The 144,179-nt window shown below is 42.1% G+C and overlaps 1 protein-coding gene across 1 annotated transcript; it reads right to left on the bottom strand.

Moving 5' to 3' along the window:
- Positions 1-37,264: 37,264 nt before the first annotated feature.
- On the bottom strand, positions 37,265-140,096 carry LOC120526287 (bile acid receptor-like). Its single transcript, XM_039749407.1, has 10 exons — positions 139,885-140,096; positions 110,602-110,724; positions 97,529-97,900; positions 92,296-92,436; positions 86,068-86,210; positions 78,606-78,704; positions 60,191-60,290; positions 54,983-55,111; positions 45,867-45,980; positions 37,265-38,204 (listed from the first exon to the last, which is right to left on the bottom strand). Exons 2-10 carry the CDS (start codon positions 110,696-110,698, stop codon positions 37,966-37,968), a joined length of 1,434 nt encoding a protein of 477 aa, XP_039605341.1. The 5' UTR covers positions 110,699-110,724; positions 139,885-140,096; the 3' UTR covers positions 37,265-37,965.
- Positions 140,097-144,179: the final 4,083 nt, after the last annotated feature.

The raw sequence follows: 144,179 nt of genomic DNA, 5'->3' as shown, positions 1-144,179 counted from the left end.
GTGAATTGGTAACTTGGAATAGAACATCTGATAGTGAAGTTGGGGAGGATAACAGATAGTGAATGAACAATTATGCAATAATACTAGTTAAGAACAATTAATAATCATAGCAATGAAGCTAGAATAGCATCTGAGTTATGTTACAACTATTGTAACTCATAAAGGGATCAGACATCAAAGGGTGGGCACATCTAGCAACATATTGAAGCTAGAAATGATAGAAGTGCCAAAGAATAGTGTAATCCATCAAGATGCTATATAGGATTGTAATATAATCTGATGCTATGACACCCACTGCATGAATTCAGTAATATGTAGACACAACACAGACTATGTAAGAAATAACAGGGCAAAAATCTCCACTAACACCATTGATGAGATATCACTACTTGATAACAGCATGTTAAATGTAACTGTTTGTCCATGTTTACGCTGGTTTTAGATGAATGGTACAGAAGCTATAGTGATACTACATCTCGCATGTCCATAAATGACTTGAAATATTGACACTGTGATGGGGGATCAAGTACCTTTTGTTTTGTGGATATGACTTTCAAATATTGTTTTTTGTCACAGATCCAGTGACAAAGGGTGGCTTGTAATACTACATTTTTCTTTATGTCACTGTATCTGGACAATACTGTTATGAGTTTTATTCACATGTGCATGTTAACTGTGGCACACAGAGGCTCAGCAGTTAGAATTGCTGACCAAGCATTGGATTAGATAGCCAAAGACAACTGGAGGCTTGTATAGTCAGCTTAAACACAGGTTAGGTATTTCTGTCCTCTATAAGCACAAACCTTCTTTCCTTCTTGGGAGAATGAGAATCGACATGTAAGCACTATGATATTTCTGTATTTTGTGGGAGAGGAATTCAGCCCTTGTTTGGAAACGAGAAGACCAGCAAATGAAGCAAGAACCATATAAAAGGTCTGGACAGTGGCCAGACCCTTCGAGGCTGTGCCAACAATAGGTGTTGGAAACCCTCCCAGCGTAGGGACGAAAAAATGGCTGACTGTGTTGATCCAGATTCCCACCTGGATAAAGTCTGTCCATATGCCTCCCCGTCTGTAACTGCGTAAAACGTCAGTAAATGTAAGCTAAAAGATATTTTGTCTCATGTGATTCTTGTCCCGCCGTAATCACTATGGGAGGGATATCGCCTTTTCTGGTATATTATGATATTGTTTAATTATTTAATAAGCCACAATATTAAAAGAACACATTTCCAAGAGAGCTAATGCCTCTGCAGGAAACAGCTCCTGAGAGCGACCCATTCTTTCTTAAATGTTTGTAGAAGCCGTCTGCATGCCAGGGTTGGTCGATTTTATACACCTGTGGCCATGGAAGTGATTGGAACACCTGAATTCAATGATTTGGGGGTGGGGGGGTCCCAATACTTTTAGCAATACAGTATAGTGTTTACGCTAAATTTCAAATATAGTAAGCATGCTGTACAACTAATGCATCTTTTAATCACATTTCAGATACGTTTGAAAAGTTGTCTGCTATGTAAAATGAAGAGAAAAACTGACATCACTGATTTTTTTTTTTTCAACCCAAAAAAATCAAAGAGAAAAATGGTTGAGGAAACAGAGCAAGGGGCAGATGAACAGCAGAACGGCACAGAGTATGAAAGAGATGACCAGTAGGAGGACAGACAGTGTCAAAGTGATGAACAGCAAAATAAAAGAGATGAACAGAGAGATTAGAAAGAAATGGAGCATTCAAAATATAGAGGATTCAGACTCAGAACGAGTGGAGAGCCAACCTGAGTTTTCCCGCAGTTTGAATGGTCCCTTTTGTGTGCCGCTTTTTACTATTTTTCTACTGACTTGTAAACCTAAATAAAGACTCAGAAATTAATACAAGTAATTGCATCATACAGTTGAAAAACAATATACATTTATATTTACCATTGTAAATAACATGACATGTAGTTATGCAAAGTGGACATCAGATGAGCGCATAAGGTATTTCTTTTCTTTTTTTTGCAAAAAAAAAAAATGACATTTTGTTTTGGATAAAAGGAATAATTATTTTAAACACTCCAGTGAGAAGTCAATGACACATTTTATTGGCTAATTAAAAAGAACACAATCTGCAAGCTTTTGAAGCATTCAAGATGTAATCTTACATTGAAAGCTTGCAGATTGTAATCTTTTTAATTAGCCAATAAAAGGCGTCATTTTGCTTCACTTCTCATTTCATCCATAATGGCTAACATGGTACAACACTCTAGTATTAAAGACTCCAGTAAAGAGTAGTGGGGTACATGTGGAGAAGGGGATCATTTTCTATCATTATGTCATTATTATGCAGTGTGACAGGTAGGGGGCGCTATCGCTCCCTTGAACCCTCGGACAATACGTCAGACACCAGATAAAAGTCCAGTACAGTAATCCCTCGCTATATCGCGCTTCGACTTTTTCGGCTTCACTCTATCGCGGATTTTAAATGTAAGCACATCTAAATATATATCACAGATTTTTTGCTGGTTCGCGGATTTCTGGACAATGGGTCTTTTAATTTATGGTACATGCTTCCTCAGTTTGTTTGCCCAGTTGATTTCATACAAGCGACGCTATTGGCGGATGGCTTAGAAGCTACCCAATCAGAGCATGTATTACATATTAACTAAAACTCCTCAATGCTATAAGATATACAGTAATCCCTCGCTATATCGCGCTTCAACTTTCGCGGCGTACAGTAGTACAGTGTAAGCAGCAGGGTTCGGAAAAAATATCACTCATGTATGAAAAAAGTCAAATTCTCTGATTTTTAACCACAAATACTTGAAAAATAATGTTCAGACAGTCCTGCTGCATCAGACACAGCAGATGAAATTAATGAGGCAATGACAAAAATAAACATAAACATTACACCGATAATAATTTCTAGGAAGATAAACAACTAATTTACAATTTATAATTTTGTTTCGTTATTAATCCGAATGCTTTCTTGCTCTGCGCAGAAAACATCCCCACCTATCACTTGTACCCTGCTTTGGTTCTGGTTTTCGTAGCATAATTATATTAAACTAATAATTAGAACACAACTTATCAGTGCATCTATACTATATTCTTGTCTAGTTGATGCTTATAAATGTATATAAAAAATGATTGCTGTTTCTTTATATACAGTAATCCCTCGCTATATCGCGCTTCGACTTTCGTGGCTTCACTCTATCGCAGATTTTAAATGTAAGCATATCTAAATATATATCACGGATTTTTCGCTGGTTCGTGGATTTCTGCGGACAATGGGTCTTTTAATTTATGGTACATGCTTCCTCAGTTTGTTTGCCCAGTTGATTTCATACAAGCGACGCTATTGGCGGATGGCTTAGAAGCTACCCAATCAGAGCATGTATTACATATTAACTAAAACTCCTCAATGCTATAAGATATACAGTAATCCCTCGCTATATCGCTCGACTTTCAAGCAAGGTCACTGTATCGCGGATTTTATATGAAAGCATAACTAAATATATAATGCAGATTTTTCGCTGCTTCGTGGGTTCTGCGGACAATGTGTCTTTTTACTTCCTGTACATGCTTCCTCAGTGGGTTTGCCCAGTTGATTTCATACAAGGGACGCTATTGGTGGTATTAACCAGGAAGTCTCGTCTCGCTCATTCAGCATCAACGTGTTTCGCTGTGTAAAGAGTTGTGCTCTTTTGTGTTTATCTTTGTGCATAGTCAAGCCCTTCATTATGGCTCCAAAACGATCTGCTACTGCTTCAGGGGCCGTGCCCAAGCGCCAAAGGAAGATGTTAAGGATTGCCAAAAAGGTAAATGTTTTGGATTTGTTGAAGGCTACGATTCTTTTTATTTAAAAAGTAGGATAGGAATATAAGATCTACGGCCGCAGTGTCATTTTAACCAGGGTGCAAAACGAGTTGTAAGTGGATGTAATAAGGCAATAGTCTGGATGGAATCTGCTTTAGGGATTTGGATTGAAGACTGCCAGAAGAAGAACAACGGCAGTGCTACACAATCGCCTGAAGTCCAACAGAGCTGTAACGCTCTCCTTTGTTGTGCAGTAAAATTAAACTCCTTGTCATCGGACAAGTCATCGTGTCATTGTTGGTGAGTAACCATAATTAATTTTCTACTTACAGTACTTAGTACATGTACGTACGTTTAGTGTCACTGTACACACATTTACTGTATACTATTTTTCTTGCATTGTACGTATTTATTGCTGGTGGCCTGTCTATCTAATGGCTGTAACATATGTGATATCGGAGACACTCAATATCTTTAAAATAATATTTAGGTTTTACTGTATATAAACAGTGTGTTTATATACATAATTTCAATGAATCTTACCTAATATCTAAGAGAATACAAAGGGATTATGCTGTATAACTCTGCGGGGAATATTTATAAATAGTGTGGGAGAGTTTATAAGGGCTTAAAATATATAAAAATAACCATAGAAACATATGATTTCTACTTCGCGGATTTTCATCTATCGTGGGGGGTTCTGGAACGCAACCCCCGCGATCGAGGAGGGATTACTGTACTTCCCGCGCGGTGTTTGATCGTTTGCTTGTCTCTGCCTCTCTCTGACCCTCTCTGACGTTCTCTGCGCCTGACGGAGGAGATGTGAGCAGAGGGGCTGTTTGCACAGAGGCTGTTTGCTTAGAAGATACGGATGCTCCTCTAAAAAATGCCGCTTTATTGCGGTGCTTCGGGCAAACTTAAAAGCACACGTATTGATTTTTTGATTGTTTGCTTTTCTCTCGCTCTCTCTCTCTTAAATTCTCTGCTCCTGATGGCGCTCCTTTGAAGAAAAGATATATTTGCTTTCTTTTAATTGTGAGAAAGAACTGTCATCTCTGTCTTGTCATGGAGCACAGATTAAACTTTTGACTAAAGGGTGTTATTTCATGTCTAGAGGGCTCTAATAATTTTAACAGTGTGGGAGAGTTTATAAGGGCTTAAAATATATAGAAATAACTCTACAAACATATGGTTTCTACTTCGCGGATTTTCATCTATCGTGGGGGGTTCTGGAACGCAACCCCCGCGATCGAAGAGGGATTACTGTAATTGACTTTATTAATTAACAACAGTGCACAAAGCACCCTCCTCTCCACAATACTCATAAATAAATCAATAATCACAATAATACAATCCTCCATTACTCCCAGACGCGTTGCCACCCTTCCACCCAGCTCAGCTCCCCGTCTGGGAGTTCCCACAGTCCTTTTATATTCCCTGACTTGGAAGTGTTTCCAATCCCCAGTCCATGTGATCTCCTATCACTTCCGGGTCAGATAAAAAGTCCTTTTCTTCACCCCCGGAAGCACGTCATTCCCCTTGTCCATGTGACTCGGACGTAATTCCGGGGCATAGAGAAACTATTCTTTGCTCCTCCCTGCAGCGTCCTCTAGCGGCCCCCATGGTATCCAGCAGGGCTGTGGATAAGAACTCCATTGTCCAGGATTCCCTGCTGGTCTTCGGGGCACCTCCATGCTGTAGGGAGGGCTCCATCTGGTGGCCTGGGGGTATTGGCCGGGATAAACGACTGGCCATATGCCACAGCAGGTTTTTGTCAGTGTTTTTCATTGTTCTCTTTTAGACATCTAAATTCGGGACTGATGGCCAGACACTACCAAAACTGCAGATCTTTCAAGGAGGAGTTAGGACGAGCTTTTGTGATGACTGGTACAAATCTAATCCATAGCTTGAATATTCACAGTCCAAAGACTCTTGTTACTGTTTTGCCTGTAGGCATTTCTCATTGCCTAATGCTCCTAAGAGTGTCATTACTTCATTTGATGGATTTTGTAACTGGAAAAAGGCAACATTTAAAGACAGTGGCTTTAGTTCACATTCCAGGTCTGAGTACCATGTTAATGCAATGCTTGCATGGGCAGAATACAAGAAAATGAGTGAGAAAAATACCTCATTGTTGAGTTTAATGGACGAGCAATATAAGAAAAAACTGAAATACATTAAAATGATGGCTGAGATTCTCATCTTCTTCTACTGAAAACAGCCCAATGCAGTCACAGGGAGACATTAAGCTCAGACAGATGGGGTATTTTTCTAGCCATGTTAAACTTGCTGGCCAACCATGACCCTATGGTTCAAATGAGACTAGAAAAGCAGGTTAACTCTTTGAGGGCTGAATATTTTTTCCAAAAACTCAGTTTTCTGAAAAGCACCCAATGCATTGTGTCATATCATTCCAGGCTTGTTTTCACCTAGAAGGTAGTTGGAGTGGCTCAGGGGCACAATGAGTGGCATTACCAACTGAAAAGTGATCTATCAGGAGGAAAAGTGTGCCACTCCAATTGTAGTGGTAGTATGGTGGTTAGCAGGGAATTCAAATTCGATTCCTGCCTACTACATTAACGTTTTTCGTTAATCGCAAGATGCCATGATGTCACCCTTGGTGGAGCCATGTTTTCTCTGGAGTTATTTATTGCAATTTTGTGTTAAAAGTTTGATCTCTTGTTATTACTCTGTCGTTGCCACTTGCCCAGCACTGTTGCTGTGTTGTATTTAAACCTGCAAACCAGTAGTTATGACTTCACAGCAGGAATCCACGGCGGGCCGGCTACCTCTTTGTCTTCGTACAGCAGGTGGATGATGGTGGCGGCTGCAGTGTGACCCAATATGTTTTGTACCTTTTGTCATCGTAAGTGGTGGTCCTCCTAGGCCAAAGCTGCTGTAGGCCTATCATCTACATGAACGTGTTCAGCACCACCATCAGCTGGGGACCGATAGGCTGATGCTGGTACCTCACTTTTGTTTTCGATATCCATCTCTAGATCACTTGCATCAAACTCAGAGTTTGAAAAGTCAGAGTCTGATTGAGCGATAATACGTAAAACACCCATGGAGTGTTTTGCTTTGCACATTTGTTTTAGTCTCGGTAGATGTCGATGCCATTTTAGAGGCTGTTTGCTCTTTACTACTCATGCACGCGCAGGGAATCGGGTCAAATCAACAAAGCTACGTAACTTAACTTCAACCAAACAGAGTCGAACTAAAAGATAAGGGCGAGTTTTGTCATAGTTTCCCGCCCATTACCGTCCTCTACCCCTGAATTTCGACAAAAGTCAATATCAGCCCTGAAAGAGTTAAAAATGCAACATATACCAGTAAAACCGTAGAAAATGAAATATTGCCGTGTTTGGCTGACATTGTTAAAGACAAAATAATAAAAGAGGTTAAAGAGAGGGCACAGTTTTCAGTCATCATGGATGAAACTAAAAAAGAGCAGATGTAATTTTTCTGAGATACTATTACAATGGTATGGCTTATGAGAGTTTCTTGGAGTTTCAAGAGGCAGAAAGGTTGGATGCTGGTGTATTAAGTGCTAAAATTATTGGCTGTTTGGAGAGGAATGGTTTGGATTATAAACAAAACCTTGTAGATCAAGGATACGATGGTGCATCAGCTATGAGTGGGGTACATTCAGGTGTCCAATATAGGATCAAAAATGTTGCCAAATTTGCATTTCATGTCCAATACAGTGTCCATTGCTTAAACTTGGTAATGGCTGACACAGTCGGAAGTTCACCTGATGCTGGAAATGTGTTTGCTTTGCTGGGAAAATTGTACACATTCATGTCTGGACCCTGTGTCCATCAGAAATAGTTGGGTGTGCAGTGTGAGTTAATAACAGAAGCCACAAAGGGAGCTTCAGTGCCTTTGGGATACACGTTGGGCTTGCAGACATGTAACATGTTGCAATGTAATGGACAGACTTCCTGCTACTCTTAATGTGCTTGAGGAAACTCAGTGTGAGAGCAATCCACAAAGAGCTACTGAATCTTGAGGAATACTGGGACAGATTGATTTGAATTTTATAGGGTGTCCTGCAGTGTTCAGAAAGGTTTTAGGTGATTCAAAATTTTTGCCAAGCATGCTGCAGTCAAACAACAACAACATTTATTTCTATAGCACATTTTCATACAAAAAGTAGCTCAAAGTGCTTTACATAATGAAGAAAATAAAATAAAAGACAAAATAAGAAATTAAAATAAGACAACATTAGTTAACATAGAAAAGGAGTAAGGTCCGATGGCTATGGTGGACAGAAAAAAAAAAACTCCAGATGGCTGGAGAAAAAAATAAAATCTGCAGGGGTTCCAGGCCACAGGACCACCCAGTCCCCTCTGGGCATTCTACCTAAATGAAACAGTCCTCTTTGTAGTTAGGGTTCTCAGGGAGTCACTTGATGTTGATGGTCATACAGACTTCTGGCTTTTAATCCATCCATCATTGTTGGAACATCACGGTGCTTTGAGTAGATGGTGGTGGCTTGTGCACCGGAAAAGGAAACAGAAGAGAGAGTAGGGGTTAGTACAGATTTTAGAGCCACCATGAATAGTTATTATAATGAGCTGAATATACAGAGTATCAGGATTAAATTAAAGTGAAGTTATGAGAAGGCCATGTTAAAGTAATGTGTTTTCAGCAGTGGCGTAGCTCGAGTTCGTGCTCGGGGTGGGGCGGGGTTTCAATTTGCCACCCTCCAACATATCTGAATATGTTAAACTATTTAAATAGAGAATTAAAATGATGTATAGAGAAAAATTAGGATACATTTTGCATAGATTTATTCATCATCCTCTTTAATAAAACCCTTGTGTGCGTCCAGTGTCCGTGTGTGTGTGTCTTCTGGTGAAGTGCGCATACGCAGGGCCACACAGCACGTGTTCAGTCTCTTCCTGTGCATTCCCTGTGCAGAGAGAGAGAAGACAGAGAGAGAGAGAGAGAGAGAGTCACACACACACACACACACACACGAGTCTCACACACACACACACACAGGCGCGCACGAGTCATGCACACATACAGGTGCGTGCGAGTCACACACACACACACACACACAGGCGCGCGTTATTCACACACACACACACACAGGCGCACACATCACACACACACACACACATAGGCGCGCTGTGTCCGTGTGTGTCTTCTGGAGAAGTGCGCATGCGCGGGGCCACACAGCACGTGTTCAGTCTCTTCCTGTGCATTCCCTGTGCAGAGAGAGAGAGAGAGAGAGAGAGAGAGAGAGAGAGAGAGAGAGAGAGAGAGAGAGAGAGAGAGAGAGAGCGCACACACACGTCACACGCACGCGCGACACACACGCACAGGCACGCGCGACAGACAGACACACACACACAGACACACACACACACAGGCGAGAGACAGACAGACACACACACGCGACAGACACACACACAGGCACGCGCGTGCATTGTTGCAATGTTACTTTTCTTGGTTGTTTATTAAATTACAGATTTTTCAAATGTTCATTTTTTCCCCTGTGCTTAAAACTCATTAAAAAAAGAGTTTTAGCGAAGAGTCATAAGGCTATAGCGCAAATTCTTGCAGTGTTAGTTTTCTCTGTTGTTCAAGGTTTTCTTAGTGTTAGTCAATGTTTTTACATTTAGTTTACTATTACGTTGTGCTTTCTATGGTATAGTTAACTATATTTGTGCTTAAAAACTTAAAAAATATATATATTTACATACAGTTTATACGGTCTCGAGCGGATTAATTGTATTTACATACAATCCTATGAGGGAAATTACTTCGGTTCACAACCAAATCAGGTTACAACCAGAGTTTTGGAACAAATTATGGTCGTGAGCCGAGGTTCCACTGTATTACTGTCAGACAAAATTACAGGCATTTTACGGAAATACAAACCAGTATTACTGAGAGAGAAAATTAAAGGCACACAATACAGTGACACATATTACAGCCACATACAAGGTCCCTTGCCATTTAATATAGACTGTTCATACAAATGTTTATGCACTACTGTTCTAGTGCCCGTTATTTTAACGGGCTTAATGTCTAGTACAGTAATCCCTCCTCCACCGCGGGGGTTGCGTTCCAGAACCCCCCGTGATGGATGAAAATCTGCGAAGTAGAAACCATATGTTTGTATAGTTATTTTTATATATTTAAGCCCTTATAAACTCTCCCACACTGTTAACATTATTAGAGCCCTCTAGACATGAAATAACACCCTTTAGTCAAAAGTTTAAACTGTGCTCCATGACAAGACAGAGATGACAGTTCTTTCCCACAATTAAAAGAATGCAAACATATCTTCTCTTCAAAGAATGCGTGTCAGGAGCAGAGAATGTCAGTGAGAGAGAGACAGAGAAAAGCAAACAATCAAAAAATCAATACGTGTGCTTTTAAGTTTGCCGCGGCATTTTTTTGAGGAGCGTCAGTATCTTCTAAGCAAACAGCCTCTGTGCAAACAGCCCCTCTGCTCACATCTCCTCCGTCAGGCGCAGAGAACGTCAGAGAGAGAGAGCGAGATTAAAGCAAACCATCAAAAAATCAATAAGTGTGCTTTTGGAAGCACCGCGATAAAGCGGCATTTCTTAGAGGAGCGTCTGTATCCACTAGGCAAACAGCCTCTGTGCAAACAGCACCTCTGCTCACAGCCCCTCCGTCAGGCGCTCAGAACGTCAGAGAGGGTGAGAGAGAGGCAGAGACAAGCAAACAATCAAGCTCAGCTGGATGCATTTCTTATAGCATTGAGGAGTTTTAGTTAATATGTAATACATGCTCTAATTGGGTAGCTTCTAAGCCATCCGCCAGTAGCGTCCCTTGTATGAAATCAACAGGGCAAACCAACTGAGGAAGCGTGTAACATAAATTAAAAGACCCATTGTCCGCAGAAATTCACGAACCAGCGAAAAATCCGTGATATATATTTAGATATGCTTACATTTAAAATCCGCGATGGAGTGAAGCCGCGAAAGTCAAAGCGCGATATAGCGAGGGATTACTGTATATAAAGAAACAGCAATCATTTTTTATATACATTTATAAGCATCAATTAGACAAGAATATAGTATAGATGCACTGATAAGTTGTGTTCTAATTATTAGTTTAATATAATTATGCTACGAAAACCAGAACCAAAGCAGGGTACAAGTGATAGGTGGGGTTGTTTTCTGCAGAGGAAGAACGATTCGGATTAATAACTAAACAAAATTATAAATTGTAAATTAGTTGTTTATCTTCCTAGAAATTATTATCGGTGTAATGTTTATGTTTATTTTTGTCATTGCCTCATAAATTTCAACTGCTGTGTCTGATGCTGCAGGACAGTCTGAACATTATTTTTCAAGTATTTGTGGCTAAAAATCAGAGAATTTGACTTTTTTCATACATGAGTGATATTTTTTCCGAACCCTGCTGCTTACACTGTACTAAGCCTTTTGGCCAATAATGCCGCCCCCAAAAATGTGCCGCCCGGGGCGGACCGCCCCCTCCGCACCCCCCCTAGCTACGCCACTGGTTCTCAGCAGTTATTTAAAGTGCTCTACAGTATCAGCCTGGCGAATTCCTATTGGCAGGCTATTACAGATTTTAGGTGCCTAACAGCAGAAGGCCCCCGCCTCACCACTTCTTTTAAGTTTTTTTCTTGGAATTCTAAGCAGACACTCATTTGAGGATCTAAGGTTACGATTTGGAATATAAGATGTCAGACATTCTGATATATACGATGGAGTAGAGTATTTAAGGCTTTGTAAACCATAAGCAGAATTTGCAGTGCGTTACAGTAATCTAGTCGACTGAAAACAAACGCGTGAACTAATTTCTCAGCATCTCAACAGTCAAAACCACTTGATCTTTCTAAGGCTGTTGATTTAATTCAATCACTGAAAGACACAATGACACATTATTGTAGCGATGCCTATATTGATGAGATTTGGAGTGATATATTTGACACATGTGAAAGAATTGGTATTTCTACAGTCCAATACTTCTCAAATCGGTCAGTCAAGGTAAGAAGAGAACTCCAAGATTGTCATGTCACCACCAGTGTACTACCCAGTTATTGACAGCGTGACTGGGAAAATGGAAAGGCATTTTTCTAATACCTTAAAGTGCTGTATCAAGATTGGTATTCAGGCTCTAAATCCATCTAGTTCTAACTTTCTAAGAGAGAAGGAGGTTCTTCTTTTACAAAAGTTTATGAGTCCAATATTGAAGACTTGAAGCATGAACTTCATCAGATAAGTAGAGTCTTAGAAAGAAATAAAAAGAAAGATGAACAAAATCTTGCCACTCAGTTGGAACTTGTAATTTTTTTGGCCCCATACCGGGATGTGTTCTTTGAGCTGTTATGGTTGTGTGAGATAGCTGTAATATTACCAGTCAGCAGTGCTTCTTATGAGCCCTAAAGCTACTAAAGTATCGTTTTTGATCTACTGTGACAGAAACTATTTTGTCAGATCTGGCTTTACTAAGCATTACGTCCAAACGGAGTAAATCTTTGAATTTGGATGACTGTATGAAAGTATTTTCTGGACAACACAGTGATCGTTGTATTCAGTTCTTATAGTTAAATTTTCTGCAGTTGTAATTGTCAGGTGAAAAGGAACACTGTTTTTGGGACAGGTCCTTTGCTGTAGATACTTTTATATCTCTCTATAATAATAAAACAATCCTGGAACAAGATGACAAGAGATTTAACGCCGCCCGGGGCTGGAAATAAAAGACAAAGAGTAGATGACAAAGCAGAACGTCGTAAAGAATTCAAAAACATCGGCGCAATACATCTTTTTAGCCTGGGACGAGGCGTGACTTTTTCAGAGAGATACTTTTATGTCCCACGAGACGAGACTTTCTGCCAAAAGATTTAATCATGGAAATCGTGGAAAATTTCATCACTCATGACTGCACAGCCAGAAAGCCAAGCAGAGACTATGCTTCCTGAGGCGGCTGAAGCGAGCAAGTCTTCCCCTTTCCATCCTCACCATGTTCTACAGAAGCTCCATTGAGACTGTTCTGACCAGCTGCATCACTGTCTGGTATGGCGACTGCAAAATATCTGACTGCAAACGCCTGCAAAGGATAGTGAAGACAGCAGAGAACATTATTGGGGTGCCTCTCCCTTCACTACAGGACATATTTTACAAACACATTGTCCGCAAGGCCTGCAGCATTGAGCAGGACCCCTTACACCCCTCACATGGACTTTTCACACCTCTGCTATCCAAGAGAAGATACTGCAGCATCACAGCCAGATCTGCGAGGCTGCAGGAGAGATTTTACCCCCAAGTTGTCAGACTCCTTAACACCAGGCTGCCCCCGGGATCTTTCACACGGCCTGAACCACCTCTAAAAACAGAACTTTTATACATGAAGACCACTGTCCTGCAAAGACAACTGTGCAGGTAGAAAAGAACTGAAGATCTCATACTGACCTTGAAGGATTTGTACACTCCTGATATCCTCCTGTTGTGAAACATTCTGACCTGTCATTGTTTACACATCTTAGACAACTGTCATCATACACTGATAATTTCTGTATGATCTGTATCTATTATTTATTTATTTATTATATTACATATCTATTGACTATATTTATGTATCTAGATGGCAAATAATTGCATCAATGTTCATATTGCTTACTCCACGTCAATATTGCTGCTACTTCTTTGTCTTGTCTTTGCACAATGTCTTGTCTTGTTTGTGTTTTAATTTTTAATTTTAATTTTATTTTTAATTTATTATTTGCACTTCATGTTGTTACACTGTGGACCCTGAGCTTCGCAATTTCGTATCTGTATACTTGTATATGGTTGAGATGACAATAAAGTTCGCTTTGACACTTTAATAATCATTTTCCTATGCATATTAAATGGTTTCAGCTACAGTGGTGTGCAAAAGTATTCAATCCCCTTATTTTCTGCATGACAAAAGATTTGTACACACGTATTTCAGGATTTTGAATGTGAACTCTTATGCTGTAACAATACGTTTCTAAAGTCAAAATAAACCATTTTCTCTAGATATTAAACTGAAGAAGAAAAACTCTACAGTTAGCAATTGTTGTAAGTATTTAAACCTCTGTGCTTTGGAAACTCCACGTTTACATAAATGATAAATGAATCATAAATGACAGTCATAATTAAACATAATTAGATACTACTTGTGAGTTCTTTATATCTCTCTTGATTTAAAAAGCCTCCATTTTGAAATGGTCTAGTCTTTGTTGGACAATCATGGAGATGGAGAAACAAAGTCATTGAAATGCACAAGGCAGGAAATGGCTACAAAAAATATCGACGAGTCTGAATGTCCCGTTAGGCACTGCTGAATCCATCATCAGAAAGTAGAAGGTTCATCACAGAACTCAGACTGTGACTAGCACCGGCTGTCCCTCAAAACTAAACATCAGAGTGAGAGATTGACTGGTGAGACAGGATACCAGTAATCAACCGTCACTCTCAGAAATCTCCAATGCTCTTTGGCTAAAATTGGAGTGAAGGTGCAGGGGTCCACAATATCAAGATCTGTCAATAAAGCAGGCCTCCACAGGAGAGTAGCATGAACGAAGCCATTCCTTAAGAAGGTCAACCTAAAAGCATGTATGACATTTGCTGCAAAACATGAGAAAGACATAACGAGTGAAGGTTTTATAGTCAGATTAACCCAAAATAGAACTTTTTGGCCAGACACCAAAGAGTTTTGTGTGGTGTAAAACTAACAGCACCCATGCTTCAAGAAACAACATACCTTCACTGAAATACAGTATGGTGGCGGCAGCATCATGCTATGGGGTTGCTTTTCATGTGCCAGGACTGGGAATTTTGTCAGATTTGAAGGGACAATGGATGGACACAAATAGATAGATAGATAGATACTTACCACACAATATTTCAGGAGAATGTGTTTAAGTCTGCTATGAACCTATAGCTTGGGAGAAGATTCATCTTTCAACATGACAATGACACTATGCATTAGGCCAAAGTGACACTGCAATAGGTTTGGAATGGCAAAGTCAAAGATCTGATCTTAACCCTATTGAGAATCTGTGGCACTATTTGCAAAATGCTGCCCAGAGGCGCCATCCCACCAACCTAAAGGATTCTCTAGAAATTCTGCCAAGAAGAATCCGTCCTGAACAATGTGCAAAACTGGGACATACTTATCCCAAAACAATGATGGCTGTTATTGCAGCAGAAGGGTTTTCGATAAAAAATGAATGTGTAGGGCCTTGGAGTCTTCAGTGAAATATCTACAGGAATTTTGACTTTGGACGTGTATTGTTACAGCATAACAATTCACATTAACAATAATGAATCGATAAACATGGGGACAAATCTTCTGTCATGCGGAAAATGGTGATGACTTTCATGGGGATTGAATACTTTAGACCGCTACTGTACTTTATTGAACAGTTTTGTGTAGCAGAAACAATTGAATAAACAGTAAAATACTAATCAGCTCAAAGTAAGTTTTTTTTTATTTTTATTTTGAGCCTCATCACAATGCAAATTAGTCTAGCACTTGAATTGCTTCTGTCAATATTTCTACCTTAATAATGATATAAAGATGAGAAATAAGACGTTATTGATTTTCTGACTTATTAGACAGCCAGTTACTTAATTTGCACTGGTGTGTTCAAGGGATGATATAGAGATGCAGAAAACACACGTTCACAAGGGACCTATGGTGGGAAACATCCAGCCAGCGATCCATCCAACTATATCCTAACTACAGGGGTCTTCTGGAGCCAATCCCAGCCAACACAAGGTGCAAGGCAGGAAACAAACCCCAGGCTGGGTGCCAGCCCACCACAGGGTGCACACACACACACACCAAGCACACACTAAGGACAATTGAGAATCGCCAATTCACCTGACCTGCATGTCTTTGGATTGTGGGAGGAAATCCATACAGACACGGGGAGAACACCCGAGAAGTGAACCCGGATCTCCTAACTGCGAGGCAGCAGCGCTTACCCTGCCCTGCTGGGAAACATTACTTTTAAAATTAACTTAGTTACATTATTCATTAAACGTAAAAAAAACCTTTGCTTCTGCATTATTTTTTTCTTCTAGTAGAGATATGAAACCCATATTTGTAATGAATATAAATCCATTTCCCTAAATAAAGAGAAAAGTACTCAATTCCAGATCAAGATCAATAAAGATGATAACATAAAGCAGACTGAAAGAAAAACCTTTTCTATATGTACAATAGTTATGGATTATACAGGATAGTCTGATAGTTTTTTTTTTGATGTTATTGCAGATTGTCATAAAGTGTATCATTTGATACGCTTGCAGCACAATCAATTTGCTCTGATTACTGTCTAGTTTTATTGATTTCAATATACAGTAATATTGAGTAATGGAGGTTATGATATAGGCTACAGCTGGTAACATACCATTGTTTGCTTTTGGGGGAAGTCTGAGTGAGGTATAAGGAATCGAATGATTCCACTCTGTGTCATCTGTTCTTTAGCTGCTTGGACATGAGTAGCACTTGCACTGTGCTGTTTCAGGTCAGATAACCCTCCGGGACTGGGCTGACCCTCTGACGTTCTGTCTCTCACTCAAACCTATACCACGACAGGCAGACTTGGATTAGCAGACATCACCATAGTAATGTTTAAAGTGTGTGTATCATATGTGTGTGTGTGTGTATGTGTGTACATTGTGGGATATGGCTGGCCGTTCATCCCGGCCGCCAGGTGGAGCCCTTCTTGCAACATAGATTTCAGGTGCCCCGAGTTTCAGCAGGGCATCATGGACAGTGGAGTTTTTCATCACAGCCCTGCTGGATACCACTGGGACCTCCAAGGGACGCTGCAGGGATGAGCAGGAACTGCTATTTTCCCTATAACCCGGAAGTACATCTTAGGCACAGCGACAGAGGAAATCACATGCTTCCGGGATAAAGAAGAAGAGTTTTCACCCAACCTGGATAATGCTGGATAATCACATGGACTGAGGGATCAGAAGCACTTCCAGATCGTGGACTATAAAGGACTGTGGGAAATCCCAGAAGGACGAGCTGAGTCGGGTGGCGGGGTGACAACACGTCTGGGAGAGGAGGATTGTTTATTGTATTGATTATTAGTGATTTATATGAGTATTGTGGAGTGTAGGGTGCTTTGTGTACTATATTGTACAAATAAATCCATTATTTGGACTTTTACCTGGTGTCTAGCATCTGATCTGAGGGTTCAAGGGGACAACAGTGCCCCCTATCTGTCACAATATATATATATATATATATATATATATATATATATATATTGTCACACACGTGCGTTTAGGAGGCAGTCAAAAAGCAAAAAGGTGAGTGAAACATTGCGATACAAGAGGTTGTTACACAGTACTAACCTAAATCTCTCGTTCTTCTCAGCAGGAAAAACGAGGAAAAATAAAGAACCGACTTCCGGGTTCCAAAATAGCTACTGGGACGTGACTTCCGGCGCCACCTGTTAACATCACTTCTGGGTTTTCGCAAAATTCCTGCCAACCATTTCCTGTTTCCATTTTGATGTTCTATATAAAAACGGCAATTTTGTCATGTAACATCATCAATTGCTGTATACATTTTGCTTTTGATCACTCAAACGTTTTCTTTTGTGGTTTTTTCCTTGTCCTTTGGACAATATACGGGGACGCTTCTTTTTATTTTGGAAGAAGAATATCATATATATATATACTAGCGGCGTGCACGGTGGCGAGTGGTAGCGCTGCTGCCTCGCAGTTAGGAGACCCGGTTTGCTTCCGGTCCTCCCTGCGTGGAGTTTGCATGTTCTCCCTTGTCTGCGTGGGTTTCCTCCGGCACTCCCCGGTTTCCTCCCACAATCCACAGACATGCAGGTTAGGTGGATTGGCGATTCTAAATTGGCCCTAGTGTGTGCTTGGTGTGTGGGTGTGTTTGTGTGTGTCCTGCGGTGGGTTGGCACCCTGCCCAGGATTAGTTCCTGCCTTGTGCCCTGTGTTGGCTGGGATTGGCTCCAGCAGACCCCGTGACCCTGTATTTGGATTCAGCGGGTTAGAAAATGGATGGATATATACTAGCAAAATACCAGCTTCAGCGGAGAAGTAGTGTGTTAAAGAAGCAATGAAAAGAAAAGGAAACATTTTGAAAATAACGTAACCTGATTGTCAATGTAATTGTTTTGTCACTGTTGTGAGTGATGAGTGTTGTTGTCATATATATATATATATATATATATATATATATATATATATATTTACGCACACACACATAAACATATATATATATATACATATCTATACATATACACATATATACATACATATATATATCTACATACATACACACACATATATACACACAAATACATATATATATATATATATACATACACACACACATATATAAACATATATATACACATACAGACATATCTACATATATACACACACAGCTATTTCAGATCAGTGCAATACGCTGTTTGTTAAAACGGTTGACTCCGCTTACGTGCAATAACAAATCAAATCATTCAGTTGTCTTTGCTCATATGTCATTTTAGAGCTGGACGCCTGGCATCTTTTTGGCCACAAGTTCGTTTCTGTTTGGTGTGAGGTTCTGTGTTGTGGAGATTCTCAGGATGGACTGCAGGTGCTCATCAGTGAGGCGACTCCTGTGTGCTGTTTTGTTAGTCTTTATCACTGAGAACAGCTTCTCACACAGATATGTGCTACCAAACATGCACAAGGTTCGAGCCGCATGTAGACGGACTTTTTTTGTTCTTCAAAGTCACCAAAGCGCCGTGCAAACTCAGTGCGCAATAACTCTAGCTTCGCAATAACTTGCAGCATCATAAGGTAGACTTGATTAACGCGTAAGTGTTGGCAAGGCAGCTGAAGCGCTGCATTATGGGATCTGTAGTTTATTGTGTTACCAGCGCTTCATATACCCGGCCATTAATAACAATAATACAGTATATAAAATGATCTCGGGCTGGATATAATTACACGCCGGGCGGATGTGGCCCGCGCCCTTGAGTTTGACACATATGGACTAAATAGAACTTGAAAAGATATATTTTTTCAAATGTGATCGCAATTCAGATAGAGTTGACGCAAGACTACAGCCTGCATGCCTCAATAAGTCATCCTCCCTCGCTCTTACTTTTTACTGTTCATCTAATGAATACACTGAGTATGGCTTTACCAAAACAATCATTGATGGCTAATAAAGTATCCATTATTCGAGTATGTAGATCGGGATATATATATATACATATATATATACCCACGTATCGCAGCGGAGAAGTAGTGTGTTAAAAAAGCTAGAAAAGAAAAGGGAACATTTTAAAAATAACGTAACATGACTGTCAATATACAGTATTTGTTTTGTGAGTGTTACTGAGTGTTGCTGTCATCAAGGATTTGATTATCATTATTTCTTTCAATCAGGTTCGTATTTGTAGGATGTGTTGTGTTCAAGTTACATTCCGTGTTTGTCAATCGCTGTAAAGATGACAGGTTTCATTCATCAATTCGTTTCTTACTGCATCAATAAACAGCTCGTCTTCTTCTTTATCTGAGACCTGACACACTGCATGCACGGGTTTTTTTACACTGTCTTCCTTTAGCGGGACATTGACTTTTTCCACCGTGTGCTTTGTTTCCGCAGTAGTTGGATTTATGAATATGCTTATCAGACGCTTCATATTTTTTGCTGCCTTTTCAATTGTGTAATTCGGTTTTGTTCAGCTTTTGGAACTGTTGCTTTTATCTGTGCACTGCGCCAGTTCACGTGAGCCTTCGGTGTACATGCATCGAAGGTTCCCAGCTGTGCTGGTGCCATCTCGTGCTATGTCCATGGCTGTATTTAATGTTACCTTAGTCCTGGCACTTAAAACTTTCTCTCGCAGTTTTGCTGAGTTTGTGTCAAACACCACCCTGACCATCTCATCTTCCTCTGCATAAGCACAGTCCTTCACCCGTGAATATTTACCCGTGGCAGTTTGCTATTGGATTGCCGCTGACGGACGGCCTTATATGGGCAGGCACTAAATTACAAACGCCAGCGCAGCCTGTCTATGAACTTAATTTAAAGTGTAGGTTTACATCGTGCTTTGTTTCCGAAGTAGCAGAAGTCATGAATATGGTTGTATATGTCACTCGCCGCTTCTTATTGTTTCGCTGCCTTCTCAATTATATAATGCATGTTTTCTTCAGTGCTTTTTTGAGGTCTTCCTGGTTTTCTATGTACTGCGTGATTAAATGGGAGGCGTGATGATGTCACACGAAACTCCCCACGGCGTTGAAGCTCATCTCCATTACAGTAAATGGAGAAAACTGCTTCCAGTTATGACCATTACGCGTAGAATTTCGATATAAAACCTGCCCAACTTTTGTAAGGAAGCTGTAAGGAATGAACCTGCCAAATTTCAGCCTTCCACCCACACGGGAAGTTGGAGAATTAGTGATGAGTCAGTGAGTGAGTCAGTGAGTGAGTGAGTGAGTGAGGGCTTTGCCTTTTATTAGTATATATATATATATATATATATATATATATATATATATATATATATATATATATATATATATATATATATATACTGCTCAAAAGAATTAAAGGAACACTTTTAATCAGAGTATAGCATAAAGTCAATAAAACTTATGGGATATTAATCTGGTCAGTTAAGTAGGGGGGGGGTTGTTAATCAGTTTCAGCTGCTGTGGTGTTAATGAAATTAACAACAGATGCACTAGAGGGGCAACAATGAGATGACCCCCAAAACAGGAATGGTTTAACAGGTGGAGGCCACTGACATTTTTCCCTCCTCATCTTTTCTGACTGTTTCTTCACTAGTTTTGCATTTGGCTACAGTCAGTGTCACTACTGGTAGCATGAGGCGATACCTGGACCCTACAGAGGTTGCACAGGTAGTCCAACTTCTCCAGGATGGCACATCAATACGTGTCATTGCCAGAAGGTTTGCTGTGTCTCCCTGCACAGTCTCAAGGGCATGGAGGAGATTCTAGGAGACAAGTAGTTACTCTAGGAGAGCTGGAGAGGGCCATAGAAGGTCCATAACCCATCAGCAGGGCCAGTATCTGCTCCTTTGGGCAAGGAGGAACAGGATGAGCACTGCCAGAGCCCTACAAAATGACCTCCAGTAGGCCACTGGTGTGAATGTCTCTGACCAAACAATCATAAACAGACTTCATGAGGGTTGCCTGAGGGCCCAAATGTCTACTGCGCCCTGTGCTCACTGCACAGCACCGGGAGCTCAATTGGCATTTGCCATAGAATACCAGAATTGGCAGGTCCACCACTGGCGTCCTGTGCTTTTCACAGATGAGAGCAGGTTCACCCTGAGTATATGTGAAAGACGTGAAAGGGTCAGGAGAAGCCGTGGAGAATATTATGCTGCCTGTAACATCGTTTAGCATGACTGGTTTAGTGGTGGGTCAGTGATGATCTTGGAGGCATATCCATGGAGCGACTCACAGACCTCTACAGGCTAGACAATGGCATCTTGACTGCCATTAGGTATCAGGATGAAATCCTTGGACCCATTGTCAGACCCTACGCTGGTGCAGTAGGTCCTGGTTTCCTCCTAATGCACGACAATGCCCGGCCTCATGTGGCAAGAGTATGCAGGCAGTACCTGGAGGATGAAGGAATTGAAACAATTCAATGGCCTTCACGATCCCCTGACTTAAACCCAATAGAACATCTGTGGGACATTATGTTTCGGTCCATTAGAGCCGCCAGGTTGCTCCTCAGACTGTACAACAGCTCAGGGATGCCCTCATACAGATCTGGGAGGAAATGCCACAAGACACCATCTGTCGTCTCATTAGGAGCATGCCCCGACGTTGTCAAGCATGCATACAAGCTCGTGGGGCCACACAAGATACTGAAAAGCATTTTGAGTAGCAGAAATTAAGTTTTTGAAAAATGGACTAGCCTGCCACATCTTCATTTCACTCTGATTGTAGGGTGTCTACACAATTGAGCCCTCTGTAGGCAGAAAACTTTTATTTCCATTAAAAGACTTGGCATCCTTTTGTTCCTAAGACATTGCCCTGTCGTTATTTGTATAGATATCCAACTTCATATTGAGATCTGATGTATCTAATGTGTTTCTTTAAAGTGTTCCTTTAATTTTTGTGAGCAGTGTATATATATATATATATATATATATATATATATATATTGTAAAATAAGGACAAAAGACAGCGTAAAGGGTTGGGGTTTCCGGCCCCGTATACTGTAAATAAATCAAAGCAAGGTCAACTTTAACAAACAATAAACAATTGTTCATATCAGCACGCCTTCACATGCGTTGGCCATTTTATATAGGAGGAGCCGGAAGTGGAGGAATGCTGGGAAGGAGGCGTGAGGGATGACGGGATTCCTGACGTCAGGGAAGATGGCGGAGGAAGGGCGGAAGTGGACGTGGTGCGGTCAGGTTAAGATGGCGGAGCGTCTTTTTTCCTGGAAGAGAGAGCAGAAAGGTTAGTCCCCCGCCATTCCCTACCGGCGTACGTCCTTCGAAGCGATTTCGGGTCCGCCTGCGGCCTCCTACTCGCGCATGTGTGACACGACCCCCCCCTCAGCTCAAGACCGTCCGGTCGGGCGGACCTAACTGAGAGGTCGTGGACGCGAGAGGGCATTGCCGTTGGCCTGAAGGCCGCCGCGGCGCTAAGTAACCGTGAACTTATAGGGCTGGAAGTCCAGGAACCACCTGGTGACCCGTGGATTTGACTCTTTGTGGAGGGACATCCACTGAAGTGCAGCGTGATCAGTCACCAGAGTGAATTCGCGACCCAACAGGTAATACCGAGATAAGTCACTGCCCACTTAATGGCCAGGGCTTCCTCTCCACCGCCGCACCTGGCCTCTCGGTCCAGCAGTTTCCGCTTAGGTACATCACGGGTGCTTGACACCATCAACGCTTTGGCTCAACACGCCCAGGCCTGTGTCCGCGCCGGTCTGGAGGATAAAGGGTATCCCAAAATCAGGGGTCCGTAATACAGGTGCTGATGTAAGGGCCTGTTTCAGGTCAATGAATGCGTGTTCCGCTTTTCGCTCCATACCACATGCAGGGGAGCCCTTCTTCGCAAGCTAGTCAAGGGTGCTGCCCTTTCGAGAAACTGGGTACGAACCGGTAGTACCCACTAGCCCCAAGAAAGCCTGCACCTGTCTCTTGGTATTCGGATGGGGCCATTCCAGGATGTCTTTGACTTTGGAACATTGGGGTCTCACCTGTCCTCGTCCACAAGGTAGCCTAAATACTTGGCCTCCTTCAAGCCAAAAACACTTACGGGGTTAATGCGGAGACCAGCTTTAGCTAGTGTCGCGAGGACAGCAGAGAGCTGCAATAGATGCTCCTCCCAGGTGCGGAATAGATGACGCACGCCATCCAGGTAGGCGGCACTATAGGACTGGTGGGGCTTCAGCACTCTATCTACCAGACGTTGAAAGGTTGCAGGAGCCCCGTGCAGCCCAAATGGGAGGACCTTGTATTGCCAATGTCCGCTAGGGGTGCTAAAGGCAGTTTTTCTTTTGCAGATGCCGTTAAGGGAATTTGCCAATACCCTTTGTCATATCAAGAGTAGTCAGATATCGAGCCGCACCCAGCCGCCGAGCAGGTCGCCAATGCGGGCATCGGGTAGGCATCGAACTTGGAGACCTGGTTTAGACGTCTAAAGTCATTACAGAATCTCCAGGACCCGTCGGCTTAGGAACGAGGACAATCGGGCTGGACCAGGGACTGTGACTTTCCTCGATAATGTCCGAGTCCAGCATCCGCTGCACCTCCAGTTCCACTTTGGCGCTTTTGCCTCCGGAGTCTATAGGGCCTCTCCTGGACGACTACTCCGGTTCCGTGACTATATCGTGGGCAATCAGCGAGGTCCGCCTGGCGACTCGCTCACCACTTCGGGGATGGCGTAGATAGCTTGGGTAATCTCCGCCACTGTATCGGGCGTTAGCTCGTCGCCGAGGTTAAGGGCAGCCGTGCTAGCGAATAGGGAGAGGGATCTATGTGTTTCGGGAGTCTCCTCCCTGTCCTTCCACGGCTTTAACAAATTAACGTGGTAGATCCTCTCGCCGTCGACGATTAGGTTGCTTGACTAAATAGTCGACGAGCCCCTTTCTTCCTTAACCTCGTATGGCCCCAGCCAGTGAGCTAGTAGCTTGGAGTGGGAGGTGGGAACGAGTACCATCACTGATCCCCGGCGGAACTCCCGGAGGACAGAGTTGCAGTTGTAACACCGGCCTGCGCTGCCTGCGCACGAGTCACGTGGTCTTTGAGGAGTGGCCTGACTTTGGTGAGCCTGTCGTGCAGTTGCGCTACATACTCCAATATATTGGAGGAGGGAAGGGCCTCAGCCTCCCAGCCTTCTTTTAGAATGTCCAAAAGTCCCGAGGCTGTCGCCCATATAATAATTCAAAAGGGGAGAAGCCCGTAGAGGCCTGGGGCACCTCCCGGTAGGCAAAGAGCACGAGCGGTAGGAGCTGGTCCCAATTCCTGCCGCCAGCGCTGACTACCTTGCTAAACATCTGTTTAAGCGTCTGGTTAAAGCGTTCTACCAGACTGTCCGTTTGGGGGTGGTAGACAGACGTCTTCAGGTGCTTTATTCTCCGTAATTTGGCCCAGCCTGAACGTATCTGAAGTGAAGGGAGTACCCTGGGGCCTCATGTATAAACGGTGCGTCGCCCAGAAATGTTGCGTAAGAACTTTTCCACGCTTGAAATCGCGATGTATAAAACCTACACTTGGCGTAAATCCACACACTTTTCCACGGTACCTCATACCTTGTCGACGCAAATTCTCTGCTCGGTTTTGAAGACTGGCGGCACCCAGCGTCAAAGCAGTGCTACTGTTCCTGTGTGGTTACTCTTTATTTTCATGACGCACATTTATAAATACACAGAAACTAACCGCATATTGTTTATTAGTGTAATGCATCTGATTGTAATTAACTCGTAACAATATAATGATCCAGGGAACAGCCATAGTATTCCAAATACCATAACTGCTCTCACTACTTGTTCTTCTTTTCTTCTTCTTCTTCTTTCAGCTCCTCCCGTTAGGAGTTGCCACAGCGGATCATCTTTTTCCATATTACTCTCACTGCACCACTCAGAGTATTTATATCACTGTATCTGAGTGTGAATCACAGCAGCAGCTGATCGGAAAGAGAATTATCGGTATACAGCTTTAAGGACACGCTGTCTCAGCCACTGCAAAATGTTTTAAAGCCTTTCCTGTACGGACCTCGCGGTTCAGAAACAGTTTAATCCCAAGAACTTTAAATGCACTCAATCAATTACTCCTTGTAGAACGGTTTGCACTTATAAGTACAATCACCCCACTGTAAACTTGCACTACAGTTATAATACTGTATCTCACAACCTGGGCCACTTTATAAAGCGTGTATTTACATATGATGACAATATCATTTTTAAGGTGAAATGCAGCAAAATATGTTTGTTAAATTATACAGATAAAACTTTAACTTCATTTAAATAATCTATATTCTTCACTGGGAGTGTCGTGAAGGATAGAATAATTAAACATGTACTACGAAGATATTTCAATGTTCTTTAAACGTTTTGAAGAATCGGCGCTAAGCTTACAGATGGCTTAACGTCTATTACAGAGCTGATTGTATGGCGATCGGTTACTTGGGGAAAGAAAAGCAAGGACTCTTGGGCGCCGCCAATATATATTGAATATAAAACAGAAAGAGAAAATAATAACACAGCTAAAAACGCAGCGACAAATTTTGACAAAAGATAATGCTTGTCATGAGCATTAGGCTCATGAAACTCATGTTTAATAACGTGCTTTAGCTCCTATCATCATGAAAATGACATCACGTATACATCTCAGTATTTTAGTTATTCAGAGAGCTGTAATATCACAAATGTAATGGACTCTGTGTCCAGTTGGAGGAAGAGAGCCAGTTTAAGAAGCAAGTAGTGATTCACACACACAGATCACATACGAGTAGAAGATCAAATACAAAACAAAGCATTTAACGTGCTACTTTAATTACGATGTGATTTTAGAAACTGGTTAATTAAACAATTTTAAGATGAAGTTTATAATGTTCTACTAAATGACAAAATAAACTACGTGATTAAAGTGGAAATGTCGAGATTGAAGTTGACATTTTGTGCTTTTTCCCCACCGTGTGCCTTTTTTCTCTGTACCCTAATAAACTTTCATATGACACTCAGACAGTGGGCTACAACTCTTCTTTTCACGGCAACTTTGATATGTGATTTCTTTTTATTTCTGGCACTGTGCGATTTTGTGAACGTGAGCTTTCAAGTTTCTCCAACACGCTATGTCACTCGATCAACTTCCTTTTGTTGATTATATCACGGTTTATTTGAACAAATAGTATGTTTTTCATTTGCCTCCACTTGGTATTCGCTGAAATTCTTATATTTTCCCGTGCTTTTCCCATTGTCTTTTCACAGAAGGCTGCGCTTCAGGGCGATTTATATTGATTTGCATATTCAAAGAGGCGTAATTTGGGAGGAGTTGGGCGTTACATAATGCGTGTGCACGAGCGTAGTTTTCACGCTGATCGGGATTTATGTAACGGAAGAACGTGGAAGTTGGAGTACGCACAGATTCCTGCATCTGGATTTTTCTGTGCGTAAACACATTTCGGCTTTTGTGCTTACGCCATGTTATAGTGCGAGTTCTACGCACGGCGTTATACATGAGGCCCCTGGTCCGTGAGGACTTCTTTAGGGATAACCACTCTTGAAAAGAGGTTGACTAGTTCCCGTGCGATGTTTTTGGTGGTAGCGGAGCGCAGGGGAACCGCCTCTGGGTACCGTTGCATATTCAACCATGACCAATATATATTTATGGCCACGGTTGGAGGGTTCCAGGGTCCTACTAAGTCGACCCCTATCCGGTCAAAGGGTACATCTATCAGGGTATCGGGACGAGAGGAGCACGGTCCCTCCTAGGAATCTGGCGAATCTGGCAGTCCGGACAGGATTGACAGAAGCGCCGGACCTCCTCGTTGATCCCGGGCCAGTTAAGCGGAGCTTGATTCTCTCCAGTGTTTTCTCGGCCCCGAGGTGGGCCTAGGAGGTGTGCGTGAGCTACTGCATACCTCCCGCCGGAAGGTACGCTGCATTAGCAGCAACTTCCGCACCTCGCCCTCGTGAGTTGCCACCCGATACAACAGATTATTCTCCAAGACAAAGAAGGGCCCGTGTGGCATGGAACCGCCAGCTTGTGAGCTGCCTGGAAGAACAATCGCATTCCTGGCAAACCGCAGGAAATCGCCATTCCATTGTTCTCTTAAATGAGGCGGGCGTGGAGCAAAATTGGTGGTCCAAGCTGCTCAGGGGATCTAGTGAGAGGTTGGGGGATGTGTTCCTTGGCTCGTCCCTTCGCCGGTGGGAGGTCCCGGTTCAGAGTTCGCCGCCTGAGAAACCTCCCCATTGTGCCTGCGCCATTGTGGCTTGCCTCAGTGCATGGTGTGGAGACCGCGGAAGGGTGCCTTGTCCCTCCATAACCAGACCCAGTGAGGCCCCAGGAGCGCGCGTGCCTTACCGCTTTTCTTTGTGACCAGTCTTGTCCCAGGTTCACTGGAAAGGGGGTTCGGGCAACACCGTGACCAACAGTTTGGACAATTCCCCCCTCCAGGAAAGATAGCTTGCTGCGGAATGGTAAGCCCTGGTCTCTCCGTGTACACAAGTGACTCGTAAATGTTTGCTTAGCCACTGTCGCTGTAAGACATAACGGCGACAATAGTTATGTTGCTGCCTGAGTCAAAGAGAGCCACCACTGAGTGCCCGCTTACCAACACCACTCCCGTGTTCGACTCGCCAAGGGGTGGCGGAGCACAGTACCTTTCCGCCGAGGCCCAGGTGCAGTCCATCGGCTCCATGGGGGTGTTCAGTGGACAGGTTGGTAGCAGGTGGCGGTCTCCCGCACTTGTAACAGCGCGAGAGGCCGGCTTTTCAGGGGTCTGGGAGGTGCTTCTGCAGTGCGCCGAGAGGGCTCGGGGTGGCCGCCCGTCCGGCTGGTTCCCGCGAGCTTGCCTTTCTGCCCCCGCTCGAAAACCGCGAGCTGGCGCTCCAGGACTTCCAGGAGTCCTGGCATGTCCGTATAGGGGTGGCGCCAACCTGCTGGCAGTGCCGGGCAGTGCATTGACCAGGCCCTCACAGGCCACCTGTTCCACGACCTTTCGGGCTTGGGGGCCCTCGGGCCGCAGCCACCGCCCCATTTTTCCCCAGAAATCGAAGGCCTGTGCTCGGGCCGGCTTCTCGGGGTCAAACTGCCAACTCCGCCATTCACTCGCCTGCTGGCTCGGCGTGATGCCGTAGCGTGCCAGGATCTCCTGTTTCAGGAGCTTATAGTCCGCGGCTTCCTCCTCAGGGAGGTCATAATAGGCTCGCTGCGCGGGCCCCTTTAGGTAGGGTGCCAGAAGGGACGCCCACTCGGACCGCTGCCACTCGTTCCGGGTGGCCGTCCTCTCGAAGATCCCCAAATAGGATTCAATGTCGTCCGCCTCCGTCATCGAGACAAGGGACGGAGGTTTTGACGCAGGCGGGTCGCCCTTACCCCTCGGCGTCCGCAACTTTCGCCTTCAGGCCTCCAGTTCCCGGGTAGTAGTAGCCTGTGCCTGCTGCAGAGACTAGATCTGGGCGTTCATGCCCTGCAGCACGGTGTTGAGGTCCTGCCTTTCAGTCATTTCTTTGCTTCTTCGTGCAGTAATCCTGCCGACTATGCCAGTGTAAAATAAGGACAAAAGACAGCGTAAAGGGTTGGGGTTTCCGGCCCCGTATACTGTAAATAAATCAAAGCAAGGTCAACTTTAACAAACAATAAACAATTGTTCATACGCGCGACGCCTTCACATGCGTCGGCGGCCATTTTTATATAGGAGGAGCCGGAAGTGGAGGAATGCTGGGAAGGAGGCGTGAGGGATGACGGATTCCTGACGTCCAGGGAAGATGGCGGAGGAGGGCGAAGTAGACGTGGTGCGGTCAGGTTAAGATGGCGGAGCGTCTTTTTCCTGGAAGAGAGCAGAAAGGTTAGTACCCGCCATTCCCTACCGGCGAACGTCCTTCGAAGCGATTTCGGGTCCGTCCGCGGCCTCCTACTCGCGCATGCGTGACAATATATATATATATATATATATATATATATATATATATATATATATATATATATTGTGAAAGAAATAGCTGGACACACAAGAAAGATTTGGGACAGCCGTCTGGATAGTTTCCCTGGCTGCAAAAAGCTTAAATTTGTGTACAATGTGTACAGGTTAGAGTCCAAAGCAGAACGGTTTAAGTATGCAGGATGAGTGGTTTTTATAGGTGATTCACAGGAAGTGACGTGGGCTGGGGCAGGAGGGATTTCTCATATTTGGTCTGTGGAGAGTAGAGAGAGAGGTTTAGTGCACCCTGGTGTGGAAGTGGCGTTTCCTGGTTCCTTTGGTTAACTCCCAAGAGCATGTGTGTGACAATAATATATATATATATAAATGTATTATTATATTATATACTAGCGGGTAGTGCCCCTACTCGCTTTGTTCGCCTACCCCACAACCCCCCCGGGGGCATGCTTCATGCTTTTCACTTTGAGGTTCTGCCACTCGCATTTTGAAGTTGGGGGCTGAATGCACGCTAAGGACAGATCAGCTGTTGTTGCCGAGCTGTGTGTTCTTTTTGTTGCGCTGCACGTCGATCATTTAAAAGCCTGTACAGCAGCTATCCTTTTGTCTCACTGCCTTGTCTCGCGTGACATTAAAGTTTCTCTTGTGGGACGTCAAATTGTCTTCCGAGAAGATCACGTATCATCTCCTTCCAAGCCTTTCAAGTTTTTTTTTTATAATAGATATATATACTCAGCAAAAAAAGGAACGTCCCTTTTTCAGGACTGTGTATTTCAACAATAATGTTTTAAAAATCCAAATAACTTTACAGATCTTCATTGTAAAGGGTTTAAACAATGTTTTCCATGCATGTTCAATTAACCATAATCAATTAATTAACATGCACCTGTGGAATGGTCGTTAAGACCTTAACAGCTTACAGAAAGTAGGCATTTAAGGTCACAGTTCTAAAAACGCAGGACACTAAAGAGACTTGTCTACCGACTGTGAAAAACACCCAAAGAAAGATGCCCAGGGTCCCTGCTCATCTGCGTGAACGTGCATTAGGCATGTTGCAGGGAGGCATGAGGACTGCTGATGTGGCTAGGGCAATAAATTGCCATGTCCGCACTGTGAGACGCCTAAGACAGCGCTACAGGGAGACAGGAAGGACAGCTGATCATCCTCGCAGTGGAAGACCACGTGCAACAACACCTGCACAGGATCGGTACATCCAATATTACACCTGCGTGACAGGTACAGGATGGCCACAACAACTGCCCGAGTCACACCAGGAACACACAATCCCTCCATCAGTGCTCAGACTGTCCGCAATAGGCTGAGAGAGGCTGGACTGAGGGCTTGTAGGCCTGTTGTAAGGCAGGTCCTTACCAGACATTACCAGCAACAACGCCGCCTATGGGCACAAACCCACCTTCGCTGGACCAGACAGGAGTGGCAAAAAGTGCTCTTCACTGATGAGTCACGGTTTTGTCTCGCCAGGGTCGAAGGAATGAGCGCTACACGAGGCCTGTACCCTGGAGCGGGATCGATTTGGATCGATGGCTAGGGCCATTCCCCAGAAATCTGGTCCAGTCCATGAGGAGGAGATGCACTGCAGTACTTCAAGCAGCTGGTGGCCACACCAGATACTGACTGGTACTTTTGATTTTGAGCCTCCCTTCATTCAGGGACACATTGTGAAACATTTTTAGTTTATGTCTTATGGTGTTGACTCTTTTAGTGTTCATACAAATATTTACACATTAAGTTTACTGAAAGTAAAACAGTTGAAAGTCAGAGGACGTTTCTTTTTGCTGAGTATATATATATATATATATATATATATATATACAGTATATATATATAATATGTATAGAGAAAGATAGTTAGATAATGATGTGTTTTCCTTGCCTGCATTTTTTACTTTTATGGTTAGGAAGATCTTTTAATTTACCTGTTATGAGTTAAAGCATCGGGAGGACTGAAGTGTTGATGCATCTGTTCTCTTTTGTTTGTGTTTAAGCCTCAGACGCTCAGTCATCGTCCCGCATGTGCATAATCATCCAATGTCAGTGACTTCCTACCCACTCATGCAGTCCGCTGGTGTTGCATTAACTTGTGCTGGGGATCTGTTTGCAGTCAGTAGTAGCTATAGAGGTGAAAACCATCAAAACATACAAAATATACTAGTTGCTGTAACTGCTGCCAAGGTAAAATTGAAGCAGTAAACTAATTCTTAGTAGAACATTTCTTCGTTTTAAAATAGACGTGCAAATTCACCGGTGATTTTCAATGGGAGATTTTGAAATTTTAAAACTGAACAGCAAAAATTTCATTGAAGAATAAGCATGTCGCATTTCAACAAAATAGGTCCACAGGTGGTTGACTTGCTTCAGGCAGACAGACAGACAGAGAGAGGCTATCACAATAGGTGCTTTCAGCATTATATGTGAATGTACCTAAAAAAGAAAAAGAGACCAAAACACTGGAGGTATTCTCGAGTAGACTTTATTGGAAAAGAAAAAAGACAATACATCATACAATTTGTTGCTCTTCTGTACAAAATCTGCAGGTTAGCACCTTTATATTTGAGTCTCAAAAATTTCAACTAGCAGCTGTCCATTTACTGACATTATTTGTGTTTAACTAAACCTCATTAATCTGGATTGATCACTTATTGATCTTTGAGCTTCAGTGGCTTCAATCCATTTGGATTGCAGTTGGGCTTGAATACTTCCACAGCACATTGTGCCCATAACCAAATGTAATTTCTTTTTGAATTTCACATGTTCCTAATACCCCTACCCCAATAATCCTTAGAAACAGAGTGCTGTCCCCCCCCATAGCACATTTCTAGGATTTGTCTTGTAACTCCCTCTGCGAACTTGCAAATGTGGCAGTTTTCTGTTTGGCCAGTTTACTTTCTTTTTCATTATGTTAACTGGCATAGATCGGTTTTCTTAAGACAAACTCAAGCCTTATTCCGTAAAAACTGTTCTTAGTTGGATTTAAGAATAATTTAGTAACTCCTGTTCCTGAAGTTAGATCAAAAAGCTCAGTTCAGGAGCAGCTCTTCAGCCAGCCATTCACTGGCCATGCAATTGTGAGAAATATCAGCAAGTTCGGGTACGTTTTATTTATTTATTTATTTATTTATATATGTGTATATATATATATATATATATATATATATATATATATATATATATATATATATACTCACCCCTGCTCGCTTTGCTTGCCAACCCCTCTGGCCTATGCTACGCACCAGGCACTTTACGTCTCTGCCGTTCGCGTTGTGAAGAGGGGGGCTGAACGCACCCCAAGGAGACCCATTTGCTCCTCTGACACCACCCCTTTTAAACGGTGATACAATGGGAAACAAATAACAGTTGGTTTTTATTTACCTCCTCTTTTCTCGATCAGCTGCTGGCTTGCTGCTGCTGCCATGCCGCGTGATCTGCATTTCGCGCTGCACTTCTGTCATATCACCTATGTCTATATATTCGATCCCTTATCGCTTTTAACTTTTCATCAACATCGTATTGAATTTTGATTCCATGTTTGGAATTACATCATGACAACGCAATGTATAACCACCCGTGAGTGAATATCATTTCTTTCTCTCTACAAGAAATGTGTCTGACAATAGCATTCACACAAATGACAAATGATTGAACTGTGTGCGTGGCTATGTGGGCAGGACTTTTCCAAATCTCTTTGCATAAGCTCTTGTCACGTGCGGCTTCCAGCCCCGGGTGTGGTTACATTGCTTGGCACGAAGACTCATCTTGCAGGGCGTAAAAGTGTCTTTGGGACAATCACATACTGTCTCCTTCCAAGATTTTTTTATATAACAGATTGATACATATAAAATACAGTATATAATATAATATATAATATATATATATATATAATATACACTCCCTATCAAAGTTTTAGAACACCTTGGTTTTTATGGAAGTGCATGCAGTTTAACCTTTATATATAATACGTTATCGTGGCTGTTCGTTTGTCTGTCCAGGATTTTAAATCACCTGTAGCTCGCAAACCGTTTCACCTCTTGACTTGAAATTTGGTACACATATACTACGTGACGTCTACTATCCGCTTTCGGGGTGATGATTCTTATTACTCTTTTTATTTTATTTTATTTTATTGTAGAATCAACTCTTGGCAGTGCGCAGCAGGGCGGCCGTGCGGCACATGCGTATGAGCGCCGTTCTCATTCACTACCACCTTCTCTAATCACTCTTGAAGCAGATTGAAGACTTACGTGCCAGCTTAAGTAAAAAATTAAAGAAAACGTAAAAGTAAAAGTAATTGCAACACAAACACTGACTTAATCAGTTTTAACACGAAAAGATGCCAATGAAAGAAGAGAAGAAGCGGGCCGCTAGCAGCAAACACATCAACCTCTGAGCAAACGAATGCTAAACGTACAGAGTGTGGCATCCGGCTGGGGGTGGAGCCCAGCCAGGACGCCCAGGAGGATCGGAGGAGGGCTTGTACCTCCTCCAGACCGTGAGATGGCGACCGCCCTGGTTGTATTGGGGGCCACGGGTAGAGGTCTTGGAAGCCCAGCCCTGTAGGGGCCCATGGCCACCGCCAGGCAGCATCCCAGTGCCTGAAGAAACCTGGAGCCCAGCACTTCTGCCACACCAGGAAGTGCTGGGGGGAAGAAGACAGGGGACACCCAGAGGGCTTCCGGGTGCGCAGCCGGCACTTCCGCGAAATGGCGGGAAGCAGCTGGAGCCCATCCGGGTTCCTATATAAGGGGCCGCCTGCCTTCATTCAGTAGCAGAAGTCGGGTGGAAGAAGGACGGAGCTGCAGAGAGGACTGGAGGCGGCCAGGAGAAAGGCAATTGGACTGTGAGGCCTGGACTTTGGGGCATCGGTGCTGGAGGCACTGGGGGTGCACATAAGTATTGTACATAGTGTAGTACATAATAAATGAGTGTGTTGGGTGCAAAAACGATGTCCGTCTGTTCCACAAGAGAAAAAGGATGAGAACTAGGAATGCTCAAGTCAAGTGTATTCACTGCATGTTATCGTGCAGTACGCCGTTACTGGTGTCTTAATGTTTCATGAACTCAAGGCCTAGAACAAATAAACAATGGAAAATAAAAAATATGTCAAGCAATCATTAAGTGTACAAAATGTTATTCAGATTTTTGATTCATCAAAGTAGCCTTCACCTTTTGCCGATACAACAGCCAAATTGTGGTAACCCTTTTGATTCAGAATGCCAGCCACTCTGTGCAAGTCACCAACTCTGCTTCCAGCAAAAGAACCCCAGACCTTCACACTTCCTCCTCCATGTTTGACAGCTGGTGTCACACACTGAGGAACCATCCTTTCACCAACTCGATGGCGTACAAACACCCCTGTGTGATGAACCCAAGATTTTGGATTTTGAGTCATCACTCCATAAGACTTTCTTCCAGTCTGCAGTCGTCCACAGTTGGTATTTCAAGGCCCTATTTTGTGCTTTAAGGAGTGGCTTTCTTTCTGCCTGCCACTTGCCCTGTTAAATCTACATCAGAAAGTCTCCTCTTCTCAGCATAAACTGACCCTTGCTATTTTTCATCCTGCACTGTTAAACTGTGCTTTGAGCTCATTTGCTGTGAGGCGCCTGTAATCACACAAGCTGGTGACCCTCAGAAAAACTTGTCTTTTGAATTGGTTGCGAGTTTGGGTCTGCCAGATCTCTTGCTTGGATTGTTTAGGACACCAAAGTATTTTTTGTTTTGCAGTTTCTCTAAATGAAAGGCCTGCACTTCTAAAGGTAATAATGTTCTGTCTGATTTCATTTGTTAATTGCCGTTTTCTTGCCATTATCACTGGAATATCATCCAAGTAGTACTTCTGAGGGTGTAGTAACACAGTCGGCTCCAGCTCTGCCTAAAGACACACAAAGGGTTTTTAAGTAATCAACAAAAGTTGGGACACCTGTGCAAATTGTTTGCTTCAACTTGCAATGCTTCATTTACTTTAATTGCTGTAGAAAATTGGTAGGTTGTAGCCTATTGGTTGTTCCCAGTAGAATGCCCATTTGTAATATTCCGACATGTCCTCCTTTTTCAGTTTTTTCTAACCTAAACTTTAAATGTACACCTCTGGCAGTTTGCTGCTTACCTTTCCACCATTTTAGAGCATTCATTGCATTTCAACTGATTCAATTTGAGGAAAAACTGAGGTGTTCTAAAACTTTTGACCCATAGTGTGTGTGTGTGTGCGTGCATAAATATATATACAGGCATAGAAAATAAGTACTGAACGTGGCAATGTTTTAAACAGAAAATATATTTCTAATGGCGCTACTGACATGAAATTTTAACAAACCAAGTAATCCACACATACAAAAAAAAACCAAAACCAGTAAGTCCATAAGTTATGTGTAATAAAGTGGATGACATTGAATAAGTATTGAACACATGAAGAAAAGGAGGCGCAGAAAGGTACAGAAAGCCAAGAAACCAGCTGAAATCTGTCAATGTTTTTGTATACTGTATATATTGCAGATCGATCTACTCTCAATATCCTATGACAAATTGAAAATATGTTTGCAGAATGATTTGCAAATTTATTGAAATTCAAAACCTGAACTCTTTACATGGCATCCCATCTCCGTTTGGTTCCTGTATTGTGTTTGATGCTGGTAGTATAGACTGCAGTTCTCTAGTATTCCCTATTGGACTACACATGTTAAGAAAATGGACAGCTGGATAGCTAGCTGGATTCTGCTATGGATTTCTATTCTCTTCTGCACTCTAACGGGTTATTTCTGGGTGTTGTGCTCTATTTTTAACAAGTGTTTGCTGTGGAAGGCACTATACAGTCATATGAAAAAGTTTGGGAACCCCTCTCAGCCTGCATAATAATTGAATCTGCTTTCAACAAAAAAGATAACAGTGGTATGTCCTTCATTTCTTATGAACATCGGAGTACTGAGGTGTTTTCCAAACAAAGATTTTTAGTGACGCAGTATTTAGTTGTATGAAATTAAATCAAATGTGAAAAACTGGCTGTGCACAAATGTGGGTCCCCTTGTCATTGTGCTGATTTGAATGCCTGTCACTGCTCAGTGCTGATTACTTGCAACACCAAATTGGTTGGATGAGCTCGTCAAGCCTTGAACTTCATAGACAGGAGTGTCCAGTCATGAGTGGTAAAAGATATTTAAGGTGGTCAATCGCAAGTTGTGCTTCCTTCCCTTTGACTCTCCTCTGAAGAGTGACAGACAGCATGGGATCCTCAAAGCAACTCTCCAAAGATCTGAAAACAAAGACTGTTGAGTCTCCTGGTTTAGGGGAAGGCTACAAAAAGCCATCTCAGAGGTTTAAACTGTCAGTTTCAAGTGTAAGGAATGGAATCTGGAAATGGAAGGCCACAGGCACAGTTGCTGTTAAACCAACTCAGGTCTGGCAGGCCAAGAAAAATACAGGAGCGGCATATGACAGGATTGTGAGAATGGTTACAGACAACCACAGATCACCTCCAAAGACCTGCAAGAACATCTCGCAGCAGACGGTGTATCTGTACATCGTTCTACAATTCAGCGCAATTTGCACAAAGAACATCTGTATGGCAGGGTGATGAGAAAGAAGCCCTTTCTGCACTCACACCACAGACGGAGTCGCTTGTTGTATACCAATGCTCATTTAGACAAGCCAGATTAATTTTGGAACAAAGTGCTTTGGACTGATAAGACAAAAATGGAGTTATTTGGTCATAATAAAAATCGCTTTGCATGGTGGAAGAACACCTGCTACCTACTGTCAAATTTGGTGTAGGTTCCATCATGCTGTGTAGCATGGGGACTGGGGCCCTTGTTAAAGTCGAGGGTCGGATGAATTCAACCCAATTTCAACAAATTCTTCAGGATAATGTTCAAGCATCAGTCACAAAGTTGAAGTTACACAGGGGTTGGATATTACAACAAGACAATGACCTAAAGCACAGTTAGAAATCTACAAAGGCATTCATGCAGAGGGAGAAGTACAATGTTCTGGAATGGCCGTCACAGTCCCCTGGCTTGAATATCATTGAAAATCTATGGGATGATTTGAAGCAGGCTGTCCATGCTTGGCAGCCATTAAATTGAACTGAACTGGAGAGATTTTGTATGAAGAAATACCTCCATCCAGAATCCAGACACTCATCAGAGGCTACAGGAGGACAGCATGTAGAGGCTCAAAGGAGCAAAAGGAGGCTCAACTAAGTATTGATGTCATATCTCTGTTGGGGTGCCCAAATTTATACACCTGTCTAATTTTGTTATGATGCATAATCCAATAAATTTAATGTCACTGCTGAAATACTACTGTGTCCATAAGGCATGTCAGATATTAAAAGGAAGTTGCTACTTTGAAAGCTCAGCCAATGAGAAACAAAAATCCAAAGAATTGAGAGGGGTACCCAAACTTTTTCATATGACTGTATAAATGGAGGACAGACTTATTGACTAATTATACTGCACCATCTACCTTGTTTCATATGCTTGCTGCCACCTTTCTGATCTACATCCTTATTTGGCTTTGACATTGTCAAGCTGAGACACCAAGAATGTCCATAATTGACAAAAGAGAGGAGGCCATTCAGTTCATCTGGCTGCTGTGCAAGCAAATAGTGTAACTGAAATATTTGTTAGAAGGGTGTCCACCTCAACAACATAACCAGGGACAGTGTGCTGTTGTCTTGTCTGTTTCCTTGTACGTTCTTGGTCCTAAGCACACAAGGCTTTTTTCATTACTTGGATCCCTCTGTTGTGTTTGTTCAACATAAAACCAGATGACATCAAGGGATCTCCCTCACAGTACACTCGCAGGGTATTTAGAGCTTTGCCTCCAAAGACGATGTGGCCTGTCATTTATGCTCATTTGATAAAGTTTATGGTTGGCATGTGTCAATCAGGTTAAGTGAAGGCTTGTAGTCATCACAGCGAGGCATCTCTTTGGTCAACATCACTTTTGTATTTGTACCTTTGCCCCGTTTTCCCATCCTGCCGATTGATTTTACATTCTTTGAAGGGTTTGTTCTCCTGTGTTCAGTCATTGCAGGTCCCAGGAATCACGGAGGAGAGATGAGAGGTTTCGATCCCTGTGCCGAAGTGCAGTGAGAACCCCGGCGTGATTGTGGTTGAGGCTACGGAGCTCAGTCAGTCGTCCCAGGAGCCGAGCGAAATGCTGTGGATCCTCCAGGTGATGGAGTTTTGAGAACTTGTAGAGCAGCTCCAGAAAGGGTTCTTGCAGCTTCTCCACCTGCTCCCGGTTCTTCAGGAAAGGGCGATCTGCAGAAATTATTGAAATATGGAGAAAGAGAGAGAAAGAAAAAGTAGTTACAAAGTAACTTCAGTCTGTTCAAAAAAGACTGACACCCAGAAGTCCAAGGTGGAAGGGCAAAATGACCAGGCAATGGCCACAGTGAAGAAAAGGCAAAAGATGACATTTTGTTGTGCATTGGAAAGAATCACCCGTCTGGGCAGGATTCATCTCTCTCTCTCTCTCTCTCTCTCTCTCTCTCTCTCTCTCTCTCTCTCTCTCTATCTATCTATCTATCTATCTATCTATCTATCTATCTATCTATATATATATATATATATATATATATATATATATTATCTATATATTATCTATATATATAATTCACTAAGGCAAGACACCCATGGAAAGCACACCGGAAGGGGCGTGGATTCACTAAGCCGCCGACAAGTAAGACACCTAGGGCGCACTCAGGGAGAACCCACGGCCACCAACTCCAAGACCATTGGATACGACGACAACTCGCAGAGCCACAGCCACCAATTCGGACGCGACGACACAGGAAAAACGGTGTCATTTATATTCGTCTGTCGTAGAGGCCACATGCAACTCCGAGCTACGTTGACTGTTAATAGAGGCATGTTTCTCGTGGAGATGAATTGCCATATGCAGCATGTAAAACAGTTTGCGAGGGGAATTCCATGGGATCCTTAAAAAATCCTTTATAACCGAGGTTAAAACACAATGAAATAAGCAGTCTTTAAAAACCGAGTTTTCGGTTACGACGCACGACCGCATACACCATAGCAAACTGTTTTACACGCTACATACAGCAATTCGCATCTGCTACAAACATGCGTCTTCTTAGATGCTCCTGCAGGAACACGGAAGATGTTTCCCTGCCCACTAACACTCCTTTTTCACCGGCCCGCATCTACTCTCACTCTCTAGGCATTCACACTGCCTGCCAATACTGTGTCTTTCCAGAAGTGTTCAACCATCAATAAATAATTATGTGGCGTTTGTTATGCCGCGGGTTCACTATTGTGTTGTATTTTCCTCTCTCCAGAGTTCCATCTTTTCATTCACTTACTGTTGTATTCTCACACCAACCCATTTTAGACAACCTTGTCTTTCCAGAAGTTAATTATGCATGACATTGACCGTGTGTCTACCCGGCGCAGAGAGGCGTGGGAAAGCCGTTGAACCCCATTCGGGCTGCAAACCGTTGAATTCCCACTAAGTGCGACTCCTACGCTCCCACTGATTACGTCCCTACCCTTTGCACACACCCCCCTCCCACCTCGCTACTACCGTGGTCAGGTGTCTTGGTGGATTATATATAGAAAGGCAGCCAAAACCGCTCAGAGCAATGAAAAGTCTACGTGAGTCACAGGTGCATCTGGACTGTGCAAAGACGACAACGACTCGAGTGACGAGTTGGAGGTGGGCACATGAGCAGGCAGTCTATACTGAACGAGAAATCAGCAGACTAGCTTGACGGAGGGAGCGGAGTGGACGTCCTTCTCCTCTCCTCCCGTTCCATCCTCCGCACCTGAGCGCCGTCCACCCCCATCCCTCCGTCTGGGAGGAGAAGGCGCGATGGCAGTCCGCCACTTTTCAGTCACGGACGATTGTGTGTTGGTTCATTCCGTGCATTGTTACAATGTTGCTTTTCTTGCTGATTTATTACATTACCGATTTTTCAAATATTAATTTTCTCCCTGTGCTTAAAAATCATTAAAAAACCGGCCTGATTATGCGGCGTATGGTACGCCGCGGGTTGGCTAGTATTATATAATATAAAATCCAACATCTGCCTGTCTGTATATCTGTCCACTTTTCACGAGAGAACTACTTAATGGATTTAGGTTGGGTTTTTTTCTATAATTTGCTTGAACATTCCGGATGATTTTGCGACTTCTCTCATTGCGGCTAAGTATCATAGTTCACTTTGCAGTACCGATTTATTTGCGCGAATCTAAAAGACACGCAGCAGGCTGACATGAGGGGGGCAGGGCCCTCCTCACTTATGCACCAGCCTCGGGGTGTGTACCTTACCTCCGCTTAGTTAGCGAACAAGAGAACTACGAAAGGGAGTTAGATCATTTTTTTTCTATAATTTGCTTGAATATTCCGGTTGATTTTGCGACTTCTCTCATTGCGCTAAGAATCATAGTTCACTTGCAGGAGCGATATATTCGTACTAATCAAAGACAGAGGCTGCGGGCCGAGGGGAGAGGGAAGCGTGACGTCAGGAGTAGGGAGCCGGAAGGGACCCTCCTTGCTGTCCTGTTTCACTACTACGCAGGCGGAGCCGCGGGGGACGGCTAGTTGAAGATGAACGTGACCCTACCTTAGCTGTGTCATGGTTAAGCTGAAGATCTACCCTGGTTCTAACTTTTCCCGCTTTTTGTTCTTGTCCACCTTATGTTTATTTGCTTATTACTGATTCCTCAGGCATGGTGTCTGTTATTTTTAAAGTGACCAATTTTGTTTTTTTTGCCTTCCCTATGATTTTTTGAGTTTAATTGTAATATGGAGTTTTGAACCTCAAGGAATATGATTATCACATCCATTTCTTGCCTTAAAAAGTTGAGCTTTGTTGATGCAGTTTTATGAGTTGGCCGTTGCTCTTTTTTATCATTCACGCTGATCCTTCCCAGTGTCACTCAGGAATGCATGAAGTGTGACATCAATTGGTGCGCCAGCATAAAGGTTGGCACATTCTATTCTGGAGCATCACATATTAGGATTCCTGTATACTTTATTTTGAAGTTTCTATTCCAGGTTAAAGATATTTTTCTGATTATCGAGACTTTGATTTTTGGTTTGCATTTAAAATTTTTGTCATTTGATCATCTGCCTTTTCTGGTATGACCCTGGCCTGTTTTCTGGATGACGTCTTATCTACCTTTCCTGGCCATTTAAAATCTTCATTGTTCTCTGCTGAGTCAGTACAGTTTTGAGTTCTGATAAAAAGGGCTGCTCGGGCCTGAGGAATGTTGCTGAGGCATTGCTTGTTTTCTCCATGCAGCAGCCCACCTCTTGAGTCTTTCTACAAGTGTTCCTCACCTTCTCTTCTTTTTTGGATTCTTTGTTTTTTATTTCTGAATTTTGCATTTTTTCACTCTTTAATTTCTAATTACAATGTTTCTCTCACTCTCTCTAAATTTTCCATCCATGGTTTTAGCTAATATCTCTCTGTTATGAACCAAAATCTTGGAAGGAGATGAGACGTGATTATCTCAGAGAGTCCTGCGAGATGAGTCTTTGTGCCAAGATTTAACCACACCCGGGACCGGAAATAAAAGACAAAGTAGATGACGAAACGGAACGTCGTAAAGTATTCAAAACCGGTGGTGCGGTACACATGCAGAACAGGTTAGAGATAATGGAAGTACGAAAATTCGAAAGTCTCTGAAAAAGGAAAGTAAAGATCACATTAGTGCAAACAAATGTACATTATTACTCGGTGAAATAACAGAACAGCTAAAAAAGATGAAATATATTGTTCGGATTTAAACTTTAAGTCGGAGACTTGTAGATCATCTAAGTTGTGTTGCCATCAGGGAAAAAAGAGTAGTGTTTCTTTCCAATGAAGAGGTGTGTCCGCAAGAATGAAAAGATTGGAAAAACGTTGGCACGGTACACAAGCAGAGTAGGTTAGAGTTAATGGAAGTACGAAAATTCGAATATCTGAAAAAATGGAGAGTAAAGATCTCATTAGTGCAAACAAACGGAAATTATTACTTACGAAAGAGATTGAATATATTGTTTGGATTTAAACTTTTAAGTCGGAGACTTGTAGATCGACTAATTTGTGTTGCCATCAGAGAAAAGTAGTGTTTCTTCCCAATGAAACAGCGTATCCGTGAGAATTAAAAGATTTGTTGTTTGGTGAAAGTGAAATCCCGCAAGAGAAAATTTCAAGCCCCGCGAGACAAGATCTTATGCAAAGAGATTTAAAAAAGTCCTGCACACATACCCACACACACGATTCAATCATTTCTCATTTGTGTGAATGCTATTGTCAGACACATTTCTTGTTGAGAGAAAGAAACGTGTTCACTCACGGGCAGTTATACGTTGCGTTGTCACAATATAATTCCAAATATGGAATCAAAATTCAATGCGATATTGATCAAAAGGTAAAAGCGAAAAGAAATCAAATATATGGACATAGGTGATATGACAGAAGTATGTAGATATTGTTTGGCTTTAAACTTTAAGTCGGAGACTTATAGATCGTCTAATTCGTTTTGCCATCAGGGAAAAGTAGTGTTTCTTCCCAATGAAGAGGTGTATCTGCGAGAATTAAAAGTTTTGGTGTTTGGTGAAAGTGAAATCCACATATGCGAGCGATAAAGACACGAATTTGCTTGTGCGAATTGCAGGCGAGGGGAAGCGAGCAGGGTTCAAAGCCTCCTAGTTTTTTAAAAATTCAGAAAATTAGAAATTCATAAAATTGAGTGTACCATACACCTAACTGTCAAGCTGCATCCAGCACAAATGATGCAGTGCTCCACCGTTTTTGATGTCACCCTCCTTCTCACTGTTATACACACTGTAGCATCAGTGGTGTAAAACTTATCCACACTCTTGGTTATTATGCTTAAAACCACAAAACCTTGCTATGGATTCACTTATTCATATCAAAGAAAGTATAAACCACTTTGTTACCTCCACCAGCGTACTCATGCCTATTTGTGGCCATGCACAGTAGAAAAGAAAATTCTGAGAGGCCTCTCACAAACAGATCTGTGATGCCTTTAGATCTTCGGGGTGGGGGCTCCACAAAGGCTGCACTAAATGGATCAACTTGTGTTTATCTGGTGCCGAATGGCATGAGTAAGCCGTTGAACCCCATTTGTGATGAGGCAAGGGGCTTGGAATTGTTCCCCATGAACGAGGAATTCCCAATAAGTGTGGGTTATAAGCTCACTTAAGAGTCCCTGCCCTTTGTAATCCAATCAGGACTGTCATGGCTGCTCACACTCTCAGGCCCTAGAAGACGATTAAATTTTACTATAAAGGAAGTAAAAGTCGTAACAAGTTTTGCATAAGTGAATCTGTGGAACAATTATTACCAAGCCTCAAAGGGTGAGAGCAGAGGGCCATCGCATCTGTCTGATGCAAGCCACTCCTCCCAACCGATCAACATTTCTTCAGTATCTGTGCAGGGTTTTTGAGAAACGTAAACCCCACGGATTGACTGTATGTATAGGGTTTGGTATTATGCATGAATGAGGGGACACGGAATGTGTCGACCTTGGATACGCGGTTTTATGACAGAGTTTATACTGAACTGGCCTAATCCAATTCAGGCTTGTGGAAGAAACAGTCCTGAATGGCACTAGTCTACTGTAGACCCCACTCACACACACACCCATCCCATAAGGCACTGTGGCCAGTTTTAGAGGTGCACTTGGAGGAAACCGCACACATAAGTGGCTGAGAACAATCTAATTCTACACAGATAATGATCAAATATGAGACTCAGCCTCAGGATAGTGGACCCATGAACTAACAATACTAAGCATTATGTGTGCCCTATTATTGTTATTAGTATCTAATACTTATTTTTTTCCCCTGTATTTCTTATTTATTCATTAACTGTGCTACATAAAAGACTGGATGTCAATTATTTTTGTCTTTTTATCATTTTGTATCCGTACAAGATGCCATAAGAAGAATTTAAAATATATATATATTTATAAATTATTCCATATGTCAAGCATATACTATATATACTCACGTATAAGTCGGGTCTTGAAACCCGAAAATCAGACCCCAACTTATACGGGCATTCAAAAATGTGACGATTTTTTTTACGTCTTCTTGCCTCCTCCAGTCTCGTGCCAGTTTCTCAGACACACTGAATTTCATTGCAGCAGCAGCGCAGTTATGAATTTCTTTCGCTACTTCAATGACGTTTAATTTCAGACCAGCTTCATATTTTCTTCTGATTGAACACTCCATCGTAGATAAGGGATGCTCTTACAATAAAGGTGTATGAGGGTGTGAAATACAAAAAACACAAAACCGTGCAAACGTTGCTTCGGAATCGTTTGGGTATTACGGTGTGGTCATGTAGGCACAATAGAGAGAGAGAGAGGTTAGGAGCACACGTTGATATGGCGCATTGCTGCACACACATAGACAAAAAAAAGGCTGTGTGCTCCGTGATTACTCTCTTAGGTGGGCGATAGCATATGATAGTCCCTTGTACCAACACAGTGAGTTTTCTGCATTCGACTTATATGACCGACCTTATAAAATACCAGACATTATACTGTAAAATCAAGTCCAGACTTATCTGCGGGAGAACTTATCTGCGAGTATATACGGTACATCATCAGCATTAGACTAAGTCTAATAGATAAACTTAGGTACAGGACAATTTGAATATGTCTGGATGCTTTTCCATCTCTTCCAATAAATTCACTGATGGTTGATGCTGGTAAATTACTACTTACTAATGGCATTGCTGGGGGACTTGATCTTAAGCACTTAGCTCCTGATCAATCGGAACCCTTTTAAGTCTAAAGAACATGGACATATGCTTCTAGCCCCTGATCTGTGGGAGCCCAGCTCTTGTTCGTTTCATACCAAAACTTTACGTGTGATTCCCCCCTTTTTCATTCCATCTATTATGATGAGGTAATGGCTTCATCAGAGAGGGGCAGGTAAGCCCCTAATAAGTACTGAAGGTAGCAACGCCCCTGATCCCTTTGTTTTACAGAGCTCAACTACTGGACCTGCTGCATTTGAAGAAGAAATTAAATAATCCGACAGCAGTAATGGTAGTGGATTGTGGGGAATATCTCTATGGGAATAGAAAATGTGACTCTTATAATAGAAATAAATAAGTGTATGCTATGCTAAGGTATTTTGTCAACATTCTGTTTATCAACTATATGGCAATCAGACGTTTGTCTCATTTGTTTTATTTTACTAGGGGGCTTTGCCCCCTGCTCACTTTGCTCGTCAATCCCCCTGGCCTGCACTACGTGCCAGCCACTTCACGTCCCTGTCACTCACGTATGTGGATTTCACTTTTACCAAGCAACAAATCTTTTAATTCTAACGACTACACCTCTTCACTGGGAAGAAACACTACTTTTCCCTAATGGCAAAACAAATTAGACGATCTAAAGGTCTCTGACTTAAAGGTTAAATCCGAACAATATATTCGATCTCTTTACGCTGTTCCGTTATTTCACCGAGTAATAATTTCCGCTTGTTTGTGGAAATTGTGAGACCTTTACTATAATTTTTTTGAGACTTTTGAATTTTAGTATTTTTATTATCTCTAACCTGCTCTGCATGTGTATCGCGCCAACATATTTGAATCTCTTTACGACGTTCTAGTTTGTCATCTACTCTTTGTCTTTTATTTCTGGCCCTGGGCGTGGTAAAATCTCTTGCCACAAAGTCTCGTTTCGTGGGTGCTTGAAAGTATCTCTCTGAAAAAGTCACGTCTCGTTCCAGGATTTTTTTTTATTATAATAGAGAGATGCAATACCAAACTTTTCATGTGCACATTTAATATCAAATATCATATTATCTGTGCCACGGTTACTAGGAAGGATACATTGTCTAAAGTGTGTCTGCAATTTGAAAAGAACACATTCCCCTGCTGGATACAGCAAGCTTTCCTAATCTTTGTGAAGGCAAGCCTGACTCACCTGAGAAAAATACAGTGATAGCCAAGAGGAGCGAATACTCCTGCTCCGTTATGTTCAGATCAGCCATACTCCTGTAGAAATTATAGATGGAGAGAACAAGGTCTTCTCGTGAACCTGTGGAAGACAAACATACTATTGCTAGATAAGGACACATTTTGGCATGAAGGCCCCAGCAGAGCCGTAGCCGTACTTTTATGCTGTATTCATCAGATGCACCTTCCACCCACATTGAAACTGGTAATGAGAGAGAGATCATACAGTACTGTTCAATAAATGAGACTGGGATCCCTCCATTAGTCCATGAGGTTTCCTCACAATTCTAGATTCACATCCCAGCTTGGTTGTTGTGGGTTTGGAGCTTGCATGTTTTTGATGTGTTTGTGAAAATTGCTTCTCCTAGTAATTTGGTTTCCTCCCATATTAAAGACATGCAGGTTAAGTTCATTGTTGACTGTAAATTGGCCTTGTGTGAGCTACTGTGGGTAGAAATGCCCAATCTGTGCATATTTACTTCATCATGTCTAATGTTACAATTGTTTGTTTTTGGGATTCCTCTAAATGAATCCAGAAAAACACAGGGAGAACAAGTAAAGCTTTACTCACTTAAACTGTTAAAAAACTCCAATCCTTAAAATGCACAGTGCTGTTGTTGAGAAACCCCTACCGTCCAGTCCTTTCACCCTTTAACTCTTTCATGGCTGATTTCAACATTTGTCGAAATTCAGGGGTAGAGGACAGTAATCGGCTGTAAACTGTGACAAAACTCACCCTTACATTTTTGTTTGACTCTCTTTGCTAAAAGGAAAGTTAAGTAGCTTTGCTGATATAACCTCGATTCCCTGCGCGTGCATGAGCAGCGAAGAGCAAACAACCTCTAAAATGGCATCGACATCTGGTGAGAAAACACTCCATGGATGTTTTACATATTATCACTGAATTGGACTCAGACTTGGAATTTGATGCAAGTGATCTGGAGATCAAAAGTGAGGTGTCAGCATCGGCTGATCAGTCCCCAGCCGATCATGGTGCTGAACATGTTCATGTAGCTGATATGTCTTCAGCAGCATTTGCCTGGGAGGACCACCACTTTGACAGCTCACGTCAAAAAGGCCACTTTTTAAAATAAATCACCACATTCGCGGCTTAGATAGGGGGCGTAGTGGTGTGGCTGGAGCGGTTCCCACATGATTCGTGATGTAGACGGTCCTCACTTAAGTGCACAGGTAAGGAGTCGTTCGCATCCGTAATTGGCGGAGCTGCTCATTGCCACATCTGATCCACGTCCCCGTAATAAACAGAAGCGCGAGGCGGCTAGGGGAAAAGTGAAAAAGAATGGAGACAAAAAAATGGATGGAGGTTGAGAAGGAGAGAAGGCAGGAAGCAGGGAGGAGAAAGCCAGTGCGTGAGCAAGCAGGACGAGCATCTGCGGCTGAACAGTGAGAATGGGTGTTTGGCCGGCACCCTGGGGGCAGGCAGTAGTGGTCGATCCCACTGAGCATTATTGAGGAGCAGGAGTGACCGAAAGGAGGATGGCTCACCGCATAAGGCTGAGAAGGCAGCGGGAGTTGGGACTTGGGAAATGAACCCCCGCAGTGTGAGCGCCCTGGTCGCTGGGGAGCCCAAGTCACGGTCAGGTGAAGCCCACCAGATCGAGGAATCAGCGAGGCGAACAGACCAGCTGTAGAAGGCAGAAAGAAAGGTCAGCTGCAGGTAGGGTGGCTCCCCTGGTGCAAAGCCTGGACGGGAGAAGCAGGGGAGTCACCAGCAGAAAGGCACCGGGATTTCTTTTAAAAAAGACTGCTTCCAGCCATCGTTTTAACCTCATTTTTTTAAGGATTTATTTATTGTTTTTAACCTCCACTTATCTCTCGTTTTTATTGGATTATTTATTGGAAGACTTTTGATGCACTGCACTATTTATTTGGTCACTGTTTTTGATTTTGTTGATTGTAAATAAAAGCACTTGGCACTTTTTGCACTATCCCCTTGCTTCATTGTTTGTGCCTCATTGCCCAGCTCACTGGTGACATTACAGATGGTGTCGGGTTCAAGAGCTCCCAAAAGGCAGATGGGTGCATGGAGCTGTAGCTATGTACACAGACATCTTGTGTGTGTATGTCTGAATAAGAGAGTCACGGAGCTGCGATTTTAAGAACTAGACATTAGATGGCAGCAGAGCGGCTGATCAGGATAGGAACAGAATACAGGGGGGGAACTCTGTTGTTTGGGGTGGCGGAGACGGACGGAGGAAGGATAAAAAAAAAAGGGAGGACGGACTTGCGGAGGAGAGAGAATCGACCTGGAGGAACCGGTGAGAGGAGTGATTTTATCGGAGCTTCGAGAGGGCCGCTGGGGATTATTGGATCACTGAGGAGCGTCTGCAGCCCGTGTCTTCCGGAACCCAGGAGTGGCGAGCTGTATATTGGACAATTATCCCTATCTTTACTTTACTCTATGGTGGCCACCTATTTGGAGAGTCCAGTTGGAGGACAGATATCTTTTCAGTGGATTACAAATGCTCCAACGATAGAAACAAAGGGCCCCAACGCCGTTTTTTTGTTTGTCTTCCTGGTATCACTGGCCAGTGAGGTGGGAGGGGAAGAAGGTTTCCTGAGGGACTGGGAGCATAAAGGGAACTTTTATTAAATACTGCTTGCTTAGAGGCACAGGTTATAGGATTGTATATAACATATTTGCCTAAGATACTTATTACTGTTTATTAATTTTCACTGCATTGTTGTTAAGCTTTTATCCTATTTCTTTGTTTGGGACACCATTCAATTGAGGGTGGCTACTTTGAATAAAGTTGTTGTTGTTGAAACTTTCCCTGTTGGTGTGTTGGACTGGGGACCTGGTGGAGTGTGCCACTGATACGGAAGGAGAAGACCCAAGTAATTATAATATATCAGCAGCACCCTAGGGTGTCATTGCTACAGAGCGAACCTGCATCATCACACACTTATGATGACAAGAGGTACATACCACATTGCATCATGCTGCGACTACCACTGCTGCCCACCTGCTGTGCGAAGACAGCCAGGCAGCCGGCCCACCGTGCATTCCAGCTGGTCATCGAGGCGCCCCTGCGCAGCCAGATATGCCAAACACGTGCCAACAACAGCCATAGCACGTGGCACCAGATGTTTTATGTTGATTTATGTGTGAAACCATTGCTTTGTGTGCTTTTTGGGTCCTATTTTATTCTCTATATACCTTCACCCTATTTTTACGAAATTTAACATTTCTTTTCACTGCTATGCTGATGATACTCAGGTTTATATTCCTGTCTGCAACTCTGCAATAAATCAACTCCACAGCTGTCTTTCTAAAGTAAGATCGTGGATGGCTAATACTTTTCTTGATCTGAATCAAAATAAAACAGAGGTGCTTATAGTGGGTCCATCAGCTAAAGCACAAATTGGTCTTGGACTTCTCGGCTCTTTCTCTGTCTTTTGCAAACCTCAAATCCGCAATCTTGGTGTTATCTTTGACAGTAACCTCTCTTTTGAGAAACAAGTTCATTCTGTAGTCAAGAGTTGCTTTTTTCAGCTTCGTCTATTTGGTAAGATCAAGCCTTTTTTATCTTCTAGGGATCTTGAGAAAGCTACTCACACTTTTATCTTCTCTCGCCTTGATTACTGCAACTCGCTGTATTCTGGGATTAGCAAATCCCTGACACGCAGGTTACTGTTGGTCCAGAATGCTGCCACTCGCTTTCTGGTTGGGGCAAGAAAGTCTGAATGTGTTTCTCCAATATTAGCTTCTTTACACTGGCTGCCCGTCAGTTTTCAAATTGATTTTAAAATCTTGTTGCTAGTTTTTAAATCTTTACATGGGCTCGCTCCTGACTATTTATCTGAATTGTGTGCTTTACACCAGCCATCCAGAGTGCTTAGATCTTCTGGTCAGTTGTCTCTCGTTGTCCCTAAGGGGGACAGACAGGGCTTTAACAGCTGCTGCTCCTCGACTCTTCACCTCGTCACATAAAGGAGTCGTCTACAATTCAAAATGAGATTAAAGACTCCTTTCTATTCACTTGCATTCCGTGACCTTCAGTAATACTGATGGTTTCCTCATTGTGATTATGTAACATTACTTCTATTTATTATTTATTTTATTTATGTTCATATATTTTATTTATATTTAAGTTATTCATGTTAATTGTATGTTTTTCTTATATTCTATTACTGTAAAGCACTTTGGCCACAGCATTCCTATGTTGTTTTAAATGTGCTATATAAATAAATTTGACATTGACATTTTCAGAAAACTGACTTTTGGATAACATATTCGACCCTCAAAGAGTTAATGAGCCCAGCCTTCCAATGTCCAACCAGAGTCCGACAGTCAGTAAATAATCTTAGAGTCTCTCTGCCCACTTGTCATTCAAAAACCATCAAACTAACAGTCACAGGGTGCTGTACACTGAGTTATTGTTATGGAACATACAGTAGATATTGTGAGCTGGCAGTAGAAAAGTGACCCTGAGGTGGTAATGTAAAAGGAGGAACAGAAGAAGATCGGTGCACCAGTAGTTGTAGTGACAAAACAAAATGATGTCAAGAATGAATAAAGGTCATAATCAAAAGAACCAGCGTGAGGAAAATTGTGAGGTGGCAGGAAAAAACTCAACCAAGGGACAAGGAACAGAAGAAGACTAACCCACTAGTAAATGAAAGGCAGAATATTAGCCATAGCACCTGCACTTCAGAATACAGGTAGTCCCCAGGTTACGGACATCCGACCTACGACATACGAACGGGGCCGCAGCTGCGACGCATGCGCCTCGGTAACTGCCACTCCGTCATCTTTGGCCTGGGGACACTGCAAGCAGTGGCTGAATGGAGGCTGGAGGGGGGTGATTTCGCTGCTCGTGCAGTGTAGTGTCCCTCGGCTGACTCCTGGCGGGCAGCGATTTCACTGCCTGCCCACCACACACGGCTGCCCTGTTCATTATCGGTGGGCGGCTGGTGATGCTGCAAGCAGTGACCCGGTTGTGGTTGACACGGAGGCCACTGAGGGTAAACAGGGCGGTGGGGAGTAGCATTGTAGTGTGCCTCGGGTGGCTGCCTGTTTCACTCCCGCCTTTGGCCGCACCCTGTTCGTTCTTGGTGGGCGGACGCTGCAGGCAGCATATTGTAGTGGAGGTGACTGTGAGGTGGGTTGGTGATGAACTGCCCCTCGCCGTCCCCATTCATTCTCAATAGCAAGCCTGTTTGTACTGTTACGCACGTAGCAGGAAGTTGCCTCTCATTCAGTACATCAGACGTATTGATGACGGGTGCCTTCCTGCTGTGATAGCGTGTACAGTGCTGTGTAGAAGAGCTCATCTTAACGTTTTGTCTTCACCCTTCAAGTGAAGTCTGAAACACAAATCTGATGCAAGTGCTGGTGATACAGTAAAGAAGAGAAAAACCATCACCATGGAAAATAAAGTAGAAATAATAAAAAGGTCAGAGAGAGGTGAAACGATCATTCACTGACAGAGCACTTGGTTACAGTCGGCCAACAATAGCATTTATTAAAATAATGTACTTACATTACAAATTCAACTTAAGTACAAACCTACAGTCCCTATCTCGTACGTAACCTGGGGACTGCCTGTAGTTCACCCGCTTGAAGTTAAGCACGTTCTGACCTGGCCAGTACTTGGATGGGATACCATTTAGGAAAAAGCTTGGGTTGCTGCTGGAAGAGGCGTTGTTGAGGCCATGCAGGGGGTGCTTACTCAGTAGTTTGAACGTGGATCCTAATACTCCAGTGCAGTGACAGGGACACTGTGCTCTTAACATGGCGCCGTCCTTCAGATGAGACGTAAAACCAAGGTCCTGATTCTCTGTGGTCATAAAAAGATCCCTGTGCATCCTTTGTAAAGAGTACATCCGATGTCCAGGCACCACGACTTGGTCATTCTGGCCCCCTAATCATCCCCTCTCTTTAACTGGTGATCTCTCTCTCACCTAACAGCTAATGTGTGCTGAGCATGCTGGAACAATAATGGCTGCCATCATATCAAACAGGTGGATGCTACACATTACTGGTGGTTGAAGTGGCTCCCCACTCACTAAAGTGCTATATAAATTTAAATAATAATAATAATTATTATTATTAAAAGGTCAAAAATGAGGAAAGGTCAAAACTTAAAAACCTGACACTTTGAAAAGAAGCTAGCTGTCCCAAATAAGGTATGTAATGTTTCTAGTGCCAATATCAACCAAGATTAGCAGGAAAACTGAATATCACCCTATTTATATTTGGAAACAAATGTGATGCCATGGTGAGTTGCGAACATAGTGGTCACATCCAAAAATGACTTTGGGGCAAACAAAGTGTTAAGGTAGTACTGGGATGGAGCCAGATTGACTGGAATGACCAGAGGAGGAGCTGTTTAAACAGACAAGGTATCACAAATCATACCCAAGGACCATACTTGAAAACCAAAGCAATAACTTGGGAGCCAAGAAGTCAATAAAAGCAATACTGAAAGCAATGTGCAAATATGCTTTTAGGAGAAACCATCAAGCTAGGATAATTATGGTTCCGTCACACCGATCTTTAGTACCACTGCATAGAAGATGTAGTACACATAACTTCCAGGACCGCTCTCCATGGCAAACGGCAAAGTGAAATGGCTACTGCAAAACAAAATAGTGGTGACCGGAAGTAAACAAAACTAACAATGCCGCATTGTGATAATAATTACTAAAACCTGCAAACACGGATTTAAAAACTATCACAAGGTAAAAGCATGAGACAAATCATTATACAAAGAATGGAATGTGAACATAAAATATCACAAATAAGTTGAAATAAAATGAATTTACAGGCACTGCCTCAGCAAGTCACGGCATTAAAATGGAACCAAATTCACAACAGTTATGACTTAAGACAGTTGTGATTGGGAGTCTCAAAGCACGTAAATCCCAAAATGCTCCAAAAACACTTTCAACAATGCCCAACAGAGGGGGGTATCACTGTAAAACCCCGGCTAGTAAGCAGGGAAGCACTGAATCTTTATAAAATAAAAATATTCCAATTACTATAAAGCTCCGTGGAGCACTTTGCCTGAAACACAAGTCCCAATACAGAATCCAAAAACATAATTAAAAGCAACAGAGCAGAAGGTCAAATAATCTGTAAATAAAAAAATAAAAAATAAAAAAAATTAGAACAAAACACAGTTAAACTGCTCACTGCCAGGCACGTTTGAAATGAACCACCCTGAACTGTGGGAGACCCTCTAGATTTATAGGGTGGGGGGCAGTCTCTGGTCGTGATTGGCAGGTGACCCTGTCTCATGGGGGACCACCCACAAAACACTTGGAGCATAACACATGCAGCTTAAAGATGAAAAACAATAAATGATGCATTTAATCAACAAAAGCAACATTAACATAAATAAATGGCGCAAAAATGAACTTAAAAGACATGAAAGAAGACTTTGCATCCCAGCTGGGGGAAGAACCCTGAATGAAACATGACAAGGACTTTGAGCAAAAAAGTTATGCAGCAACAACGGACGTCAATAATAGAAGTGTTGCTAGTTCACATGACAAGTTCCTAATGAGTGCCTAAAGCCAATAAATAGGAAGGTAGATTTTTGGTGTAGTCGGCAGGAGTGACAGCAGAGAAGAATGACCTCAAGAATGGAATAGCTGTAAATTATGATAAACAAAGGTCTGCAGGTGAAAACTACCCTCACGTGTGCCACTACAGATTGTTTGTTTCAATTTCATTTCAGCTTTATTCACTTTCTTACCAAAGGTTAAATGAATTGCAACTGACAGACTGGGTTGGACTGAATGGTGACTTCTCATTTTTGGTTCCTATGCTTGGTGTTTTTACTTTCTCGTATATGAAGTATAAGGAAAGTATTGTAATTGTCCAAAAATTCGATGTCGAGATTTTGATGAATCTCGATGTTTTAGACTTCCCTGATTTTCTCATATACAAAGTATAAGGAAAGTATTGGAATCCTCCAAAAATTCTATTTCAAGATGTTTTACACCCCCCCTGAGTCCAAAAATACCATTTTTGGAATGATGTTTGTGTGTCTGTGTGTGTGTGCGTGTGTGTGTATTTAAACACGATAACTTGAATACACTTTCACTTAGGTCAACTAAAGTTTGCATACAAATATCAGGTACAAAACGTAGATTTCTCTCAACTTTCGGGCTATTTCCGTTAACTGGAAGTGGTACTTTACCTCTTATTCATGCAGCTTCAGAGTCTGATTTATTCAACTTTACTTTTATAATAATTGCTTAATATTTTATTAATTTGATTTGATTTGTTTTTGATGGTTCTTTAATGGACATAATATAAAAATATAATCATTGTCTTGCGGTTTAGTCCTCAAATATCCATCCCCATATCTGAGTATACGAGAAAGTCTAGGAGAGACCACTCCTGATTTTTTGTTTATAATTTGTTAATGATGTATTGTTTTTACTTTTAATGTTTTGCAATTCTATGTGCTTTGTGAGTGGAACCGCAGGAGGCAGGGCCACCATGACATCCCTGCTGCTGGGTATTCCTAGCTTTATACTGCAATGGTGCTGGACAAGTGACATCAGTCAGGGGTGAGTCACCAAAAGAATGAGCTGGCATCTGTAGTGTGTGTGTGTGTTTGTGTGTGTGTGTATGTAAACTCGATAACTTGAGAATGCTTTCACTTAGGTCAACCAAATTTTGCATACAAATATTAGGCACACCATTTGGGCTATTTCCGGCTAACTGGAAGTAGTACTTTATCTTTCATTCATGCAGCTGCAGACTCCAATTTATTCAACTTTATTTTTATAATAATTGTTCAGTATATTATTAATTAGATTCAGTTTGTTGTTGATGGTTCCATAATATAAAAATATAATCAATGTCTTGCAGTTTACTCCTCAAATATCCATGCCCATATCTTAGTATAGGAGAAAGTCTAGGAGAGACCACTTCTGATGTTTTAATTATTTTGGTTTTAAGCTGTACAATCATCATTGCATGCCAGTCATAAGTAGTGTATAAGTATGTTGCTTGCCTTTATTTGCCTTTTTATATTAGACAATTTTTATATGAAGAGAAATGGAAGCCTGTGTAGTGTGGAAGGCTTGCACCATGCATACCTTTTCCTTCCCTTGACGGCAACTCGCCTGACTGCGGGTTGTACATTTGGGCTGAATACAGGAAGGCTGCCTCTTGAGTTGAACCTCTCAGCAGGGCTAGCTGGTCTTCATGATCGAGCAGATTGAAGCCTGCAAAGGACATGAATGAGGTCAGCTTTGAGTATAGGTAATTCTACCACCCCCACCCCTCTCCTTTCAATACAGAACACAACGCCGCCATGCTACTGCATACTTAAGTGGCATCAAAGTATTACCAACGAGGGTATGGATCCAATTGGGGTCACATCAAGTGCCAGAACATATAAACATGAACAAGCTGTAGGGGAATATTTGAACTTTAACCCTGGAGTACAAGTCCAAAGAGGTTCTGCTCAAGCTTTATAACACACTGGTGAAGCCTCATCTGGAGTACTGGGTGCAGTTTTGGTCTCCAGACTATAAAAAGGACATAACAGCACTAGAAAAGGTCCAGAGAAGAGCGACTAGGCTGATTAGAGGGGCTACAGAGGATGAGTGATGAGGAAAGATTAAGAGAGCTGAGTCTCTACAGTTTAAGCAAAAGAAGATGAAAAGGAGACCTGACTGAAGTGTTTAAAATGATGAGGGGAATTAGTGCAGTGGATCGAGATGGTTATTTTAAAATTAGTTCATCAAGAAAACAGGGTCACAGTTGAAACTTGTTAAGGGTAAATTTCACACAAATATTAGGAAGTTTTTCTTTACACAGAGAACCATAGAACTTGGAATAATTGACCAAGTAGTGCGGTAGACAGTAAGACTTTAGGGACTTTATAAACTAGACTTGATGCCTTTTTAGAAGAATTAAGTGCATAGGACTGGCAGGCTTTGTTGGGCTGAATGGCCTGTTCTCGTCTAGATTGTTTTAATCATCTAATGTAACTCTCATTGCTGTATGTCATCAAAAAATGCAGCAGCCTCCACAGATGTCTAAATTCACAGTCAATAAATGTTATAGTTCAGCCAAGGATACTCCCCGGACTGGGATTCAAATCCTTGTAAAGTGTCCTCTTTGTTAATTTTTGAATAATTTATTTATGTAAATGTTTATTTTGTTCATTATCTGCATTTTGTACTATGCTTTGGTTATGTTCCATGTGTTGTATGGGTGGTCCCCCAAGAGGAGGGTCCACCTGTCAGTCATTGCCAGAAGCTGAATTCCATCCTGTAAATCTAGAGGGACATCCATAGTTATAATAATAATAATAATACATTTTATTTATATTGCACTTTATATTTAACAATGTTAAAGTGCTACAAAATAAGAATAAATTAACAAACAAGATAATCTATAGAAATAATTTAACAAAATGCCTTTCTAAAAAGATAAGTGTTTAGGTTTCGTTTGAAAGCGTCAGTCGACTGTGGGGCTCTCAGGTAGTCAGGGAGAGAATTCCACAGCCTCGGCGCAACCGAAGAAAAGGCCCTGTCACCCATACTGCTAAGCTTAGTTCTGGGCACTTGAAGAGTGTTGGTATGCACAGAGCGGAGGGTGCGTGAGGAAGTATGAGGGATAAGGAGTTCCTGTAAATACAGGGGAGCAGATCCATAGATGCACTGATGGGTAAGGAGGGAAGCCTTGTACTCTATTCTAAGTGGTACAAGGAGCCAGTGAAGGGTTTTCAAGATAGGAGTGATGTGGCTGTGCTTTCGCACCCTCATCAGGATCCTGGCAGCCCTGTTCTGAATGTACTGGAGTCTCTGGATACTCTTGCCAGGAATCCCAATGAGGAGCGCATTACAGTAATCCAGCCTGGACGAGATAAAGGCATGGACAAGCCTCTCTGCATCTCCCAGGGTAAGTGTAGGATGAAGTCTAGCAATGTTCCAGAGATGGTAAAAAGATGACTTACAGAGATGTTTAATGTGGGTGTCAAAAGTGAGTTGAGAGTCCATTTTAACACCCAAATTTGTAACAAATGTAGAAAGAGGAATGTTTTGACCAGCAAAAGTGATACTGGTGATGGTAGAAGAACGAAGATGGTGTGGTGTGCCAACTAAAATGGCTTCTGTTTTAGATCTGTTTAGCTGAAGGAAGTTGAGCCTCATCCATGCCTCTGTTTCCTCCAAACAAATAGTGTAGATGTTGGCAGAGGAGCATTAGAGGAGGTGGGAGTAGTCCTAAGATAAAGCTGAGTGTCATCAGCATGACAATGGAAAGATAGACCATGTCTGCTAATGACACTTCCAAGGGGAGCATGTAAATGATGAAAAGGATGGGGCCCAACACAGAGCCCTGTGGAACACCACAGGTAACATTATGGGAGTGAGATTTTGCGCTGCCAAGAGCGACATACTCAGTTCTACCGGTCAAATAAGATGTAAACCAATTTTGAACATTTCCTGAAAGTCCAATGGTGTATTGCAGACGGTGAAGAAGAATATTATGATCAATTGTATCAAAAGCAGCTGTCAGGTCAAGGAGAATGAGTAAAGAAGGAGAACCAGTATCTGCTGACATCAGAAGGTCATTAGTGACCCTGACCAGGGCTGTTTCAGTAGTTCCTGGTAGTTCATTGTGAATACGCTCTGGAGTAGGGGAGTTCTTGTGTTTCTTTGTGCTTTGTACCTTCTTGATTCTGAATTTTTTGACCTTCCTCTCTGTTTTTTCGACATTCTCTGGATTCTCTCTTATGGGACTGTGTTTTCTTTGGATTGCCTCATTGATTAAGCAACTCCTCTTAACCTTTGAGCTCCATTGAACTTTATTCTTGTTATGGAATGCTTATGGACAATAAATATTTCATTTACAAAGATCATGCATCCATCCATCCATTTTCCAACCCGCTGAATCCAAACACAGGGGTCTGCTGGAGCCAATCCCAGCCAACACAGGGCACAAGGCAGGAAACAATCTTGGGCAGGGTGCCAACCCACCGCAGGACACACACAAACACACCAGGCACACACTAGGGCCAATTTAGAATCGCCAATCCACCTAACCGGCATGTCTTTGGACTGTGGGAGGAAACCGGAGCGCCCGGAGGAAACCCACGCAAACACGGGGAGAACATGCAAACTCCACGCAGGGAAGACCCGGGACGTAAACCCAGGTCCCCTAACTGCGAGGCAGCAGCGCTACCACTGTGCCATCGTGCCGCCCTCAAGATCATGCATTTGCTCTATTTCTAGCATGGTTTTGTTGGCCTTATCCCTCTAGTGGGCATTATTGGAAGTGTTTTTTTGTGACTCAGGTGCTTTGGATCTCCAAATTTACAACAATATCAATGCACTAAACATGGATTGCTCTCGCACACTGGAAAAAATTCTTCATTCTTCACTAGAAGGCTGTGGGGCAAGAGACTGAGAGAATGGGGCTGTCATGGGGCTTGCAGGAAACCACAAGTCTTCTAACCTATCAAAGGACCATATTCCAAACCTACTTGAAACCGAGTTGAATGTATGTCACTCCCAGGGTGTTGAAACCATATTCAGCACCTGTTCTCCCTTTCCCTGAATTTGCAGCTGTGGAAAACATTGTTTGGGGTCCCAGTGCCAAAGAAAGTACATTCCAGTGATCCCAAGGACTTCACGTCAGTTGCTCTTACTTCATACATCATAAAGACCTTTGAGAAGCTGGTCTTAAAACAGCTATGACCCCTTGTTTTAGAACATCTCAATCCTCTGCAGTTTGCCTGTTAGACTCATAGAAGTGTGGAGGAGGCTCTGATCTACAAACAACACAGAGTCTACTGCCACTTGGACAAAGCCGGCACCAAAGTCAGTATCATGTTTTTTGATTTTTCCAGTGATTTTAACACCATTCTGCCTTATCGCCTGTAAAAAAACTCAAGGCGTTACATCTCGATGCCCCCTCATTCTCCTTGATCATGGACTATCTGACCAAAAGATTGCAGTTTGTAAGTCTGAGGGACTGTGTGTCAGAAATGGTGGAGTGTAATACTGGAGCACCTCAGGGAACTATCCTGTATCCCTTCCTATTTACTCCTCTACAAAACAGACTTCCAGCACAAAAACAGCGCTTGCCACTTACAAAAATTTTCAGATGATTCCTCCATCATAGGCTTTATTAATAATGGAGACAAGCCAGACTACAGGAAGGTTGTGGAGGACTTTGTCTTTTGTTGCAGGGGCAACATCCTACAGCTCAATATCAGCAAGACAAAACGGCTGGTGGTGGACTTCCGACATGCCAAGAAGTCTATAAGACCAGTCACCATTCAGGGGGAGGATGTGGAAGTGGTGCAGAACTTACAAGTACCTGGGGGTTCACTTAAACAGCAAACTGGACTTGTCTAACAATACAGTGGCACTAGAAGGACCAGAGCAGACTGGACATGCTGAGGAAACTCTCAGGTCTTATGATATGTGCAGTGAGATGTTGAAAAATGTTCTACCAGTCCATAGTAGCCAGTGTGGTGTTCAGTGCTGCAGTCTCTTGGGGAAACAACTTGAGCTCAAAAAAAGCACAATGCCTGAACAAAATAATCAGGAAAGCCTGCTCCATCACAAGGCGGAGGACAACCAGATACTCCTGAATGCATGTAGTGGGGTCTCAAAGTTTCAGTATGGAGGGGCTCCTCTACCAGGCAATGAAGTTCTGCAGCATCATGATTGCATGAGTATGAGATTTATTAGCACGCTGTATAAATGGATTTTTCAGGGCGGTCTTCACGGAGCACTTAAGTCCACATATTTACAAGGTGATTGTGATTTATAAACAGTAACTTACGTAGAAATGTGCATACGGCAGCAAAAAATCTAAATAAGGCTTTATCCACAGATTGGATATATACAGGGTGGTCCAGATCTAATTATGCAGATCCAGATCGTCTGGATGACTTTGATTTATGCGGTGGACGATTCCAGTTTGGCGCGAAGACGATTCTTCATGTCGTCAGTTCGCACACTTTTTGATGGTCTGGGATTTTTTGGGTGATTTTTTATGTAATAAACTTAATAAGTTATAGCATAATGAAAGTTGCATAATTAGATCTGGACCACGCTATATAATGTGTGTATTTTTGGTGTACGCATTTTCTTGTTTTTGAGAGTACGCCTGGATTCAAGCACAGTTCAAGAGTGACCCACAATGATCATACACCTCACAATTGATAACAATATATCTCTGTTAATAAATGACTTTAATAAAAATAAATTAATTGATTGTGATTGGTTGAAACTCATCTTCTTGAGGTACAAAAGATTAGACAGAAGGTGCCAGATTACCTGGAAGGCTCTTGGTGAATTCCAGCAGAGTCTGAATTTGAAATGAAGGAGTGTCTGAGAGCTTCAGGATCCATTCTTCATGCCCGGAAGCTAACTCTAGCTGTGGAAAGACAATGTGGAAAACTATAATGTGAAGATGAGCAGTGCATCCGAGAAAATTATCTAGTAAGATTTCTAGGAGATTAGAAGTGATATTGAAAATGACATGGTTAAGATGGTGGTGACTTAATTCTTTAGGGAGATTATCTCTCAAAAATTAAGGCCTGTCAGAAGCATAACACAGTTATGATGGATTCACGCCAAAATCTTTCCGCGATAAAACAGATGGCGTTCATTTTGAAGACGTTGCTACAGACAGTACATTAAAGGTAATTTATATTTTGAACACAAGAAAACCAAAATATTTTCAAATAAACAAGTTTCTCTTCATGAGTTCTAAATACACAATAGCCTTGATTCTGATCACAGGTCATGAATGACAATCTGCATTTTTCCACAAGTCATCCTTTAGGTTTAGATAATTATTTTCTGACTTTCCATTTTGTAGTCATTCAATTTATGCTATAAACCTAACATACTAAATACAGTGAAACAAATCAATGGAATTTCCCCACATGCTCTTTGACCTGATATAGGACATCATTAATGGTCACTTCTCCTGTTATCAAGCAACAGTATTACCCTACTGTATGTCATTATGATTTGTAACTTGTCACTCTTCAATCATCACCTCCATAACAAAGATACATAATACTGAATAATTGAAAGAATTTTTGCATAGTAAGTATTACAGTGGTATTCCTATTTTACTCACTGTGGGGTAATTGAGGGTACACGTCCCCTTACATTTGGTCCTGGTTGGACATCCAGACAGCAGGAAAGCGTTTTGGTTTGGGACCCCTATGCGGCCATTATTACTAACCCTGGTGTCACAAATGTTTGTCTCAGGATCACCTTGCCGGCTCTGATCAGGTATGCAGTACCACCCCGGGGACAAGAGGGGCTGCTCTTGCTAATTGTCCTGCCTCTTCCATTCACAGTTCAAAAAACACAGCCCAGGAGGGCAAATGACCACAACCTCATCGCTCCAAAAGGTCTGGAGTAAATAAAAACGTCCATCCCCAGAAGAAAGTGTCTCACTTGTGACCCAAGCCTTTGACTTGACGGAACTCCCCAGTGAGACCCACTAAAATACAGCCATATCTTCTTATGTAATACGCTACCATGGCTGTTCGTTTGTCTGTCCAGGATTTTAAATCACCTGTAGCTCGCAAACCGTTTGACCTATTGACCTGAAATTTGGTACACATATACTATGTGACGTCTACTATCCGCTTTTAAGGTGACGATTTTTATTACTCTTTTTATTTTTATTTTATTGTAGAATCAACTCTCGGCAGCGCACAGCAGGGCGACCGTGCGGCGCATGCATACATGCTCCCTTCTCATTCCCTACCCCCTTAGCGATCACTTCCCCTACTTCTTCATATCTTAAGTCTTCAATCTGCCTCAAGAGCGATTTAAGTGCCAGCTTAAGTGAGAAATTAAGAAAAACATACTAAGTAATTGCAACACAAAAACTAACTTCATGAGTTTTAACGCGAAAAGATGCCGACGGAAGAAGAGAAGCAGCAGGCCGCTAGGGTGGAGAAAAGAAGAGCTGCTCAGGGAGCAGCAAGCGCATCAACCTCTGAGCAAACGAAAGCTAAACGTACGGAGAAAGAGGATGAGAACTAGGAATGCTCAAGTCAAGTGTGTTCATTGCACGTTATCATGCAGTGCGCCGTTACTGGTTGGATATACAGTATATTTGTTGTGTGTTACTGTGCCCCTGACTGCCTGTTTATTTCTTTAAAGTTTATTGCCTCTTGTTGCTGTGTCACAATTAAACGGGATGGCCCAACTGTTTTCGGAAATATGGCTTGTTCACACTTCCATGTTTACCTGTGTTTATTTTTGCAGCTGCGTAATGCATGTAATCTGTCACATGCCAGTAAAATCCATCCATCCATTTTCTAACCCGCTGAATCCGAATACAGGGTCACGGGGGTCTGCTGGAGCCAATCCCAGCCAGCACAGGGCACAAGGCAGGAACCTATCCTGGGCAGGGTGCCAACCCACCATAGGACACACACAAACACACCAAGCACACACTAGGGCCAATTTAGAATCACCAATCCACCTAACCTGCATGTCTTTGGACTGTGGGAGGAAACCGGAGCGGCCGGAGGAAACCCACGCAGACACGGGGAGAACATGCAAACTCCACGCAAGGAGGACCCGGGAAGCTACCACTGCGCCACCGTGCCGCCCGCCAGTAAAATCAATTCTACTTATCATTCTGCATGCATTTTAAATTTTTGGTTATAGAGTTGAAACATTTTGCTATCAAGTTAAGTTCAGATTATAGTTTTTTGATATTCCAAGCTTCCAGAAAACTTGATTTTAGATTGAAGTCTGCATGTGTGTGATTGTGTGTGTGTTCAATCTGAAATCATGCAGTTTTTTTTCCCCTCTGTGTGGAGCTCCTGGATGACTACAACTTACGAAGGATTGAGCATTTTAGAACAAACAGTTTCTGAGATATCTGCCCTGAACACAGAGACTGATGTAACACAATCATTTCTGAAAAAAATCAAGCTATCTTTTTCAAACAGGTTGCATTGTGTTTCTCATGTTTCAGACTCCAGGTCTATTGTTTTTGGTCTAGTACTTATCTCCATATGCGTCATAACCGTTTGACAATAACTACTGCAGAAATTGCTTAATTTAACCCGGATTTTTGCAGTCTACTCCATTTAGTTATGGGGCAAGGTGTTATAATGTAGGCTGGATGACAGAGGTTCTGTAGCCTTTTCCTGTTAGGAAAGCCATGTTGTGTACTGTTTTTCCTCCGCCGTTTATGAATGCTACGTTTTTCAGCGGCTTTTCCTCTCTGTTGGTTAACGGCACCCGAGTCAACCTGCAGTCCCGTCGGAGGAAACGTGGAAAAAGGGCAGGTGTACATGCGAGGTTTCGGCGTCTATGGCGCTGTGTTTCTGATGTGGATCATCCATCTTTATCTAAGGATTATCTGAGAAGGCCGACGTGCTTGAGACCTGTTCTGCCGGGATTACCTGACGTGTTGCTTCCCGCTCCCCGTCCGAGACGCCGAGTTTGCCGAGGGAGTAATCCCGGACTTCTCCGTGCTATCCCTCGTATTCCAGGAAATGCTAATTTGACGGCCGCTGTTTCTATGACTCTGCCAGCTAAGGTAGCACTGATTAATGCACGCTCTATCGCAAACAAGTCATTTATTTTGAATGACTTTTTTACTAGTAATAATTTGGATTTTATGTTCCTGACAGAGACTTGGCAGCGTGATTCTGATTTTACTAATCTGATAGAGTTGTGTCCCGAGGACTGCTCTTTCATTAGCACACCGCGGCACACTGGCCGTGGAGGTGGGATCGCCATGGTTTTTAAGAAGTTATTTGTATGTCATTTTATTCCTACCATTTCATATAAGACTTTTGAACTTCAGATTGTTAAAGTTGGGCGTGTAACCCCAATATATTGTATTTTAATTTATCGTCCACCTGGTGCGATTAGTCCTTTTCTTACTGATTTTCAAGATTTTTTATCCACCATTATTAAGATGGATAGAATAGTAATGCTTGGTGACTTTAACATCCATGTGGATGATATTTTATGTAGTGTGGCTTCTGAATTTCTGTGTATCACCGACTCTTTTAATTTTGTACAACATGTTGTTGGCCCTACTCATAGTGGGGGACATACATTGGATTTGTTTTTTTCTTATGGAGTTGGCTTGAATGATGTTACAATTTGTAATGTAACCTTTAGTGATCATAAGTGTGTTTTGTTTGACTTGTCTTCAAATTTAGAGCTGTCACCCTGTGTTAACTCTAGGCGTACTCGTTTTATTAATGAGTCAGTGATCAATCAGTTTGTTGATTTATTTGTGGCATCTGATGCCGGCAGTAATATTGATAATGTTGAGTTAGCAGTTCAATGTTTTAATGACCATTGTACTGATATTTTGAATAAGATCGCTCCTCTTAAGATCAGGCAGCGTTCTGTTACCCACTCAGTTCCTTGGATGAATGACTCCATTCGTAATCTTAGGCGTTCCTGCCGAAAAGCGGAGCGCCTATGGAAGTCTACTAATCTGGAAGTTCATCATTCATACTTAAAGGATTTACTTGCTTCTTTTAATTCTTTGGTTAGGGATGCTAGAACAGCATACTTTTCTAATCTCATTCAGACTCACAAGCGTAATCCCAAAGTGCTATTTGATACTATTCACAATATTATTTCTCCATCTCAATCTGTTACTCAGGTTTTTTCTGACAGTGAATGTAATAATTTTCTTACATTTTTATTGACAAGGTTAATGTTGTTCGGGCTAATATTGCTCCAGCTGTCTTACCTAGTGCTCTCCTTCACTTATGTTCTGAGTCTTTTGTGTTCTCAGAGTTTCACTTTCGGATCTTTCTGACTTGCTCAGGAAGATGAAACCTTCATCATGTACTACTGACCTGTTGCCAACATCATTAATGTTAAAATCTTTGAGTTTTATTGGTCCGTGCCTTTTGAATATCATAAACTGCTCCTTGAGATCTGGTGTGGTCCCGTCGTATTTTAAACATGCTGTAATTCAACCGTTGTTGAAAAATCTAATTCTGATGCCTCTATTTTGAGTAATTACAGGCCAGTTTCAAAACTACCTTTTATTGCCAAAGTTTTAGAAAAGGTGGTTGAACAGCAACTTTGTGCCTTCTTAGAAAAGCAGGGTTCTTTGATTCTTTTCAATCTGGTTTTCGGAGGCGACATTCTACAGAAACAGCTCTTCTAAAAGTTTCTAATGATCTTTTAATTGCTGCTGATGCAGGCAGGTGCTCTGTACTTATACTGTTAGATCTTACCGCAGCTTTTGATACGGTGGACCATCAGATCTTAATTAATAGATTAGAGCTGTTAGGTGTCTGTGGCTCTGCTTTGGACTGGTTCTCCTCTTATTTGTCAAATAGGAGTTTCTCAGTCGGTCTGGCTGGGTTTTCATCTGACTCTGCTCCTTTGACATGTGGAGTGCCACAGGGATCGGTTCTTGGACCTGTACTTTTCTCTTTATATATTCTTCCCTTATCACAGATTCTTAACTCTTTCAAAGACATCTCGTATCATCTGTATGCAGATGATATACAGCTCTATTTTTCATTTAAGCCTAACCAAATTAATACTTTGGTCACTTTAGTTGATTGTCTGTCTGAGGTTAACGACTGGCTCAGTAGTAATTACCTGCAGTTGAATTCAGGAAAAACTGAGGTACTAATTGTTGCTCCTCCTGTTCTTCATTCTGAGATCAGTTTAAAATTATCTTCTGTCTCTCCTGTTATTAAGTCGAGTCTACGTAACCTTGGGGTTATTTTTGACCAGTCCCTGACACTTGATGAATATGTAAGGTTAGTCAGCCGCTCGTGTTTCTTTCATTTAAGAAATCTTTCAAAACTAAGAAATGTTGTTTCTAAATCAGAATTGGAGATGCTTGTTCATTCTGTTATTTCTTCACGGCTTGATTACTGTAATGCTCTCTTTACAGGTTTGAGCAAGTCCTCTCTCTCACGCCTTCAGTTAGTTCAAAATGCAGCTGCCAGGCTCCTAACTCGTGCTAGCCAGAGTGATCATATCACTCCCATTCTGTACACACTGCACTGGCTCCCAGTGTTTTATAGAATTCATTTTAAAATTTTGGTACTCACTTTCAGAGCTTTGCATGGACAGGCCCTGAGTACCTAACCAGCCTGCTCCAACGCCATACAGCTTGCCGGACTCTAAGATCTGGTCAACAGGGCCTTTAGTTGTCCCACGCACTCGGCTAAAAACCCGTGGGGATCGTGCCTTTCAGTCTGTGGCACCAAGACTATGGAACAGCCTGCCTTGTTGTCTGCGTGGAGTCGAGTCTGTTGATTCTTTTAAAAACAACTAAAAACATTTCTTTTAAACAAGCTTTTAATTAGTGCTAAATAGTTCCAGTTTGTTTATTTATTGATTTTTACTGCTTTTGTTTATGTTTTTTTTCAACTGTTTGTATTTATTCTGTATTTGCTGTTCAGCTCTGTGACCTCTTGTCTGTGAAGGGCGCTATATAAATAAACTACTACTACTACTACTACTACTACTACTGTCGTCAGGGTCCCGTCCCACGTTTCTAGGGGTGTGGTCTCTGGGGTCGTGACTTTAAATTAATCAGCAGCAGAGAAATCCTTTTGCTTTGAACTTCATCCAATCTGCAGATAAAGCCTTATTTAGATTTTTGAATTCCTTTGTGTTTACTGTTCATGTCTTGCCTGGTTTTTGACTTAATGACTGTTATTCTACTTTGAATTTTGCCTCTCGCCTGGGTTTCGGTTAATTTGTTTATTTTTATTTTCGTTTCTTTTGCCTTTTGCTCACATCTAATCTCATCTTAAGAAGCTAGTTATCTGTTTTTCTGCCAAGTTAGGCCTATTGATTTGAACAATTTTTTTTCAGGAGCATTTTTTTAAACACATAATTTATTTAGATATACATTTATATACACACACAAAGTTAAGCACACACACAGAGAAATACTCAAACAAATGTATAAGTGGAGATAGCTTTTAGCTTGTTTGCATATAATTGATGATGAAGAGAAAGAAACGAACACACATGCACACACACTACAATAGGTCTATGAAGATCGACGTGCATGGAGGCCCTAAGCCACCCCTTGCCAATCTGTCTATTTGTACAGTTTGGTTGCTTCATTTGGCCCAATATGTTTAGTTTCAATTTAAATATTACTGAAGTTGTTTACCTGATTCAATTTCATGTTCATTTTACAATACCCTTATCTGTGTACTTAGTAAATATATGTATATACTCCTGACGTCATGCTTCCTCCTCCCCTCGGCTCGCAGCCTCTGTCTCGGATTAGTGCGAATACATGGCTCCTGCAAGTGAATTATGATTCTTAACATTATGAGAGAACTCACAAAATCAACCGGAATGTTCAAGCAAATTGTAGAAAAAAACCCAATCTAAATCCGTTAAATAGTTCTCTCATGAAAGGCGGACAGACATACAGACAGATAGACACTGGATTTTATATATAGAGAGAGATATAAAATCCAACTTCTGTCTGTATGGTGTTATGGGTCCACGAGCTCTCTCAGTGTTGTGATGTAAGATTTTGCATATGACTTGATAAATGTTTTGTATGTCTTTATTTATAATTTAGGCGAAGCAATGTAATTTAGTGTTACTTTGGTGAGAGGCATTCGTGTTTGCCTAACCCGTGTTTACGACTTTGCTTTGTAATTTTACGACAGGATTTGGGGGAATGTGAAACTTAAACCAGTTTGATGAGTATTTCTTTGCTAAAGTCATTCTCTCATCCCCCCACACAAAGCCAGGTTAGCTTAACATATGGTCTTGGGGGGGTTGCAGGTGTTAAGATGTACTATTTCCCCCATTGGTCTGAGATATGGCTGTCTGGATTGGCTGTAGGGGTTGGACAGAAAACCTATAAATTTGCTTGCTTAACCACGTTCTCTCTTACTAACATCAGAAAGAAGCATCTCTCTAACCAACATATGATGAAGAAGCATCTCTCTTGCTAACCTGTGATGATGTAGAAGTATCTTTCTCTTGCTAACAACGGAAGACCATCACACCATGAACTGAAGACAACACAATCAAGAGCACAGCTTCAGCCATTTTGAACAGACATGTGGCTGAAAGCTGAGCACCAATGATGCTTTAACTAGAGACCTTTGAAGTAACTACAAGTCTGTGTGCCACCTGAATTACACATCACCATTTAATCAGGTTGTATGGTTGCCAATATTCAAATGTACTTTGCATTTTGTTATTATTTATGAATATTATCAGTAATACATTATTTTATGTGTAACTTAACTCCTGCTTGTCTTTTTACTACATCTAATTGCCTGAGGTTATAGATATAGAAGGGAAGGTGGGGATAAGTTATATACAGTAGTAAGTCTGTGAGATTAGGCATTCTAAGGCTACATATTAATAATACAATAGGGGAAAGTAGAGCAATATATACAGTATATTACTTTACCAAGATAAAACACTTAGTAAAGGCCAGTTTTTTTAAATAATCACTGGGCTCGCAGCTTAAACAAGGGGGCGTGATGGCTGTAGTGGGTCTCAGGGCGATCTGCGGTGTGGGTGTTTCTCACCTAAGTGCACAGGTGAGGGACTAATGTGCTGCAGCTGCTATGGCCCCTCAAGATATAGAAGCGTGAGTCGGCTAGAGGGGAAAGAGAGTAAAAAAAAAAAAAACAGAGAAGTAAAATAAAGGAACGGAAAGAGAAAGATGGAGGTTGCTGGAGAGCGAGGAGCAGGAGAGAAGAGAGATGGAGAGAGAGCGAGCCGGTGCGAGTGAGCTGAAGGGAAGCCTGGGTGTTAGGCCGACACCTGGGAATCGTAGTAGTGGTCGCTCCCGCTGAGTGAGCATGTAGTGGAAGTGACCAATGAAGAAGAAAGACTGTCCGCGTAAGGCCGGGACGGCAAGTGGGAGTCGGGAGGCTTGGAGGAGAAATTCTTGTCGTGAGTGTCCTGGTTGGCAAGGACTCCAAGTGTCAGGCCTGGGATGAGAGCGTGACCAAAGCCAGGATCGGGAGGCCTCCAGACCTCCTTATGAGAAAGATGGTCAGCTGCAGAGAGAGCGTCTCGCCTGATGCAGGGCCCTATCGGGAGAAGCAGGTGAGACGCTAATGTAAAGGAAGCACCGGGCTAACTTGTTTTAAATGACTGTTTCCAGCAACGTTTTAACCTTGTCTGGTTTTTAATGGATTATTTATTTATTTATACTTTGGACGCTGTACTTTACTTTGAACACTTTGTTTTGATTGTTTTAAAATAAAAGCACTTTTGTACATTTGTACCATCCCCTTGCTATTGATGCCTCACTGTCTATCTCGGTTATAACTATCGACGGTGTAGGGTTCAAGGGCTCCCGAACAGTGGATGGGAGCATGGAGCAGAACCCGCAACGTCACAGTCCGTCTGTCCGATTTTCACAAGAGAACTACTTAACGGTTTTAGATTTATTTTATATACACTCACCTAAAGGATTATTAGGACCACCATACTAATACGGTGTTTGACCCCCTTTCGCCTTCAGGACTGCCTTAATTCTACGTGGCATTGATTCAACAAGGTGCTGAAGGCATTCTTTAGAAATGTTGGCCCATATTGATAGGATAGCATCTTGCAGTTGATGGAGATTTGTGGGATGCACATCCAGGGCACGAAGCTCCCGTTCCACCACATCCCAAAGATGCTCTATTGGGTTGAGATCTGGTGACTGTGGGGGCCATTTTAGTACAGTGGACTCATTGTCATGTTCAAGAAACCAATTTGAAATGATTCGAGCTTTGTGACATGGTGCATTATCCTGCTGGAAGTAGCCATCAGAGGATGGGTACATGGTGGTCATGAAGGGATGGACATGGTCAGAAACAATGCTCAGGTAGCCCGTGGCATTTAAACGATGCCCAATTGGCACTAAGGGGCCTAAAGTGTGCCAAGAAAACATCCCCAAACCATTACACCACCACCACCAGCCTGCACAGTGGTAACAAGGCATGATGGATCCATGTTCTCATTCTGTTTACGCCAAATTCTGACTCTACCATTTGAATTTCTCAACAGAAATCGAGACTCATCAGACCAGGCAACATTTTTCCAGTCTTCAACTGTCCAATTTTGGTGAGCTCGTGCAAATTGTAGCCTCTTTTCCTATTTGTAGAGGAGATGAGTGGTACCCGGTGGGGTCTTCTGCTGTTGTAGCCCATCCGCCTCAAGGTTGTGCGTGTTGTGGCTTCACAAATGCTTTGCTGCATACCTCGGTTGTAACGAGTGGTTATTTCAGTCAAAGTTGCTCTTCTATCAGCTTGAATCAGTTGGCCCATTCTCCTGTGACCTCTAGCATCAACAAGGCATTTTCGCCCACAGGACTGCCGCATACTGGATGTTTTTCCCTTTTCACACCATTCTTTGTAAACCCTAGAAATGGTTGTGCGTGAAAATCCCAGTAACTGAGCAGATTGTGAAATACTCAGACCGGCCCGTCTGGCACCAACAACCATGCCACGCTGAGAATTGCTTAAATCACCTTTCTTTCCCATTCTGACATTCAGTTTGGAGTTCAGGAGATTGTCTTGACCAGGACCACACCCCTAAATGCATTGAAGCAACTGCCATGTGATTGGTTGATTAGATAATTGCATTAATGAGAAATTGAAACAGGTGTTCCTAATAATCCTTTAGGTGAGCTTATATATATAGAGAGAGGTATAAAATCCAACCTCTGTCTGTATGACTGTCCGCGTTTCACAAGAGAACTACTTAACGGATTTAGATCGATTTTATATATACAGTTCACGAACGTCTCCGTTCACGTACAACTCGGTTCACGACCAAAAAGTTCACCAAACTTTTGCCTCCGTTCATGACCACACACTCGGTATACGAACAAAGTCAGTTTCCCTTTCGGTTTGTGCGCGCCTATGATTTCTGCACGTGTTGCATTGTTCTCAGTCAGACGTGTCTTCCTGCTGCTAAGAGAGAGAGCGTGAGAGAGAAATAGAGCTAGCCAAGTGCCTGCCTGCCTGCCTGCTACTGACAGGGGGGAGGGGGGTACAGCAGAGAGAGAGGAGCCGCGTGCCTGCCTGCCTGCCTGGCTGGTTCATTGTTCTCAGTCAGACGTGCGTGCTTTACCTGCGCTCTCTTTGTGCTCTACTGTATTTTGTGTGCTTTTGCAGTTAACTATGGCTTCTAAGCAAGTGAAGAGTGGTGAGAAGAAAGTTTTGAAGAAAATTGAAATCAAAGTAAAGAAAGAAATTATTGAAAAGTTTGAGTGTGGCGTTCGTGTTACTGATCTTGCCGCCGAGTACAAGAAGTCAAAATCTACGATTTCGACTATTCTAAAGCAGAAAGAATCTATTAAAGCAGGTGATACTGCAAAAGGAGATACAGCGTTAACCAGGCAGAGGCTTCAAGTGCTGGAAGAGGTGGAAAAACTGTTTACCAGTTTACTCATTTACCAATTTGAGAACCCTCGTGCTTTTAAGCAGCACAATGTAAACAAAGCCAGACTGCCAGTAATGTGGAGGTCAAACACGAAGGGTTGGGTCACAAGAACTTTCTTTTTTGGAATGGCTGCATGAGGCTTTTGCTCCCACCTGCTAAACAGCTAAAAACACCAGAAACCCAAGAAATCACAAGAGAGAAAACCCCTGAAGGAAAACACTCATGCAAGGTTAGTTTTCTTGGTGGTTTTTGTATTACGGATTTTTCAAAAGCGAATTTTTCAGTTCGTAGCTTGAATTGTTGCAATGTTACTTTTCTCTTTTATCAAATGTTCCTTTTTTCCGCTGTGCTTAAAACTCATTTTATAAAAAGTGTTTACAGCGATCGTAATGTAAGGCTAAAATAGCGTGATCTTGTTACGTAACTTTTTTGGTTGCTTATGGTTGGTTTTTACATGCACTTCGGATTTGTTCTAATTTTCCTTTTTTTCCGCTGTGCTTAAAACTCATTTTAAAAAAAATGCTGCACATGGTGCTGACGGGGGGGTGTGCTACAGAGAGATTAGAGAGCGCGAGTGAGCAAGCGCAGAGAGAGAGAGAGAGAGAGCACGGGCAGCTGACAGGGAAGGGAGGGGGGGAGGATAGGTTGTGTGTGTGTGTGTGTGCTACAGAGAGAGAGAGTAGCGGAGGGGGGGGTAAGGCTTGTGTGGTGTGTGTGTGCTACAGAAAGAGAGAGAGAGCGAGCAAGCGCACAGAGAGAGAGAGAGGGTGGGCAGCTGACAGGGAAGGGAGGGGGAGGATAGGGGGTGGGTGGTGTGTGTGTGTGTGTGTGCTACAGAGAGAGAGAGAGAGAGCGGAGGGGGGGGTGGGGCTTGTGTGGTGTGTGTGTGTGCTACAGAGAGAGAGAGAGCGCGAGCGAGCAAGCGCACAGAGAGAGAGAGCGCGGGCAGCTGACAGGGAACGGAGGGGGGGAGGATAAGGGGTGGGTGGGTGATGTGTGTGTGTGTGCTACAGAGAGAGAGAGTAGCGGGGGTGGGGCTTGTGTGGTGTGTGTGTGCTACAGAGAGAGAGAGAGAGAGCGCGAGTGAGCAAGCGCACAGAGAGAGAGAGAGCGCGGGCAGCTGACAGGGAAGGGAGGGGGAGGATAGGGGGTGGGTGGTGTGTGTGTGTGTGTGCTACAGAGAGAGAGAGAGAGAGAGAGAGCGGAGGGGGGGTGGGGCTTGTGTGGTGTGTGTGCTACAGAGAGAGAGAGCGAGCGCGTGCGTGCTGCTGAGAGAGAGCGAGCGAGCGAGCAAGCCTGCTTGTGCCGCTGAGCAGGGAGCCTGGGTGTTTTGTGTCAGTGTTATTCAATGTTTTTACATTAGTTTACTATGACACTGTGCATTCTATGGTGTAATTAACTATATTTGTGCTTAATGTTTACATATATTTACATATTTACTTACAGTTCGTACGGTCTGGAACGGATTAATTGTATTTACATACAATCCTATGGGGGAAACTGCTTCGGTTCACGACCAACTCGGTTTACGACCAAAGTTCTGGAACGAATTATGGTTCGTGAACCGAGGTTTCACTGTATATAGAAAGATATATAAAATTCAACCTCTGTCTGTATATCTGTCCACGTTTCACGAGAGAACTACTTAATGTATTTAGATTGGGTTTTTTTCTATAATTTACTTGAACATTCCGGTTGATTTTGCGACTTCTCTCATTGCGGCTAAGTATTATAGTTCAGTTGCAGCACCAATTTATTTGCACAAATCTGAAAGAGACACAGCAGGCTGAGGGGAAGCAGTCGGTGCCCTTCTCACTCACGCGCCAGCATCCGTTCGAGTCGCTCTACCTCTCGCGACGTGTTGGAGTGGACCTTGCCTCCACTTAGCTAGCGATACCTGTTTGTTCAACAGACATTGTCATCTACAGATTGCTAGGGAGTAACGTTTGACATTTTTGAGAAAGAGATCACAGCCACGTGCTTTACTCCCCACTCGGCAACGCTCTCCTGTCAGAACTAAACACAATTTAGATACAGTGGCAACATTTGATGTTGGAGCGTACCTACCTTCCACTTGGCCAGAATTACATTTCTTTTTGTAATTGATTTTTAAAGTTGGTCCTGTTTCACTACTACATGGGTTGAGCCACAGGGGACAGCTAGTATTATATAAGTTAAAGTACTTGACTCTATATTATGGTACAGTGCAATCAGTTGTAATGTAATATCTTCCATTGAGTGATTTCCTACATTCCATGGAAGAGCTGTATAGACTATTCCATACAGACGTATTAAAGAGAATATGACATGACACATATATTTCACACCAAGACACACTAAAGCTCACAATACTGAACTGTCTCCACAGAAATAATGTAATACACAGGAAGCGGCCCACCTTCCTCTCCCTCTTTCCTGTTTTGGGTTTTCTGCCGAATGAGGGCTCACAGGCGTTAATCCACATTGAGCTTTAAGATTCTTTTCTGTTTGAGATGTGTCTTAAGGATTGCAATCATCACTAGTGCCATCATAACCAGCAAAGTAGAGATCATGGTTACAGGACATGTCTGGTGGCTCAACAATATGACTCCACGTGACAAGAAATTAGTCTCTTTACTGGAGATCTTTATTAAGATACTAAATAACCGGCCAGTGTGTGAAAACACTACCAGGTAGGAACTAAGAAACTTTCTTCTTGTGTCAATGACACCTCAGCCAGGTTTCCTCTCTTAGCTGGGACTCAGATGCTTGCTTTGTGTTTTTGTTGTATATTTTTGATTTATTTGTATGTGTTACTATTTCTTTTGTTTATTGTTTATAGTATTCTTTACATTTTATGTATCTGTATCTAAGCCTGGGTTGTGTTCCATGTGCTTGATGGGTGTTACCTGCTGTAAGCACATTTCTACCACCATATAAATCTAGAGAGTCTCCCACAGTTCCTGGTGGTTCATTTTGGATGGACTTAGGAGTGTCGAGGTCTTGTGCTTTTGTGTGTTTACTGTGCTTATAGATTTTCTGGATTTTTGAAATTTCGTTCTGTTTATCAACTATTCTTGGAGTTCCGTATTGGGACCTTTAGTTGTATTGGATTGCCTTATTGTTCTGAGCAAATCCTATTGCCTTTGTGCTCCATGGAGCTCCACTGTTATTGAAAAACATATTTTATTTAGAATACATTTTTTATTTTATAAACATTTTATGTAGAATTGTTTTTGCCGATTCACGTTTTTTTACAGGATGTCCCCCTCTAGTTGGCATTTTGAGACTTATATACTTTGGGATCCTAGACATAACAGAATTTTCCTGGAAGCAAAAAATATATATATTTTGAAAAGGAGAGCATTGATATTCACAAATAATACAGACTGAGTGGTGCATCATTGTTGGTCTTTTTATTTTTGCCGTGTTACAATATATCTGTTGATTTTTGTGTGTTCCTGAAATACAGTGTGGTAATTTATGGAAGGTATTATTAATTATCCTACTGTCCTTAAATCCAGGGTTTCTGTTAACTAATCCAAAACTAGCTGCAATGTAATGGAAATGACTGAATTTTGTGCAGCTCATTCTTTAGTTTTTATTTATTTCATTTGGTCAAAGAGAACAAGCAGTTACAACCAATTATGCCTCAATCATTACTACCTTGTCACTTATCATGGATTACTGTTTAATGGACACTTTTTATTCTAGCTATAACTATTTTCAATAACATTACTCACAGTTAAACTTAGTCAACAGTCAATTATATTCTTGATTGAATTAAATATATAATTTTAAATTAGCATGGATAGCCCACTAAATACTTAATTTTAAACCTGCAAAGATAGCTAATTAAATATTTAATTTTAAATTAGCGTTAATAGTCAATTAAGTCTCATGTTAATTTTCATGGATAGTTGATTAAATATTTAATTTTAAATTAGCTTAAATAGTCGACTAAATATTTAATTTTAAACTAGCATGGATAGTCAATGAAATACTTAATTATAAGCTAGCATGGATAGTTGTTTAAATATTGAATTTGAAATTAGCGTGGATAGTCAATTAAATATTGTATTTGAAATTAGTGTTGATTGTTAAATACATAATTTTTTATACTACAGTAATCCCTCGCTATATCGCGCTTCGACTTTCACGGCTTCACTCTATCACAGATTTTATATGTAAGCATATCTAAATATATAACGGAGATTTTTCACTGCTTCACGGGTTTCTGTGAACAATGGGTCTTTTTACTTCCTGTACATGCTTCCTCAGTTGGTTTGCCCAGTTGATTTCATACAAGGGACGCTATTGGCAGATGGCTGAGAAGCGACCCAATCAGAGCACGGAGTTAAGTTCCTGTGTGCTGACTGGCTTAGCGACGGAGTGCCAAATTTGATTCCGCTGCGTTAACCAGGAATTCCCATCTCGCTCATTCAGCATCAACGTGTTTCGCTGTGTAAAGAGTTCACTTTTATGCTCTTTTGTGTTTATCTTTGTGCGCAGTCAAGCCCTTCATTATGGCTCCAAAACGATCTGCTCTTGTTACTTGTTCAGGGGCCGTGCCCAAGCGCCAACGGAAAATGTTAACAACTGCCGAAAAGGTAAAAGTTTTGGATATGTTGAAGGAAGGGAACATCTACACCTCTGTAGGATACCATTACGGCATCAATGAGTCCACAATACTTTTTATTTAAAAAGGAGGAAAAGAATATAAGATCTACGGCCGCAGTGTCCATTTAACCAGGGGGCAAAACAAGTTTTAAGTGGACATGATAAGGCGGTAGTCCGGATGGAATCTGCTTTAGGGATTTGGATTGAAGACAGCGGAAGAAGAACAACGGCGGTGCTACACAGTTTCCTGAAGAAGCTCCTTTAGAAGAGCTGTAACGCTCTCCTTTGTTGTGCAGTAAAGTTAAACTCATCGTTATCGGAGAAGTCGTTGTGTTATTTTTTGTGAGTAACCATAATTCATTTTCAACGTACAGTACTTAGTACATGTACGTACGTTTAGTGTCACTGTACACACATTTTATTGTATACAATTTTTCTTGCATTGTACGTATTTATTGCTGGTGGCCTGTCTATCTAATGGCGGTAACATATGATATCGGAGACACTCGATATCTTTAAAATAATATTTAGGTTTTACTGTATATAAACAGTGTGTTTACATACATAATTTCAACGAATTATAACTAATATCTAAGAGAATACAAAGAGTTTATGCAGTATAACTGTGCGGGAAATGTTTATAAGGGTGTGGGAGAGTTTATAAGGGCTTAAAATATATAAAAATAACCATATGAACATATGGTTTCTACTTCGCGGATTTTCACCTATCGTTGGGGGTTCTGGAACGCAACCCCCTTAATCGAGGAGGGATTACTGTATTGGGAACAGTCAATTAAATACATAATTTTGAACTAGTGAGAATAGTCAATTAAATACTTAATTTTAAATTAGCATGGATAGTTAATTAAATATTAAATTTGAAATTAGTGTCAATAGTCAGTTAAATATGTATTTTAAACTAATAGGAATAGTCAAATAAATACTTAATTTTAAATTAAGGTGGAGAGTCGATAGTATGGATAGACAATTAAATACTTAATTTTAAGCTAGCATGGATAGTTGATTAAATATTGAACTTGGAATTAGCATCTAAAGTCAATTAAATATGTAATTTTTTTAAACTAGTGGGAATAGTCAATTAAATACTTCATTTTAAATTAGCGTGTTTAGTTGATTAAATGTTTAATTTTAAATTGGCATGGGTAGCCAATTAAATACTTAATTTTAAGGTAGCATGGATAGTCGTTTAAATATTTAATTTGAAATTACTGTGGATAGTCGATTAAATATTAAATTTGAAATTAGTGTGGATAGTCAGTTATAATATGTAATTTTAAACTAGCGGGAATAGTCAAATACTTAATTTTAAATTAGGGTGGAGAGTCGATTAAATATTTTATTTTAAATTAGCATGGATAGCCAATTAAATGCTTAATTTTAAGCTAGCATGGATAGTCAATTAAATATTGAATTTGGAATTAGCGTCAAAAGTCAGTTAAATATGCAATTTTTTTAACTAGTGGGAATAGTAAATTAAATACTTAATTTTAAATTAGGGTGGAGAGTTGATTAAATGCTTAATTTTAAATTGTCGTGGTATGATAACGTCTTGTCCAGAGCTGTTTCCTACTTTGCACCCATTGCAGCTGAAATAGGCTCCTGCCTCTTGTGACCCTGAATTCTTTTATGTTACACGTGTTAAAATGTATTTATGGGACACAATAGCCACACTAGCCTCTGCTCAGAATGGTTTCAAATGTTGTTGATTTTAATAATGTAAATGGTTTGTAATGGACAATTTCCAATATGTATTGGGGAATTGATGCATTTAATAGTATATGTTACAACTATATAAATCTTTCCAGTTCATCGTTTTCTTGCCGATTTCTCAATAAATCCAGCTTGCTTACAATTATTTTTTTATTTTTTAATAAATATTTCAGAGTGTTCCTACAACCTTCTCTTTCAATTATGCAGGTCAAAGTAACAGAAAATAAAAATGTGATGACAATGAAGATTGATGGATGATGCTTGATGAGCAACAAGTGACAAGAGTGACAACTGATACTTGACATGGAGAAATACTGATACTTCATGTCAGGTGAAGTGAAAAATGACATACCTTTGATAGAAGTCCATCTATCCTTCCATTATCAACCCATCTTAATGAAGAGAACCCATTTCAGCAGCATCAGGCAAAAAGGGAGAGACTGGTTCTGAACAGTGGAGCATCCCTCGCAGGGCACACAGGTTATGGATGAATCAGCAATAAGAGACACTAATCTTTATCCTGCCATGGTGATGATGCCACCTGACGCACAACTCCAGTTGTTAGGTCTGGGAACAGCTTTGCCACCACACAATGCAAAGAGACAAAACAGTAGTGTCCATACTCAAACACTATGGAGTCATGGGGGATAGAATCCCATATGAAATGCAATCACTGAATTCCTTGATTTCACCAACCACACAACACAAAGGGACTAAACAGTAGCGTCCATACCCAAGCAATATGGCGCGGCAGGAGATAGAATTCTGTATAAAATGCAATCACTGAATTCCTTGACCATAATAACCCTAAAACAATAGCTTAAGGAGCCCTTGAGGCCAAGTAATGACTACAAAGTAATTAAAATCAAGACACATAAATATGTGACACGGCCATGTCCAACATTATTACAACCCAATCTATCTCCCCGATTTAGGGAAGGCAGAGGGGGGTCAAGCAAAAAAGTCATTTAGCAGAGTGGAAGGGGTGCCCTACACTTCTCTGTGCGGCCTCCTGTGGTGCTCGGTACCTGCGATGAGCCTCTACGATGTAGTCCAGCAGACCTTGCTCCTCCATGGTCAGCTCCTTGTGTTCCTTTGGCAATAACAAAAAAAAAAAGAAAAAAAAGAACAATCAACTCCTCACAGTCCATGACGGATACAAACGTGAATATGAATTTTATGTTACTTACTATTTATATAAACTCACTTGAGCAAATTATTAGGAACACCTGAGGTGACATTTCAGTGGAGGAATTCTTTTATAATTAATAACGTAAACCTGCTAACTTTCTTATACTGGTGTGCTAACAGTTTCAGATAATCCCATGTTTTTAATATTTAACATTAGCTCACTCCATTTCAACAGATGTCAGTATATTGTACTATAACATACAGTGGTGTGAAAAACTATTTGCCCCCTTCCGGATTTCTTATTCTTTTGCATGTTTGTCACACAAAATGTTTCTGATCATCAAACACATTTAACCATTAGTCAAATATAACACAAGTAAACACAAAATGCAGTTTTTAAATGATGGTTTTTATTATTTAGGGAGAAAAAAAATCCAAACCTACATGGCCCTGTGTGAAAAGTAATTGCCCCCTGAACCTAATAACTGGTTGGGCCACCCTTAGCAGCAATAACTGCAATCAAGCGTTTGCGATAACTTGCAATGAGTCTTTTACAAAGCGCTCTGGAGGAATTTTGGCCCACTCATCTTTGCAGAATTGTTGTAATTCAGCTTTATTTGAGGGTTTTCTAGCATGAACTACCTTTTTAAGGTCATGCCATAGCATCTCAATTGGATTCAGGTCAGGACTTTGACTAGGCCACTCCAAAGTCTTCATTTTGTTTTTCTTCAGCCATTCAGAGGTGGATTTGCTGGTGTGTTTTGGGTCATTGTCCTGTTGGAGCACCCAAGATCGCTTCAGCTTGAGTTGACAAACAGATGGCCGGACATTCTCCTTCAGGATTTTTTGGTAGACAGTAAAATTCATGGTTCCATCTATCACAGCAAGTCTTTCAGGTCCTGAAGCAGCAAAACAACCCCAGACCATCACACTACCACCACCATATTTTACTGTTGGTATGATGTTCTTTTTCTGAAATGCTGTGTTCTTTTACGCCAGATGTAATGGGACATTTGCCTTCCAAAAAGTTCAACTTTTGTCTCATCAGTCCACAAGGTATTTTCCCAAAAGTCTTGGCAATCATTGAGATGTTTCTTAGCAAAATTGAGACGAGCCCTAATGTTCTTTTTGCTTAACAGTGGTTTGCGTCTTGGAAATCTGCCATGCAGGCCGTTTTTGCCCAGTCTCTTACTTATGGTGGAATCGTGAACACTTACCTTAATTGAGGCAAGTGAGGCCTGCAGTTCTTTAGACGTTGTCCTGGGGTCTTTTGTGACCTCTCGGATGAGTCGTCTCTGCGCTCTTGGGGTAATTTTGGTCGGCCGGCCACTCCTGGGAAGGTTCACCACTGTTCCATGTTTTTGCCATTTGTGGATAATGGCTGTCACTGTGGTTCGCTGGAGTCCCAAAGCTTTAGAAATGGCTTTATAACCTTTACCAGGCTGATAGATCTCAATTACTTCTGTTCTCATTTGCTCCTCAATTTCTTTGGATCTTGGCATGATGTCTAGCTTTTGAGGTGCTTTTGGTCTCCTTCTCTGTGTCAGGCAGCTCCTATTGAAGGGATTTCTTGATTGAAACAGGTGTGGCAGTAATCAGGAAATTGAACTCAGGTGTGATACACCACAGTTAGGCTATTTTTGAACAAGGGGGCAATTACTTTTCACACAGGGCCATGTAGGTTTGGATTTTTTTCTCCCTAAATAATAAAAACCATCATTTAAAAACTGCATTTTGTGTTTACTTGTGTTATATTGGACTAATGGTTAAATGTGTTTGATGATCAGAAACATTTTGTGTGACAAACATGCAAAAGAATAAGAAATCAGGAAGGGGGCAAATAGTTTTTCACACCACTGTAAATAAAGTAACAGTTGTAATCTTATTAAATAATCGTATTTGATCCGTTTTACTAGTGGCACGTTGTTTTCAAAAGTTTTTTTGTTGTTTGTCGTATTTGATGCAGAGCCAGTCAATCCATTAGGTGACATAGGCAGCCACCTAGGACGCTGCCACCTGAAGGGCGCCATTTGTGACACTTAAGGGGGCGCGTGCTTTGGATAAAGATGGAGACAAAATCGTTGTAGAAGTACGATAATAATATTGGTGGTATGTACATAAAGGGATGCCATTTGTGTTTCTGAAGGGTCTTGTGCTGCAGACACAACGCCACCCACCACCCAGTGGTCAAAGTAGGATGATAATGAATGGGTGCCGTTAATGAAAAGTAAACCTGAGGGGGAAGCCGTCATCGAACTCTGGTCGATACTGAGTGGGCGCCATTACCCACTGGGTGCCATTTATGAAAGTAAAAATGCGCACGTTCTGTATACCAAGAAGCATGCTGCTAATTAAAGTCCATGGTATTTGCACAAAGGGGGCACGGTTTGTTCTACTGAAGGGGCGCACAGTCCAGACACTAAAGGGGGGGGGTCCACAGGTCATTGAAATATAATAATACCACTATGGACAACAAGAGGCATTGTCAGTCAAGCCCCCCTAGGGTTCCAAACAGGTTCCGATTGGCGCTGATTTGATTTATTACATTACTGACAGGAAACGCACAGACATACAGTATTTAAATTTATGGTTCATATTGTTAGAATAAAATAATTTAATAACACTGCAGTTGCGTTAAGCTGTGCATAACGTGTCACGGGTGTGCGCTTGGGTGGCACTGGTGATGGTAATTACCCTCCAAACCTGAGATTGGCGCTGTGTTCTAATGCTTTCTCTCTTTCTTACTGTGTATTATGGAAGAATGACGGCCATTCCACCAATGACGTCACTTCTGTTGTCTGCCCCTTCCTGCCTGGAATCCATATGAGTGGAAGTTTTAGTCAGTTCTGTATTGGACTCCCATCTTTATAAAAAGATCATTTTTGATTTTGTTTCATGTATTTCCAGTCATAGTTCATTGCATAGTCGTGTTCCACTGAGAAGGCACGTGCTGTCTCAATCAGGATGGACTTTCGCATTTGCCCTTTCAAAGCCCATCCCTGTGTACCTACAACACTGAAGTTGTTCCAGTTAGAGAAGGACAGCAACGATGTTCAGGCAGCATGGAAACTTCACTTACTATCGTAAATGTGTGTCTGTGGATCGCACACTTGAGGTATGTATTACCGCTCCGGGTCAAGAGGAGGCACTGCTGGAGCTAACCTTCTCCTCTCCTGTTCCCTCTGCAGCACAGAGAAGACGCCCAGTGAGGGCAACTACCTCCGTCCCATCTGGTCCCACTCGCCGATAAATCCTGCTGCTGTCGGAATGTGTTCATTCCTTCTTTATGGTGCAAACCCTACTTACCCTGATGACAATCTTGATTTTGAAATAGGGCGCATACAGTGGCCCTATTTGTTGACTTTATGTTTATTTTGGTTGGAATTAAATGGGGGCGACCGGGTAGGTAGCCCAACATTTTACACTGGTGTCGCGCACATTGCTAATCAGATTTGTGCTGTTTACAAAGATAAGTACTGCAATGGCGTTTAAAAAAATGTGTTCTTTTACTCTTTTCATTGTTTAGATCTGCTTTCTTTAGCATGTTTCATCAGTGGGAAGGCTGTGGAAACTCAGGCCAGAATGGTTATGTTTAGAGTTTGAACACAAAGCTTCTTTCGTGATTCTGCTTTTGCTGGGGTGTTGAACTCCAGGCCTGGGGCCTCATGTATAAACGGTGCGTACGCACAGTAATGTTGTGTAAGAACTTTTCCACGTTCAAATCGCGATGTATAAAACCTACACTTGGCATAAAGCCACGCACTTTTCCGCGGTACCTCATACCTTGTCGTACGCAAGTTCTCCGCTCGGTTTTGAAGACTGGCGGCACCCAGCGTCAAAGCAATGCTACTGTTCCTGTGTGGTTACTCTTTATTTTCCTGACGCGGCTTTATAAATAAACAGAAACTAACCGCATATTGTTTATTAGTGTAATGCATCTGATTGTAATTAACTTGTAACAATATAATGGTCCAGGGAACAGCCATAGTATTCCAAATACCATAACTGCTTTAGCGTTGTTACTCTCACTTCACCTTCTTCTTCTTCTTTCAGCTCCTCCCGTTAGGAGATGCCACAGCGGATCATCTTTTTCCATATTACTCTCACTGCACCACTCAGAGTATTTATATCACTGTATCTGAGTGTGAATCTCAGCAGCAGCTCGGAAAGAGAATTATCGGTATTACAGCATCAAGCACATACTACCACAGCCTTTCTTGTACGGACCTCGCAGTTCAGAAACAGTTTCATCCCAAGAACTTTAAACGCACTCAATCAATTGCTCCTTGTAGAACGGTTTGTACTTATAAGTACAATCACCTCACTGTAAACTTGTACTACAGTTATAATATCGCACAACCTGAGCCACTTTATAAAGCGCGTATTTACATATGATGACAATATCATTTTTAAGACGAAATGCAGCAAAATATGTTTATTAAATTGTACAGGTAAAACTTTAACTTCATTTAAATATCTATATTCTTCACTGGGACTGGCGTGAAGGATAGAATAATTAAACATGTACTACGAAGATATTTCAATGTTCCTTAAACGTTTTGATGAATCGGTGCGCTAAACTTACAGATGGCTTAACGTCTATTACAGAGCTGATTGTGTGGCGATCGGTTACTTGGAGAAAGAAAAGTAAGGACTGCAGGGGCGGCCACGCCAATATATATTGAATATAAAACAGAAAGAGAAAATAACAACACAGCTAAAAACACAGCTGCAAATTTCGACAAAAGTTAAATGCTTGTGTCATGAGCACAAGGCGGCTATGCAGTGTCCGCAACGGACGTGGCCATCCACCGTGCATAAGCTACCTTACTGACATTGGCGGGCGAAGGAGCCACCGATTCTTCCTCTGCCCAGTGCCACCACAAGCCTAGAGCCGCCCCTGAGTACTGCTGCAATAAATAATTTCATCGAAGGTCGTGCACAGTCACTGCTCCGTGAAACACATGTTTAATAACGTGCTTTAGCTCCTATCATCATGAAAATGACATCACGTATACATCTCAGTATTTTAGTTATTCAGAGAGCTGTAATATCACAAATGTAATGGACTCTGTGTCCAGTTGGAGGAAGAGAGCCGGTTTAAGAAGCAAGTAGTGATTCACACACACAGAGCACATAGAAGATCAAATACAAAACAAAGCATTTAACGTGCTACTTTAATTACGATGTGATTTGAGAAACTGGTTAATTAAACAATTTTAAGATGAAGTTTATGATGTTCTACTTTAATGACAAAATAAACTACGTGATTAAAGTGGAAATGTCGAGATTGAAGTTGACATTTCGTGCTTTTTCCCCACTGTGTGCCTTTTTTTCTCTGTACCCTAACAGGCTTTCATATAACACTCAGACGGTGGGCTACGACTCCCCTTTTCACGGTGACTTTGATATGTGACGTCTTTTTTATTTCCAGCACTGTGCGATTTTGTGAATGTGAGCTTTCAAGTTTCTCCAACACGCTATGTCACTCGATCAACTTCCTTTCGTTGATTATTCCACGGTTTATTTGAACAAATAGTATGTTTTTCCTTTGCCTCCACTTGGTATTTGCTGAAATTCTTATATTTTCCCCGTGCTTTTCCCGTTGTCTTTTCACAGAAGGCTGAGCTTAAGGGCAATTTATATTGATTTGCATATTCAAAGAGGCGTAATTCTGGGAGGAGTTGGGGCGTAACATAAAGCGCGTGCACGAGCGTTAACTTTTCACGCTGATCGGGATTTATGTAGCGGAAGAACGTGGAAGTTGGAGTACGCACAGATTCCTGCATCTGGATTTTTCTGTGCATAAGCACATTTCGGCTTTTGTGCCTACGCCATGTTATAGTGCGAGTTCTACGCACGGCGTTATACATGAGGCCCCTGGTGTTTTGTTAAGGACAGATTCCTGCCTTGCACCCACTGCTACCAGGATAGACTTTGCCCTGAGACCCTGAGCTGGACAAGAAATTTAGAAAATGGATTTCAGAATAAGAATATCACTTGAAATTCTAGACATATGTCAAGAATGATTAAAGCAAACAGGATGTGCCTAACCACAACTTGTAGTGCCATAGCAAAGGGTCTAATATGAATGAGAGATTTCAACTTTTGATTTTGAGTAAATTTGCAAACTTTTCTGAACACATAGTGTTTTTACTTTGTCATTATCGCTTCGTTGAGTACTAGCTGTGCTATCCGTCTAAGACCTCGGCATTAATGTTTGAAGTGCACCATCTGTTGGAATGTCTTTTGTAATGCATGTAGTAAGAAAAAGCAAGCTGAAATCTCTCATTCGTATTAGTGTTCAGACCCTTTGCTGTGGCACTACAAGTTGTGGTCAGGCACATGGCACATGTCATTCCAACAGATGGTGCATCACAAATATTTGTAGTAAAAAAAATGCATTACTACAAATGTGTTCTGTCAGCGAACTGGCAGATATACTTTTGATCAAAAACCAGGAGATGCGTGTAAAAAACAAAACCTAACAAAAAATAAAGTGAACAAGAGGCAAAAACTGTGGTCAAGAGAACAAGAACATCAGAATCAAAAGTGCACATAAGAAAAGAGTACCATCTGTTGAGATAACAAATGCAATGCTTATGTCTGTTATGTGCCATTGGGTATGCGATTAGTAAAAGCAGTGTTTTTGATGCAATATCTGTTGGAATGATAAATGTAATGCCTATGTATCTGTTTTATGGGATTTGTAAAAACAGTGTTAATGTTTGTGATGCACCATCTGTTGAAATGACAAAGACAATGCATTTCTATGCTATATGCCATTTGGTGTGTAATTCATAAAAGCACTGTTAAAGATTGTGATGCACCATCTGTTGGAATGAAAAATGCAATGCAAATGTCTCTGTTATATGCCATTTAGTATGTGATTCGTAAAAGCAGTGTTAATGTTTGTGATGTGCCATCTGATGGAATGACAGAGACGTGGCAACGAGATGGACACACAGTCAGACACACATACACGTATCCTTTTATTTAGGTGGATAGATTGAATTTCAAAATTAAATCTACAACACAATAAAGTGTGCTGAAAGTGTACATGACATGATAGAAAACAGAATGTAACAAATCCTGTTTAACCATTTTGACAACTCCATGACCTCCAGTTGTGTTCATGCTAGCTATTAATAAGTGAACATTGTTTTAGGGTGTGGTAGACTTCATTAATAAGTCTCTCCATCCATTTTTTGAACTGTTTCTATTACAAGAGCCAGAGTTTGAGCCTATCCTCGCAGCATTGAGGACAAGGCAGGAATTAATGTGACGAACAGAATTGTCCACATTTCAAAGAGAAGTACAGATACCTTTCCAGGTGCCTTTGTTGTAGAAGAGACCTGCTTGTTGTCAAGACCCTCATCCTCCATCTTGATGTTGCAGAGCAAGTCAAAGCCTTGCTTTGCATTCTTGCGGAGCCTTTTAGATTTGCACTGCACCTCCGTGAGGAGACCTGGTGAAGAGAAAATGACCGGTAAGTGAAATCCCCTCCACCTGGTTGTACTGAGTGGTCGTGCACCTTTGAAAATTTTGACAGTTGATGAATTTTACTTTTCATTTTGTATGCAGGCTCGTCATGAGCAGGAACCAAATGAAGAGCCTTGTCAGACAGTAATATAAATATGTCACACAGGCAAATAAGAAAACAGGTAAAGATATCGAAAATCCAAAGACAATCAATAGAGTGAATATAAATAAGTACACACATACACAAATAGTCCATCCATCCATCCATTATCCAACCCACTATATCCTAACTACAGGGTCACGGGGGTCTGCTGAAGCCAATCCCAGCCAACACTGGGCGCAAGGCAGGAAACAAACCCCAGGCAGGGTACACACACCAAGCCCACACTAGGGATAATTTAGAATCGCCAATGCACCTTCTGCATGTCTTTGGACTGTGGGAGGAAACCCACGCAGACATGGGGAGAACATACAAACCCCACGCATGGTTCACTTCCCGGGTCTCCTAACTGCGAGGCAGCAGAACTACCCACTGCGCCACCGTGGCACCCACACAAATAGTCAAAATAACTGGGCACAGCGAAAGCACGGAGTACAACACAAGGAGAAGACGCCCTAATCCTACTTTTTTCATTTTGTCCCGCTAGTCAGACAACTCTTAGGGGTGAACACATGAAAGGAGTAAAATGGGCAGAGCCTCGACTTAATAGCTAAGGCTTTTCTAACATTTCGTCCAGATACTTTTTCTGCTTCATGTAGTTTAATGCCGATTATTGCCATGACCTTTTATGTCAAGAATTGAGAAGAGTCCAGCTGCAGACCTCTGGAGCTCAGTCGATTCGGGAGCTCCGCTGCAGAGGCAGTTGGACTGCACATTTACTGTACGTCACACGGTTTACTTGACAGTCGTCATTATTGGAGATTGGACATCACTGATCTTGAACATAACGTAACCGGGCGTATGGTGTAACACAGTCACATGCGGTAAGGTTCATGGCTGATGAGGCGCTGGCTCCTTCAGAGTGAGATTTACAGATATATGAACCCCAAAGAGTAGCTCGTTCACTATTCAGCTGGCAGCTTGCACATTGACTACCGGTGATGTTTCATATTTCATCAGCATTCTTTACACACACATCAGTAAGGCACATATTAGGCTAAGAAAGAACGTTAGATTTACAGCGGCGAGAGAGGGAGGAGAGAGCGCATTTGCCCCTCACCTTCCATGTGTTCTAAATTTGCAGTTGCAATTTCACAATTCATACTCATACAATACAAATGAATGTATAGAGTGGTGTACAAAAAATGGATTTCAATTTTGACCCTAATTTAAATATTTAGTTGTTTTTAAAAGCTTTTAATTCTGATGTTTTAATCAATTCTGGTACAGACTGCTCAACAAAATAACAAGAAAAACAAAAGAATATTTTATTTAAGGTCACCATTTAGTTTTTAAATATTGGATAGTTTTTTTTCTTAATCTGGTCCCATTTTTTTATAAAATTGAAAACCGTTTATGCTCTTACCTTTATTTGTAAATGAAATCCAAGTGCCTATCCTTCCCCACGAACATCTCCATCACTTTCTTGTAAAAGTCCTCCTTATTTTCCTTTAGTTTTTAAAAATTCTAATCTTCCATTTTGGAAGTCAGTCAGAACAAAAAAATAAAAATAAACGGCCCGCTGCACTGCACTTGACTTTCTGATGTCGCTAATTTATTGGCGCCTCTGCGTAGCAGCAGCAACGAGCACCTGTTGGACTCACATGCGCCCCCTTCAGGGAGGCACGGTACTGTCTGCCTCACCTTGCACCTTTTCACTTCGGTTTTATGTCGGATCAGCAAGACTAAATAAGTCACACACATTCATTAAAGATATTAGCCAGAATGTGGAAAGTCAGGGTGTATAATAAACGTGTCTGAAACATTATATTGACGACATACAGACAGACAGTAACAGGCAGGAGCCAATTGCATGCATCAACCCAGTGTGTGAGGAGAGCGCAGTCCGAGGTCACGTTTCTCCCCTGTATTTGAACAGGAAATGTGCCAATTCAGCAATTTTGACAATAAAAATCACAATTATTGGAATCATACAGAAAACAAATGTATAGCACAGACCAGTGTACACATTTATTTTATGTTTTTTTTTTACTTTTCATAATGACAGCCTCCCCTGACCGCAGGTCCCTGGTGTAACATCACCTAGAATGCAAAGCAACAACCTCCTTAACCAAGTGGAGCTCTGTCAGTGTGCTATGGAGGAATATATCAGACAAAATTTCAAAAAAAAGATAAATAATAAATATACAAATAAATAAACATGTGATGAACTGGAGCCCTATCCAGGGTTTGTTCCTCTCTTGTGTCCTATGCTAGCTGGGCTATGCTCCAGAAGACCTTCACGACCCTGTTCAGGACTAAGCTGGTTAGAAAATGACTGACTGACAAATAAATAAAACTAGCCAACCCGCGGCGTACCATACGCCGCATAATCAGGCCGGTTTTTAAATAATTTTTAAGCACAGGGAGAAAATTTAACATTTGCAAAATCGGTAATGCAATAAATCAGCAAGAAAAGCAACATTGTAACAATGCACGGAACGAACCAACACACAATCGTGTGGGAGGGGGGTGTGTACAAAGTGCAGGAGCATCTAAGAAGACGCATGTTTGTCGTGGATGCGAATTGCTGTATGTAGCGCATAAAACAGTTTGCTATGGTGCACACGGTCATGCGTCGTAACCGAAAACTCGGTTTTTAAAGACTGCTCACTTAATTGTGTTTTAACCTCAGTTGTAAAGGAATGTTTTATGATCCCATGGGGTACCCCTCGCAAACAGTTTTACACGCTGCATATGGCGATTCACCTCCGCGAGAAACATGCCTCTATGAACAGTCAACGTGTGGGAGGGTGTGTACAAAGGGTAGGGACGAAAACAGTGGAGCGTATGAGTCGCACTTCGTGGCAATTCCACGGTTTGCAGCCCGAATGGGGTTCAACGGCTTACCCACGCCTAGACACACGCTCAATCTCATGCATAATTATTTATTGAATGATAAACACTTCTGGAAAGACACGGATGTCTAAAACAGGTTAGTGTGAGAATACAACAGTAAGTGAATGAAAAGATGGAACTCTGGAGAGAGCAAAATACAACACAATAGTGAACCCGCGGCATAACAAACGCTGCATAATTATTTTTGGATGGTTGAACACTTCTGGAAAGACACAGGGACACCCCTCGCAAACTGTTCTACACGGCGCATACAGCGATTCACATCTGCGACAAACAAACTGTTTTACACACTGCATACAGCGAATCACATCCGCGACATGATTTTTCCTAGATGGTCATGTCGCGTCCACCCTCGCACTCGAAGCATACACACCGCCTGCTCATGTGCCCGGTCGCAAGAGAAACTCACGGAGAGCCGCCCACCAGCTGCCTGTGTGTGTGCCTCTGTCTGTCTCTGGCGCAGCTTTCTCTTGCGCTGCCTCTGCGTGAACCGGTCAGGCACAGAGAAGGTCAGCTGCTGACAGAGCGTCTCGACTGTTGCAGGGCCTGCATTGGTGAAGCAGGTGAGACGATATTGAAACGGAGGCACAGGGCTTATTGGTTTTTAAAGACTGCTTCCTTCATTGTGCTTTAACCTCAGTTTTAAAGGATTGTTTTAAGGATCCCATGGGATACCCCTCGCAAACCGTTTCACATGCTGCATATGGCGATTCACCTCCGCGAGAAACATGCCTCTATGAACAGTCAACGTAGCTCGGAGGTACATGACATTAAGCTGACCTGCACGCATGTGGCCTCTACGACAGACGAACATAAATGACGCCATTTTTTCTGTGTCGTCGCGTCCGAGTTGGTGGGTGTGGCCCTGCGAGTTGTCATTGTATCCAATGGTTTTGGAGTTGGTGGGCGTGGCTCCTTCCTGTGTGCGCCATAGGTGTCTCACTTGTCGGCGGCTCAGTGAATCCACGCCCCTTCCGGCGTGCTTTTCATGGTTGTCTTGCCTTAGTGAATTATATATATAGATACTGTGGATACTATGGTGTGTGCCAGTGGATTATGAGTTTCCTGATAGGTCGGAGGCAGTTTTACATGCTGAGTCCGAAGTTATTTAGCATAGGCTCCCCCCCAAGGCCGTGTTCTTTCACCCCTCCTGTTTTCACTTGATACAAATGACTGTAGATCCATGGACAAATCTGGAAAAATCCTAAAATTTGCATAATAACCGACAAGTCTTCCTCTGAAAGAGAGGCTGGCCATCTTGTAGAATCTTCTTGTAACAACTTGGAGCTCATTGCTATTAAGACAGCGGAAATGGGGATGGATTTCCGTGAACAAGTCACCCAAGTTCCTCACATAAACTGTGTGCAAACACATCAGAAACAGCCTAATCATGGAGTCTGGCCAGGTCCAGGCTCATTTTCCCAGTAGACGGTTGCCTACTGGCCCTACTGTAAGCTAGATCTTCAGAGTAGCAACAACAAGTCTGTGGTCAGAATTCACAAACTGGGCACTTCTGTAGACCTTGAAGTTTTGTAAGAGTGTCCAGCGTCTGCCCATGAAGATGTGATCAACCTCCTTCACCACATCACCAGTATTGAAGTACCAAGTCCAACAATGCGGCTCAGGGTGCTGGAACCAGGATCCAGCGATTCGCAGCTCCTGACCAAAATCAAGGAACATGGAGCCAATTTCACCGCTGTCGCCAGACCCATGGGAACTGAGACAATCCTCATAGCCAGCCCTGCCGGTGCCATTGGTTGCATTGAAGTCATTTGTGACCAAAGGAGTGTCACCTCGCAGGCACCTTCAAGCACCGAGTGAAGTTGTGAATGTCTCAATTATGTATTGAAGTGTGTTTCACCCAGCAGGAAGCATGAAGTGCTCTAAAACTTCCTCGTAGATGGCTGCGTTGACCTTGGACCTCAGAAAACACAATGGACCAACACCAGTAGATGACATGGCACCCCAAACCATCACTGACTGTGGAAACTTTACACTGGACCTCAAGCAACGTGGATTCTGTGCCTCTCCTCTCTTCCTCCAGACTCTGGGACCTTGATTTCCAAAGGAAATGCAAAATTTACTTTCATCAGACAACATAACTTTGGACCACTGAGCAGCAGTCCAGTCGAGACGCTTCTGACGCTGTCTCTTGTTCAAGAGTGGCTTGACATAAGGAGTGTGACAGCTGAAAGCCATGTCTTGCATACGTCTGTGTGTGGTGGTCCTTGAAGCACTGACTCCAGCTGCAGTCCACTCTTTGTGAATCTCCCCCACAGTTTTGTTTCACAATCCTCTCCAGGGTACAAGCGGTTATCCCTATCGCTTGTACACTTTTTTCTACCACATCTTGTCCTTCCCTTCGCCTCTCTATTAATGTGCTTGGACACAGAGCTCTGTGAGCAGCCAGCCTCTTTAGCAATGACCTTTTGTGTCGTACCCTCCATGTGCGAGGTGTCAATGGTCGTCTTCTGGACAACTGTCAAGTCAGCAGTCTTCCCCAGGATTGTGTAGCCTACAGAACTCGACTGAGAGGCCATTTAAAGGCTTTTGCAGGTGTTTTGAGTTAATTAGCTGATTAGAGTGTGGCACCAGGTGTCATCAATATTGAACCTGTTCACAATATTCGAATTTTCCGAGATACTGAATTTGGGACTTTCATTAGTTGTCAGTTATAATCATCAAAATTAAAAGAAATAAACATTTGAAATACATCAGTCTGTGTGTAATGAATGAATCTAATATCCAAGTTTAACTTTTTGAATGGAATTACTGAAATAAATCAACTTTGTCATGATATTCTAACTTTATGACTGGCACCTGTATATCACAGTCTCCCTCACCGAGACGTCACTCACCACGATCAGAGCATACACTGACACTCTCCTTGCGTCTCTCCTGACTGGGGCTTATAGATGATTAAGAAAGGACTGACAAGCAGGACGGCAAACATTTAGCCTATGTAAAGGTGTGCCCTCAAAACCCTGCAGACACACATTTCTTCACTTTCTGTTTTGAGATTACATCCTGATCATTGGTAGCAGGTACTCACACTCTGCCAGCATCCCCACAGCCTTGCACTTCTTCAGCCGGCACTCCTGACACTTCCTCCTCATGTACATGTCCATCTCACAGTTGCCACCACTCTTACATTTGTACACTGCTTTCTTGGTGATACTGCGACGGAAGAAACCTGTAAGAGGACAACAACAGTGTTGACGTGAGTTGGGACCAGAGCAGAGAATGGAGAGGAGAAATGGCAGAGCAGGCCAATCGCAAGTCTTGACTTTACAATCAGACGCTGCTTTTAAGGCCCAGTTAGGCTACTCGAACTGAGGAGTTTCATGATTAGGTAGTTTTATCAAATTTTTAGATAGATAAAGAGATAGATAGGAAAGGTACTATATTATAGATAGATAGATAGATAGATACAGTTAGGCCCATAAATATTTGGACAGAGACAACTTTTTTCTCATTTTGGTTCTGTACTTTACCACAATGAATTTGAAATGAAACAACTCCGATGCAGTTGAAGTGCAGACTTTCAGCTTTAATTCAGTGGGTTGAACAAAACGAGTGCATAAAAATGGGAGGCAACTAAAGCATTTTTTGAACACAATCCCTTCATTTCATGGGCAGGTGTGTTCAAGTCCGTCGTTATGTCTTATCAATTAACAGATAAAAGGAAGATTTTGCTGTGAACAGACAACATGCGGTCAAAGGTGCTCTCCATGCAGGTGAAAGAAGCCGTCCTTACGCTACGAAAACAGAAAAAACCCATCTGAGAAATTGCTACAATATTACGAGTGGCAAAATCTACAGTTTGGTACATCGTGAGAAAGAAAGCAAGCACTGGTGAACTCAGCAACGCAAAAAGACCTGGGGCCTCATGTATAACGCCGTGCGTAGAACTCGCACTATAACATGGCGTAAGCACAAAAGCCGAAATGTGCTTACGCACAGAAAAATCCAGATGCAGGAATCTGTGCGTACTCCAACTTCCACGTTCTTTCGTTACATAAATCCCGATCAGCGTGAAAACTAACGCTCGTGCACGCGCATTATGTAACGCCCCAAATCCTCCCAGAATTACGCCTATTTGAATATGCAAATCAATATAAATCGCCCTTAAGCGCAGCCTTCTGTGAAAAGACAATGGGAAAAGCACGGGAAAATATAAGAATTTCAGCGAATACCAAGTGGAGGCAAAGGAAAAACATACTATTTGTTCAAATAAACCGTGGTATAATCAACAAAAGGAAGTTGATCGAGTGACATAGCGTGTTGGAGAAACTTGAAAGCTCACATTCACAAAATCGCACAGTGCCGGAAATAAAAAGAAGTCACATATCAAAGTTGCCGTGAAAAGAAGAGTTGTAGCCCACTGTCTGAGTGTCATATGAAAGCTTATTAGGGTACAGAGAAAAAGGCACACGGTGGGGAAAAAGCACGAAATGTCAACTTCAATCTCGACATTTCCACTTTAATCACGTAGTTTATTTTGTCATTTAGTAGAACATTATAAACTTCATCTTAAAATCGTTTAATTAACCAGTTTCTCAAAATTACATCGTAATTAAAGTAGCACGTTAAATGCTTTGTTTTGTATTTGATCTTCTACTCGTATGTGATCTGTGTGTGTGAATCACTACTTGCTTCTTAAACTGGCTCTCTTCCTCCAACTGGACACAGAGTCCATTACATTTGTGATATTACAGCTCTCTGAATAACTAAAATACTGAGATGTATACGTGATGTCATTTTCATGATGATAGGAGCTAAAGCACGTTATTAAACATGTGTTTCATGAGCCTCATGCTCATGACAAGCATTTATCTTTTGTCGAAATTTGTCGCTGCGTTTTTAGCTGTGTTGTTATTTTCTCTTTCTGTTTTATATTCAATATATATTGGCGTGCGTCACTGCAGTCCTTGCTTTTCTTTCCCCAAGTAACCGATCGCCATACAATCAGCTCTGTAATAGACGTTAAGCCATCTGTAAGCTTAGCGCCGATTCTTCAAAACGTTTAAAGAACATTGAAATATCTTCGTAGTACATGTTTAATTATTCTATCCTTCACGACACTCCCAGTGAAGAATATAGATTATTTAAATGAAGTTAAAGTTTTATGTGTATAATTTAACAAACATATTTTGCTGCATTTCACCTTAAAATGATATCGTCATCATATGTAAATACGCTTTATAAAGTGGCTCAGGTTGTGAGATATTATAACTGTAGTGCAAGTTTACAGTGGGGTGATTGTACTTATAAGTACAAACTGTTCTACAAGGAGCAATTGATTGAGTGCATTTAAAGTTCTTGGGATTAAACTGTTTCTGAACCGCGAGGTCCGTACAGGAAAGGCTTTAAAACGTTTTGCCGTGGCTGAGACAGCGTGTCCTTAAAGCTGTATACCGATAATTCTCTTTCTGATCAGCTGCTGCTGTGATTCACACTCAGATACAGTGATATAAATACTCCGAGTGCTGCAGTGAGAGTAATATGGAAAAAGATGATCCACTGTGGCAACTCCTAACGGGAGGAGCTGAAAGAATAAGAAGTGAGAGTAACAACGCTAAAGCAGTTATGGTATTTGGAATACTATGGCTGTTCCCTCTACCATTATATTGTTACGAGTTAATTACAATCAGATGCATTACACTAATAAACAATATGCGGTTAGTTTCTGTGTATTTATAAAGCTGCGTCAGGAAAATAATGAGTAATCACACAAGAACAGTACCATTGCTTTGACGCTGGGTGCCGCCAGTCTGCAAAACCGAGCGGAGAACTTGCGTACGACAAGCCATGAGGTACCGTGGAAAAGTGCGTGGCTTTACGCCAAGTGTAGGTTTTATACATCGTGATTTGAACGTGGAAAAGTTCTTACGCAACATTTCTGTGCGTACGCACCGTTTATACATGAGGCCCCTGGACGTCCACGGAAGACAACAGTGGTGGATGATCACAGAATCATTTCCATGGTGAAGAGAAACCCCTTCACAACAGCCAACCAAGTAAACAACACTCTCCAGGGCTGGGTCAGCGTATCGATATCCAAGTCTACCATAAAGAGTAGACTGCATGAAAGTCAATACAGAGGGTGCACTGCAAGGTGCAAGCCATTTATAAGCCTCAAGAATAGAAAGGCGAGATTGGACTTTGCTTAAGAACATCTAAAAAAGCCAACACAGTTCTGGAAAAACATTCTTTGGAGAAATGACACCAAGATCAACCTCTACCAGAATGAAGGAAAGAAAAAAGTATGGAGATGGCGTGGAACAGCTCATCATCCAAAGCATAGCACATCATCTGTTAAACACAGTGGAGTCAGGCAGTGTGATGGCTTGGGTGTGCATGGCTGCCAGTGACACTGGGACACTCGTGTTTATTGAGAAGCAGCCGAATGAATTCTGATGTGTTCAGACGTACTGTCTGCTCAAATCCAGCTAAATGACGTCAAATTGATTGGGCGGCGGGCGTTTCATGATACAGATGGACAATGACCCAAAACATACAGCCAAAGCAACCAGGAGTTTATTAAAGCAAAGAAGTGGAAAATTCTTGAATGGCCAAGTCAGTCACCTGATCTTAACCCAATTGAGCAGGCATTTCACTTGTTGAAGACTAAACTTCGGACAGAAAGGCCCACAAACAAACAGCAACTGAAAGCCGCTGCAGTAAAGGCCTGGCAGAGCATTAAAAAGGAGGAAACCCAGCATCTGGTGATGCCCAGGAGTTCAAGGCTTCAAGCTGGCATTGCCAGCAAAGGGTTTTCAACCAAGTATTAGAAATGAACATTTTATTTCCAGTTATTTAATTTGTCCAATTACTTTTTAGCTCCTGAAATGAAGGGATTGTGTTAAAAATATGCTTTAGTTGCCTCCCATTTTTATGCACTCGTTTTGTTCAACCCACTGAATTAAAGCTGAAAGTCTGCACTTCAACTGCATCGGAGTTGTTTCATTTAAAATTCATTGTGGTAACGTACAGAACCAAAATGAGAAAAAAGTTGTCTCTGTCCAAATATTTATGAACCTAACTGTAAATGGGAAAGGCACTATATAATAGATCATCTGATGGAATGACAAATTTAATGCATCTGTCTCTGTTATATGTCATTTGGTATGGGATTTGTAAAAGCAGTGTCAATGATTGTGATGCGACATCTGTTGGAATGACAAATGAAATGCATGTGTCTCAGTTACAGCATATGCCATTTGTATGGGATTCATAATAGATATGTAGAACTTTATTTGTCCACAGAAGGAAATTTGGCTTTTCAGAGAAGCTCTTTAAATAAATGAATATATAAACAGGTATATAAATACACAGTATAAGTAAGTAAATGAATGAATAAATAAATAACTAAACAAATAAGAAAAATATAAAGAACGAAATGTTCTGACTTGGCTACCACAGCCACAATGAGGCATTATGCAGACATATTGCTGTTGGTATAGCGTTTCTTGACACACTTCTGCAGAATAATTTGTTGGCTGAAAGTCCTCAGTGTTGCTGTGTCAGAGAGTGGATGTGCAGCTTTGTTCATAATGGCACTCGGTTTTGTTTCAGTTGTCTTCTTTGCTATGACCTTCTATCTAACTGTCTAGTCTCTCCGCTAAATCCAATATTAAACAATGGCTGTCTTGCCAGTTAGTATAAAATCTTATTGGCTGCACTTCTTGTAAGAAGAGTCTCTCCATCTACAGCGGTGAAACAGAGATGACTAGCAGAACATTGTAGGGAGCACTTTGGAGCCGTTACAATTAAAGATCACGCACCACATGAGCCGACCACTTCACATCTCTTGATTGTAGCCACACTCTGTAGATCTCTCTGTCTGTGTTTTTTCACAGGGCTTCAAAGACACTTTTCAAAGAAGAAATAGAAGATCCACTCCTTCTCAGCCTTGGGACCACAAATTTCTCGAGGTCTCGATGGCTGACTAACTTTTTAACCTTTCCGTTCATCTTCTCTAATGGCAGTTTTTTCACACCTACTCTCCTCTTCTCCTTTCCCCTGCCTTGGCTTTGTTCCCTCCTTCCCCTCTTATTTGTGTCATCTGCTTTTTTCTTTTCAGCTGCTCACCTGATGAAGGATCTGTCCCTGAAACGTTGGGTCTTTTAACCTTTCAGCATGGAAATAACTTTTAACTTTTTTTTTTCCTTTCCATGATGGATGCTGACGCAGCTGTACACTAACTCCATATTGCTGGCTTGTGGTCTGTTCCTAAACGCTATGACTTGCACTATATAAAATAAAAATGCAGCTGTTATTACCTTTGCAGCCTTCACAGGTAAGAGCGTTGTAATGGTAGCCCGATGCCTTGTCCCCACAGACGACACACAGCTCTTCCTGACCCTTCATCTTTAGAGATCCATTGCCTATCCTTGGCCTCTTCACTGCTTGAAAGCTGGGAATGCTGGGGCCATCCAGTTCAAGAGGCAGTGTGCAGGAGGTCTTCCCCAGTTCATACACTGGGTATTGCCCCTCAGGACATGGAGAACTGTAGGAGTACGAAGAATAGCAGGACTGTGTAGAGGGAGACCCCTGCTGGACCGGAGAGAACTGAACACCAGAATACTGACTGTAAGGAGAGAACTGGTGGTCCACTTCCTGAAGTGGGTAGGTCAGGTGGTCTGACAAGATATCTGGAGGAATAAGATGAGAGATGATTAGGAAATGAGGATGATGTTGGGGTATCTACTAGTAACACACCCATTTCTCTCAATTTAAAGCACAGGAATAAGAGTGGGATTTAGGAAATAATAAAAAAAATGGTGCACACATTGGTGAAGAATGTCATGTTATCCTGCCACACAAACCATAAAAGTGGGAGCACTCCTCAAAAAGGCACACAAAAGAGCCATACATGACCTCTTTCTAGATCTGGGCCTACAGGACTGACCTCACCTCCAAGGCAGCCAAACCACAACTCAAACAGCAGGCTTGTTGTCTCAACAGGCCCAAAAGTATGGCTAAAGCTTCTAAATATCACAAAGACTGCTAAAATCTTCTAAAAAAGTTTGTGGAAAACTGCAAAATAGTGAAAGTCCCTTAATTATTAGAAAACGTATTGACAGATTCAACCGAGAACAAAATGAGTTTAGCCCAAAGGGAAAATATCAAAAGCAAAGTAATCCAGTCCAACATTCTCCCAAAGACAAAGCCTGGATTCTTAGCCGAAAATTACAGAGAAAGTGGAAAAATGAACAGCAGCAGAAAACTAATAAGGACAAAATGCCGAAGCTGCAGTCCACCAGCTGCTCAATGAGGGGGCCTCGCCTCCTTAGGTTCAGCATAGAGGAGGCTGGGCAGATAATACAGAAAACGAACAGCTTGAAATTTAATTCAAAATAAAAATGAAAAACAATTACTTATAAGCACACCATAACTTTAAATCATAATCTAAATATAAAATCAAACCTCTGCCTGTCTGTCTGTATGTCTGTCCGCTTTTCAAGAGAGTACTACTTAACGGATTTAGATCGGGTATTTTTCTATTATTTGTTTGAACATTCCAGTTGATTTTGCAACTTCTCTTATCACACTAAGTATTATAGTTTGGTTGCAGCATCGATTTATTCCCTCGAACCCAAGAAACAGGCTGCAGGCTGTGGGGAGACGGACAGTGAAGCAGGCGGGGTCCTCCACACTCATACGTCAGCCTCCATTCGAAATTACTGTACCTCTCGCCACGTGTTGGAGCGCACCTTACCTCCGCTTAGCTAGCGATACCTGTTTGTTCAGCAGACATTACCATGTAGAGATTGCTAAGGATTAACATTTGAGAGAAAGATTACGTGTGTTTTAGAGGGTACCTGCTCACTGGCAGAGATATCACGGCCATGTGCTCTTCTCCCCACGCGGGCGACACTCTCCCATCAGAGCTGAACACGATCACATATAGTGCCAACGTTTGACATGGAGAGTACCTACCTTCCGCTTTGCCAGAGATACCTTGCCAACCTTTTACATTTTTGGCAAAGATGTAACAGCTACATTCTCGCCCCCGAAAGCAAAACCAAAATATTGAATATCAAGAGACCCTCGGATACGAAAGCTATCAATATAAATTCTTTTCAATACAAATTATTACATTTTTAAAATTGTTTTATTGATTTTTAAAGTTTGTCCTGTTTCACTACTTCGCGGGCAGAGCCATGAGGGACAGCTAGTATTACATACAGTAAATACAACAAAGACAAAACATGTTCAAATACCAAATGAATGAGAATTGTGCAGCTCGTTCACAGGTGCTGATTAAATTTGAGAAACAAATGCAAATCGTTTACAAAGATGACGTTCTAGAAACAAATGAATGAGAATTGTGTGACTCGTTGACAGGTTAAGATTACATTCGAGAAACAAATGAACAAGAATTGGCTGACTCATTTACAAGTTAGGATTAAGTTCTATGAACAAATGATTGAAAATCATGCAACTCGTTCCCGGGTAATGATTAAATTCGAGAAACAAATGTGACTCTTTCACTAGAATTAAGTTCTAGAAAGCAAATGAATGAGAATCATGCCGGTCATTTATGGGTAGTGATTAAATTCGAGAAACAAATGTGTCTTGTTCACAAGTACAGATTAAGCTCTAGAAACAAATGAACAAGAATTGTGTGACTCATTTACAAGTAAGGATTAAGTTCTATGAACAAATGCATGCAAAACATGCAACTTGTTCCTGGGTAATGATTAAATTTGAGAAACAAATGTGACTCTTTCACTAGAATTAAGTTCTAGAAAGCAAATGAATGAGAATCATGCTGCTCATTCATGGGTAGTGATTAAATTCGAGAAATAACAGCAACTCGTTAACAAGGATTAAGTTCTATGAACAAATGATTGAAAATCATGCAACTCGTTCCCGGGTAATGATTAAATTCGAGAAACAAATGTGACTCTTTCACTAGAATTAAGTTCTAGAAAGCAAATGAATGAGAATCATGCTGCTCATTCATGGGTAGTGATTAAATTTGAGAAACAACAGCAACTCGTTAACAAGAATTAAGTTCTAGAAACAAATGAATGAGAGTTATGTGGGTCGTTAATGGGTAAAGTTTATGCTCAAAAAACAAATGAACAAGAATTGTGTGACTCATTTAAAAATTAAGGATTAAGTTCTGGAAACAAACAAGTGAGAATTGTGCAGCTCGTTCATAGGTACTGATTAAATTTGAGAAACAAAAGCAAATCGTTCTAGAAACAAATGAATGAGGATTGTGCGACTCGTTGACAGGTTAAGAATACATTTGAGGAACAAATGAACAAAAACTGTGTGACATTTAAAAATTAAGGATTAAGTTCTGGAAACAAACGAATGAGAATCGTGCAACTTGTTCACAGGTAATGATTAAATTCGAGAAACAAATGTGACTCTTTCACTAGAATTAAGTTCTAGAAAGCAAATGAATGAGAATTATGTGGGTCGTTAATGGGTAAAGTTTATGCTCAAGAAACAAATTAACAAGAATTGTGTGACTCATTTAAAATTAAGGATTAAGTTCTGGAAAGAAAGGAATGACAATTATCCAACTCATTCACTGGTAATGATTAAATTCAAAAAACAAATGTGACTTGTTTCCCATGTAAGAATTAAAATCTAGAAAGAAATTAATGAGAATTGTGCGACTCAAACAAATGAAACAAATGAACCAGAATCTTGTGACTCGTTCGAGGGTAAAGATCAAGTTTAAGAAACAAGTGAGTGAGAATTACACGGTTGTAAGTAATGATTCAATTCAAACTTAAAAGACTTAGTTAAAGGTATCTACTTCTTGTAGTTGGTAAACTGTAAAAAATCGTGTGCTTAGGGTACATATGAGCAGTGCAACATCAAATAATCACTAGTAAAAAGAGTAATGATATTTGATAAGGTGTGATTATAGTTTAATTTGTTCAATGCCCAAAGGGACATTCATATTTACTAATGTGGCAACCACTAGGGGGCGTGCCAGCCACCCAACCCGACACAGGCAGATGCAGGAGGCACACTTATAAAACACGAGTGTTTTTATTTTTTCTTCACTCGTGGAGTGCGTCTTCCCCATTTCCACGAGCCCATAACACAGTCCCAATGCACCTGCACAATATTCCTCTTTTTCCTCTCCTCTTTCTCTCTTTTCTCCTCCACTCCTCCTCTGCAAGCTCCATCCACCATCCACCTGACTCTGGTTCACCGAGTACTGTCTGCTGACCCCTTATATAAGGCACCCGGAAGTGCATTAGGTGCTTGTTGCACTTCCTGGTGTGGCGGAAGAACCATCCACACAGGTCAGGAACAGCTGCAGTGCCCCGTGGTGGCACCACCAGATCCCAACAGGGCTGTAGACAACACCATCTTCCATAAAGCCCTGCAGGAGTCCGAGGCACTGAGGGGTAGCCATCTAACATCCAGGGGGAGATAACACTCTGACCAAACTTGCTGTCCCGATCCTTCCAGCGAAGAGGTGTCCTGGCCGGGTAAGGCCATTTGTGATACTATTTACTTATATATAGAAGCCTCCCCAAAATGAATTGTAAAAAGAACAATCAGTGTAATACATTTAATATAAACACGCTCAGCGTATCATCAGCATTGTGAGTCACTACTTGCACATGTGCTTTAATCATCTGCCGTACGTGCAAAACAAAAGATCCTGCACTCTGTGATCAGAATAGAAGTTTAAAATGTCACTGTGCTCTGTGCAAATATTTTAAATCTGCTTTACTTTTCTTTTCACGTGTACAGCTAACACAAAGCCAGATTTAGTACAGGGGCCCAGCATTTAGAATTGCTAGGCAAGCATCTTAAGATAAGACAAGTTAAGGACAACAGCAAAATGGGCAACGTGCACTATTTCTGTGTGTTACAGTCAGCATGACATTGTATCCTCTCTTTGCCTTGTTTGGAATGGCATGATCTACCTAAGTGAGGGCCTGCACATGGCGAAAGAGTATAAAGCCTTGGAACATTGCCCGGCACACCTTTGATGCCAACGGACGAATGGGAGATAACATCATCCGACCCTGAAAAATCCCTCCAATGCAGCGACAAAAATGGCAGACTCTATACATCGAGCTCCCACTTCGGTAAAAGTCTTGCTATGGTTTCCTTCATCTGTAATGCCGTGCAAATCGTCATTAAAGAAAGCTAAGTTATTTTCTCTTAGGTGATTTCTTACCACCGTATCACTATGGATATCGCCTCTTTATAATATATCTATTTAGGTTCAGGTTACTCAAGACGCCACAATTAAAAAAGAACTTATTCCAAACAGGGAGCTAGCGCCCCCTGCTGGAAAACACACCCCAGTAGTAGTGTCGCTCCCCACTGAATTGATTGGCTTGTGCCTGTAAATCGATTCTAATGGCTCACATTTTTTTCAAAGTGAAATCTTCGTTCACAGGACGCCCATCGTTAAAAGGGACTTTTCTTAATTGATGAAATTAATTATTTTCATCAATAATGAAATGTGAAATTTTGCATGTAAGTCGTATTTTTAAAGAGTGATGGGTTCTTGAACACTTGATCTACATGAAGCCCGGCATATTTAATGGGAATAATTTTGGTGAACCAGTCAGTCATTTTCTAAACCGCTATATCCTAACACAGGGTCACGAGGGTCCGCTGGAGCCAATCCCAGACAACACAGGGTGCAAGGCAGGAACAAACCCCGGGCAGGGCAGCACACACTAGGGACAATTTAAAATCGCCAATGCATCTAACCTGCATCACTTTGGACTGTGGGAGGAAACCCACACAGACATAGGGAGAACCCAGGAAGCGAACCCAGGCCTCCTAACTGCGGGGCAACAGCACTACCCACTGCACCACCGTGCCGCCCGCATTTTGGTGAACCATAAAACACAAAATGTTCCATGTATGGCAGAACTGGCTGATATCCATTTGTTCTTCCTAAATGATTTGCCACAGCAACATGACTGGCTAAAGTCATATTTGGATGGGATTAGCTTTACATCAGAAGGTGGGGTAAAGTAAATATGACCAGAGGACCCCTGTACTTTTAGTCCCATCGAAATCGCTCACATCAGTAACCTTTTATGGGATCCGGCAAAGTTGCCCCCCGCATTTTGTTCCTCACACTTCGCTAAGGATATTTTTCCTGTCACCTACCTGGATCATTGAGTCTTTTCCATCCATCCTACATCCTAACACAAGGGGTCATGGGGGTCTGCTGGAGCCAATCCCAGCCAACGCAGGGCGCAAGGCAGGAACAAATCCCGGGCTGGGCGCCAGCCCACGGCAGATTGAAACTTTTTAAAAAATTATTAAGTGCCCTCTCAGGGTTGGGGGAGATCCTGCCCCAAGTGGAGGAGTTCAAGTATCTCGGGGTCTTGTTCACGAGTGAGGGAAGAATGGAGCGTGAGATCGACAGGCGGATTGGTGTGGCGTCTGCAGTGATGCGGGCTCTGCATCGGTCTGTCGTGGTGAAAAAGGAGCTGAGCCGTAAGGCAAAGCTCTCAATTTACCAGTCAATCTACCTTCCTACCCTCACCTATGGTCATGAGCTATGGGTAGTGACCGAAAGAACGAGATCGCGAATACAAGCGGCTGAAATGAGTTTCCTCCGCAGGGTGTCTGGGCTTTCCCTTAAAGATAGGGTGAGAAGCTCAGTCATCTGGGAGGGGCTCAGAGTAGAGCCGCTGCTCCTCGGCATCGAGAGGAGTCAGATGAGGTGGCTCTAGCATCTGATCAGGATGCCTCCTGGACGCCTCCCTGGTGAGGTGTTCTGGGCACGTCCAACCGGGAGGAGGCCCCGGGGAAGACCCAGGACACGCTGGAGGGACTATGTCTCCCGGCTGGCCTGGGAACGCCTTGGGATTCTCCCGGAAGAGCTGGAAGAAGTGGCCGGGAGAGGGAAGTCTGGGCCTCTCTGCTTAAGCTGCTACCCCCGCGACCCGACCTCGGATAAGTGGAAGAGGATGGATGGATGGATGAAAAAATTATTAATATCCATCCATCCATTATCCGACTCGCTATATCCTAACTACAGGGTCACGGGGGGTCTGCTGGAGCCAATCCCAGCCAACACAGGCCGCAAGGCAGAAACAAATCCCAGGCAGGGTGCCAGCCCACCGCAGTAATTATTAAAATTATTATTACCTGTGTTTAATTGTTTTTTTCTTATTTAGATTTTATTTTAAATATCGAAATAGCATTCCATAAAGCTAGACTTACTGGATTTTTGCACAGATTTTTTTGTCAGCACCGTTTCTCAATTTATTGTGTCCGAACACACTACGGCCGCTATGCAGAACACGTGTGGCGTTTTCGCCGCCTGACTATCAGCGGTGCTGAAGAACAAGCAGCATTTCACATGCCAGATATCAAAATATGCTAAAAATTTACAATGGCGTCAATAAGAGGCAAAAGAAAACTGATAGATGATGACAACCACATTTACGTGTTTTCAAAGAGAATGGTAGATGAACAACATGGAATCTGGGTTTGTGAAAAACGTTCCACCTGCAAAGGACGTGTTTCATTTTTTGGCAATTTGAACATGTGCATTTATTAAACCAAAATAACTGACAAGATATAAAACAAATTTGGTGCTGTCACACACGTGCGACTAGGGGCGAGCTGAAGGGACCGAGTGAAGGTAATTACCCACCAGGCCAGGGGGTGGCGGGGTGCTCTAAACCTTTCTCTGTTATTTCTGCAGATCAAATACAGGAAAACCTACCTGACCTCACGTCACTTCCTGTTCCAGCACCCAGACTGGCGTCACTTCCTGTCCCGGCACCCAGACTGACGTCACTTCCGGGTTACAAGACATAAAAGCCTCCATCTTGGCTAACTCAGACAGTTCAGTGTGGAACTCGAATACAAAGCATCGCTGTAACCAAAATAATCCTTTGCAGCTAGGAACAATATACGGGTGGCTGCCCCAAACCTTTTGAAAGTGTTGAGACTCGTTCTTTTACAGTGCATTATTTACATTTCTGTCACCTACTCATTATCTACAGGGGGCAGATTGTAGAATGTGAAATGTGGTGGGGGGCGAAATGTGAGGGACTAAATGCTGGAGGCAAATTATTGGGGGTGAAATGTGAAGGGCGACTTTTCCATAAACATTTTATGGACTGCGTTTTCGCATCTCAGTAAAGATTACGGCACATTTTACACTTCTATAAAAAAGTCAGAACAAAAAATAACCCAAGATTTAGTTGGTCTCATGTGAATCGACATGTCAGTAAAATTCTGTCATTTGAATGGGACTACAGTTACAGAAGTTCCCCTGTAATAATATCTTAACCAGTGTCTAAAGTGTAAAAAATAAACTGCTGGTACTGCTTGTTGTGCGTGCTAAATTACATGGGATGGGTTATGTTGGCGTACCGATATGCACAATGTTTGGTGGCTGGTTGTCTCCTTTGGAGGTCCCACCTGGAGGTGCAAACAGACATATTGTTACTATAAAGAAGGGTTTTCTTCTTCTTTTCTTTAATATTAAAAATGTGGAATTTATTAAAATCCTTGACTTAAAGAGGTGCAAGTCTTACATCTGTGTGTGGCGCAGGCTTAGGCTGAACAATTCTTTAAAAAAGCCAACTGCAGTTCTGAGTGGTCACACGCCACTTCAGAGGGGTCCTCGTAAAAATGAAAGCCCGTAATCCAACAGGTAAAAGCAGAACTTCTCTGCCTGTCATCCACTTGGTGCCAGCGGTGGGATTCCTCTTTCCTACACCCTGGATATTGGAAGGGTTTCCTAATGTGGTCCAAACTGACGGTATGCTCCAGTAGGTGAACATTAACTAACAGTACAAAAAAATAGGGAAATGTCTTGTGAGTTACGCTGGAGATGGACCGGCCTCCCAGAGGGTTGATTCCTTGCCTGGACCGGATGCCATGATAAGAGAAAGTGGAAGGACAAGCTCTCTGACCAGATGGGAATAAGAATCCTTACCCAAGCAGGGAGGCCAGTATGTTGGTAGGATCAGAAGAGACACTAGCATCCAAGTACTATGTCCTCTGATAAGCTAGAGTACAGTGCTCCTGGAATTTCGGTGCCCTTCAGATACCCACAGGACATCATGGGATTTGGAGTTCTGGAAGTGTCACCAGACCAGGGGCACTACAGGGAGATATGCTCCCAAGTGTATGAGACTCCTGTCTGACCCGGAAGTACTTCCTACAGACCACGTCCTAGACTTGAAACGTCAAAGATTAAAGGAGCCAGTCAGAGTCAGGAGGAGGAGGAGGAGGAGGACAAGGCTTGATGAGAGGAGTGTGGAGGAAGAGGATTGTATTCTAGGTTGTTGGTACTTTGATGGTCTTATTCTGTCTGTGAAGATCATGTTTGTTAATAAAAATGGACTTTGTTTGGAGTTTGGGACTCAGTAACACCCCCTACTGATTACAACCAGTACAGTGTTCCAGTTCGTACTGGCCCACTTCAAGCGCTCGCCTTACCCAACCTCATGGTATGAAACTCATCAGTCAGTCAGTCAGTCAGTCATTATCCAACCTGCTATACCCTAACATAGGTTCACAGGGGGTATGAAACTAATCCTGTCTAAATAGGGATTACAAAGTGCAAAAGTCCTCCATAATAATTATTTTACCCGACCTCTTGGTGTAAAACCGATCCCGTCTAAAGCAGCCTTAATTCTGTCTTACACTGGCACATCAAGCTCTGAGAAAGTCTAACAGTAAAGCTGTCAAAGGTGGCTGTAATAAGTACAACAGTTGAATATGTCACTGTGCTCTGTACAAAAAAATATTTCATAAATCTGCTTCTTCTCACATGTACAGCTAACACAAAGCCAGATTTAACACACGGGGGCTCATCAATTAGAACAGCTAGGCAAGCATTAGAAGACAAGAAAGGGACAACTACGACAATGGACATTGTACTATTTCTGTGTGACAGAGTCAGCATGATATTGGATCTTCTTTTCCTTGTTTGGAATGGCATGATTTACCTAAGTGGGGGTCTGTCTATGGAGAAAGGGTACAAAACCTTGGAACATTGCCTGGCACACCTTTGAAGCCGATGGACAGATGTGATATAATGTCATCCAATCCTGAAAATCCTACCAGCGCAGCGATGAAAATGGCAGACTGCATACATTGAGCTCCCACTTCGGTGAAAAGTCTTGTCATTGGCTTCCTGGTCTGTAATGCCGCGTAAATCGTCATTAAAGAAAGGTAAGTTATTTCTCCTACTGTATGTGATTTCTTACTGCCGTATCACTAAGGGAGGGGTATCGACTTTTAATATTATATCTACAGGTGCTGGTCATAAAATTAGAATATCATGACAAAGTTGATTTATTTCAGTAATTCCATTCAAAAAGTGAAACTTGTATATTAGATTCATTCATTACACACAGACTGATGTATTTCAAATGTTTATTTCTTTTAATTTTGATGATTATAACTGACAACTAATGAAAGTCCCAAATTCAGTATCTTGGAAAATTAGAATATTGTGAACAGGTTCAATATTGAAGACACCTGGTGCCACACTCTAATCAGCTAATTAACTCAAAACACCTGCAAAAGCCTTTAAATGGTCTCTCAGTCGAGTTCTGTAGGCTACACAATCATGAGGGAAGACTGCTGACTTGACAGTTGTCCAAAGACGACCATTGACACCTTGCACAAGGAGGGCAAGACACAAAAGGTCATTGCTAAAGAGGCTGGCTGTTCACAGAGCTCTGTGTCCAAGCACATTAATAGAGAGGCGAAGGGAAGGACAAGATGTGGTAGAAAAAAGTGTACAAGCAATAGGGATAACCGCTTGTACCCTGGAGAGGATTGTGAAACAAAACTGTGGGGGAGATTCACAAAGAGTGGACTGCAGCTGGAGTCAGTGGTTCAAGGACCACCACACACAGACGTATGCAAGACATGGCTTTCAGCTGTCGCATTCCTGGTGTCAAGCCACTCTTGAACAAGAGACAGCGTCAGAAGCGTCTCGACTGGACTGCTGCTCAGTGGTCCAAAGTTATGTTCTCTGATGAAAGTAAATTTTGCATTTCCTTTGGAAATCAAGGTCCCAGAGTCTGGAGGAAGAGAGGAGAGGCACAGAATCCATGTTGCTTGAGGTCCAGTGTAAAGTTTCCACAGTCAGTGATGGTTTGGGGTGCCATGTCATCTGCTGGTGTTGGTCCATTGTGTTTTCTGAGGTCCAAGGTCAACGCAGCCGTCTACCAGGAAGTTTTAGAGCACTTCATGCTTCCTGCTGCTGACAACTTTATGGAGATGCAGATTTCATTTTTCCAACAGGACCTGGCACCTGCACAAAGTGCCAAAGCTACCAGTACCTGGTTTAAGGGCCATGGTATCCCTGTTCTTGATTGGCCAGCAAACTCGCCTGACCTTAACCCCATAGAAAATCTATGGAGTATTGTGAAGAGGAAGATGCAATACACCAGACCCAACAATTCAGAAGAGCTGAAGGCCACTATCAGAGCAACATGGGCTCTCATAACACCTGAGCAGTGCCACAGACTGATCGACTCCATGCCACGCCGCATTGCTGCAGTAATCCAGGCCAAAGGAGCCCCAACTAAATATTGAGTGCTGTACATGCTCATACTTTTCATGTTCATACCTTTCAGTTGGCCAACATTTCTAAAAATCCTTTTTTTGCATTGATATTCTAATTGTCCGAGATACTGAATTTGGGACTTTCATTAGTTGTCAGTTATAATCATCAAAATTAAAAGAAATAAACATTTGAAATACATCAGTCTGTGTATAATGAATAAATCTAGTATACAAGTTTCACTTTTTGAATGGAATTACTGAAATAAATCAACTTTGTCATGATATTCTAATTTTATGACCAGCACCTGTATATAGTTTCGGGTTACTTAAGACACTCAATTACAAAACGAATGTATTTCCAGTGAGCTAGCTCCACCTAGTGGAAAACAGTGGTATATAATAAACACGCCACTCACTGAATAGGCTGCATAAAGGGGTTGTGACAAAAGTCTAGCAGAATGAGGAAGGTGTGGTCAAAGTCCTTGAATGGGCGTGGCTAAAGGTGAATAAATGAATAAGGGTGAGGATGCAGCCTGAAGAGACCTTTCTACAATAATAGTAATAGTAATTCTTTACATTTATATAGCGCTTTTCTCACTACTCAAAGTTTTTCAATGAGTGGGGAGTCACTTCAACCACCACTAATGTGTACATTCCACCTGGATGATGCAATGCCAGCCATTTTTGTGGCACTACTCCCACCACCTCACATTAGCTGTTAAGATGGTGAAGCAGCAAGAGAGAGAGATAGCTAATTAGAGACATAAGATTATTAGGGGAACAGAATGACTAGGCTGTGGTGGGCAATATAGCCTGGACCCCGGGATACACCCTACTATTTATGAAGGATGCCTAGGGATCTTTTAATGAGCAGAGAGAGTCAGGACCTTAATCCATCCAAAGGACGGTGCCATTTTTTAAAAAAACAGAGTCCCCATCACTGCACTGGGGCATTGGAATCCACATTCAGACCACAGGGTAAGCGCCTCCTGCTGGCTTCACCAGCACCTTTTCCAGCAGATAACTAAAGCTTTTCCTGATTAGTCTCCCATCCAAGTACTGGCTGGGCCTAAACATGCTTACCTTCAAATGGATGCAGGGTCATTACCACCATAAAGGCGAATTAGGCATTCACCTATGGCACAGAATAGGGAGGGGGTTTTGGACCCAGCTGCACAGGTTAGATACTGAACAGTCGGTTGGTGCACTAATAAACTTGGCCTAGGGTGCAAAATAACCTGGCACTGGCACTGGATGAATGACCTGTAGAATCTTATTTTTATGGTACAGGAGTACCAAAACACAAAAGTACCAAAAATACCTATTAGAGGGGGATACCCCCATCAAACCCCGGCTAGTAATAATGGCAAACACAGAATCATATAAAATACATTTTCACTAAAATGCTAGGTGATACGCGAAGCTCAGATGAACTGACTGAAACAATAATGCAATCCAAGCAACCAACCCAAGTCCCCAATACAGAATCCCAAGGGGAAGTGAAAAAAAATCCAATAATTCACAAAAAGCACAAACTGTAGCTAAAAAACACCGAAACTCACCAGAAAGCTCCCAAGCGCATTGAAAATGAACCGCCAGGAACTGTGGGAGACCCTCCGGATTTATAGAGGGGAGAACAGCTCATTGGCAGATGGCCCCTCCTCTTGGTGTACCACCCATAAAATGCATGGAGCATAACCAAGACAGAGTGTATAATGCAGGTAACAATCACAAGAAACATTAACATAAATTAATGACGTAAAAATGAACAAAAAGGACATAAAACAAACATTTGAACCCCAGCCCAGTAGAAGAGCTCCGGCTGAAATATAACACTTACCATAGTACTGGAGGGAGTCAGAGGAGCAGTACCCATCAGATGCTGCTAGGTAGCTGTTGGCAGCCATGTTGACTTCAGCCCTAACCCACTCTTTCATCAGATTTGAATCTTCTAGGACCAAACCTGAAGGTGAAAGTTTAAAGAGCAAATTACGACAAAGGAGAAACTGAAACTTCTTTTTTTTTAAATTGATTTCCTTTATCTTAAGCCCATGTCTTGCATGTCGGTCCCCCTTTTGGACCAGAACATCAAACCCACCCAAAACACTTGTTAATCCATCAAGAGTGCAGAGGAAGTGTCCTTTCATTCATTTCCAGTTACCTATTCAGGCGATGCTGGTCCTGCTACCTGCTGGTCAAGAACCCGGGCCATGATAAATCAGGGACTATTACCCCTGGACCAGGGGTGGGCAATGTCGGTCCTGGAGAGCCGCAGTGGCTGCAGGTTTTTGTCCCAACCCAATTTCTTAATGAGAAGTCAATTATTGCTAATGAAGCACTCATCACTCAGGTGACATTTTGATGCTTCATTTTAGTGGTCTCACTTGTTAAGGTTCCCCACCCTTAATTGCTCATTTCAAACATAAAAAGCTGCATTCACTGTTTTAATGGCAATTATTAACAATAAAATGTAAACGACAAAGCAGCCAATAGTTCTCCATCTAGCTTGTTTCCATTTATATCTGTGTGTGTTCATCATACACTATTCGATTTAATAAAACACTTAATAGAAAATGTGACAGACTGAAAATGATCCTTTTTAGGCTTCAAGTCATTTGGATGATATCCTACGATATAAGACATTACATTGCAGAGCAACAAGCCATAAAATAAAATAAGGTCTGAGACTGGCAGGCCTGGGTTCGCTTCTCGTGTCCTCCCTGCCTGGAGTTTGCATGTTCTCCCCGTGTCTGCGTGGGTTTCCTCCGGGTGCTCCGGTTTCCTCCCACAGTCCAAAGAGGTGCAGGTTAGATGCATTGCCGATTTTAAATTGTCCCTAGTGTGTGCTGCCCTGCCCGGGGTTTGTTCCTGCCTTGCGCCCTGTGTTGTCTGGGATTGGCTCCAGCGGACCCTCGTGACAATGTGTTAGGATATAGCGGTTTAGAAAATGACTGAGTGGTTCACCGAAATTATTCCCATTAAATAAATTAAATATGCCGGGCTTCGTGTAGATCAAGTGTTCAAGAACCCATCACTCTTTAAAAATCTGACTTACATGCAAAATTTCACATTTCATTATTGATGAATGTAGAAAACTCCCTTTTAACGATGGGCGTCCTGTGAACGAAGATTTCACTTTGAAAAAAATGTGAGCCATTAGAATCGATTTACAGGCACAAGCCAATCAATTCAGTGGGGAGCGACACTACTACTGGGGCGTGTTTTCCAGCAGGGGGCGCTCTCCCCGTGTCTGCTTGGGTTTCCTCCCACAGTCCAAAGACATGCAGGTTAGGTGCATTGGCGATCCTCCTGAAGCGCCTGAAGAAGAGGCGCCACCCAAGGAGTTTTAAATCCTCTGCATCGTACTGCACAGCTACTTCATCATCATCCTCAATATCATTCATCATTGGTGAGTACCCATACATTTTACTGTATTTTACTAAATTGTCCCTAGTGTGTGCTTGGTGTGTGTGGGTGTGTGTGCCCAGCGGTGGGCTGGTGCCCTGTCCCAGATTTGTTGCTGCCTTGCGCCCTGTGTTGGCTGGGATTGTCTCCAGCAGACCCCCTGTGACCCTGTGTTAGGATATAGCGGGTCGGACAATGACTGACAGACTGAGATTGATAAGAATTGGTTTCTAATTAAGCAATTGGGTTGGAATGGAAACTTGCAGCCACTGTGGCTCCTCAGGACTGACATTGCCCACCCCTGGCCTAGATAGACAGAACTTCATTTGTCCCCAGGGGAAATATGGCTTTTTTCCAGAAGCTCTTTTACTAAATAAACAGATAAATAAATAACTATACAGACATGCTGGGGTCTGGACTCACAAGATTGACTAAAAAGAAAGAAGTGCCCTGATTTGTCAGTCCCAGTCCCAGTGAGGCTTAGGCAGGCTTTTGGTTTGATTGGGCACTTTGACTTTGGATGCTTGGATGATGACATGAAACTTTAGGGGTGCAAAGTTCAATTCCTGATTGTGACCTATTTTTATTATTTCTAGTAAAACCGAGTTAGAATTGAGCATTTTGATGATAACAAAGTATATAACATACAGAGCGAAGTTCGGTTGTTAAATACTAAATACTGTGTTTCTGATACGGATGTGAGCAACACTGGAGCACCACAAGGAACAGGCCTGTCTCCATTTCTCTTCACTCTGCGCACCACCAACCATAAATATAACAGCAGGTCCTATCACTTGCAGAAATTCTTGGATGAATCTGTGCTTATGGGGTGCATTGATAAGGGGGATGAGACAGAGGAGAGGAGTCAGGGGGAGAACTTTGTTTCTTGGTGTAAAGAGAATTGTCTTCACCTTAGCATCAGTAAAACAAAGGAACTGCTGATTGACTTTCCAAAGAGCCTCCTAGTCCAGTCACTAGTCAAGGAGTGAATGTAGAGATGGTCCACTTCTACAAGTACTTAGGGGGTCCACGTCAATAACAGGTTGGACTGGTCTCAGAACACAGAGGAACTAGAGAAGAAAAGGCAGAACAGACTAATTTTCCTAAGGATGCTGCATTCCTCTAATGTGGGAACTGAATTCCTTCACATCTTCCATTTCCTTGCGATGGTCAATGTGAGTTTCTATGCTGTGGTGTGCTGGGTTGGTCACATCACTTCAACTGAGGCCCACCAAATCAACAAGCTGATTAAAAAGGCAGGCTCATTCATAGGACACACTGTGGACCTCCTGGAGGTCGTAGCAAAGAAGACAATAAAAACAAAACTGAGTGCCATTATGAACAATGCTACACATCCTCTCCCTGACACAGCAACACTGAGGACTTTCAGCCAACACATTACTCATCAGAAGTGTGTCAAGAAATGTTATACCAACAGCAATACGAGGACAGAATGCCTCACTGTGGATGTGGCAGCCAAGTCAGAACCTTTCCTTCTTTCTTTCTAATTTTCTTATTTGTTCAGATATTTATTTATTCATTTACTTACTTATTTACTTACTTACTTACTTGTATATTTATATACCTGTTTATGTATTCATTTATTTAAAGAGCTTCTCTGAAAAGCCAAATTTCCTACTGAGGACAAATAAAGTTCTACCTATCTATTACGAATCCCATACAAATGGCATACAACTAAGACATATGCATTTCATTTGTCATTCCAACAGATGTCACACCACAATCATTGACACTGCTTTTACAAATCCCATACCAAATGATGTATAACAGAGACATATGCATTATAATTGTCATTCCAAAAGATTAAAATTGCTATTTTGAATCCCATAGCAAATGGCACATAACAGAGACATATGCATTAAATTTGTCATTTAAACAGATAATGTATCACAAATATCAACATCGCTTCCTTGAATCCCATTCCAAATGGCATATAACATAGACATATGGATTGCATTTCTCATTCCAACAGATGGCATATCACATACATGTGTAGTATGGATTTTCATCCATCCATTATCCAACCCACTATGTCCGAACTACAGGGTCACGGGGGTCTGATGGAGCCAATCCCAGCCAACACAGGGCACAAGGCAGGAAACAAACCCCAGGCAGGGTGCCAGCCCACCGCAGGGCACACATACACACCAAGCACACACTAGGGACATTTTAGAATCACCAATGCACCTAACCTGCATGTCTTTGGATTTTGTTACTACAAATGTCAAGACAGGTCTAACAGCAGCCCACAGTACCGATCACATCAGTCACATAATGCCCACAACACCATTGAATGCCCACAATGTGAATCACAAACAACCGCTTTTGTCAGTTGGCTCACTCCACAGTCATCATTATTTGAGTCAGATAACCCTCTCAGAACTCTGATCTTAACCACAGTGTAACCATACAGCAACACTGACATATCATGCGAAGTGACAACCTCTTCAACATAGTGGAGGTCTACAGCTAGATTCTGTTGGTCTCAACATGCCATGGCTGTTTTGTGAATAATGTTGTGGTTGTCACATCACTGACATTATGAGTATTGTGGGCTGCAGTTACACTGTCTTGCAAATGTTTGTGATGTGCCTTCAGTTGGAATGACAAATGCAATGAAGTTTATTATCTTCATGAATTCAAAACATATTTCAATAGTGCACTGCAGACATTAATGCTGAGGTCAAGTGGATTATTTAGATTCCAACCAGTCTTAGATGGGTAGCAGAGCTGGTTATATCTAAAACTAAGAGCTGGTTTATAATACATAGCTATAATACCAAAGGTGGCAATTAACTTAAAGGTTTTAATTTCAGTGTGAAGGTACATGAAAGCAAATGCAGCTCTTCAGGTCATGATAAACTCTAAGGCACACCCAGTCATCCTTCCATCCAGCAATATACCTGAATAATGCCTCAGGACTGCCAGGTCTGTCTGTCTGTCTGTCTGTCTATCTATGGTTGCCTTGATTTAAGTAGCCTAACTAGGCCTTAAAAGCAACGTCCGATTGTAAAGTCAAGATTTGTGACTGACCTGCTCTGCCATGTCACCACTTCATTCTCTGTTCTAACTCATCAGCCATACCACATTAACTTGAGAGGAGGTCATCCACCTGAACCTGAACTTGTTCAGGGCCGGCCAATACTGGGATGGGAGACCAACCAGGAACTGCTTGGGTTGCTGCTGAAAGAGGTGTTGTTGAGGCCAGCAGGGGACACTTACCTGATGGTCTGAATGTGGATCCCAATGCCACAGTGCAGTGAGGGGGACACTGTGCTGTAAAAATGGCGCAGTCCTTCTAATGAGACGTAAAACCGAGTGCCTGATTCTCTGTGGTCATAAATGATGCCTGGGCGTCCTTCATAAAGAGTAGGATGTATCAAGATGGCCAGGTTCCATGGCCTAGTCATTCTGCCCCCCTAATCATCACCTCTCTTTAATTAGCTATCTCTCTCTCTCACCACTTCAACGGCTAATAGTTAATGTGTGGTGAGCGTACTGGCACAAAAATGGCTGATGTCACATCATCCAGGTGGATACTGTATATTAGTGGTGGCGCTTTGAGTAGTGAGATAAGCACTAAATAAATGTAAAGAATTATTATTATCATTATTCTAAACAATTATCTATCTATCTGTTGTGGCAGATGGCCAGGAGTCCTGCCCATTCGGGATGCCTGGAGGGTCCGGGAGAGGAGAAATACTTTCCCCGGGCCACAAGAGGGCAGCCACCCTGCTCTGCGTGGGGGCCACGGAACCAGAGCTTGGAAGCTCAGCCTGGTTGGGGCCCATGGTCACTGCTAGGGGTCACCAGGATACTTGTGGAGCCCAGGAAGTGCTGCCGGAACAGGGATAGTGTACACCCGGAGTGCTTATGGGTGCAAGGGCAGCACTTCGGCCACACTGGGGAGTGCTGCTGGACGTCCGTCATCAAGCACCTGGAACACATCCAGGGAAGATAAAAAAGAGGCCGCCTCACTCCATTCCAGGAGCCTGGGAATGCCTGGGAGGAGTTGGAGGCGAGAGGATAGGAAGAAGAAAGGAGTCTAAAGGATTGTGTTTGGGGATTACTGCACTGGGCTTGGGTGTGAAAATAGTGGTGTGCAATTAAAACGTTTGTGTTTTTAAGACGTTCTGTGTCTGCCTGTGTGTGCTGGGTCCGAGCATCTCCACACTATCTATCTATCTATCTATCTATCTATCTATCTATCTATCTATCTATCTATCTATCTATCTATCTATCTATCTATCTATCTATCTATCTATCAGTTATATAGTGCCTTTCATATCTATCTATCTATCTATCTATCTATCTATCTATCTATCTATCTATCTATCTATCTATCAATCAGTTATATAGTGCCTTTCATATCTATCTATCTATCTATCTATCTATCTATCTATCTATCTATCTATCTATCTATCTATCTATCTATCTATCTATCTATCTATCTATCTATCTATCTATGCTTTTTAAGCAGGCAGTTTGATTTGCATGTATTGTTCCCTTTGCTCTTAAGTGATGTTGCACAATTGTTAGAACTGCTGCCTATCAATACCAAACGCTTGGCTCAGATCTCAGCCTGGTTGTGAATGTTCTTTCCCTGTCTAGGTGATATGGTGCACATATATGACCAAGTTCTACATACAATATTGATACTCTGGTTTCCACCTCCCCTCCACAGTTCAGAGAGGGGTGCATTATGTTGATTGTTGACACCCAGCTAGCCTGCTATGAGTAAGCGTGGGGGTGTCATGGCGTGTCCTGTGATGAACTGCATCGAGGCCAATGGTGCTGGCGTAGGCCCAGAGCTGAGTGATGGACATTCTTTAGATTTGAAGTCTACGCCGCAGAACTATACCTATTGAACCCTCTACCCCCAGTCACTCAGTCTCTAACAGACAGCAAAGAGAGGTTTCACAAATGTTTGCAGTCTCCTTGTCTTTTTAAATCTCTTATTTGCCTTCTGGTTAATACAAAATCCAGAGGCTGCCAGCCAACAGTGTGGGTCATTTATGAGCCCTTGAAAAGACGCAGCCTGCATTCCTATAGCTGGTGAAGTGTCTTTTGCTTTTGACTTTGGGACAGAGGGATCATTATTAGTCTTTTAACAGTCCTTTTCTGTCCATTTTGATTTTTTCTTTAATTTTTTTGGCTTCATGTAGACCACCTGCCTATCTCTGAGGGGAATCTCAGCATATCAGTTTCCCAAAAACAGAATTGACACCCTTAATCACAGACTGCCAGCCTAAACTCAGAGATGCAATTTGGAATTACGGTCAGATCTCCATTCTGTACTATGATTTTTTAATTATTGGAAATAATACAGATAGGCTGATTATGTAGTAAAAGAGCTTACAGGCTCCTTGGGTAATTGAGTCTCATTACATTAAAATGAACTTGCCACTCTGTCAGCCCAAATTAACCATTTTTGACCCAACAAAAATGTTTTTGCCCCTCTTCAAATGAAACATTTTATGAAACCAATGAACAAGTAAGGAAAAGCTTTTTGATACTGGAAATATCACGTTCTTGAGGAATTAAGGGGTAGTGTATCTAGGAATGAAGCCAAGAAGCGCCTTTTGACCCAAAGAGTTTTTGAAAATCTGGAATAAACTACTGAGACATGGATAATCCTGTGCCGACTGACGACTCCATTTGGGAGCAGCCATTTGGATGTTTGTCAGTCACTAAGCATACGAGTCGTATGTTGGTCACCTGTGCACATACTTGTAGCACAAAGTGACCTTCAAGTCTCTGTGACCACATGCCAGGTCCATGTAAGGCCGTGTTTCTCAACCCTAGGGTTTGTTCGGGGATGCTGTTGTTGGTTTATGAGTCGGTCACAGTGGGTCACCTAAGTCAGTGCTTCTCAACCACTGTCTTTCTCGATAATGTCTCTATCTATCTATCTATCTATCTATCTATCTATCTATCTATCTATCTATCTATCTATCTATCTATCTATCTATCCTGCCAACTATACTAAAATCAATATCTATCTATCTATCTATCTATCTATCTATCTATCTATCTATCTATCTATCTATCTATCTATCTATCTATCTATCTATCTATCTATACTAAAATCAATATCTATCTATCTATCTATCTATCTATCTATCTATCTATCTATCTAACTATACTAAAATCAATATCTATCTATCTATCTATCTATCTATCTATCTATCTATCCTGTCGACTATACTAAAACCAATATCTATCTATCTATCTATCTATCTATCTATCTATCTATCTATCTATCTATCTATCTATCTATCTATCTATCCTGCCGACTATAATAAAACCAATATCTATCTATCTATCTATCTATCTATCTATCTATCTATCTATCTATCTATCTTGCGTACAAAATAGCACATAGCAGAGACATGTGCATTGCATTTATCATTTGAACAAATGGTGCATTACAAACATTTGTAGTAAAAAATGCATTGCATTTCTGATTCCAACAGATAGTGTATCGCAAACATTAACACAGCTTTTATGAATCCTAAACTCCAAATGGCATATAACAGACCAGACATATGCATTGCATTTGTCATTCCAACAGATGGCACATCACTAACATTTGTAATAATGCATGGTGTTACTACAAATGTTTATGATGCACCATCTGTTGGAATGACAAATGCAATGCATTTTATTAGTACATGCATTGCAAAATACATTCCAACAGATTATCTATTGCAGATGTTAACACTGAGGTCTACGTTAATTATTTAGGATTCAACCTGTCTTAGATGGGCAGCACAGCTAGTTCAACAACACTTTAGTAAAAATACATGTATTTGGGACATTATGAGCAGCTAAACTGGCAAACTTGTGTGTTTTACAGTTCAGCACTTTAGCCACTAGTAGACAATTCTGATTAAAACCTTTGGGAAAAACAGGAAGAGGAGGAAGCCAATATCCAGGTTAGAGTTGGTCAAAATGTCATAATATATTTGTGTTTTACTCACATAAGTATAAATATTGTACACCATGACCATTTCCTGGACTCAATGGGATAAAAATGCTTTGGAGCTCTCATGCATTGTTAGTTATATACTGTATGCATATGGACATGGGAACAATCCCCTGAAATCTGACCTTCAGAGCAAACAAAGCCTGTGACGTGATTATTTTGAACAGGCAGAACTTCCTAATGGTCTTCAAAACGCTGTAAACATGCAGCACATTCTATAAATATTAGAACAGACTGATAAAGTCGAGTCGTCTGCTGCTTTCAGTGAACGACGCGGCCAGTGGTCTGTCCCGGTTATGCTATTGTGCTTACTTTGTCATTCATAGATCAAGAACAAATTAAATGGTTTGAAGAATTCAAGCATTGATTACAACTAGAAAATAAATGCACTTCAAGTTTCCTATAAAATTATAAGATTTCTATAAATGTTTTTCTTAGCAGGCATTACACTTTCTCAGTCATTTTTAACAAAACAGTATCTAATGCCAGGCTATTACACACAGAACAGATTGTACTCTACAACAAAATGCAGTCAAGAACGTCAATGTTCATTCTGTTACAGTGCCCTCCATAATGTTTGGGACAACGACACGTTTGTCCTTGATTTGGCCCACTGCTCCACAGTTTAAAATGACAAATCAAACAAGTCAGACATCGTGATTAAAGTGCACATTGCAGACGTTCTTTTAAGGGGATTTGCAGACATTTTGGTCACACGACACTTTTCCGACACGGACCCCCCATTTCAGGGCACCCTAATGTTTGGGACACAGCAATGGCAGGTCTATTAAAACCGTCATATTTAGGACAGTTATCCCTTATGATTGCTTTAAGCCTGCGATTTATAGACATCACCAGATGCTCTGCCACGCTTCAGCTCCTACGTGTTTCGGGGGGCTTGTCCCCTTAAGTTTTCTCTTCAGGATATTGAAGGCCTGTTCAAGTGGATTCATATTAGGTGACTTGCTTGGCCATTGAAGACTTTATATTTTTTTTAGCTTTGACAAATTTCTTTGTTGCCTCACCATTATGTCTGGATCATCATCTTGTTGTAGTATGAAGCGTCGTCCACGGAGTTTGGAGCCATTTAATGGAACTTGAGCAGATCAGGTGTTTCTGTACACCTCAGAATTCATTGTGCCGCTGCCGTCAGCATTTCCATCATCAATGAAGAGAAGTGTGCCAGGACCTGTGGCAGCCTTACATGCCCAAGCCATAACACCCCCAGCACTGCCATGTTTAACAGATGAGCTGGTCTCCTTTAGATCTTGGGCAGTTCCTTTTCTTGTCCACACTTTACTCTTGCCTTCACTCTGATTATGTTCATTTTTGTCTCATGTGTCCACAACACCTTTTTCCAAAATTCTGCAGGTTCTTTTAAGTCCCCAGAAGACACTTTCTGCTCTATTGGACAGGCGTTTGGGGCTTTTTCTTGACCACAGTGCAGATTCTTCTATCTTCAGCAGTGGAGGTCTTCATTGGCCTACCAGTCCCTTTGTCATAACTGAGCTCACCAGTGTGTTCTTTCTTCTTCTTGATATTCCAGACAGTTGATTTCAGTCATCCTAAGGTTTTACTGATACCTCTAATGGTTTTTCAGCCTCATAATGGCTTCTTTGTCTGTCGTTGGCACAGCTCTTGTCCTCAAGTTGAACAATAGCAACTACAGACTCCAAAGGGTAGAAGCAAGCCGAGGTAAATTATGAAGCCATGAAACACAAGTGAGGGATCACAAACACCCATGATGCCAATTCTCCCAAACATTATGGTGTCTTAAAATGGGGGGACCGTGTAGAACAAATGTTGTCATTTCTTCATGGTATGACCGAAATGTTTGCAGATCGCCTTAAATGAAAGTACAAGTACTGCAATGTGCAGTTTAATCACCTATGAAGTGTTTGATTTATAATTTTAATATGTGGAGCGGGGTTCAAGAAAATCGAGGAATGTCTCAAACATTATGGTGGGCAGCGAGATAAAAAAAAAAACACACACAAAAAAAACACCAAAAGTTTGTGTGTTGAGTCCCTCTGGGCAATCTGATTGGTCAGTTTGGCTTTAATGTGATTTGTCAGTTTGGCTTTAATGTGATTGGTCAGTTCGGTTTTGGTGACATGATGAAAGTGAAAGTGCAAGTGTGAGACGCACAAGGAGGAGAAAAAGGCAAGTGAGGCATGCGGAGAGTCACCTTTCAAGGTGGATTAGATGTGAGAAAAATAATCACGCGCTTGAGAGACGTTCACACACAAACACATGCAGAAATATCGAGGAACGTTGCTGAAAGTGCACCTGAGGCAAGAGATTAGAATAATTTAAAAATATTTGCTTTTACCAGTCTTCAAGGTAGTGTGGCTAGTTATTATTATTATTATTATCTCTCTATTACTGCGGTGGGCTGGCACCCTGCCCGGGATTTGTTTCCTGCCTTGTGCCCTGTGTTGGCTGGGATTGGCTCCAGCAGACCCCCCGTGACCTTGTAGTTAGGATATAGCAGGATGGATAATGGAGGCATGGATCTCTCTATTATAATAAAAAAAATCTTGGGAGATGAGACTTTTTATCCTGTGACGAGGCGTGATCTTTAGAAAAGACTTTTTGGAATGACGTCCCACGAGACGAGACTTTTGCCTTGAGATTCTTTCAAGTCACACCCTACTTACAGCCATTTTCAAACAAGACCGCGGTCCTCTCACATCTCAGTCTTGTGAATGCTTTTGTCAGACACACTTCTTGCGCTCTTAGCTCTTAGAAATTTGAATGTTTTCCTCACTTTAAGCGAAGAAGACTTATTATGTCCAAATCTTATTGAAGAATTTCATCACGAACAGTAATCAACAGAAAAAATAAGCAGACTAGCACAGAGAAACGAGGAAGTCAAAATGAATTAACTCCAAAAATGTATACTAGTAACACAGCAAATTGGTTAAATGCGTATCAATAGACTCTGCTGAAACAGTTGGTGGTGTCGGTGCAGAAGATAAAAACATCAGCTTACAATATCCTGTAGAATATCTACAACCGTTAACACCGTACGGTCTACCCACCACACGAATTACTGTAGAAGGAAGCACGTATCCAAGAAAGGTAATGTAGTACATCTCCAGGGGATAACATTACACCACAAAGGAGATCTTGATATGCCATTCGTATTAAAACGTTAACAGTTTCCCGTTAGAATAGCAAAGACAATTAACAAATCACAGGGACAAACATTTGAAAATGTTGTTTTATTTAATAGAGAGAAAGAAACGAAATTCATTGACGGCAGTTATACGTCACGTGGATGCAAATGTAACACTTCACATGAAAATTAAAATCTGTTTAAATTGTAACTTCACATCCCCATACTCGAGCAGCAGAACTGCAAAGAGGCTCGTGTGTAGCACAGGCACGGGAGTTAGCGAGCAAAGCGAGCAGGGGGCAAAGCCCCCCAGTTATTATTATTATGATTATGTACATAAATACATGTAGAATAAAATGAACAATCAAGTGAACAACTTCTATAATATTTATTTTGCAACTAAGCACATTGGGTCAACTGAAGTAAACAAGCTGCATAGATAGGCAGACTGGCATGGGGTGGCCTAATGCCACTTGCACATTGTCCTGCAGAGATCAAAGTGTGTGTGTCTGTATGTGTGTCTGTGTGAGTGTGCGTGAGTGTGCATGTGTGTTTGCGTGTGTAATTTCTGTCTCTTTATCTTTCAGCATGTGCTCTGGTAGGGCAAACAAGCTGCTAGCTTTCTTCACTTATACATTTCAGTGAGTGTGTGTGCGCCCTTGTTTGTGCCTCAGTGTGTGTGTTCCTGTATATTTAAATAAATAATGTATCTCAAAAACTACTCATGCAAAATATTTTCCAAATCAACAGGCCTGGTCCCATAACTAAATGGAGCAGACTACACAAAACCCAGTTAAACGATTCCTATGGCCGATATCGGCAGACGCAGGTCAAACAGCTTTTGCAGGATATGGGGACAAGTTGTGGACCAAAATGGACCCAAACCAACAGGTCTGGAGCCTCTGACAAGGTAAAAATAATTCAAAACAGATAAATGACCTTGCTGTTTGCTTATTGGGTATATTTGTCAAGTTGCAGCAGATTTAGTATAATTCTGATGGTTCTTTGACTCAGGTGATAATGATGCAACTTCTTTTTTTGTTTTTCTGAAGTCATCATTGTGCATAGCTCTCAGCATTCAGGGCTGATATTTCAGAAACTGCTCATTGTAAATTTCTGTACTCATCTAGGAGTTCTACACAACACCAAAACTGCATCATTTTTACACAGAAATTGTAATTTAAAGACGTGAAAATCGCGCACAAACACAGACACACTCACAGACACGCATACAGACACCATGCTAAAATCAACTGTTCTCGATGATTTGAACATCGCAAAATTAAAACCTGAACTGAACTCAATAGCCAGTTGTTGAACCCATCACATTTATGGAGAAGTAAAAAGACACAGCAGCACTAGAGAAAGTCCAGAGAGGATCAACTCGAGCTGAGCAGAGATCTGAGGCGTACGAGTTTCATTGTTCATTGAGCGGGGAACCCAAAAATAACAAGAATTTTTTTTTAAATCGTATATTTCTCTGAATATTTCCAAAATGTAATCATCCTCAAAATATTCCCCCCGGAATACTTTACACTTGTCCCACCACTTTTTCCATTGTTCAAAACTGTTCTGAAACTCTTGCAAAGTGATATCTTCAGTGCCTCCGTCATTTGCTTCTTGACCTCCTCTACATCCTGAAAACACTTTCCTTTAAGGCCACTCTTCATTCTTGGAAATAAGAAAAAATCACAGGGTGCAAGGTCCGGGGAGTGGGGTGGGAATCTATTGTCATCCCGTTTTTTCGTGAGAAACTGCCTCACACTCCATGCTGTGTCGCCATGATGCAGAAGCCACTCGTCTGATTGTCACAATTCGGGTCTTTTTCTCCGCACTGCATCACACGATCGCTTGAGCACTTCAAGGATGCAACTTGGCCAAATGATACAGAGGGCAGTCTAGTACACGGACCTAGTGGCAAACGTCGGAACTAATGCCTCTCCAGCCTCCAGGAAAAAAAAAAATGCTCGTTATTTTCGGGTCCCCCCTCATATGAGATACAATTGGTTTCTTTTATTTTTTTTCCAATTGGAGCGCGGGCAGGTGAAGTGAATGGCTCATTGTCTGAAGTCCAAAGCCTTAACCACTAAGCCACGAGGAGAGTGTAAGGAGTGATGTAACTGAGGTGTTTAACATTCTGAAAGGAATTAGTACGGTGGATCCCAGCTGCTACTATATAAATAAATAAATCCTGTAATACGCTGACACAGTTGTAAACTTATTAAGGGAAGATTGTGTACAAATGTTGGAAAGTTTTTCTTCATACAAAGAACCACAGACACATGGAATTAATGACCAAGCAAAACTAACTTGACTTGTTATTTTTGACAATCTCATTGAATAGGATGGACAACCTGGTTGGGCTGAATGGCCCGTCCTCAGCACAATTTTTCCGATATTCCACTGTTCTACATACACATAACAAACTTCTTCTTCATCTTTTGGCTGCTCCCGTTAGGGCTTGCCACAGCAGATCATCTTCTTCCATATCCTCCTGTCCTCTGTTACACCCATCACCTTCATGTCCTCTCTCACCACATCCATAAACCTTCTCTTAGTCCTTGCTCTTCTCCTCTTCCCTGTCAGCTCTGTCCTTAGCACCCTTCTCCCAATATACCCAGCATCTCTCCTCTGCACATGTCCAAACCAGCGCAATCTCACCTCTCTGACTTTGTCTCCCAACCGTCCAACTTCAACTGACCCTCAAATGTCCTCATTTCTAATCCTGTCCATCCTCGTCACATCCAATGCAAATCTTAGCATCTTTGACTCTGCCACCTCCAGCTCTGTCTCCTGCTTTCTGGTTAACATAACAACATGAATTTAAAATCTGAGAAAAATGTAAAAATAAAGGAAAATAAACACAAACCAGGGAGTAGCCCCACCCCAGCTGCAACATTGAAGAACATGCAAAGAAATACCAGGCAGTACTACCGACCACTAGACCAGCAAGCCTTCCTCCATTCAATACCTCTCCTTCATTTCAATGAATCATTTTCACATCTTTTAAAAAAGAGGTCAGTGGAGAACTGAAAACTCTCAACTACTCCACTCGGTAACTTAGTTCACATATCGAGAGTTTGTTGCGGGGTTAAATGATTTGAGATCTCCGCCACCATTCCAGTGTCAGAATTGCCTAATTTGTGCAGCGGCCGATTGTATCTGAGTAGCGTTTGGTGCAAAGCAGGAATGGACACTTCAGCCAATTACACACTTCAATAGTTTCCATCTGTGTCCCCTCATTCCGTGCTCTTGCTGAAGAACTCATTTTAAAGTGACAGCTGGAATCCTCCACACTTACTCCCTTCATCATTTTAAACACTTTGCTCACGACTCCTCTTAGCTGAAATGATTCATCTCCTTCCATCTTTTTTCCTGTATCCTCCAACCCCGCAGTTCTGGAGTGAGATTAGCAGCTCTTGTCTTTGTTAGTTATTTGTACAAAAATATCGGAATAGCCATCCATCCATTATCCAACCCGCTATAACCTAACTACAGGGTCGCGGGGGTCTGCCGGAGCCAGTCCTAACCAACATAGGGCGCAAGGCAGGAAACAAACCCCGGGCAGGGCGCCAGTCCACCGCAGAATATCGGAATACAATATTTATAAACTGTTACTAACCCTCCTCTTTTCTGTTTCTCCTCTTAGTATCTTAATGTGCCACTTAGTGCCCCTGCTCTCTTGCCCTGGAAAAAGTCATCTGAGATCCTGTGAGCCTTGATTTTAATGGATGGAAGGATTCTGTCATCAGACTGGACGGCCCGGCACAGACTCCACTGTAGAGTGGCAAGGAGGGAGTGGGTGACCAGGATTGGGACTCCGTCTTACTTTGTCTTTCTCTCTTACAAGTGAACATGGACCACTTTTTCTTTTCCTCACCTCCTTTGTCAACTGTTCAGCATGTAATTCATTGACAAATGTTGTTGGTTTCCATTCATGTTAATCAGTTTCTACAGATGATGACAAATTTGTTGGTACCCCTCCATGAAATTAGAACAGCAACAACAACAACAACAACATTTATTTATATAGCACATTTTCATACAAACAGTAGCTCAAAGTGCTTTACATATTAAAGAATAGAAAAATGAAAGACACAATTATAAAACAAAATAAATCAACATTAACATCGAATAAGAGTAAGGTTCAATGGCCAGGGGGGACAGAAAAAACAAAAAAACTCCAGACGGCTGGAGAAACACTATTGTCTCTGAAATAACGTGAAAATCACTAAACTCATTGGCACCCATCATTGTTGACTTTGCATTTAATACAAATCAGACTTTGCTTTAGAGTTTTGATTCAACAGAATATTTCAAATAATAACACAAATGACAATGGCATGGACAAACATGATGGAACCCTTAACCTGATAATTGGTTGCACAGCCTTTAGTGGCCATCACTGCACACAAGCGATTCTTGGCGCTCTCCATGAGACGTCTGCACCTGTCCACAGGTCATTCGGCCCACTCATCTTAAACTACTCCAGCTGTGTCAGGTCTGAAGGGGATCTTCTCCAGATTGCATGTTTCAGTTCTTTCCAGAGATGTTTGATGGGATTCAAATCAGGGCTCACAGAAGGTCAGTTCAGAACATATAACATTAGCCATTCTTGGGTGTTTCTAGCTGTGTATTTTGGCTCCTTATCCTGTTGGAGGATCCATGACCTGCAACTGAGACAGAGCTTTAAGACACTGGGCAGGACGTTTCACTTCAGAATGTCTTGATAGTCTTGAGATTTCATTGTTCACCGCACAGACTCAAGGCACACACTGCCAGTGCAGTCAAGCAGCCCCAACACATAACTGAGCCTCTTCCATGTTACACAGTAGGTCTGCCGTTCTTTTCTATGAAAGCTTCATTTTTTTCATCTGACACAGAGCTGCTGTGACTTGCAAGAAAGATCCAGTTTTGTCTCATCTGTCCACAGGACATTCTCCCAGAAACATTTTACCTTGCCAATATGCATTTTAGCAAATTCCATACTGGCTGTTTTATGTGGAGACCTCCTGGGACTCCTTCCATTGAGCCCACTGTCACTCAAAAAGTGACAGTTGGTGTGATGAGACACTGATGGACCTCCACCTTGGTGTTCAGCTTGTATTTCTTTGAAGGCTCTCCTTGGCTTTTTGTCTACTATTCTCACTGTCCTTCTGTCCATTCTGGGGTTGATTTTTCCTCTTGTGGCTACGTCCAGGGAGGTTGGCTACAGCCTCATGGACCTTCAACTTCTTCATAATATTTGCAACTGTTGTCACAGGGCCATCAAGCTCCTTGGAGATGGTGGTCTTCTAGCCTTTGCCTTTAACATGCTTGTCTATCATTTGCTTTCTGATCTCCTCACACAACTTTCTCCTTTCCTTTCTCTGGTTCATGTTCAGTGTGGGACACACGATTACAGCAAACAGCAGAGTGATGACTTCTCTCCATTTAAATCAGCTGAATGACTGATTGGAGACATGTGTGATACTCAATAATGAAAACAGCTAGAGTGAAAGATCACTCAGATCCAGTTATGTAGGATCTTTTCTAGGGGTCCCAACAAATGTGTCCAGGGGCCTCATGTATAAACGGTGCGTACGCACAGAAATGTTGCGTAAGAACTTTTCCACGTTCAAATCGCGATGTATAAAACCTACACTTGGCGTAAAGCCACGCACTTTTCCACGGTACCTCATGTCTTGTCGTGCAAGTTCTCCGCTCGGTTTTGCAAACTGGCGGCACCCAGCGTCAAAGCAATGGTACTGTTCTTGTGTGATTACTCATTATTTTCTTGACGCGGCTTTATAAATACACAGAAACTAACCGCATATTGTTTATTAGTGTAATGCATCTGATTGTAATGAACTTGTAACAATATAATGGTCCAGGGAACAGCCATAGTATTCCAAATACCATAACTGCTTTAGCGTTGTTACTCTCACTTCTTCTTCTTCTTCTTCTTCTTCTTTCAGCTCCTCCCGTTAGGAGTTGCCACAGCGGATCATCTTTTTCCATATTACTCTCACTGCACGACTCGGAGTATTTATATCACTGTATCTGAGTGTGAATCACAGCAGCAGCTGATCGGAAAGAGAATTATCGGGATACAGCTTTAAGGACACGCTGTCTCAGCCACTGCAAAACGTTTTAAAGCCTTTCCTGTACGGACCTCGCGGTTCAGAAACAGTTTAATCCCAAGAACTTTAAATGCACTCAATCAATTGCTCCTTGTAGAACGGTTTGTACTTATAAGTACAATCACCCACTGTAAACTTGCACTACAGTTATAATATCTCACAACCTGAGCCACTTTATAAAGCGTATTTACATATGATGACGATATCATTTTAAGGTGAAATGCAGCAAAATATGTTTGTTAAATTATACAGATAAAACTTTAACTTCATTTAAATAATCTATATTCTTCACTGGGAGTGTCGTGAAGGATAGAATAATTAAACATGTACTACGAAGATATTTCAATGTTCTTTAAGCGTTTTGAAGAATCGGCTAAGCTTACAGATGGCTTAACGTCTATTACAGAGCTGATTGTATGGCGATCGGTTACTTGGGGAAAGAAAAGCAAGGACTCTTGGGCGCACGCCAATATATATTGAATATAAAACAGAAAGAGAAAATAACAACACAGCTAAAAACGCGACAAATTTCGACAAAAGATAAATGCTTGTCATGAGCACGAGGCTCATGAAACACATGTTTAATAACGTGCTTTAGCTCCTATCATCATGAAAATGATATCACGTATACATCTCAGTATTTTAGTTATTCAGAGAGCTGTAATATCACAAATGTAATGGACTCTGTGTCCAGTTGGAGGAAGAGAGCCAGTTTAAGAAGCAAGTAGTGATTCACACACATAGATCACATACGAGTAGAAGATCAAATACAAAACAAAGCATTTAACGTGCTGCTTTAATTACGATGTGATTTGAAAACTGGTTAATTAAACGATTTTAAGATGAAGTTTATAATGTTCTACTAAATGACAAAATAAACTACGTGATTAAAGTGGAAATGTCGAGATTGAAGTTGACATTTCGTGCTTTTTCCCCACCGTGTGCCTTTTTTCTCTGTACCCTAATAAGCTTTCATATGACACTCAGACAGTGGGCTTACAACTCTTTCCACGGCAACTTTGATATGTGACTTCTTTTTTATTTCCGGCACTGTGCGATTTTGTGAATGTGAGCTTTCAAGTTTCTCCAACACGCTATGTCACTCGATCAACTTCCTTTTGTTTATTTGAACAAATAGTATGTTTTTCCTTTGCCTCCTCTTGGTATTCGCTGAAATTCTTATATTTTCCCCGTGCTTTTCCCATTGTCTTTTCACAGAAGGCTGCGCTTAAGGGCGATTTATATTGATTTGCATATTCAAAGAGGCGTAATTCTGGGAGGATTTGGGGCGTTACATAATCGGCGTGCACGGCGTTAGTTTTCACGCTGATCGGGATTTATGTAACGGAAGAACGTGGAAGTTGGAGTACGCACAGATTCCTGCATCTGGATTTTTCTGTGCGTAAGCACATTTCGGCTTTTGTGCTACACCATGTTATAGTGCGAGTTCTACGCACGGCGTTATACACGAGGCCCCTGGACATTTCAGAAGATCTCTGTAGAATAAGAAAGATTTGATCTCACGTCACACATGCTTTGCTTTACCAATGACATCTCAAAGTCATGCAGGCACACAGGGGACAACCACTTTCATGAGTCATACACCACTTTTTCAATGAATGCTTCTCAGGGCCATCACATTTCTCCACGTCTGTACTTTGCTTTCTGTGTATTTTAACAAATCCATGCCTTTATTTGTCCTGATTCTATATTCAGTAATTAGTAAAATTTATATCTGTTTCCTAGGGGGCTTTGCCCCCTGCTTGTTTCACTTGCCCCCACCCCCCCGGGGCACGCTTCACGCGCGCCACTTCGCGTCTCTGCCACTCATGTTGTGAAGGGGGTGGGGGGGCTGAACGCACGCTAAGGAGATGCGGACCGATCAGCTGCTGCTACTATCCAGACTACGTATTCTGCCTGTCGTGCTGCGAATTGATCATTTAAAATCCTGTGCAGAAGCTGCTACTACCGATCTATGTATTCTGCCTGTTGCGCTGCGAATTGATCATTTAAAATCCTGTACAGAAGCTGCTGCTGCAGTGCTGCATGATCTGCAGGTCATGCCGCGCGTCGATCATTTAAAAGCCTGTACAGAAGCTGCTGCTACCGAGCTACGTCTTCTTCATGTAGCGCTGCGAATCGATCATTTAAAAGCCTGTGCAGAAGCTGCTGCTGCCGTGCTGCGTGTTCTGCCTGTCGCGCTGCGAATTGATCATTTAAATCCTGTACAGAAGCTACTACTAACCAGACTACATGTTCTGCCTGTCGCACTGCGCGTCGATCATTTAAAAGCCTGTGCAGAAGCTGCTGCTGCCGTGCTGCGTGATCTGCATGTTGCACTGCGTGTCGATCATTTAAAAGCCTGTGCAGAAGCTGTTACTACCGAGCTACGTGTTCTGCCTGTCGCGCTGCGAATTGATCATTTAAATCCTGTGCAGAAGCTACTACTAACCAGACTACATGTTCTGCTGGTCGCACTGAGCATCAATCATGTAAAAGCCCGTACAGAAGCTGCTACTACTGAGCTGCGTGATCTGCAGGTCAGGCTGCACGTCAAACATTTAAAAGCCTGTACAGAAGCTGTTCTTTTGTCTCACTTCCTTGTGTCTCTCGTCTTGATGATCACGTCTCGACCCAAGATGTTTTTATATAATAGATAGATAGATATGATTTATTTTACTTGTCACAGAGCTCTGTGCCTGCACGGTGCAATATAAAAATGAGCTGAATTGAGTTGAATTTTAGTCACCCAGTTTTTCCAAATGGGCCTTTGGGTTTTTTGAAAACAGTTGAATATGGGAGGTTTGCAGGGGAGAAGCACAGAACTCTGAGTCTGATACATCAGCAGCCTCTGTGGACCCCTTCTTCTCAATCCATATCTGTCACACATCTTTTTCATTCCACCCTGGGTAATCATTAACCTTTTTCCCCCTACTGCAATGCCCATGGAGACTTGTATTTAATCTTCATAACCTTCTCAAACCTGCTAAACTAAGCAGGAGCCTATGTCGGCAACATCAGGTGTAAGTCAGGAATCGGCAATGGGCAGTGCGGCAGTTTACCACGGGGCACAATGACATTCAGCTGGTTTGGAATTGCCAGATAGCTTGACCTGCATAGCTTTGAGGATGGAGGAGGGTAAACGGACCCTGGCATGAGGAGACCAAGCAAGACGTTTTGTCTGTGAAGCAGCAGTGTTAGCCAATGTGCCTCTAGTGCCAGAGTACTCAACATCGGTCCTGCAGGTCCACAATGGCTGCAGATTTTCACTGTCATGAGTTTCTTAATTAGAACCCGAATGTTTTTGGGGCTTAGTTTTAGTTACCTCACTTATTCAGAACCTTTAATTGCCTATTTTAGTTTTAAATTGCTGCGTTTTTGGCTTTAATAGTTGCCGTCTTTTTAACCAGTGTAACCACTAGGGGGTGCCACTAAGCCCCAAAGCACAGACAATACCCAACACAATTCCAGGGTCAAATAAAGATTTTCTTGTTTGACAAAGACACCTTTTCTGCAGAGCACCAGCAAAAATCCACCGTCCACAATCCTCCTACCTCCCTTAAGATAGCATAGCCCACTGCCTCCTGACTCCAACTCATTCAATTGAGGGGGTCGGCTCTCTTTTAAAGTAAACCCGGGAACTGCTTCCAGTCTCCTGCACAAATTGTCTGGAGCACTTCTGGAGTCGGCAGCACGGTGACGCAGTGGGTAGCGCTGCTGCCTCGCAGTTAGGAGACCCGGGTTCGCTTCCTGGGTCCTCCCTGCGTGAAGTTTGCATGTTCTCCCCGTGTCTGCGTAGGGTTTCCTCCCACAGTCCAAAGAAATGCAGGTTAGGTGCATCGGCGATCCTAAATTGTCCCTGGTGTGCGTGAGTGTGCCATGCAGTGGGCCGTAAATGGTTGAGAGGAGGGTGGGACCTGAAAAAATCTCTTGGCAATAGTCTTGTCTCAACACTTTCTTTTATAATAGAGAAATATAATTTTACCTTTCCACTTTCTCCCGTGGGTAATGTTGAGTAACTCCGCTAAATTAAATTAGAATGCTGTGCGGCAATCCAATTGAAATAAAACAAGAAACTTCTAATGGTAGGAGAGAGGAGTTGGGGGTCTGCCACTAAAGCTGATGTCCTGTGATAAGGCTTCTAGCTGTCAGGTATCTGGTAATAATGCTAGACGGAGTATTTTCCTCTGCATTATGTGTATTTAATTTAAAAATTAGTAAACATGTAAAGAAGTGATTAAATAAATACATACTATAGATCAGTGTTTCCCAAACTCAGTCCTCAGGACCCCCTGTGGCTGCAGGTTTTTGCTCTGACCAACTTCTGTTTTTAATTGGACTCTTGGGCTAATTAAGTGAACTGATATTTCCCAGATTATGTGTTTTGGGAATATATAGAAATTACAAAATTAAGTTTTGTAAATATATATATATATATATATATATATATATATATATATATATATATATATATATATATATATATATATATATATATATATATATATATATACTGTATATGTCCTGCGGTGGGTTGGCACCCTGCCCGGGATTGGTTCCTGCCTTGTGCCCTGTGTTGGCTGGGATTGCCTCCAGCAGACCCCTGTGACCCTGTGTTCGGATTCAGTGGGTTGGAAAATGGATGGATGGATATATATATGTATATATATATATATATATATATATATATATACTTACAGTTAGGTCCATAAATATTTGGACAGAGACAACGTTTTTCTCATTTTGGTTCTGTACATTACCACAATGAATTTGAAATGAAACAACTCAGATGCAGTTGAAGTGCAGACTTTCAGCTTTAATTCAGTGGGTGAACAAAATGATTGCATAAAAAATGTGAGGCAACTAAAGCATTTTTTGAACATAATCCCTTTATTTCAGGGGCTCAAAAGTAATTGGACAATTGACTCAAAGGCTACTTCATGGCAGGTGTGTTCAAGTCCGTCGTTCTGTTATTATCAATTAAGAAGATAAAAGGCCTGGAGTTGATTTGAGGTGTGGTGCTTGCATGTTAAGATTTTGCTGTGAACAGACAACATGCGGTCAAAGGAGCTCTCCATCCAGGTGAAAGAAGCCGTCCTTAAGCTACGAAAACAGAAAAAAACCCATCCGAGAAATTGCTACAATATTACGAGTGGCAAAATCTACAGTTTGGTACATCATGAGAAAGAAAGCAAGCACTGGTGAACTCAGCAACGCAATAAGACCTGGACGTCCATGGAAGACAATGGTGGTGGATGATCGCAGAATCATTTCCATGGTGAAGAGAAACCCCTTCACAACAGCCAACCAAGTGAACAACACTCTCCAGGGCTGGGTCAGCGTATCAATATCCAAGTCTACCATAAAGAGAAGACTGCATGAAAGTCAATACAGAGGGTGCACTGCAAGGTGCCAGCCACTCATAAGCCTCAAGAATAGAAAGGCTAGATTGGACTTTGCTAAAGAACATCTCAAAAAGCCAGCACAGTTCTGGAAAAACATTCTTTGGAGAGATGACACCAAGATGAACCTCTACCAGAAAGTATGGAGAAGGCGTGGAACAGCTCATCATCCAAAGCATAGCACATCAACGGTAAAACACGGTGGAGGCAGGCAGTGTGATGGCTTGAGCGTGCATGGCTGCCAGTGGCACTGGGACACTCGTGTTTATTGATGAGGTGACACAGGACAGAAGCAGCCAAATGAATTCTGAGGTGTTCAGAGACATACTGTCTGCTCAAATCCAGCTGCTCAAATGTGCCAAGCAGTTATATAGTAATAATGTTTTCTTTTTTCTTTTTAACAATATTTTCATTTTGATTTTCATTCTACTTTTCTGGGTGTTCTAATTGTTTAATGAATCCATTATTGACTAATCAGTGGCTCTGACACTAAAGTAGTTGCAGCCTTTGATTCTTCAGTGTTGTTTGCCTCGTTTTGATTGTCTTATATATAAATGTTTACATGTAGAAGTGTGCGTGTCTGTCTGTCCAGCCCAGAAGTGTGAGGTTACAGCATGAAGCTGAAAGAAAGCGACTCAGTCGCTAAAGTGACACCGCTGAGGAAAGAGAAACTTGCTTATCCGCTAAAACACAAGCAAGGCGAGCACATCAGCAAAACGAAACCTCCGAGGACAGGGAAACTCGCTTAGCCACTGATAGACAATGGAGGCGAGCACGTTCACAAAATGAAACCGCCGACTCTGCATTTCAATTTATTTTCTGGCAATTTTAATAGTTTCTCAGTGCCCTGGCTTTTTACAGCATGGGCTTACACAGCTGTCATTAATAAGAAACAATGAAGGGAGCAAACTGTACAGGGAAAGGGCAAAATATAATGAAATCAACAAAAGAGAGTTCAGCATTTAAATCTGCAGCAAAAACTGAAATACTTCTAAATGTCTTGTAAATGTAAAAATCATGCTGCTGTGCTTTTCTGAATGTAGAATAAGAGAGAAAAAATACCAGCTAATTAAATGAGATTAGAACATTAGAACACTCTAGATGAGAATAAGCCATTCAGCCCAACAAAGCTCGCCAGTCCTGTCCACTTATTTCGAGCTTTGAAAGTCCCTAACGTCTTACTGTCTACCACACTACTTGGTCTCTTATTCCAAGTGTCTATCGTTCTTTGTGTAAAGAAAAACTTCCAAATGTTTGTGTGAAATTTACCCTTCACAAGTTTCCAACTGTGTCCCCGTGTTCTTGATGAGCTCATTTTAAAATACAAGTCTTGATCCACTGGACTAAGTCCCTTCATTATTTTAAACACTTCAATCATGTCACCTCTTAATCTTCTTTTGCTTAAACTGTAAAGGCTCAGCTCTTTTAATCTTTCCTCATAACTCATCCCCTGTACTCCTCTAATCAGCCTAGTTGCTCTTCTCTGGACATTTTCTAGCTCTGTTATGTCCTTTTTGTAGCCTGGAGACCCAAAACGCACCCAGTACTCCAGATGAGGCCTCACCAGTGTGTTATAAAGCCTGAGCAGAACCTCCTGTGACTTGTAATCCACACATCAAGGCGCTATATAACCTGACATTCTGTTTGCCTTCTTAATGGCATCTGAACATTGTCAGGAAGTCAACAGTAACAACAACAACAACATTTATTTCTATAGCACATTTTCATGCAAATAATGTAGCTCAAAGTGCTTTACATGGTGAAAAAAAGACAAACTAAGACAACATTAACAGAATAAGAGTAAGGTCCGATGGCCGGGGAGGACAGAAAAAACAAAAAAAAAAAACTCCAGACAGCTGGAGAGAAAAAATAAAATCTGCAGGGGTTCTGAGGCCATGAGACCACCCAGCCCCCTCTGGGGTTTAAGTCGATAGCTTTGAGTCCACTTCGACTCCTAAATCCTTCTCATAAGGAGTACTCGCGATTTTCCAACTGCCCATTGTGTATTCAAAATAAGCTCAGTGTTATCAAGTGTTGCAACTGATTATGAATCTGGTTTGGAACAAAAACCTGCAGCCACATTGGGCCCCCAGAACTGGGATTGAGAACCCCCTGCTCTAAATACTTAAATACGTAAATCAATGAGTCAAGTAGTCAGTCAGACAATTATTAACAGAGGAGCAGCTAAACCAACAGACTGCTGTCACCACTGACAGACTGAGGAGACCCCACACAATGCGACTCTTCAGTTCCACCTGGGGGGGTAAACGTTAACATTATACAAAGTTATTGTCTGTTATACCTGCATTGTTATCACTCTTTAATTTAATATTGTTCTTTATCAGTATGCTGCTGCTGGAGTATGGGAATTTCCCCTTGGGATTAATGAAGTATCTATCTATCTATCTATCTAATCTATCTATCATATAGTGCATTTCATATCTCTATCTATCTATCTATCTATTATATAGTGCCTTTCACATCTATCTATCTATCTATCTATCTATCTATCTATCTATCTATCTATTATATAGTGCCTTTCACATCTATCTATCTATCTATCTATCTATCTATCTATCTATCTATCTATCTATCTATCTATCTATCTATCTATCTATCTATCATATAGTGCCATCTATCTATCTATCTCTCTATCTATTATGTAGTTCCTTTCAGATCTATCTATCTATCTATCTTGGAACACGAGAGGGCCACCGCCAAGGGGCGCCTGGACATTTGCTAAGCCCTGGGCTACAGCACTTCCGCCGAACCAGGTCATCAGGGAGCATCCGGATGAACTATAAAAGGGGCCGCCTCACTCCATTCTGGGAGCCGGAGTTGGGAGGCAGAGGACGGAGCTTGCGAGTGGAAGAGTGAGGGCGACATAGAAAAAAGAAAGAAAAGAGAAGAAAAAGACTGTGAGCAGTAGTGCTGGTGGGTTGTGTACTGTGTGTGCTGTGCAAAGGACTGTGCACTGTGAGAAAATAATAAAAACGTGTGTCCTGGTGTCTGTCTGTAGTCGGGCTGAACTTCCACAATAGATAATAGTAAATTGGTCAAGTTCAAAGTCATTCATTTTGCTTTTACATTTGTGTGTTTTTTTTTTTTTTTTGACTGTTTGAGTACATTGTTTTCCAATCCCTTCTTTGTCCTAATGTCTGTCATTTTCAAACCTGACACGGTGAGGCTACTACAATATTCTGCCCTGGCATTACGAGTGTAATAAGTAAACCAGGGCCAAATAAAACAAGCAAGCTAGTGAATACACACTGTAGGTGCCATACGAAGATGGACAGGCAAGAATTCGTCCACTATCCTGGCCAGGAGGCCATTATGGATGGACTGGGCAAATGGGCTTACCGGGAGCAGTTTGTTCCCCCACACAACAGGTGGCAGTGTTCCTCAGGGCTGAACCCGATTAGATTGCCCACAGGGTGGCTGGGGAGTTGGAATCCAGAAACGCAGCCCTGTTGGGAACTTGGGCGCCACCACAGGGCACTGCCTTGGGAGGATTTCCCTGGTTTTTGCACAACGCAGATGACACCAGAAGCAGTTCCTGTGTTGGAATCAAAAGGGAGCCTGTAGCCGCACCTGAGTTATTTAGTGACTGTCTGGGGGCACAACTCTACAGGAGGGCGAAGGAGAGAATTGATATGTGTGTGTTGTGGCTGGTGTTTCTGTAAAAAGGTGTTAAAGGCGAATGAAAATCTGCACCTGGAGTTGTGTTGGGCTTTACTGTGTCTGTGGTTTGTATCTCAGTGGCGCCCCCTGGTGGTTACAGCCCATTCATAAATCTGTCATGTGGTCATAATTCTAGACTGAATAATTATGCTGCTCACAGCTGGCATTAAGAATAAAATAAATTAGCAGACAGATAAAACAAACATGAAGACATGCTGAACATTGAGGGCCATCCTGGCACTGGGTACAATTCCTGGAAATGACACCTGCCCATCACCGAGCCCATTCACGCACCTGCCCGAGCTCACTCATGCAGAATAACATTTATAGAGGCCAGTTTTTGGAATACAAAAGGAAAACTGGAATGCCAGGAGTAAAGCCAATCTGGACATTGGGAGGTCATGTAAACCCCACACAGACACCGAGTGAGTGAAGAGCCAAAACCAGGAGTGTGACAGCTGTGCTAACCACTCCGCCACCGTGCTGCTCGAAAAAAACTAGCAGGCAGAAAAATTTGAATTTCATTTTAACAAAAATCTGTTAAGTTTTAAATTATTTATTTTACCCTTCAAGGGATTAATACCAGGAGTATAATACATAAACAAATCAATAAATAAGCATCCATCTTGTGTTAATAAGAGTTAAATATTATGTCATAATCATAGACTGCTTTGCAATGGCCTGATTGCTGCCTGTGTTTAGTACAAAGGTCTGTGGATCTCTGAATGGGAATAAGCACATCTGCAAATATAAAAAAAATACTAAAAAACATTGACTTTATATTACTATGATTGTATTATTATAATATACATTTGTTTTAATATTTTTAAGAGTCTGCTCTGCCCTTTTCCTCTCTAGTAACCCAGTGTTACGAGACCAGTCCAGCCTCTCATTGATGTGGACCCCCAAGTACTCATCATGTCATTTTCTAACCCGCTTAATCGAGACCTGAACAGGGTGGCAGTCCATCGCAGGGTGAACACACACACATCCACACACACACACACCACACACACACACACACACACACACACACACACACACACACACATCCACGCACACACACATATACATATCCTTGCCAATATGGACTCCCTTCTCAAGCCCAGGTGGTACATGAGCAGAAAGATTGGCATGATGTTCCCTACCATAGCCAGGTGGGTGGCAAAAGATACCAGTGCAGAAGTGAGTGTGCTGGCATCCACATTACACACACCATTTCACCTAACCTGCATGAATTAAATGCTAATACTAATTAGATTGGTAAATGTGAATCCAAATGAAAACCTCTGATCATTTCTATATAGTGCCTTTCATGTTATAACACTTTTAATATCCATCCATCCATTATCCAACCCGTTACATCCTAACTACAGGGTCACAGGGGTCTGTTGGAGCCAATCCCAGGGCGCAAGGCAGGAAACAAACCCTTGGCAGGGCGCCAGCCCACCACAGGGCACACGCAGACACAGGGAGAACATGCAAACTCCACACAGGGAGGACCCGGGAAGTGAACCCAGGTCTCCTTACTGCCAGGCAGCAGAGCTACTCACTGTGCCACCCTTAGTGCAAACAAACGGAAAATATTACTCAATGAAATAATGGAACAGGGAAAAAGAGATCACAGTTTTTGAGGATGTCTGGGAGAGAAGAGAGAAAAGGCAATGAGACAAAAGGACAGCTGCTCTACAGGCTTTTAAATGTTTGAAACGCTGCATGAAATGCAGAGCACATGGCATAGCAGCAGCAGCAAGCCAGCAGCTGATCGAGCAAAGAGGAGGTAAACACACACACACACTTGGGACAATTTAGGATCACCAATGCACCTAACCTGCATGTCTTTGGACTGTGGGAAGAAACCCACACAGACACGGGGAAAAATGCAAACTCCATGCAGGGAGGACCTTGGAAGCGAACCCAGATCTCCCAACTGCAAGGCAGCAGTGCTACCCACTGCGCCACCCCACTTTTAATATGCTAGATAAAAATGAGGCTAGAAAATCAAGAGATATAATTATCAGTTCTTTCACTACACAGAATTACCGATTCCTTTTAGTCCTTTTAGACAATTTAGTTCAATTTATTTTCTTATAGCTCAAGCTGATATTAATTGCTATCATGGAGGGCAGGGTTCATATCTTGAAATATTGTAAGTTCGTGGATGACAGCTGACACCCATGTCCACTACGGTGTGAACACCTTGATGGGCATGTGACACCATAAGCTCTTCACAAAACAGTTTACTTATCAGGACCCATTCTGAGTGGAAATGTCACTCCGTTAAACCAAATTCTCAGTCGTCTTCTGTTTCATCGTCAACTCAGCAGGCTGAGCCACTCTTGGTGACAAGCTGCGTTAAGACTTGTAAAGGAAGGCGACTTACCCTGGTGGAGCCGGCGCTGTCCTCTTCTGGCTTCGCGGGGGGAATGGTGCTCCCGTTTTCTCCGTTGGATTGTCAGTCCGCCCTTTCTGTGTGTTACTCGAAGCTGTGATGCACCTCTTTTTGTGAGCCTCTGCTCTCTCTCTCTCTCTCTCTCTCTTTCTCTCTCTCAAACTCTTTCCTCACAGACCTCTGGGGTCAGGAGGAGGGCAACCCCTAATGCAAATAAATCAAACCCAAACTGAGCTGCTGGAAAATGTGTGCGTGTGTGTGAGAGAGAGAGAGAGAGAGAGAGAGAGAGAGAGAGAGAGAGAGAAAGAAGGATGGCCAATAAGAGATAGTTGAGAAATTGTGATAGAGCGCCTCCTGGAAGTCACCAGGGGCTTAAAGACCCCACACATCTTGAACCTTTACATTTATATTGATTTACTTAGCAGACACTGTGATCCAAAGTGACCTACAAATTGAGTAAACATCAGTATGAAAGGGAACAAGTGGTACAGGACAAGGATACAGAACTGATCACCACAAGTGAAGAGCTCAGAACCAAATGCAAGCTTGATACTCTTCCTTAGTTCAGTGGTTCTCAATCTGTGGGGCGGGGCGCGAAGTAACAAACAAGGGGGGCGCGAAGATGTGAAAAAAAAAAACAAGAATCCATCCATCCATCCATCCATTTTGTAACCCGCTGAATCCGAATACAGGGTCACGGGGGTCTGCTGGAGCCAATCCCAGCCAACACAGGGCACAAGGCAGGAACCAATCCCGGGCAGGGTGCCAACCCACCGCAGTATCAGAATGTAGTTTAAGTTAATTTGTTTTGGTTTTAACAGATGTTTTTTTTGTTTTCTGCGGTGGGTTGGCACCCTGCCCGGGATTGGTTCCTGCCTTGTGCCCTGTGCTGGCTGGGATTGGCTCCAGCAGACCCCCGTGACCCTATATTTGGATTCAGCGGGTTAGAAAATGGTTGGTTGGTTGGTTTACATTCTGATACTAGAACAATAAATATAGAGTTAGATAAATGTCGATAAAAGTTAAGTAGGTATAATAAAATATGCATCTATAATTCAAAAAAATGTTGGGGGGGGCGCGATTAAAACTGTTAGGAAAAACTCGGGTCGCAAATACTTAAAGGTTGAGAAACGCTGCCTTAGTTACAAGAAACCTGCCAACGCCATTATGAATAAAACAGACACTCACCAAACAAGAACAAGAGAGTATTAAAAGGCCTCTTAAACACATCAAGGCAGTCAGAATTAAATGCCCCGAAAATAACTCATGCCCTACCGATGTGTATGACTGTCAGTTGCGCTCGGAGTGTATGACTTACATTTGTCGGAAATCAATCAGTCTGCCAGTGCCGCTTGCCTCGCTGTGTGCCCGCGCTGCACTTCTTTTTGTGTCAGCCGTTCCAAGTGGCTGTGCCAGCAATTGCTGCGAGAACGACGCAATGCCCAGCTACATGTTATTCCTGTTCGTTTTTAATTTTTCGTATACGAAGTATAGAGAAAGTATTGGAATCATCCAAAAATTCGAAGTCAAGATTATGATCTCTATACATTTTAAGACCTCCCTGACTTTCTCATATATGAAGTATAGGGAAAGTACTGGAATCCTCCAAATATTCCATTTCGAGAGTTTGATGACCTCCCTGAGTCCGAAAATACAATTTTCGGAATTATGTCTGTGTGTCTGTCTGTGTGTGTGCGTGTAAACACACTTTCATTTCGGTCAACCAAATTTTGCATACAAGTATTAGGTACAAAACGCAAATTACTATCAACTTTTGGCCTATTTCCGTTAACCAGAAGTGGTACTTTACCTTTAATTCGTGCAGCTTGCAGAGTCTGATTTATTCAACTTTAATTTTATGGTAATTGTTCAATATATTATTATTAATTTGATTCGATTTGTCATTGATGGTTCTTTGATGTACATGATATAATATTGTCTTGCAGTTTACTCCTCAAATATCCATCCCCATCTCTGAGTATACGAGAAAGTCTAGGGGAGACAACTCCCGATTTTTTGTTTATAATTTGTTAATGATGTGCTGTTGTTATTTTTCATGTTTTGCATTTCTATGTGCTTTGTGAGTGGAACCGCAGAAGGCAGGGCCACCATGACATCTCTACTGCTGGATCTTCTTGGCTTTATATTTCAATGGTGTTGGAGTTACCAAAAGAATGAGCTGGAATCATATCTTGATTGCCAGGTGCGCCTATATAAGTCGCAGGCAACTAGAGCAGCAAAAGGCAAGCAGTCCTTTTAAGGATAGTGAGCCACCTCAAAGATCCAGGTAAAGTTCTGAGAATCCATCCTTTGTGGCACTCGGTGCCGACACAACATTGGTGTTAGAAGTGGGATATGGAGAAGACCTACAGTCTAATCTAGCAGAGCACTGAGTGCTTTGGAGGCCTAAAATGAACCTGCTTGGCTCAGATCCCTAATCTGGAGTGCCCTTTGTAGCAGCATGCGGTACTAGAATTGGAGACAGCTGAGTGACTGACACCTCTGTAGCTCCACCACCACTTCTTCATCTGCTAACATCCATTAGCCCAGGTTGCACGGACACTGGTGAAGCTTCAGGCTCATGGAGCTGGGGAAGAGCTGTGAAAAGCAGGGCTGTTAGCAAAAATACAGAGGACAAGGCAGATCAAAGAAATGGCGGTGAAGAGAGAGCCTCAAAGCTGAGATCCAGAACTGGAATGAAGTTTGTAGCACCAGTTCAGTCAAGGAAAACGGCAAAGAAACTGATACATCTGTTTCTCCGCACAAGCAGGTTCACCGACTTGTCTAAAACTGACCAGGATTGAACCCCTCTGTTGCATCACATGACAGTACAGCACTTAACCTGTGCCAGTGCAGCACACAACATTCCTGCTGTGCCATCTGACAACACAGCTCTCCCAAATCCTGCTGATGTGCCCTCAACACTGGCTGCATGACCGAAGCAGGAGAGAAGCCCACCCCGCCATTTCAACGAGTCTGTGCGCCGTTGCAAAGAGTTGGAAGCGGCCACTGGGGACATTGACTTTGAAGGGGGAGCTATGCAATGGCGCTGGACAAGTGACATAAGCCAGGGATGAGTCACCAAAAGAATGAGCTGGCATCACATCATCATTGGCAAGAGCGCCTATAAAAATGGCAACTCTGAATAGTCACTCGTGCTTTTCCAACTAGTTGTGGCAAAAGGCAAGCAGTCCTTTTAAGAATAGTGAGCCACCTCAAAGAGCTGCGTCAAGAGCAGAGAATCCATCCTTTGTGATGCTCAGCGCCAACACTACAATATCTTCAGTCAGAAGTAGGAACCAGCAGACGTGCATTAAGTTTGTGCAGGAATTTAAGACCCTTTTCATTTGCTATTTCTCTGGTTACTGGATTATGTTTGCTTGTGGTTACTGGAGCCTGCTCTTTGGATTGAATTCTGGGACTTATTTACCTCGGATTGCCATTTAGGCAAAATCTATTCTTCTTTTGTTCCTCATTCTATCTTTTTTTTTTTGTTTTGTTAAAAAAATCCTCCTTTATAAAGATTCTGGGGATATCGGGGATTGTATGTGACAGCCAGATCCTCATGGTTTCTCTCCCTTGTCAGACATTTTTGAAACATTTCTGATCTCTCTATTCTAAAAAAAAAAACTGCGACAAGACGTGATCTTTTGAAGAGAGACACAGAGACACTTTCACGTCCCACAAGACGGTCAAGTCATACTTACAACCTTTAGAAGAAAGTCCCATGATACACATGCAGAGCAGGTTAGAGATAATGGAAGTAGGAAAATTTGAAAGTCTCAGAAAAATGAGTGAAAAGATCGCATTAGCGCAAACAAACGGAAAATATTACTCGGTGAAATAATGGAACAGAGAGAAAAGAGATCGAAGAGTGTTTGAGGATGCCTGGGGGAGAAGAGAGACAAGGAAGCACTGCACGAAATGCAGATCACGCCACACAGGAGCAGCAGCAAGCTAGCATCTGATTGAGCAAAGAGGAGGTAAAAAACACAACTGCTGTTTGATTCCCATTGTATCACCGTTAAAGAGGGGTCTCGGAGGAACGACCGTGTCTCCTTGGGCTGCATTCAGCCCCCCTCTTTAAAACGGCGTGTGGCCATAGAGTAAAGATCGCATTACCGCAAACATCTATCCACCCATTAGCCAACCCGCTATATCCCAACTATAGGGTCTGCTGGAGCCAGTCCCAGCCAACACAGGAAACAAACCCCGGGCAGGGTGCCAGCCCACCACAGGGCACACGCAGACACGGGGAGAACATGCAAACTCCACACAGGGAGGAC

The sequence above is a fragment of the Polypterus senegalus genome, chromosome 3, assembly GCF_016835505.1.
Source record: "Polypterus senegalus isolate Bchr_013 chromosome 3, ASM1683550v1, whole genome shotgun sequence".
NCBI lineage: Eukaryota > Metazoa > Chordata > Cladistia > Polypteriformes > Polypteridae > Polypterus > Polypterus senegalus.
The sequence above is the reverse complement of the archived record's forward strand: the minus strand, read 5'-3'. Positions and strand labels throughout refer to the sequence as shown.

Coding starts and splice junctions, on each gene's coding strand:
- LOC120526287 (XM_039749407.1), bottom strand. CDS start 110,698: ATGAAAGAGTGGGTTAGGGCTGAAGTCAACATGGCTGCCAACAGCTAC. Junction 55,112..60,190: donor ATTCACCAAGAGCCTTCCAG/GTAATCTGGCAC, acceptor TGTCCTTTGCAG/GCTTCAATCTGCTCGATCAT. Junction 38,205..45,866: donor TATCACTGTATTTTTCTCAG/GTGAGTCAGGCT, acceptor TAATTTCTGCAG/ATCGCCCTTTCCTGAAGAAC.